Source organism: Drosophila yakuba, chromosome X (assembly GCF_016746365.2).
Source record: "Drosophila yakuba strain Tai18E2 chromosome X, Prin_Dyak_Tai18E2_2.1, whole genome shotgun sequence".
NCBI classification, from domain to species: Eukaryota; Metazoa; Arthropoda; class Insecta; order Diptera; family Drosophilidae; genus Drosophila; species Drosophila yakuba.
Window position 1 is genome coordinate 20,669,629 of NC_052526.2, and position 137,631 is coordinate 20,807,259.

Sequence of the window (137,631 nt, forward strand, 5' to 3'; positions counted from 1 at the left end):
GCCAGGTGTTTATTTTTCTTCTTTTTATTTTTCGACACAATCACAATAATTACTATCGAAATTTTGGAACAACTAGGTGGCGCTCATGTGCAATCTCCGAAAGAGTCGCTTTCTTATATGCCTATGTGATTCCCTAGAACACTTAGCTGAGTGACGGCTATCTGATAGGTTCACTCAATAATTCTAGCTAAGATTTTATTGTACAATTGTCAAAGTCGTTGACCCGTATCAAAACTGAAATAAAAAAAAATGGTTTAATTTACCTTTTTAAACGAATAAACAAACATTTTGTCATGTTCATTGATTGAAAGTAAGTGAGTAAGATAAGTTATTAAAATACAGGATCTTACATGTTGTTTGACATAGATTTTACATTATTCAAAAATGTTAATACTGTAATATATTGATCCTATTTCAGCAGCTTTGGTACATTTTTGAGCCATTTCCCAGCTTAAATCCATCCTTTCCCGGGGCACCGTAGCTTACTCTGTCCGCCAGCCCGAATTATCCCGCTGCCTTTGGCTTAATGGGGTTTTGATGTTTTCGGTCAAGTGTCAAGCATTTGGCGTCCCGTTTTGCCCGGTTTTCCCGGTTTGCCCGGCGGACAGGCGAATCAACGAATCCTGCTGCAGGTAAAACCCAACACTCCAAGCGGCCATCAATCCCAAGCATGTTTAAATTTGAGGACGAAGACCCGTCTTAAAGGGTTAAGCAAAGTGTCTCGAACGTGTGTCGCCATTGTTTGCCCTTCAATTGGGCTCGTATTGTGCATGTATGCAAATTGCGTCTAGCAATTTGTTCAACTCAATAAATATGGCCATAGCCCCACTGGCAGCCTCAGCAAGACACCAAACGCACTAAAAATTTACAAAGAATAAAACAAAAAAAAATGAAAAAAAGAAGACACGACCTGGTAAAGGATATTGAGCAACTCCAGCCCCAAAAACTATAAAAGTGATTTATTTGATGTCACAGAAAAGCAGTCATGCATAAATATTTAGCATAACCCTCAGACTCCGTACAAACTCCGGATAACGGACAAACGGACAAACGGACCAACGGACAGCGGCAAAAACGGACACCGATGCCGTCTGCGACTCCGAAGAGATATTTAAATCAGGCGAAGAGACCAAGGAGCAGATATATGCTTTATAACTGTGTGCCAGCCGTAAGCAGGCGCAATCTGAATCCAAATATGTGTGGTGTATATGGTGTGTGTGGTGTGTGTGGTGTGTGTTGAGGCCCTTTTTTATTGGCAGAGGACAGAGTCGGGAGACAGGGACATTATGGACAGACTCGGACACACGCCTACTTCAATATGCTGGCTCAATGCTCAAGGATGCGGCAGCCCAAGTCGACGGAGCACCAGCACCATCACCAGCACCCCAAACAAGGCACATAAAAACCCATAAGCATCCTGCATCCCGGCTGAGTGGAGTGGCCAGAAGTGGAGCGAAGTGGCCGGGACGCTGGCCGAAAACTCTTTCCCTTCATACACTCACAAAAGGAGCCTTCTAATTCGAACCAGAGGCTTGTCCTGCTTGTTAAGCATGTGATTTACTCTAAAGTAGTTGCAGCTGAGTTTCCAGTTTAAATTGCGGTTTGTTCAAGGGAAAACAAATCAGTTAAAACTAAAGTTTTAAGTAAAGTTACAATTACAACGTAATACGAGGTACATGTGCTTTAAGCCGAAACCGCATGATTGCTAATTTTAAAGCAGAAACAGATGCCTTCTTTAGCTAAGTTATGTCTGGAATAAAATGGTTGCCTGCAATTTAACAATTTCATTTATGAAAAGCTAACATGAAAAATAGCAATAGAAAATCCATAGCCGAACAGATATAAACGGTCTGAAGAGCATTCCATAATTCTTATACTTTCATGAGCTTTTTTTTTGGACGAAATCACATATGCGCAAATAAATAAAAATGAAAATTCAAGAGAAGAAGAGCTGAAAAAAAAGGAATCTCTTCTTTAACTGTTGATGCCGATAAGCATTAGCGTGGGGGACATGGGGTAGATGGTTTCTCAAGGTAAACTGGTGGGCAAAAGAAAACACTTTGCGGCATTTTTATAGTTGTTTGATATATTCATTGAAATTGGTTGCCATGTTCCTGTTCAGTTCGATGTGTATTGAAATATTTATGAATCAATAACAAAAACGTATTCCCCTCCACCTCCACCACAACATTCACAATAGCATCCACACCCACATCCACACCCACACATCGCCCATAATCCAAGGATTGGCTGTGGACTTGCCCCTTCCCTAGGATCCTGTGTGCTGCTCGTGTGTGTGTGGGTGTGTGTGTGGCATCTGTCCAGGCCGAATAAGTGAGTGTTTGGTTAAGCAATTGTTTATGTGAAGTTGAAGTTGTCGCACTGGCTATAAAGACAGACGCCTTCGCATAGATCAAGTCCTGACATCCATCTGACAGAGAAGCAAAATGGCTGTAGGGGGCTTCGCTGTTCGATTCTCGGCATAATTGGCTGGGAGACGTTGCAAGTGTAAGTCCTTGAGCTAAGTCCTCTCCGCACGGATTGTTGGCAGAGCTTAGAATGAGATAATCTATTAGGGAACCAGTTGTTTCCATTTAAGCGAATCAATTTGTAATTATCGTACACGTTTTAGATATATGGCGAGAGCACCTATTAGCTAAATAATTTAATATGGAATTACATTTACTCAATTATTTATTTAAGCGTATTAAAACAGGTAATGTTTAACCCATTGAATGAACCAATTAATAACATATTTCCCAGCATATTTCCCATGTATATTTCTCCTGAATGCATTATTTTCTTTTTAAATCTTAACTGGCAACCTTTGGTGCGAGTATTTGAGGTCTTGAGTGTGACCTAGTGGTTTGGGCTCTATAATATGCAGCAGAACACGGTGCTGAAGCTGACGACTAAGAGGCACCCTATTTTATTATTTAGTATTTAAGAAGTTTCTTTCAGCTGGCCAGGGTAATATAGGTGCTCTTGCAATAAAGACTTAATTCACAGCTGAGAAAAAATCCTAAAGATAACCGTTCTTAAGTATTATTATGCTATTCGAACATTCTTTATAATAAAGTTTTTGCATACCAATCAAAACGCATCTGCATCCCGAAGAGTTCAGCTCTGTGACTCGTAGTTCCCGAGATCAGTGGGACCTTTGGATGAAAAAGGACTGACTGAGGTATGACTATGGTCTCGACTATACTGTCTCTCTCTTTACCATTCTCTCTCTCTCTCTCTCTCTCTCTCTCTCTCTCTCTCTCTCTCTCTCTCTTTCTCTCTGTCGCTCTTTTGGTCGCCCGCCATCTCGATTGCTCGTTCTCCGGAGTCCTGGGCGATGGCTGCTCCTTGGCTTTTCCCGACTGTGACTGTCATGTGCCACAAACCCACTAAACTAATGAAAAATGTGAAGCGACGGCACAAAAGGAACACAATTTCCCCACACTCACTCACACACACACACACACACTCACTCCTCAGGATATGCAAAAAAAGAAAAAAAAAAAGGGGGAAAGTAAAAGGGAGATTGGGGCAACACAAAGAAATGTTAATTCCGTAATACTTTAAATGCGGCAGGCATCGAATGACATTTGCACTTTTGCTGCCACTGTGCCGGCACAGTGGGACGAACTTTCGGATCCGTTCCCGGTTGTTATGTTTGCCGTACGTGATGGCCAAGTGAAAGCGCTTGCTGCCCCTTCTGGAATCTCGGCTCTAATATGTATTTGCCGCTTGCCGCTTGCAGATGGAAAAAATAGATATGTACATATGTATGTATGTACAATATATATACAACAAAAGGTGCAAAAACGAGCACAAGAATTGCAGGGGCCACAAGGTGTGGGGCAGGTGGCAGAGGGGGCAGAAGATTGGGGTGCCATGCTGACCGCACTGGCCAAAACAACAAGCAACCAAACCGAACAGAGCAGGACTCGCAAAAAAAGGACACCGAACACGAACAAACATCAGAAGCAGGCCTCGCACAGAGATGACCTCGTGTCACGAGAAGGACTGCCAAGTATGTTTCAACACGAAAACCGAGTTGAGAGAAATAATCATAATCATAATCATTCCAAGACGTTGTTTTATCGTTTAGGAAGCGTATATTATATATATGCTTTCTAATACTCAAAGTTGTTACTCTCAAAATATAGATATCACATCATATCACATATAAAGATCACATCAATCGATCACTTTTCGTATTCGAAAGCAGCTTGATAGTAGTTTAAATGAATGCCAAGTTAACGTACCTTTACTTCACGTTGATTCCCATCCAAATGATGTTGCCAGTTCGAAGATCCTTTGAATGAGTTACGAGTATTGAGCATAAGTAACTCACACAGGCTGCGCTGAGCCCGAACCGAAATGGGGGTTTCCCGAAAGAGATGGGCATACATGGAGTGACAGAGATGGGGAGGCTACGGCCTGGGTCAGTTCGCACGTTCATTTGCGCGCTCGTTTGCTCTTTAACAAATGTGCGCTGCTTTTCATTACGTATGACAGCAAATAGTACAATGGAATATGGAATATGACATGCAGGCGATAAAGTTATGCCGGAGACACACCAAAAGAGCGAAAATGGGCGGGGGTTGCGGCTGTGAAAGGTAAGGCTGAAAGGTGAGCAAATGGGTGTTAGTGTGCCACTTTGCCAGTGAGCTAGCACACACACACACACACACACATACACACACAAACACACACATACACATATTCAAAGGGAAAGATCCAAGGCGAAAGGGGGCAACATGTCCTGGAGAAAGGTGGAGCAGCAGGCCACAAATGCTACTGCGGTAGTTGTGCTAATTTGTTTGTTTGTCGTTATCATTTTCCTTCGCCCACCACCCACCACCCATCACCTACCACCCATCACCCACAGCCCACAGTCCACAGCCTATATCCTTTGTCCCAGACAGCCGCACAAAGGCACAAAAGCAAAACGACAACCAGAGGAAGAGGTCAGCGAAAACAGAGAAAGCCAGTGTCAGAGGAAGTCGACCAGAAGGACACAGAGCCGGAGAAAGGTGAGCTAAAATTGTTAATAGCCGGATTCAAGTCTGACCCAATCCCCAATCCACAATCCAGAAGTCACACATATTCTGCTTCACTGTTCACTCAACTTGCTTATAATCGACATAATCCGACATCGGATTTGCAATCGAAACTCTACGAAGTTTTTGTTCTAATTTCTGCTACTTGTTAGGAAATGATGGCCTTAGATTTTATTCATAAAAATTAAATGAATCAATTTTATTCAAATTTATGTGGAATGAATAAATAAAACCTTTGGCTAAAATTCATTTAGTTTATAGTTGGGTTAAAAACTCGAGTAGATAAGCCATGAAGCGTTTCATTTTGCACGGATCACCATCCTTTCCACTCTGCCGCTGCATCTGGTTCGTAAGCCAATCCTTATAAATTGACATCCAGGAGTTCATCGGCTATGTAAACTTATGCAGACAGTTTCCCCTCACTTTCACCGGTGGCACGCACTTTTTCTCCGATTTTCCCGCCCCCGAAAAGCCAGCGGAGTGCAATGCCGAATATGCGGAAAAGCTAGGAAAAGTCTCTGCTTGCCAACTGGTCATAAGATCTGATGGAGTGAGAGAGAGAGAGAGATGGCGAAGGAGAGGGAAGGAAAAGGAGGGGCGAGTGTCTACGTCTGGGCATTGTGTTTCCCATTTTCCGGTTCCCGTTACTTCGTCTTTAGCTTTGGCTGCGTGTCAAACGGTAAATTTGTGCAGCGCTCTCTCCCTCGCTCTCCTTACCCACCCTTGCCATTGACAGTACTCATTCGATAGTTGAAACCCGCTCAAAAAATAACATTTCTTCAATTCAAAAGGTAGTACAAGTTCTGTCCATATTTATAGTCCCTGTCCGTATGATTGTAAGATGTTATAAAAATGAAAATAAAACTTTGTTTTGCCTATATATATCCATCTACTTCCACTACACTTTTTAAGTAGGATCATTCCCTAAAGTTATGAGCAATTCATGTAGCAGGCGCTAGGTGGCGCTTGTGTGCACTGTTGGAGGCTGTTATATCTCCCGCACAAAAATTGCAGATAAAGGATAAGGAAAGTGACCGATTAAGGTGTTGTCTCTATTGTTCCACAGAGCCAGCTGCAGATTTTTGGTAATGAGGAACTGAAACCATTAACGATTGGCTCATACAGGTGAAATCTTCAAATGTTCACTCGAACGAGGTATCCCTGTTCCGAGCATTTTGTGTTTTGTCGCGCATATTAATCAAAAAGCGGACACGCGTCGCTTTACGCACGTCTGCCGGCTGCGGATGCGGACGCGGATGCGGATGCGGAAGACAAGAGACTCTAGCAAGTAACCCGACACTCCCCACTCCCCTTTCCCCACTCCCCACTCCCCACCATTGCCCCATCTTGAGTACTGTCCGCGTATTAGATTTAAGCGCGTTATAAATGAGCCAGGCCAATACACAAACACACATAATTTCTGGCTCCTCTTTTACTTTGGCTTTCGTCTGCTCATAAATCAAAATTGTTCGTTTTTGGCATTTTTAAAGGCCATAGAACTAACAGTGGAGTTTTTGGGCAGCCCGACTTTTATGGGCGGGGGGGGGTGTGTGTTTGGGTGGAGGGGTGTTGGTCTTCGGTGACTTTCCAGAGGAGGTGGGTGGACCCGGAATGGACAGCCCTTTGCTGCTTTTACTGTCCATGACGGATGATTGGATTTTATGTTGATTACGAAAATGTCTGCGACTGTATTTGTGTGTGCAAGTCGAATTTTTGGCTTGCCTTTCACAGATATCTTTTATTTCCCCCGAAAAAATTAGGCAAAAGTATTGCAAAGGGTAGCGAAATGGGGCATTTAAGGCATATGACAAAATATGACAAAATCGTCTTAGTATGCACTTGGCTAGTACTGAGAACGTTAAGACTTTGTTGTTGAAAAATTAATTAGTTAGGTGTCTAAAAGTATGCTATAATAGAAGTTCTTGCGTTGAGACTCAAATGGGTTTATTTAAGTGTTTTCAATTACGAACAAATTACCTGTAGCTTCCTGGAATCCTTGTTTTTTTAGTAACTCCTGTATAATATCTCCAAATTTTTTAGAAGATATAAAGGCCTTTAAGAACTGAATTTTTTGTATATAATACTGGACATTTTAATAGACATTTTTATATCATCGCCGTACTGAGTATCACCCAGTTGAGATCCATCCATCCAAGTGATGGTTCTTCCTTAGTTTTACCTCCACCTCCGGACTCCCTGCTCGTATTACCCATTTTAGTCCAGCCCAAACTGCGGCATTATGTTTGAGGGTTGGCTGGAGTCGAGTCGGGAGAAGTGGGATATATCACATGGATATTTCGGTTATTATTGGCCATATTTTAATGCTCCGTCTGCTCCGTCTGCTTTGGGCCAACCGAGATTTGTCGTAGTCCATTTTTGATTTATTTATGTGTTTATTTGCCTTGTTTTTGGCTTTGCGTCTGTGATTACTCATCGCTTCATGGCTCCCTGTTTGCCCGTTGCCGGGGTGGTTTGGATTCGATTTGCATATTATTTTATTTGCATTTTACATAATAATTTAATTTTATTAGTTTTGCTGCATCATCGGCTTGATGGTGCGGCTCAAGTTTGCCAACTCTAATGGTTTTAATGGCACCTCGGTGGCCTTTCTCCCGCATCGAATGTGTATGCTTTGAGGTCATCGGCCGACATTTCATCGCCGTTTAATTTTATTTTTCTGTTTTTTTTTTTTTTGGTTTTTGCATTTTTATTTTCCCCCGTTTTTGCTTCTTTTATTTTGCTCTATTGGGGACACTTAATGCGAGCAACGCCTACTCGCTATTCGCCATTCGCCGGGTGCACGGGTATACTATAATTTCTAGTTGCATTTTTGGGCATTTATTTTCATGGTTTACTTGTAGCATATTCTGCCGGCCACCACCACATTCATTTAACTTTGCGGTGCAGGGTGTTAAGAAGGGGGGGTTGTTGAGGGGTCAGGGGTCGGAGGTCGGTGGGTTGCTGCAGGGATTGCCCGACAATTGCCGCAGTCTTTGGAGAGTCTTCCCAGCGCGACGGGCAGTCGTAAATTAGTTGCGAATGGCAGCAGTAACACCATCAACAACAACACCACAACAATCACACCAACACCAACACCAACGCCAGCAACTGCAGCTGAAAAGTTGCAGCGTGCAGAGGGAGAAAAGTTGAAAAAGTCGAAAGGAAAAGTTCAGGAAAAGTGTGAGGTGAAATTATTATCAAGTGCTTGCCACGAAATTTGCGGTTGCCTTAAATTGGTGCACCTGTTTGAGTTCAGGGGAGAGTGCTCTAATTTAACATATTTACATGGAAGCATACTTTCCTATACCAATTATTCCCATTTTAGAGCTGCATTTAGAGCCACTTACTTACAGCGACTCCCAAAGCCGTTTTCACCAATCAAAATGCAGCCGATTACGCCAATAAAATATTCAGTGATATACACCAACAATACTATACAGGTATATTATAACAAAATGTTAGAATTTAGGTGTCTAACAATAAAAGTCCTCCATAAAGTGGGCTCAAAAAGTTGGCTAATAACCAAAATAGTAATAACCCATTATTGTGAAACACGGAGAATAAATATATACTAAATGCAAAGGTTTTTGTAATTCGGATACATTATATCTACACCTACAGAAAATTCAACCAAACGCTTACTCTGAATACATATAAAAAACCTTGTTACTAGAATCTAATGTAAAAGCTCTATATTTATTTATACGGACGGACAAATATACGGACAAACGGACCAAGACTAATTAAGCCTTGATTAGGAAGATCCGAAAGCCTTCTTCCACGTGTTACAATTTTTTTTTAGAATCTAATATATACGTATGTGCATACATTTTTGCACTTTAAACTAAACAAAAAAATACGATCTAAACTGCTTAGTTAACTTAAATATCGAGAAAATAAATAAAGAAAAGAACAGATGTAAATTTATTTTAATAAACACTTTCGCTAATTAGAATATTGTACAATTATTACTCCAATAAAAAAGCCATCTATTTTAAGACTCCGAAAGCACATATTTAAATTAATAATCAGCAACAATTGAAGCATATTGTTCGTCACGAATTTCAAAATTATGCACAAGCAGTATAATAGTATGGAACAGTTAAATTAGAACTTGGTGGTTCCACAGATTCATTTCAAAAGAGGAGAGTTACAAACGAAAACGTTGCAAATAATGGTATATGCAGTAAAATCATTTTGTTGCATTAAGCAAAAAAGCAGTCCACAGGTTCAACTCAAGTGGCTTAAACTCCCAAACAAAAGAGATGGCGGCAATCAATGCAATATTGTATGCACTTCCAAAGCCATTTTCCACACATTAAACAGTGGGGGGGTGGGGTAACCAGCGACTGGTGCCCAAAAGAAATATAAATACTGGCTCCGTCAGTGCAGAATTCCGAATGACTTGCAGGCAAGCCCGAAAATCTGGCTCAGAAACCTTAACGTTCGATGCAATTTGGCCGGCTTCTGGTGGCGCTGCCATTACCAATTATTTGCGCTGTTATCGCGACCTTCTTCTGCTGACCCCAATTTGGCCAATAAGGTTTCCTTGTCAGCAAAAAATTAAAAAAGTAAATACAAAGGCGAAGGGAGCCGCAAGCCTCGAGTTTCGAGTTTCGAGCTTCGAGCTTGTTGATTGCCTTCCCGTCTTGGCGATGGCAGCTGATTGAAGTGCAAGGTAAGGCGGCGAATGGTGATGGGGATGGGAATGGGGATGGGGATGGGCTGGGGAGGAGGACGCCTCTGGCAATTTCTCTCAGTGTCTGCGGGCAAAATGTGGATCCTTGGGCAGGTTTCTCTTTCACTTTTAATGGCAACTGGCATAATGAGCTGCTATGTGTGCCATGTGCCATGTGCCTTGTGCCACCAGGCCAAACTCGAACTTGCTGCATTTGTTTTGGCCACTTGGGAACTGCCTGAAAATGCCCCCTGTTGTCGGGCTCCCCTCCACTCCCCTTGCCGCCCCTCTTGCACCGCCTTTTGGCCAGCATTGACACAATAAAATATTTGTTGTCGTTGCATTTATAGACGCATTTGCTCTTTTGCATATTTTGAATGTTTCTATACCCTTCAAAAAGGTATACCACTTGAATACGAAACTAATTTCGTTTAAAACCCTTAAAAAAATGGTGTCATTAATGCGAATAGAACACGATCTACATTGTTTACTTGGAAAATAATGGGAGAAACCGATAAAAGCATCATCAGCAAATGTAAAATACCAATGACACCAATAAAACTTTTTTACCCTAAGATCCCAGTCAAAATCAAAAGGTAATAATGTATACCAAGACCAAGAGTATGATGCATACTTCCAGACATCTTTATTGGGAAATGGCTTTAAAATATAAATTACTTTAAAAATAAGAAGAAATTGCAGTTAGCTTTCACCAATAATACTCCAATGCGAAACCAACTAGACATTCCAATCAATATTGTCACTATAAATATACAAGAGGGGAAATTGAAGAATAGAGAGGCTTCTAATTCCCAATTTCGTATCCCTCTTTTTCCTTAAGCATAACACCCTTCGTATCATTATACAAGAACGTGAAGAATGGCAGTTATATTTCACCAACAAAAGATACTCCAATATCAACTAATGATAAGGAAAAAAAAATTAATATATAAGTAAGGCATTAAAGGAACAGAGTACCTACTGCCCCTTTCTTTTAAGAAGGGTATTGAGATGTACAGATATCATTATAGTAATTTAAAGCATTGCAGTTAAATTTCACCAACGAAAGATTTTCCAATAAAAGGCACACCAACTAACAATAAGGAGAAAAAGGATTTATAAATAAGGCAGTTGAAAAAGAGTAACCCCCCCTTTTCCTTAAGGAGGTTATTAGGTAGTATATTATAAGAATGTAAAGACTTGTTGTTGAGCTTCACCAATAAATGATACTCCAATGCAAGCGACACCAACTAAATATTCCCGAGTAAAATCAATATCTTGACTGTGCAAATACAAGAGTATCTGCTATTTCTGAACTACGTATACACCATTTCTATACGCTTTTTGCCCGTTGTTGTTGGGCATCCGCGACATGCGACAAAATAAAATGTAATTTCTCTTTCAGGCCCAGTTCCAGTTCCAGTTTGCAGTTTGCAGTTTGCATTTTGCAGTTCCCAACCCTGGCCAACATGCGACAATTCAATGCTGACAACAACGACGAAAAATGGCAAAAATAACAACGATGCTAGCAACAAAATATGCAAATCGTAGTTTCTAGTTGGGTGAGGTCAGGCGTGCGGGGTGCGGGGTGTGGGGTAGAGGGGTATTGGCCAAATTGGAGTCAAGTGCAATCGTATAACCGCCCCATCGAACATAAATAATTTAAGAGTGTGAAAACAAATTTTTTATACCAGGACCGTTCGGAATTTTGTTTAGATTGTATGTATGTCGCTTGACTAAAAATAAGTGCAGGCGAAACAAGAAAAAAACTTGTTTTGTTATGGTTATAATCTCGTTGAAATGCGATATGGTGATTTTTAATTGTTATGCCTTTTTAAATGATTTTATTTTGATGTTAGCTTTGTGTCATTGCCATTGATTTTGTTGGCCCCATTTAATAGTTATAGTTTTTACAGCGACTGCACTTTGTTTACTTTATTTATGCCGCTTATTTGTATTCAAATATGGGGCAGTGACATTTTAATTTCGTATAATTTGCATGCCAAAAAGGGTTAGGTGCTCGATTTGAAGTCATTTATTTTCGAAGGTCTTTATTAAATTCAATGTGTCTTCGGTAAACATTGCAGTTACATTTTAGACTCTGAAATGCAACTAATAATGTCATTATAATAACCAAATTCAGTAAATGCGGGCTTAACTTTAGATTTATTTATAGGATTTTGTTTTTTCATTGCATTTCTATGATTTAGTCACGTTACATACAAAGCTGGGCTTTCAATGTGGCACACACCTACTTCAGAATGTGCTGTTAAGATTTCTGAAAGGACATCGTCCTTGTTTTACAGGATTTGGTAACTTGGTAACACTTGACCTGACCAAAGCCAACGGTTCGAATAGAAGGCACTGCCTATAGGCGACGCCTATAAACACTGCCTTCCATCCAATCCGCCGACTTAGTGGGGCCCCTAACCATCCACTTCCTTTTTCGTCTCCAAATAGTTGGGCGAATAGGTGGGTGAGCTGAAGAAACTGGATCTGTTGGAGATTTTGGTGCGCAGTCGCTTGGTGGTCACCAGTTGGGACATCTTGCGGAGCGTGATGTAGTCCTTGTTCAGCATGCGGCACAGTTCGATGAAGGTGCACAGTTGTGGCGACTTCAGCTGGGCGGCCAGATCGTATGCGTCATTGAGCACCTCCGTTTGGCGCTCGTACTTGTGGAGCACCGCATGCGACTTGGCCATCAGCATGGTGCTGAGGAACTCCCAGATCCGGCTATTGCATACCCTGGCCTCCTCGATGGCCTTCTGTGCGTAGGACAGGCTCTGCACAAAGTGATTCTTTTGCATGTGCAGATCGGCCAGCTCGTGGAGCAAGTAGCTCCTCTCAATCGGCAGGCGGGCGAATAGCAGCCGTTTCTCTAGGTACTCGATGTGGTTTCTGTAGGCGGAATACAATCGATACTGAATTGAGTATATGTTTTCCTATAAGCTATTATTATTATTATATTATTATTATTATAAATTGCAGCATACTTCTAGTAGAAGTCACAAGAACTCACTGGTCTGCCAATCGATCGGTGCTCTGCTTGTCGGTGCCCGCATAGGAGTAGGTGGATCGGTCTCCGAAGATGAACTCCGTATGCTCCAGGGGCTTGGCCACCGGTATGTTGAGCAGCTGGCACATGGCGGTCTTGTCGTAGGGCGTGACCCGCGTGGGCGGCAGGCGGTAACTTTCGCACAAGCTGAGGGCCAGATTGTTGTACACCTCGTTCATGAACTCCGCCTTCCAGGGCATTAGCCGGTTGGTCTTGATGACCACGTAGCTGCCCATCACATCCTCGACGAACTTGCGCAGGCGCTGTAATTATATTATATTAGTTAAGTTATTAGTGTTACACTACACCACTACACCAAAATTTGTAGCTCACCTTGATGTCATTCCTTCTTCTCAGCACCTTAATGGTACGCAGGATGCTTAGCATGTTTCGCCTGGTCTGGTACTGAATCCTGAACAAGTTCGCTTGCCGCATGCGATCCTCTATGCGGGGATTTCTCTGGAAGTACTCGTTATACATGGGTTTCCTTGCCTGGAGCATTCGTGTGAAAGTCTTCAGCCGGCGAAACGAATACTCCAGATACTCGGTGCGGTCTGGCGAGGAGCCGAAATTATTGTCCAGGAGACAGTTGGGATGCCGGCGAAGTGTTTTCAGAAAGATAAAATCGGTCCAGTTGCGACCGAGATAGTTCTGATAAAAGATCTTGGTCTTGCGACGCCTGCGCTCGGTTTCCAGTGGCGAGAGCATCTCCTCCTTGAAATCGAGTTTGCTCTGGACATCACACTCTTTTCGCTCCTTCAGGATCTTCCAGAGCGGCCGCTTGTCGGCCTTTCGCAGCTCCTCCTGCTGGTGTTCATAGAAGCCGGGCAGCTGCGTGGAGTGCTCCATGAAGAAGTTCGCCAGGCTGAAGCCCGTGCAATCCTTCAGATTCTCATCGACCAGCAATAGGCGATTCTCGAAGCCCTTCAGAGCGGTGCCCGCATGCCGTCGGACATTGTCGTGCAGCAGGGTCTTGTTCTCCTCAAACCGATTCAAATCGTAGAGGGTGTCTGCCAGCTCCATGGATACGTTCGCGTCCCACACCTGTCTCACCTCCATGGCCCTCAGACTATCCTCCAAGGCGCCCTGCGTCAGGGCCACCGATCTCTTGAACTTGCTGCGCAGATACAGCGCCTTGTGGTCCACATCCTCCACATTTGATGTGATGCACTTGTCGAAATACCTTTGGGCAAAGCTGTTCTTCCGCATCCTCGCAAAGTACTGACCCCAACTGCGATAGATCCTGCGCTGCTGCTCCGGCGGCCAGTCGAAGGTTTCCCAAGACTTCAGATCTGCCACCAAAAGACCCGCCGGTGCCGATTGACTCGAGTCCTTCATTCTACACCAACGCCTCCTCGTCGCTCAAGTAAAAAAATAAAAACAAAATTCAGGGAACAGCCTAAAAAAAAATGCTACAAAAAATGGAAACAAAACCAATTTGTCTCTCTCCTAAAACTGAAATGAAAATGAAGGAAAAATCTCGAGTACGTGTTAGGATCATAAAAATAAAGGGAAATAAACCATACTAAATAAAATATATGTGGTCTAGATCAAATATGTATATGTATGTGTGTGAACCTAGGAACCCTTGTTCGTCGATAAGGAAATAAGGATATTTTTGATGTCTGTTTTATTAATTACTAGAAGAGTTAAAAAAAAATACTCATAACAAAGAAAAATATGGAATAACGCACCCATAAGTTTATGTAATGAAATATAAGTACTTAATGCAAACAGTAAATATTCAAAAAATACCAAGAACGAGCATAGGTGATGTTTAACAATAACATATCAAATGTGTAATATCTCCGTCGAAGACAACCATTAACCATTAGAGCAATACAAATTCAAAATACAAAAGGTGCTGTGTACAAATATCAGTGCTCAGTATCTCTGGGAGAATCACTTCTGTTGGAAGGGATCCTTCTGGATGTACGTGTCCAGTCGCTGCTCGCCATCGGATTCCACCTGAGATAGCTGGCCGAAGCCCTCCTCGTCGACGAAGCAGATCTCATGACCATCGGGATCGCCGAGAATCACCACCGTAACGGTGGCCTTACCCGGCGTATCCAAGGTAATCAAGGGTGTTAGAATGGCGCCGCCAGCTGCTTTAACCGCCTCGTGGAGCGGCGGTTGCTCGGCTGCCGGAATGGCAAAGGCAATTCGTCCATAAGCCTTGGCTCTATTTATTGGCTCTGCGATCTGGGTGATTTCCAGCGAAGCCTGCTGTTCGCCGTAACTCAAACGCAGGCTTGCTTCGCTCTCCTCGAGAACTTTCAGTTTCAGCAAATCGTGCCAGTATTTGCGCGACTTCTGCAGATTGCTCACATTCAGCTCCACCGATTGGACAGGATCGGAGCTAGCGGACGGCTGATCGATCACATAGAACTTATAGCCATCGGGGGAGGTCAGCAGACTACCGGCCTTTCCAGCCACCTGTGTCACAGGATACGAGTGCTCAGCGGCCCGAGAAAGGATATCCTTTGAGTGAATCGTCACGCCTCCGAAATCATTGCCTGAATGGAAAAGAGTAAGTATTGATTAACAGGATTTATAAAAATAGTACAAAAACTTGGGAAAAATAATTAAAAGGGAAATATTACTTAAGCAATTATTGCTGTTGTTTTAATTCTTTTAGTGGGTTTAAAAATATCATGCAGCTCTCAGATTTTCCTTATCAGTCAATTTATGTGAAGCACAGAAATCCTCAATGCGGTTTAAAATAAAACTACTGATTGATTTCTACCTACTCAAAGATAACTTTGTGCGTATTCATAAAGCAAACGATTAATAACCAACAATCTTTAGCGAATTATGCCCAGTCACTTATCGAAAAGCTATTAATAGTAAACCACTTAATTAAAAAGTGGTCGAAGATAGAGTAAGTCATTTGTACGCTAAGATAAGCCAGTTTACAAGTGTTAGATTTTAAAGCGCGGTATATAGGGTGGTTAGTATGTTTAAGATTTGGTTTAATTTTAAACCAAATTTTTAATTGGAAATGACGAGCATTTTTATCTGGTATACATATGTCTCACCCATTTCGTAGCTGCTCACTCCATAGTTATACGTAAGTTCGATGACGAAATGCGAACTTTCGGGTCCATAACCCACCATCGTTTTGCTCCAGCGGTTGTCGTAGGGGCTGTGAAGGGTTAACGATTACCGGTTAGTCCTGTCGCAACATGCTGACATGAGCACGTAGTCGTCCCCCTCGCACTCACCCGTTGCAGGCGGCGTCGCAGCCCTCCTTAAACTCCTCATGCCGCAGCACCTGTTGCCGTGCGACCAAACGAGATGGCGATAGAAGCGAACAACAATAGTGGGAGAAAAAAGAAATTTTAACACAGTCATTATATGACATTATCAGGCATCTGGGCTTTTTAATTAGCAGTCGCGCGTCGTTGACACGTAGTTCAGATAAAACTACAGCCAGACACAACAATCTGCGATAAAGAAGTCTGGAAGTCTGCCGATTTCTGGCGATATACCCGGCCCACACGACTCACCTTCATGCCCAAGATTTGGCGAAAGAAGAAGGCGTTTTTCGCCCGATCTCCGATTTTGAATACATAGTGCAGGGCACGTCCCGAAATGGCCGACATCTTTGCGTTTATAAGTGGCCGTTTATTTAGCAAGTGTTTTCCGATCGAAATTCGGCCTGTTTATGTACATTCCAATTCGGTGTGACCGTTCGCAGAGCGCCAAATATTCCTAGCGACGGCAGCTTTTGGAACTATCGATAGTTGCTATTTTTAGATAACTCGAATTAAAATAAATCACTGTAAGTTTAATTTTTTTTTTTTTTAATTTGAACATTTCATTAAGTGGGTTTCACTCAAAAGCGCCTTTTGTTGATTAGCCTGATTCGAGGAAAAAGGAATGACGATCCCAGTATACAAAAGTTCGGAATTCAACTTTTGTGACGAAAATGATTTTACACTCGACGAAATTGGTGTACATCCGAATATCAACGCAATTATCATCAACAATTTTATTCTCCAAGGATAATTCAAAAATATGAAGGGAACGGTGCCCTAAAAACTTAAAATATTTCATAAACGGGTAGTTAAAACTATTTAATACATTGTAGTAGCAACGCTTAAGTGTCTTGAAAGTAAGATATTTAAATATGTTCGCCAATGTGCCGCACACCATAGAACACTCAGCACAGATCCCAGCCCAGATATTTGCATGGGAACTCATTGGATATATATGGATGGTTATGGTTGATCATAAGGCTTTCGAAGGGCTTAGTTTATAGTCATGGAACTGCTCTTCCAGTCGCACCACGTCTTGCGATTCTGCGTCCTGCTCTAATTTGTGCTGCCATTCCGGATCGAGTGCATCCTCCTGCTCTAGTTTGCATTGACTTTCCTGCAGCGGATCCTGTTCCGGATTGTGGCACTCTTCACCTTGTTGACTCCCACTGTGCCGTTTGTTCGCCTGCTTGGTTGCCTCATTTGGGTGGATTTCAACGGCGAGATCCCTCTGTCGTAGCTTTTTCTTCTTGCGAAGCTGCTCCTGATGGACTTCCCGAGCCTCCTGATCCCGATCACGGTCGTGCTCCTCCTGCTGCTCACTCTCCTTACTCTGCTCCCTTCTTTTCCTGTGCGTCTTTCTCGCGCCGTGCCTTCTTAGATGCAACTCGAGGGTTTGTCGCGAAACGCAGGGCTTCTGGCAATGAACGCAGGCAAAGGGCCATTCCTCGGCCATTCCTGCCTCTCCTGAGCCCGTGGGTTCCGTGTGCAACCGCTCGTGCCGCACCTGCGATGCATGCGTGCCAAACTTTTTCTCACAATGACCGCACTGGAACCTCCGCTGGCCCTCGTGAACCACCCGAACGTGCCGGCTAATGGCGCTCTTGTGGCGAAACAGTTGCGGACACTGCTCGCACTTGAAGCGCTCCCAGGTGGGATTGTGAGTGCGCAGGTGGGTCAGTAGCTCCGTTCTGGTCACCTTGGCCACGCCACAGTGTTCGCACACGTGCTCCTTGCGCTGGGCATGACGCTTCAAATGCTCGCCCAAGGCATTCTTCGTGCTATACTGCCGGTTGCACAGCTCGCAGATGAGGTCGCGCAGCTCCTGCTGCAGCTGCTCCAGCTGGGGATGGGCGTTGCGCATGTGAGAGCGCAGCTGCTCGTAGCGAGTGAAGCACTTGTCGCAGCTGCGGCACAAGAAGGGTTTCGAGTAGCCCTGATGGACGCTGCGGATGTGGGCCTCCAAGTACGGTAGCTTATACACCTGTTTGCCGCACTGATCGCAGGCCAGGCCAGCGCGCCGTTTGCTGCCAGCGGTTTGACTAAGCTGTTGCTGGCTGTTCTGGTACTCATCTTGATACTCCTCATCCTCACGGTCGTCGAGCGTCTCCTCCTGATCCTCCTGCTTCTCCGCAAGCTCTAACTGCAGGCTGTCCAAACGCTTTTCCTGCTCTTCCTCCAGTTCCTGGTGCTTTTCCTCTGGGTTTTCCCCGAGTCCTTCGTCCGGCGGCTCCTCCTTCACCTACGAAAGCCCTAAGAAAGTTTTAATACAGGTTTAACCAGCCGCAAAGGACATATATATCCACCCTGGCGACCGCAATGTCCATTGGCTGCCATTCGCTGAGCTTCTGGCTGGATTCCCTGGCCACTTGGCGCAGCTCCTCAAAGTAGACCACCGCGTTGTGGCACAGGTTGCAGATCTCCGTGGGAAATCCCTGCGGCTGCTGCTTAATGTCGATGTCCAGGAACTTCTGCAGAATCGCGATGAGTCGCGGATCGGGACACTGGGTGTCGCGATCCCGCAGGTGACGCAGGCAAATCCTGCACAGGCGGGCGAGGTCCGTTAATGTGGTGAACATCGTCACGAATCGTGCTGCATTAAAAGCAACGCTCTACGTGGAACACCAATTCTTTTTTTCCGCCTCCCAAATTTTCCTACTGCAATGCACACGCACAGCCAGTGTGACCAGAGCGGGCGACACCTGTTGCGCTGCATTTGATGGCCACTCTAATTGATATCGTTATCAATCCAGTTAGTAAGCTTAAGAGATAAACTTTTTATATCTAAAAATAACAATTTTAACAAACTAAGAACTTAATACAAATCGCAATGAATTATGAATATCAAGCTATAAGTGCTAACAGATAGCATTACCAAATTACAACATTTTAAAACATCAAAATGGATTGGAAATTCCCTCAGCTTAAATATGACTAGTTACAAATAAGTAAATTAACATTCCTCCCGAAAAATAAAATAAGATAGCGTTGTCAGAAATGTCAGAAAAGATTTTTAAGTATTTCAAATTGCTTTTTATGAAGCACATCGGGTTGCAGTCCTTGCTAGCACGTTGTAATCGATAATTACCTAGAGCAGCCATCGATAGTGTCGCGCAGAAATCAATGTTGTACCAGCTCTAACAGCGAGTGCTGATCTGAGCGAATTTGGTTGATTTCATTTGCTTTTGTTTTAAATTATTCGTGTCGTCGCGATCGGATCGGATCGGATTCCCCCATAACCTTTAAGCGTACCGCCTATACTTCAAGTGAAATGTCGCTGAATCCGCAGTACGAGGACATTGGCAAGGGATTTGTGCAGCAGTACTATGCGATATTCGATGACCCGGCGAATCGGGCGAACGTGGTTAATTTCTACAGCGTAAGTGTTGTTGCTCTTCCCGCTGCTGCTCATCGCCTTTCATCTCTCCTTTATCCCCGTCTCCTCTTTCACCTACGCATTTATCTCTTGCCATCCCACTCACACGCACAGGTGACGCGCGGCGCGCCCTTGAAAAATTCCGCCTCCTTTAAGCAAAAAATGTAAAAGAAAACTGTTGCAATGCGAAAAAGAGCGCGAAAAAGCAGCTGGAGATATATGGCCGGCATATCGGGATATTGGGAGAATAGGATGAATGGACGATAGGGGCGGGGACAGCGTTCGATTCTCGAAGTTTCGAGTGACACATTACGCCCATGTTCGCATAAATAAATACACACATACGAAATATATGGCCAACATACACCTGAGGGCAGCACGATAGAACCCAAAATATATACACGAAAGGCACTGAACAAATTGCACCAATTACTTTGAAAAACTTAATTCATTTTGTGTTTCTTTGTCATTGTCAACCAAAAAATTAAAAATTATAAAATGAAAAATACTAAAAATTGTCTAATTTAGTATTGAACGATAATATTAACTTATTTTTTTACTTTCAGGCTACAGACTCTTTCATGACCTTTGAGGGCCACCAAATACAGGGAGCACCCAAGATTCTGGAAAAAGTTCAGGTAAGTCCTGATTATATACAGCCTTTTGAGTATATGTATAATATCTTACATATCCTTTGTATTCCCGCAGAGTCTGAGCTTTCAGAAGATTACCAGAGTGATAACCACAGTGGACTCGCAGCCTACCTTCGATGGCGGAGTTCTGATCAACGTCCTTGGAAGACTACAGGTAAAACCAGCATTCTCAGTCAGAAAAAATGTCCCTAACTCGCTGTCATAGACTGCCAGCGGCGGCGGTTACAATATTAGCACTGCCAATCAAATGAATCGCTTTACTTTTTAATTTTCCCATTTCGTGTTGTGTTTTTCAACACGTAAATGCTTGACAATTATATTTTTGTAACATATAGAGCCGCTAAAATGTTTTGTTTTGACTGAAGTGAGAGAAATACTTTTATTTCGCAATGTTTTCCATTTATTTGTTTTTCATCTGCTTTTGTTGAAGCCTGCCACTTTTTTATTCCATGAAGTATTCTGCTTTCTGAGATACATATGCATATTTTCCATTGGAATACGAATGAGTTTGAATACACATCAATTTAATTATACTACCTACTACCTTTTAAAAAAGAATAATTGCGTCAATGTTTTTTATGATAGCATATTGTTAGAAATGGGTATAATCCAAATTCAATCGCTCATCACTTTAGATATGAAATCATTCATCATGCTTCCGTAGAGTCGTAAGGGCAGTGCTATTTGCCGACCGCCGCTACATCACTTATTCATTACAAGCCACCTGAATCGTATATCGTATATCTGAACTCTGGTTATTAAAAAAACGAACGCAAATGTCAAAACCAATGCAGACCGACGAGGATCAGCCGCATGCCTACATTCAGACCTTCGTATTGAAGCCGGTGGGCGGCAGTTTCTTTGTGCAGCACGATATATTTCGGCTGTCGCTGCACGATGTGTAGCGCCAGCGACCCCGATCTGCCACGCCCAGTCTACAGATTCCAGCGCCCGGCCATATATGTGTAAATCGAGATCAAGATCGAGATCGAGATCAGCAGCCAAACGATCAGCCAGCAGAGATGCAGAGACAAGACCCAGTTAAAAAACGAAAGAAAACAATATCTAACCGATAAGATAGTTCTGCTGTTTGTCGACCTTATGCCGCCCAGCCACGCCACTCCGCCCACACATGCCAAAAAAAAATATTTATCCTTGGCGTCTCGTCGTCGTACAATTTCTTCTAATTATCCTCACAGTACGTGAATGCCCAACGATAATTAACCGAATCAAAATGTTGCGCAGTTCATTTCGTGCATGGTTTTCGTTGATTTTGAGTTGGATTTTCTAATGTTCTTTCTAACCACTTCGGTTGGTCGCTGGGGAACTGGAACCTCCCATTATTGCCATGTTGATGTAACACAAACGATTTTTGTACGCACTCAATACAAATTTGTAATATTTTGCTCTACATTTCCAACTAAACGGGTTTGAAACAAATATGTTTTCTTTATATTTTTATATGCTTCAAAACTCACTGATATTACTCTTATAATTGTTCTTAATACTGCCTTTTCATCTGTTACCAAGCACAATACCCATTTACTAGCCTGAACTTTCATTTTGTTATTTGAACTCATGATTAATCAAAAAGTAAATTGTAAATATCCCAAATTGCCTTTTTCAATTTGCCTTAAAACGGTGTCTGAAAGTTTAGGTATACGAATTATGAAATTAAGAAGATCAGAACTTTTGAAATTTTAATACTTTGTTCTTTAATGATAGAACATATGTTCAATTTCGAATGAAACTGATATTAAACAGATGAGAAAATTCGCAGACTTCATAAATTTCCGTAATATTTTCCAGTTCAATATATTCAAGTATCGGTAGGAAATGTGAATATTATTTTTGCTGGAACATTTAGATTAAAGTCTCATTTTTTAATAAAACTGTTGTCAAGTTAAGTTCCATTCTTTGAGCGGATACTGTACAGTGAACACGCACCTGCTCACGATCAATCGACTGCCAGCTGTACACCCTTTTGCTCTGACCTCGGCTTGAAACTGTGTGTACTCCTTTCATTTCTAACTCAAAACGTTAAAATTGTTTTTTCGCACGCTTGTTATTGACTTTAAACGATACTTTAAATGTTGGGCATTTATTAACATATTTTTGGTTATATTCTTTTGCAGTGCGATGACGATCCCCCACACGCCTACTCGCAGGTCTTTGTCCTGAAGGCCAACGCAGGCACCTTCTTCGTGGCCCACGACATCTTCCGCCTGAACATCCACAACTCTGCCTAGGAGCTCTGCACTCCCCTACACTTGCACACCACTCAGCAGCACACACAACCGACATCCAAAGATGCCCAGCCTAACGATAACAACAAGCTCGTCGGTGGAACTCAGCAAAAAGAATAACAAAGCCAAGCGCGGTCTCACGTTTATCAGTAAATCCAAAAGTTAGAACAAGAACAAAAACACACAATAAACAAAAAAAAAAGAAATTATACGCTAACTACTATTACGATGTCAACAAAATGGGCCGCCAGCTCACCTTCATTTGTGTCCCATTGTGCCTGGTACTCTCGTTTTACGCTCGACGATGCACGAGGCCCCCAGAATTCTATGTTCCGCAAACACCTGCATCTCGCGATCCAATTTAGCTAGGGCTATCGAATTTGGTATGTGTCCAGCTGCAGCTACGAGTTCGGATTCGGGAATTCGAATTCCCCGAAAACAAGCAGGAACAGCTGGCCACCTTACCAACTCACCACCTAAGTTTAAATTGATTTTCTAGACCTTTTTATATTTCCAATTAAATTACTTGTACTGTAATTATGAGGACTATTTTAGATAACCGTATTGCAAATGTATTGTGTCGGATGTCCCGCTTTTTAAACGATTACCTGAGTACCGGGACTGCCACACAGTCGGGAGTATTGACTCTAGCTTTCTTGTATGACTAATTGAGCGATGGTGAATTACTTTTTATTGAGACAAAAAAAAAAAAAACACTTAAATATAAAGATTAACGTTAACAGTTGGTTGTTTGTATGATTGGCGGAATGGCCAGCTAAATCGGAAAGAAATGTATAACCTTACAAGCTATTAAATGCATACAAAAGGAGCTCCAGAGGATTTGGCCAGTGGTCTCCGTTTGAAAGTGAACGATTCACGATTCACGATTCACTTGTCGCGAAATGTGAACACCGCATCGAATCCGAACAGCACCCCATTCACGATGGACAGCGAGGCCTTGATGAGCGCGAGATCCCGAGTTCGGGTCCGGAAGGAGAACTCCCAGGCCTCTATGATGAACACCCCGCTGGCCACGAACAAGGTGCAGCCCAGGACGCTGAAGAATATATCGATGCGCTTGTGTATGGGTGCCCGCATCAGAACACCTGCAATACACGAGGTATCTTAAGTAGATTTGTGTGCTCAAGTGTGTTTTGGAGGATGTGAAATGCTTATAACATGTATTAGTATTTTTAAGGGACTGGGATGGTTAAGGATTCCATTATGCCCAATTAAGGCATACCTGCAAAGACACCGATGACCACTATGATGTAGCCCGTGAAGGTGCCAGTGGCCAGGAACGATGTCATTATATCGCGATCGTTGAAGCTGTAGAAGTGGAGCACTAGACACGCTACCGCAAAACCCTGGAAAAGTAAGGGGGATTTTCATTTCTGATGATTTATAATTTGTGTGTCCTTTGCGTTTTTCCTTGTAATTTGCAAGTAGTTTTTAAGAAACAAACATTTGTTTGGTAAGCATACGCGATGCAGTTTAGAATTCTAATTTCCTTCGTTTATTTATGCTTTTGTTAATATTGGCGTTTTATCTAGTTGTCACTTGGGATCACTTGAAAAAAAAGAAGTCCTTTACCAGTTCCAGAAACTTGACCACATTGAGGCGGCCTTTCCGCTCGCCGTGAGACATTTTGTGAAATTGCTGCCGCTGACAGTCCTCGAAAATGTGGTCCAGTTTGAAAATGTGGGTGGCGCAACTCAAGAAACTTTCGAATTCTTCCGATTGGCCTCTTTGGAGCGTGCTCGCGACGGCAGAGCGCTGGACAAACTGATTCTGAATCTGATTCGAATGGATGTCGGATGTCAGATGGCAGATGGCAGGCGAATGCGGCTGCAGTTGGTCGCAGTTGGGCCCAGCCAGCGAAATTAATTAATTACACTTAGGAAATAGGCTTTTCATTCTTGTTCCCATCCCTGTGCATCCGCCCACCTCTCGGTTCCATCTCTGAAGTGGACACCGTCTGCGTTTTCCGCTGCCAGCTGCACTCGAGCCCCCATCCCTTGCAGCTTGATTGAGTGGAGCATAATGACGCTATCTGCATGCATGCTCTGTGCCGGTGGGTGGGCATTGGGCAATGGGCAGTGGCAGCCCTATGGACTCGGACTCATTGTGCTCGCATTACCATTACCATTACCCCAAATTTGCTGCCTAACCTTTGGGGCCCAAGATCGGAGCTATTTCGCGGAATTGGGGCCAATGGGTCGCCAATTTTCCGATGCCAACCAAGTGGATAATGGAAAACATATGATTTGGGCAACAGTTCTACGGGGAAAATCACTTCCTCAACTCATGATTAATGTGTGGGCATTATTTTTATGGACTTTATGGGAACTTCAAAGTGGATTATGAGTATTAATTAGATGTAAAGTTGAAATTGCAAAATGTCTCATCTGAAAAGTGGAATTGAAATGTTTAAAGCAGACAGAATTTCAGTTTAAAAAAATAATATTTTTGATCCATTACATAAATAATATTAGAGTTTGTTTTGAAGGTTGAAGTTTCTTTTACTTTATTCTTAAATACAATTTAAAAGCAATGGGGGGGAATGCTCGCATCGCCATCCGAATTTATATATAGTACATGTACATAGTTATAGTTTAAACTGATAAACAAGATAAGATCGACTGAAGTAATTATACCCCCCATGTTAAGGTAATTTTAAAACATTTAAGAGAGGTGTTGTTATTATTAGTACTTATTAGTACTAAAGAAATCTTTCTATAACCGGTTATGATTTTAAAATTAGTTCCCTTTAGAATATTTATGCCACAGGTTGAACCGGTTTTTCTTAACATACTTCGAGTGCCCTACTTATAACCAATGAAGTATTTTTTTTTAAGACAAGTCAGGAATTCGACTGGTAGGAGTATAATATGGTTTACTATCAAAAGTCCAGGGATTTAATGGGATTTACGATAGGCTTATCAGCTTGAAGGCAACTTTTGATATGATTCAACACATACTACTATTTATAGTGTTCTTATCGCTATAATGTTCTGATTAATCCGAATTTTCGTTTCAAATTTGAAAATGCATTTTTCGAGGCTTTTCTATCAGAACGAAATCCAATTGAGCTTTGCCAAGCTTTTTGTCTCAGTAATTTGACGGTAATTAGCGCCAATTCCCATTCCATTGTAGTTCTATTAAAAGTTAATCGTCATAACTTTACAGTGACAGCAAAACTGGTTATGCGTAATTGCGAACTATGCTCGAAAAAGATACCCCATGGAATACATATATCTTACGGTTTGATATGATAAACAACAATATCTTCAGATAAAATTTTCAAAAAATGTAGAAAAATGTTAATCTAATATAGGAAAACTAGCTGATCTATTTGATCGAGCGAAATCATAAAACGCGAAAAACAGATTGGGAATTTTAAGGACAAGAATTCAGTAGAATCAGCATACCCAATATACGAGGTATCGACTGCTTCTGTTTTCAAACGCAACCCGATTACAACCGATTTCAGTATGCAAGTACACCTGTAGCTATCAAAATGCTAAACCCCGCACTCATATCGCTGGACAACCAGGTGTTCCGGTGCTACCTGGGATGGTCGGCGATACTGGTGCTCAAGATCTTCGCCGCGGGCATTTACTCGGGTCTGATGCGCTTCCTTACGGCCGTAAGTTATGTTTTATGGGGCTTATCAACCCAATCCTGCAGTATCTACATTGTATCTACGTGTAAATGGCTTGGGATTCATGTTTCTACATACACTCGCGATCAGTTGAAGGTGACTTTTGTAAAATGTTTACTTGAGTTTGAAAGATGGATCGCATTGAAGAATTATATTTACATTATTTTGTTGTAGGAAATTTAAGCACAACCTTTTCCTTTCTCTACGTATTTGCCGATCTAGGGTGTAAATTCAGTATTTGGCTTATGCTGCTCTACCATTTCGACCGCTGCTGTATTTAATTTGCTTCAAAAAAACACTTTTTTTTCGTTTTGACTTTGCGAATTCAAAGGCTTTCTCACTCTCTCTCTCTCACTCTCTCTCTTTCTCCTTGCCGCAAAACTTACCAATTCGCCGTAAAGAGAGCTTTTGTTTGCCGGTATAAAAGAAAAAAGCGCACCCGAGTATCGCTCACTTGATAATTTAGCGGCGTCTGAACAGCTTGTAGAATACAGACATTCAAAGTTTAATATAAAGATAATAAAATTATAGTTAAAGCACACACAATGACCAGCCCCGTGGAACTGCTCAGCCTCGCAAATCCCGTCTTCAAGAGTTTCGCCTTTTGGGTCGGAGTGTTGGTGATCAAAATGCTGGCGATGAGCCTGCTGACAGGCTTGCAGCGGTTCAAGACAAAGGTGAGGGGGAAGGGCTGGGTGGCGAGCGGGTCGCACAGTGGGGTCAAAGTCTCGCGCCAGTGAAAGTTTAAATGGGTCTAACGAAATAAATTAGTCGATTTAGTAAGGATGAAAGTTATTGGGTTTTAACTAACAACGGTGATAATTAGTAATGTTACTTAATCTATTAGTATTCAAAATGTGTCACTTAAAGCTACTCGTTACTTACTACTTATAAGTGAATTGAACAAAATAATACAAACTTTTTATAACAAATATTTTCAAATATTACAGTAAATATTAATATATGTCAGAAGACTGTTACGAATTCTCTGTTATAATCAACTATTACTATAATAATATAATTTATTTATGTTCTAGAGATCATCTAGATTCTAGAAACTGGTGTGCCACAATTCTGAAATAACATTTAACGTATTTAGGATTGTTGGATTTAAAAATACAAATATTAACAACTTACTTATACATATATGTATAGTCAAATATGATATTACTATTGCATGTTATTATTTATTATAATTTAACTATGTTTTTAGTTATACGTCACATTTCTGGCTTGGGCACTGGTAATTCAGATAACATAAAATGTAATATTCCCTTTGCCAAATCGGGGGATAGCGATAATGTAGATAAGACAGGTTCGAATTGATCACGCATTTATATAGACATGGACTTTGGGGGTTGTACACAATGATATGAATTTAGGTAGCATGTTGCTTTAAGAAAGTATGATTTTCTAATCGTTATCTTCGTTTTCAGACCTTCGCCAACCCCGAGGACCTGTTGTCCCCCAAGCTAAAGGTCAAGTTCGACGACCCGAACGTGGAGCGTGTGCGCCGTGCCCATCGCAACGACCTGGAGAACATCCTGCCCTTCTTCGCCATCGGTCTGCTCTACGTCCTGACCGATCCGGCCGCCTTCCTGGCCATCAACCTGTTCCGCGCCGTGGGCATCGCCCGCATCGTCCACACCCTGGTCTACGCCGTGGTCGTGGTGCCCCAGCCATCCCGAGCCATCGCCTTCTTCGTGGCCGTGGCCGCCACCGCCTACATGGCCCTGCAAGTCATCGCCTCTGCCGCCTTCTGAGCACATAGGTCTAGTCCTTATAACCATTTTTTAAATCATTTTTTAAATATAGAGTTACGCCTGCCTCGGCTTTGGTGCTGTTGGATAACAACCTAAGATTGTTTTCTTCTTGGGGGAAATTCAATATGGCAAAAAATAATTGAATCTTATTAAGATAAATCAATTTAAAGCAATTCAGTGACTTGAACTATTTTCAATGCTTTTAAAAGTGTTATAAATCACAATATCTAACAAAAACACCGCTTAACGCGGCAATAGATTCGTGACCTTTAACAATAAAAAGTTCTGATATCTACTTTTGTGACGAAATGGATGTTGCATTAGAGGTAATCATATAATAAACTATTTAAATTGTACTCACTACACGATTTATACAAATATTTTCTTGGCCCTTCGGACATATTCTTCTCTATTGTATTTTGTAAAATGAGTAAATTTTAAATAGTCTATAGTAATTAATTAATTAAGTGTGCAACACTGTTCTGGTGCGGTTCGTCAATATGCAGCCTGCCGTATGCAGGATAAGGTCTTTGTTATAGGGCGAAATTGATACCAAGTAATAAACAATTAATTTCAACTACTTTTAATACTTTACACCACATCACGTGTTAAAAATCAAACTATAACTAAAATTAGTTGTCTTTTGAATACTGAGCACTCCATCAGTTTGTTGACTTATGTATACAGTTTAGAGCTTTACAAAATTAAAAATTGCATCCAGTGCTGTATAATGCTATAAAATGTTTATAATTTGTTGACTTAATTTATAGCATTAAAAAATAAAAATGTTTGCATTCAGTGCTGTGTAATGCTTTAACATTCTATAGTTTGTTGACCTACTTTAGAGCTTTTAAAAAAATAGTTTGCATCTAGTGCTGTATAATGCTATAATATTATATATTATTATTATTCTGTGTAATGCTATACCATTTTTTTTAGTTCCTTAAGAACTTTAAAAAATAAAAATTTACATCCAGTGCTATATAATGCTATAACATTTTTATAGTTTGTTGACTTAATTAAGAGCTATACAAAATAAAAGTTTGCATCCAGCGCTGTATAATGCTACAATATTCTATAGTTTGTTGATTAAATATAAAGCTATAAAAAATAAAACTTTGCATCCAGTGCTGTATAATGCTATAACATTCTATAGTGTAGTAAACGACACAATAAAATGTTAAACTTGCCTCTCTTGTGAAAGCAAAGTTTGAAATAATTTAGAGCTTTACAGTTTTTGATGAATTGGTTCTTGATTTACGGTTTTAGGGGAGTTGGTCGTGTTCAAAGTAAAAGAGTTTAGAGCTTTGCACATGCTGTAAGAAACTGATTTGTTGTTCAGCATTAAGTTACAAATTAAATAAAACAAATTTAAAATTTTTTTAGAAAATGTATATTCAGATATTCTGATTCAGATTCAGATTCCCCACTTATTTTCAGTGCAGGAAATCGCAGCTCAAGCCATGCTGTGTAAGAGGGAGAGCGCAAACCGGTTATCACTATCTGTTTCATTCTCGCCCTTACAATGGGATGAGTACACTGAATAAATCATAATCATTTTGGACCACAATATACATTATTCATTCGAAGTAAAACTTAAAAACTTCTTGAAAGATAAAAGATAATATTAGGTCTATCTAGACTGACTTAAGAAATTAGGTATGTTTATGCACCGGTAAAGGAAAATAACAGGCAATGGGTATAGTGCGATGTGAATAAAAAATAATACTAAAGCAATGGCAATCATATCAGTATTATTTATTTAAAGTATGTCCATAAATTATATGTATATTTGCCACACTGTTGTTCTATATTGTGATGGATATGCGCACCACTGTGCGCTGCCGCTGTCTCTGTCGGCGGCGCAAGTTGTTTGCGTTGGTTAGAAAATGAATTTTTAGTTAATTGCCTTCGTTGGCAGCATCGTAGCGGTCGCTTCTCGCAGTCCTGTATTGAGTTGGTCGCTCCTGAGTCGCTAATCACCAGCACCGGTAAGTTAAACTGAAGCTAAGAACTGTCCAAAGTGCATTCGTCCTTATCCTTTTGATTCGAAGTTCCTCGTGCTGCCTCTTTCTTGCTGCACGCAATTCATAGGCAAATTTCCAGCCGGCGAAATACAAGTACAAAGAGAGAAACATGTGCTTGCTATTTCGTATGTTATTTTTTCTTCTCACATATTCGCCGTTCGTTTTTGTTTTTGTTGTTCTATTTTGAAGCCGCGTGCTTGTGAAACAAATATATACGTAGTACATATGGAAAAGTGCGTGTGTGTGCATGTCTACGCAGGGGGAGATAAACAAGAAAGAGTAAAAAAAGGAAAAACGGGATAGTTGGGATGTTACACGGAAAGAAATAGAAAGGAATTAATATAAAGATTAGTGCAAAATAAGAATTTTAAAATGCGACTCATTGATATTTTGATTAGAATTATATTTAACTAATATTATATTTTTATATTTTTTATTTTTATAATTTATGGAAAATATATAAAGGGTGGTTTAATATTTAAACTCTAAATATTACTTAATTTCAGCTAAAGCTCAACCTTAATTAATTACCTTACCTTAACATGCCGCTACTACAGATTCCGACCTACCCTATCATTAGTCCTGAGTTCAAAAGATACATACCTACAAATCGTGGCCCCATATACAGATAGCAAAGCTTTTCATATAATAAATGTTCCCTTATTTGAGTTTACTTTGTAGGTGATAGGTTTCGAGTGGCGTGTCGTATATGGCGCAATCAATCAGTGCCACCTGGAAACTTTATCTATAAAACGTAAACCCCTATTTACTTACCAAGTTAAAGGGCTTCGAATTGGAAAGTGATTCTTTAAAATAAACAAAAAGATCAATGAACGGAAAATCCGAGAACCACGTTCCACAAAAAATCGATTTCCAATCGAATCGAATAAAGTTTTCGCACAACCTCGTGTATTTTGGAAATTCGTTGATAGTGATAAGCAAAGCCTGGACCTTAAGAATCTTATTTTTGTTTTTCTTATTAATAATACCCCTTCATAAGATGTGTCTATCTGAAGTTTCTCTTCCTGTTTCCATCTGATTTTCATATCTTTAAGTTTTGTCACGTCATCGCTTTTGAGGCCCGACCTTTTCGCTTTCGATTGAATAGTAATCTCACGCAATTTCGCAACCTCGTCGCAATGAGACAACAAAAAATATATTTTGATTGAGATTTTTCCCCTATTTGCACACCGGAATCTGGGGTGATAAGGTACGGGTCATCGGAGGTCCTCCGGCACCATCTGGCGTTTGTAAATCCGAGAATCAAGCGAGTCTTTGCAAATTCCGAATTTACCAGAATTGCCAGCAGATTAGCTTTTTCAAGTTATAAGTGATAACAACATATGCAGCCTAAGCAAAATTCGAATTTTAATTATATATTTTATCGTATCTTTATTGGTGATATATTGAGTTGAGATATATTGACGCATTTACAAAGGTTTTCCCAATTTTCCAATAGATTCCTCATAATTGTCGTTAGATAAAAAAGAGTACACTCTTAAACTGTGTTCTTAAATTTACATTCTATTTTCTGCGAATGTATTCAATTATGCAATTAATCGATGCAAAATTAAATTAGCCGGCGAATCGCTTCAACTGATTTCTATATGTATTTTCAGAACCATGTTAGTTGCCGAAACATCCGCTTTAGTGATTCCTAGGCACATTTTAATGTTCATTCCTTCCTCCTTTCAGAGATGCCACAACCGAAGCCATACGAGAGGCCCGCGGACTTCATCGATCCCGGCAAGCCGTCCAAGTGCAAATGGCATCTGGGAACAGCCGAGAAGTCGCCCCACATTCATCGGGGCATCGCCCACCGCCAGCAGATTACGCCCAACATCCTCGAGGTGATCGGATGCACTCCACTGGTCAAGTTGAACAACATTCCTGCCAGCGAGGGCATCGAGTGCGAGATGTGTAGGTCTCCTGTAGGAATCCCACTGACTTAGTTTCTATTTTCTTACCCAAGACATACCCTTGATTTGTTTAGTTTCTCCTCTTAATAACAAATGAACAGATCTAAGTTTAATTTTACAATTTATTAATATTGTAATGTTCTAGAAAATGTCGCCACATTATAGTAATAATTTTATGTCCCAATATCTTTTAGAAAATCCACACATTTTAACTGCCTCTTCCCTCTTTACAGATGCCAAGTGTGAGTTCCTTAATCCGGGAGGATCAGTGAAGGACCGCATTGGGTACCGCATGGTGCAGGACGCCGAGGAGCAGGGTCTCCTCAAGCCAGGATTCACCATCATAGAGCCAACGTCTGGAAACACGGGTATTGGACTGGCAATGGCCTGTGCCGTTAAGGGATACAAGTGCATAATCGTGATGCCGGAGAAGATGTCCAACGAGAAGGTGTCCGCGCTGCGAACTCTCGGGGCCAAGATCATACGTACGCCCACGGAGGCAGCCTACGATTCGCCGGAGGGTTTGATCTACGTTGCTCAGCAGCTGCAACGGGAAACGCCCAACTCGATTGTCTTGGATCAGTATCGCAACGCTGGCAACCCGCTGGCTCACTATGATGGCACTGCCGCCGAGATCCTGTGGCAGCTGGACAACAAAGTCGACCTAATTGTGGTCTCTGCGGGCACGGCGGGAACTATTAGTGGTATTGGGCGTAAGATCAAGGAGCAGGCTCCCAATTGCCAGATTGTCGGCGTGGACCCCTATGGCTCCATCCTGGCTCGACCCGCTGAACTCAACAAGACCGATGTGCAATTCTACGAGGTGGAGGGCATTGGCTATGACTTCCCGCCCACCGTTTTCGATGATACCGTCGTGGATGTGTGGACCAAAATCGGCGACTCAGACTGTTTCCCCATGAGCAGACGGCTGAACGCGGAGGAGGGTCTGCTGTGCGGCGGTTCCAGTGGCGGAGCGATGCACGCTGCCCTCCAGCATGCCCGCAAATTGAAGAAGGGCCAGCGGTGCGTGGTCATTCTGCCCGATGGCATACGCAACTACATGACCAAGTTTGTGTCGGACAACTGGATGGAGGCGCGTAACTTCAAGGAGCCGGTAAACGAGCACGGTCACTGGTGGTGGAGCCTGGCCATCGCCGAGTTGGAGCTGCCCGTTCCCCCGGCCATTCTCAAGTCGGATGCAACGGTGGGTGAGGCCATTGCCCTGATGAAGAAACACCGCGTGGACCAGCTGCCCGTTGTGGACCAGGATGATGGGTATGACCCTTCCCTTTACCTTCCCTTTTTTCCCATCGTTTATAACCTCTTGCTTTTCCCCACTTAGTTCTGTGTTGGGCGTTGTGGGTCAGGAGACTCTGCTCACCCAGATTGTGAGCATGAACCGCCAGCAGTCCGATCCCGCAATCAAGGCGCTCAACAAGCGAGTAATCAAACTGAACGAATCCGACATTCTGGGCAAGTTGGCCCGCGTCCTCGAAGTGGACCCTAGCGTGGTCATCCTGGGCAAGAGCCCGGCCGGCAAGGTGGAGCTCAAAGCTCTGGCCACCAAGCTGGACGTGACCACTTTCATTGCCGCCGGCAAGCAGAAACCCAAGGCCAATGGCACCACCAACGGCGGCAACCACTAAACTGGAGCGTTTTCAACTCCCGACCTGTGTCCTAGAAATCCAACCACCTGCAGACTACGTTACGCATTTTTAACTTATACCCGCATGCATTTTGATTATTTCAAATAAAGTTTTATCCTAAAGTATCAAGCTAAATTCACATAATTATTCGAGTATCTGTTCATCCCAGATATACTCAGCTATCTATATATTATAAAATCAACAAAATGCTGGAACAGTGCACAAAACTAAACCTACGTTGCTAAAAGATGAAATTCTAAAGTATTTTAAATGGGCCTGTTAAATGCGATCGTAACAGCATAATATTAAAAAATAATTAAAGGTAAATTATGAACATAGACTTAACACCTGGGAGTGAAAATCAACTTAAAAACTTAAAAGTGGCTTCAAAGATCACAGTGATTAGCGTTTTTATCCCACTTATCAAATTTACTATTAGGCTACTTAGATTAGAATATTTGTCAAGCTTATTTCTAAAAATTAATAGGTTTTAATCCATTATTATGGACATGATTAATATCACATATTAAATCATGTTCACTATATAAAACTTTCTATACTTTATTCACTTTATAAGTTTCTTTCTTAGAGGCTGTCCATTTACTACATTCTCATGTTTATAAACGAAAAATAACCAATAAATTTTTCCATTTAAATACTCTTATATTTAGGGGATAACTTTTGAAGGACCTTTTATATTACAAAGCCAAGTTGGGTTTCTATTAGTTTATAAATACAAGTATTAAAGTGCCATCCACATAGTTCTAAGTAAGTATTGGCAACTTAAACTATTAGTTGAATACAACAAAATCAGAACATTTTGGATTAACCATATTCCAAATCAGTAACTCTTAGTTATCGAGATGATTCTTCCAAACCAGATAAGTTGCAATGCAGTAATTTCCATTTGAACCAAACAGTACATCAAGTTTAAACATTCTTTCGCCGCACTGCACTTTACGAGACTAACAATCCCATTCGTTTATAGAATTTCTCGTAGCAGATTAATTATACCCGTTACTCGTAGTGTTGATATTTTTCATTTTTTTATTAGTATTATAAATTTCTATCGATCTGCAGAAAAACTTTTTACCACGCACACAAACCGCCAAAAACTCTTAGTGTTGAAATTTCTCCTTCGCACTTCCGCTAGCTGAGTAACGGGTATCAGATAGTCGAGGAACTAGACTATAGCGTTCTCTCTTGTTTTTAAAGTAGATACCATGAGCAGGATTTGACACCACGTGGGACGTGCTCCCCTTTTGTAGGGTCAATAAAACTTCAAGATAATTATGATAGTTTGCCACATATATATGTATTTCGTTCGGTTCGCTTACATGCTCTTTTCTTGCTTAAGAAGCCACACGCTTCTGGTACACTTGAGATATTTGTAAAAATATAAAAAAAATACTTTGTTTTTGTGGTTTAGTGCAAGTGTAAAACTAAATACATGATGGGTAAAGCAAGAGAACGCAGCAATTAGTACTCCTAGAGCGAGAGAGATTGCCAAATATTCGAGATAGATGGAGACAGATAGAGTTAGCTAATGTACAGAACACAGAATAGAGCGGAATGACTGCGACTTCCTTCTTAGACTCCGCGATTCGGCAGATCCTTGACCTTGTAGATGCGCACCAGCCAGTGCTCGGTGGTGTACGCCTCCTCCAGGACATCCAGTTCAAAGTCCTTGTTGCCGATCTCGGCCGCCCGAACTCGATCGTAGCCCTGGGCCTTGCCACCTTCCGTGTACATTTGCCCGAAGCGATAGTAGCACATCTTGTACATCAAACAGTTGAGCAAAGTAGGTGAGCCCTCCTTGTCCACACGGAATTCCCCGTTGGCCGCATAGTAGTCCTTTTCGCGGATGTGCGCACCACGATCCGTGCTGCCGCCAATGCGTACCATCCACAGGAACTTGTTGATATCGTCCGATGAGTAGCCAGTGAGCCCTCCGAAGATCACGAGGACGTAATCCACATCCAGTTCCCTCATTATCTCATAGGCTTTCTCCTCCGACGAGGCCATCGCTTGGCCAACGCGCGATATATGTGTGTTGTTCCAAGTGTTGTTATCCACCAATATCGTCCGATTGGCCATGGCCGTTATCTGGTAGCCGTAGTCCCACCAGGACATAATGCGAGCGTCCTGAAAAATACATTACGAAACGGTCAATACGGGGACTTAACGTATGTTTTCAAAATAAAAGGAATACTGTGTTTTGTCAGCTTGGTTGTTTTAGTACTCATTATGTTTCATACTCTTCCTATCAAGAATTTACAATGTAGTCATCATAAAGATGCGAAAATCTCGTGTTGCCAACTTAGCCAGATAAAAATTCAGCCGTACAAGCCACAGATGATTGCATTACGACAATGTTTTAATTTTCTATGGCTAACTTGGCAGAGCACTCGAGAAATGGGCAATCTAAACTGCATATTCACCTCCGGAGTGTTCATCTGCAGCCAATAGTAGGCCTCGCGGAAGTCATCGAAGATGATACGGCCGCCATCGTGCGATCTAGCACTCAACACAATGCTGGGCGAGGAGTACGCCTCCGAGGTGACCCAGGTGCAGTGCAGCGTGTACACTATCAACATCAGTGTGATGACGCCCACGAATCCAATGGCCACCTCGCTCTTTACGCCTCCCGTCTGCTGCTCCAGCTTCTTGTGCTGCCGCTTGCTTTCCACTCCCTGCTTCGCCGAGCTTCCAGCATCCACGCTCTTGATATACTTGGCCAGCAGATGCGAAATGGCAATTCCGGACAGCACACACATCACGGGCGCCAGGACCAGCATCAGACGCACCATTACTCCGGCGAAATAAATACTGGTGACGCCATACAAGATAATGAAGATGTTCGAGTCCGTCAGCTTGGAAAAGCAGAAATAAAGGCCAGCGGGAAAGAGGAACACTAGGATCTGCAAGATAAATTTAAAAGGAAACCAATGAATTAACTACCTATTGGATGGTTTAGTGAAAAGGAGTAATATTATTTAACTGCCTCAGCGATCAAAGTGCAAGGTAATCACTCAATGCATTAAGGCGCATCTCATTCGCATCGTGGTTGAGTTCTCATCCTCGGCAGAAAGATCTTTTTAATTGCATTAGGTAAAAAAGGCCTATTTTCTTGTGGTAAGGATTCATTAAACATAAAGAGAGATATGATATTGGCACTGTACAGTAGAATGCACACATAGTCGATTTAGGAGTTTGCAAGTTTAGTTAATATTTAGTTTAAGCTCAGTTTCCTACGAAACTGGCACGTTACTTACCTGCAGATCAAAATAGAAAGACGACCAGGATGTAGGCTGGTGCTCCGATACCGAGGCGATGATTGGAATATGATTCTTGGCATAGGACGGATCCAGTAGCGAGTAAAATCTGCCGGTCCAGGGGGAGACTTTTCCGGTAAGCGTGAGCAGAGTGCCCACAATGAACACTACAGTTAAAACACTGGAAACTAACGTCTTGAAGAGCAGGTCGAAGTGATCCTTGGGAATGCGCGAGCGCAGGTAGTCGACGAAGGCGTGAATCTGGCACAGGCCAAAGGTTCCTAATGCCTGTAAAGGAAAACAAACGATTAACACTCCCTTCTTTTTGATGTAGCAAGTAATTTCAATTTGTGTTTTATTAGTGATCAATTCAGCTAGGTTTTTGGTACTCATTATGTTTCATACTCTTCCTATCAAGAATTTAAAATGTATTCATCACAACAGATCACTCATCGCTAAACTGCATAGCATTACACAAAATAGTTACACTTACCAGCATGTGCTCGGAGCTCTGGATGGGTTGGAAGCCCACAAATGAGATCTGCATCGACAGTATGGTGCCCACGCAGTAAAGCGTGCTGTATGCTATGTAAATCCTGTGCGAGAAACGTCCGGTAATCATCAGTGCCAGCACGTGCAGTGGGATTAGGTTAATCAGAAAGACATATCCTCCCCACGAGGAAACCATATAGAAGTAGGCCAAGGCCGACATTGCCGACCAAAAGATTGTGCCCGTCTTCACCGCCTTGATCCACAAATAGTAGGTAAAGAGCATGCAGAAAATGGCGATGCCTTCATTGTCGTACGATCCCGCCACAGATCGAGAGATATAACCCGGAACGATGGAGATCAAAGCGGCGGCCACCAGTCCAGCTCCAGTGCTCTACAAAGAGGAAAGAACTATTAGAACCACGTGTGGAATTTAACCTCGAAACGGAATACAATATCTCAGTTATCATTCTGCCCGACTACTTTAACTCGATTCATTATTTATAGACTAGGTAAGCTAGATTTTAGGTTTCAAGTTCGAATTAGGCCCCAAAATAGTTTTATATATTTCAAGAACTGGTTATTTTACCATAATACACAGTGCAATTAAAGGAAGACTATTGTTCAGTTACATAGTTATTTATGTATGTACGTTTTAGTGTCAAAAGTGGTACTTTAGGCAGTCGGGAGCAGTACGAATATATGGACTAGAATCTTTGAGGGATGGTGGCTTACGTGTATCTCCTTAGTGAGGGCGTAGGTCACCAGCGTGGTCAGCGAGGAGAAGAAGGGCGCCAGGAAGACGCACACGTTCCGTATGTCGATGGTCACGTTGAGCAGCCACATCAGGCGGTACAGGGCTGCCGAGGTGAGCATCAGTCCGGGATAGATGGTGCCGCCGATGATGCGGCCCAGGGGATACCAGGCGCGGTCATCGAACCAATTGTGGAACTTGTAGAAGCCCTGCTCCGCCAGGAACCGCGTGGTGCGGTAGTTGAAGTACGGATCGAACTCATGGATCACGCTCTCGAATCGCAGCACGGAGAACAAGCGTGTGGCGAATGCTGCCCAGAAATGCAAGAGGAAAAGGAAGTTCAGTCGGCGGTGGCAAGAGGAAGACAGGCGGCAAGTGATGGCACATGCCAGCGTTTATCGAGCTATCGATATTCTCGCAGGGCTGAAAAGTCGATATTCTACAACATGGCAATAGGAAGATATTTATAGCTAGGTATTTTTTTTTAGATAAAAGTTCCGAAATTTTAAAAATAATATTTTTTTTTTTTAATTTGTAAATTTAAGCTGTTAAAGCGCGTGCCGATTTTGTCCAACCGTTTCTGGCTAATTTCACCAGAAAGTGCCATCACAAGCCGTAGTAGCTATCGATAGCCAAGAAGCTCGAACCAGATGCGAATGTTTGACTTTTTCACAACGCCCACTCGGCTAATGCCGAATAAGTGCTATTTACTCACATAAAACCGCTGCCAGAATGAGAATGGCCAGCTTGACCAGGTGCTCCTGCTTGTCCCAGGTGAGCAGTCCCCTGGCGACGCCGCCCACGTCCAGCGTCATTTTCTTCGCTCTTCCGCCTGCCGGCTTTTTTCGGCGCTGCTTAATTCGATGCACAAGTCCCCAAGTCACCGGTGTTCGTTTTTTTCGTACTACGGGTGTCCAGGATTACTTGTTTCGCACTGCTAACTTACTATTACTAACGTTTTTGCACAAAACTATGGCTGAAACTTGAATGCGACGGAATCGCAAACTTGCAATTCGTGGCAAAGAGCGCAGAGTGCTATCGATTATTGCGTGCTATTGCCTTGCTATCGGTATTAGGGGTGACAACTCTGGCAGCTGGCGCGTTTTTATTGTTTCCCTTTATCCACTACCTTTGGCGGTTCATTGCGGTTTCTTCGACAGTTAATTCTTAATTTATGATAAGTTACTATTAGTGAGTTACTAAAAGCACGGCTGGTATTCAAATCGGCAATTCATAACCGGCTGTTCCTGCGCTTATATCCCAGCTGTTTTTGGCTCTCCGTGGGAGCGAACGCGATGTAGAGAGAAGAGAGCGAAAAACCCATTTCAACCACCGCACAGTGGGATATGTGTTTTTTTAGTTTATGATCAAAATTTGTCATAATATATGAGATGCGCTTAAACGAGAGTTTGAAACTAAGGCAAGGACACTTGTATATGCTAAGAGACGACTAAAGCAACCGTAAGCACAAAAAAAACGTAACTGTTCTCAGATAAATTACGAAAATTTAACTTGTTGCCTTTAAATCTATTAGCTTGAATACAATTGTCAAACTTAAAAGCGTGTATGCTAGTGTATTGCGACCACTGTGCACGCGAAATTCGTTTTCATTGCGTGAGAGCGAGAGAGGGACAGAGAGAGAGAGAGCGACAGCCGTTTAAATTGCCATATATTTCTCATATAAAAGCACCGCTGCTTCGTGTTTTCGTTGCGTTTTAAAAAAATCTCGAACAAAATATGACAAGAAAACATCGGATGAATCGCCGGGCAGGAAAATCACGGTTTTCAGTGAAAAACTACTGATATTTATCAGATATTCGAGATATATGTATATTCAATCGAAACGAGAGAACCAAATCCCCGAAAAAACGCGTATCGGAGTAAATACAAGTTGACTTCTGCTGGTAAATAGAAGAAAAAGTTCTACCTTAAACAATGAAAAACTCACGTGTCAAATATTTAACAAATTGTTCTCACAAATACACGGGCAAGCCTATTTGCGTGTGTGAGATTTGCTAGTTCGAATCTTTGATTTTTTTTTAGTGGCAGCTTTGTTATGTGTAATATATACATAAATATATACATATGTATTGTGTGTGTGTGTATTTACTCGCAGCATTGTTGTTGCTGGTTTTCTTTAATTGAAGCCGCGCCAAAAGTAATTAAATAATAACGATGGCGAATGTTTGTTTGTGTGTAAAGTGCAGCAAGAATGGTGAAAAATCGAACATCAACACGCTTTTAAAAATGCATGTGTTATGTATATGTATATATCCGGACGTCAATGTGTGCGTGCGGGTGGTGGCAGCGGCGCCGGCAGAGGCAGCGATTGCAGTTGCCAGCACGCATCCAAGAAGAAGAAGGGAATCGACTGTTGGCTTAGGCGGGGGAAGGATGAGAAGGAAAACAAAAGCAACAAACTCCGACTTCTGCATCTGCTTCTTCGTTCTCTCCTCCTTGGGCCCCCCACTCACTCACACCCCACCCTCTCTCTCTCTCTCAGTGTGTGTGTGGGTGTTTGCATTTGCATGGCATTTCTGGCATGCAACTTGTATGTATGTGTGTGTGTGTGTGCGTATATTTATGGAAGTTGTGTGCCTAGGCGAGAGAAAGGGAAAGAAGATCGAGGAGCTACAATTTATTATTATCCAAGCTCCCAAAAAATCGAAAATTTAGAACTGAAGGAGTAAAATCTCATTGTTTTATTGGGAAAAAATCGATGAAGTGACTTTCTCACATCTGATTGTAAGGTCCAATTGGGATGATTTGCTTTCTTAGCTTTCAACTTGACGATCTTATGAGCAGGGGGAAATGGGGATGAATTGGTAAAATTTCTATTTAAAGATATAATGAGCGAATAGTGAAGAATAGCTCTAAAATGAGTTTCCAATTTCGAATTCAAGTTCTAAGATCTAATGTGATGAACAATAAATTGCTGTGCACTTCAAAAAGTTAAAAACAAACTGCTTTACTTAGCAAAATCTTTCCTAAGTCTAAACAAACCTTAAAGTTAAAACCTCATACAAACTGTTGGATAACTGAAAACTATTTGATATCGCATCTACAGCAGCATTCAGATAAGATAAGTGACCATATGTGCCAAAAGACTGAAGTATCAAAATGTTTCCTTATCAGTGGTTGCCTCGGGATGAAAGTCTTACTTCAACAGTTGATAACTGATTTTCACAATAGAAAATTTCCTATCACTAATAGTTATGACGCAGCCGGAAATTATTGTAGATCATTAGTAAGGTAATCCATCAATTTTCCATGTATATTATGTGCATTTATGTCGACCATTTCCTAACCCATTTACATACATGACCAATGAGTGATTAAGTGTTTTTTTTTTATTTCTGCTTTCGCCTCGAAATAATTTTGAACATTTTTGCTGTGGCTGGCCCGTTTTGGGCCATAAAAACGATGTAAGATTTAATATGGCATATAGGGCGAGACAATGTTGCCTGTTGTCTGGTTATTGTTATTATTATTATTTTTGTTTACACGTGGGAAACGGAAATTGGCGAGGGAAAAAACGGAGGACAGCAAAAAGTTGCCGCCGTTTCACTTTCGGCATACCAGTCTCCACTTGCCCTACCAAAGTATGTAGTTAAAAATTACAAATAACAAAGGAAGGCAGTCGAGGACCCTTAAGAAATGCAGAAAGCGTTGTGTTTTACACAATTAATTCCACGTAATTAAGCCTCTTCGAAGCTTATGACTTTAATGCCTGATCTTCCCTTTTTGCCCTCTCTCTTTTTGTTTTCCATTTCATTTTCCCTTCTATCGCCGGTTCCATTTCCAATTGTTGCCATACAAGTTCCGCTTCCAATTGGATTACGACCACAATTTGTCTGCGGGCCAAATACCAATTAGAATCGGGCGAGATATGGAATTGTGCGGGTTGCCGATAACTCCTTATCGATATCTGAATGCAAATTTAATTGATGAAACATATATCAAAAACTCGAAGTGCACTCGTGCATTGTGACATTTAACAACATTAATATTAACAATAATAATAATAATTCGTTTTTTAGACCCAACTAAAATTTGAAGCTAATGCTGACTTTTGAATTTAATACCTATTTTAAAAGAAGTCCAATGAGAACCTAATTGGTGCTGTTAGTGAACATTAATCTTGGTATATGTGTGGAATAGAAATGAAATTTATACTTCTTTTCCTTTGCTAACGAAGGGTAATTTTACATTTCGCTTGATATCCACCTATAAGTGACGCGACTTTCTCCATAATTATAATCATTTGCAGCGAAATACAAACAAAAAATCGCTTATATGTAATAGCTAAATGCCATTTCTCATTAGATGCCCCCCACAACGATTTTACGTTGATTGCCACCGAGTAAACATCAATTTCTGGACAAAGGCAATCGATGACTTCGACACGAACTTAGGACGAAAAAAAAAGGGGAAAACTAAAGGGTTGGGGAAGTCGAGAGGGACTCCATATCGGCCATTAAACCCACACTTTTCCAATATTGTCACTGGCCACTGACATGTCATTCAACCCACCCTATTTCACCTATTTTCACCCGGCGACTTTTCCTTTCTTCTCGCAATTATTAGCCACAACCTATTGGGATTTTCGCATGAAAATAATTCTTATTTAAAAATTGGTTTTGTGTTCTTAGCATTAATTTCAACTCTTATGCGGGGCATTTAATAGTTGCATTGACAGCTATTTTTATTTTAACATTTAGTTTCATGTTTTATTTAACTTGTATTTTCCCCTCGCAACGCAATATTTCTTTTTATTTTGTCAAGTTTTTGGACTTGCTTCGTTCGCGTTGTACCAATTTTACTTTTGGTTATGGACTTTAATTTAAGCGAAGTCGCGCTTAGTTGTATTTGCATTTGTTGTTTTGTTTTTGATTTGTGTTTTGTTTTGTTTTTCGAGCTGTGTGTTTTTTTCAAGGCAACAAAAACGATGACTTCATCTTCTCTGCCCACAGTTTTGTTGTTGCCACACAGTGTGTGTGCATGCGTTGGTGTGGGTATACCCTTTATAGAGAGTATTTATAGTTTCTGAACTTGGGCGCGCTCGGGAGAAAGCATTTTGAACCTTTTCGCTGCAGTCACAATATTAAATACATATATGTATACCCTTATGTCCGAGTGTTTTTGTTTTGACACGAAACAAATATCAGTATTTTCATTTTTTTCTTATCTATAAAGGTTACGATTTTGAATACCAATAATAACTTTATACCCGTAGCTCGAAGAGTAAGTAGCTTACTATATATATTCGGGATTAGGCCTAATCAATTCATGTTGTCCGCCTGTCCGTCCGTCTGCCTGTCCGTATGAACGTTGGGATCCCGTAAACTATGAGGTTGAAGATTCAAGTGACGCCTATGTTTAAAAAGTTGTTACAAAAAGATTTTAGGGCGTGTAAAGGTCAATGACGCCAAAAAATAACCCCAATACGTATAACCAACGCCAGGTGTCGCTCGCCTATCTTAAAAAACGAACCACTTTGGGGCCCGACATAATTATGTTAACAATAAGAATTTTTCAATTTTTCAATTTTCAATTTTTGGTTTTGAACATTGTAGGTATCCGAGATTCCCTATTTTTGGTGTTAAATGTTCATTTCGTTTTTAGGGTATGTGCATTTCGGCAACACTCAGCTGATTTCCATTGCTTTGTTGTGTTGCACACCCCCGAAGAGTCGATGATAATGACGAGGAAGTGTTGGCCTTGTTTGTTTTTGTGACTGATGTATGTCACTTGCCACTATCATCATTATCGTTATTAAGCGCACGCCAAAGACATTGTGGCAGTGCAGCCAATATGCAAAGTGTTGAGTAATCGTCAACACAGTCCACTCACTGGCGCATTATGATCGTCATCATGGACATCGGACTGTCTTTCATCGGTTGGTTGACCACTGTCAATACTTACACTGAGAGAAATCCTTCAAGTTTGATAATCTTCGGTTGACTTTTGTTTAACTTTCGGTCAATAGGTTTTAATGAATTAAACACTATGAATTAGGCAATTTCGAAAAATGTAATAATGTCATCCACCTCAATGCTTTCTCCCTGTGCATGGGCGACCACGAACTTTGCGACATCAAATTGATTATTTTGATGCCCTTCTTTGTCGCTCTTTTATCCACCATTTCTCCCCTTTCTTTCCACGCTATCTTTCCTGCTCGTTGGCTTTGTTTTATTATTCATGTCCAGGCCGGAAATGTTTCGTTTTCCAGTCGCACTCACCAGACCAACCCCAATACCATAAACTATGTATATGGGGACCACCGACCACAGGCCGTATAGACCATGCCCTCGCCCACTTTTGGCCACTTTCCCAGTGCTTTTATTTGTTGTGTTTGGTTGCCGTTCTCTTTTGGGGTCAGCAAACAAAACTCGCACCCGTTGTTTGCTTTGTTCTATATGTGTATATACTCTCTGGAGTGTTTTTGGCCAAGTTTTGTTGGCCTGGTCGAGTCGGAAACAGGTTGTGCGGATCTCTGTCGGCCGAAAAAAAAAAAACATTGCAGATAGTCTTTGGTTCCGTGAATTGCTGTGGATTTTGGTATGATTTATACCCGATTACCGTGATTTTTTGTAGATTTTCGCATGATATAGAGTGTTGTGAATTTCCGAGTATTTATGCGGAATTTTGGGTGCGTCTTGATCTGAAGATACGGGAAGTAGTCGCCGAAGTAATAGAAACTACATATCTGGGGAACCATGTGTCCATATATGTATGTATGTACATTTGTACGATTAGTCAGCCGAGTTTCATTATCATATTGAATGTTTATTATTACAATTACTTTTACTCCAATGACTACATCTGCACTTTGTATGCATTGTTCTTAATCAGTTGTATTAAATTCCACCGCGGGAATGTAATGTATCCCACTTGTATGGCAAGTATTTTATAAATATTAATTTCAGCAGTCAATGACAAATTACTGATTTGAAATTCGTTTGAATTGCATTCCATTCCCATTTGTAGGGTTGTTAGGTGAACAAGTTTTTCGTTAAAACCTATTTGCGATCGCCAAAAATGTACACATCTTTAATCAGTATCAGGTGTTATCCTTGTCGTAGTTTACTCTAATTATTGTGGCTAATCTCCGAGAACTGGGGCATTCACTAGCACCTGAAAAGATTCACAACGGGACTTAACCGTGTTGCAATTATTATTAACAATTAATTAATGAACTGGCGTAGCTAATTACCATCGCATTTATTCAGCACTCACCCATTAAATATTTCTTAGGCTAATTTGGTAGTTATTGCAACTTTTTTGACAACCTTTTTTTGCATTTATTTCAGCAGCTGCCTAAGCGATGCAAAATGTGACAGGCGGCAGCAGCAGCAGCAACTGCCACATCAAAGGTTACACAGCAATAGCCCCAGCTGAATACTAAAAAAAAAGGAAACGAGAGTTTAAGGCCATGAACTATGCGGCTTAAGCAGTAAAATGAAATGTAATTCAATTTTAAATTAGCTAGGACAAGAACCGCATGTAACTGTATATTCGAGACACGAACCGCAAAGCACAAACATCTTCAAAAGGGCAGCAGCAATAACAAGAGCATCACGAAAGTTAAAGAAACCCGTGCGTAAGCCACAACAACAATTATAGCTGAAGGCTAAAAAGGCGGAAATAGAAAAGTGTAAGCAAAGAGGGGAAGACAAATTTTAAGCATTGACAGAGCGGGGACAACAACCAAGCGGTTAAGTTAGCGGATATATCAACCAGCTAGGCTTCTTGCAATTGAAGAGATTGAAAGGTGCTGCAAAGAATAGCTCAACGATCAGGCTGAGGAGAGCGACAGACTGAAACGAAGGCAGCTTGAGGAGGAGGATCGCCTGGATAACCGGGATAACCGAAATGCCCAGCACGGCGGGCAGTGCAGCGGGCGTTGGGATGGGCGCCCTGATCAACAGCGCCGGCAGCAGCGCCAGTAGTGTCATGGGCATCGGCATGGGCAGAGCAGCGGCTACGGGGGCAGGAGCAGGAGCACCGGGTAGTTCGGGATCTGGAGCAGAGGCATCTGCCGGCACACTAATCGCGCAGAGCACGGCGGGAACGAGCGCCGCCAGCAGCGGAACGATCACCTGGGACAACAATGGAACCCTGCGATCGATCAATCCCGGCGACTGGTCCATCGAACAGTGCCTTGGGCCACATCACCTGTACTTTCAGCTCGGCTGGGCCTTCCTCTTCCTAGCCTTTTTGGCTCCACACGGTCCCTACGGATCCCTGTGGATGCGGGCCATGCTGCTCATTGGCTGCCTGATGATGGGCATGCATGGCTACTTGGTGGCCCGTGCACCGGACGTCATGCTGTGGTCGGGCATGGGACTTTTTGTCAACTTCATCTATCTCGTCGTGGTGCTGTGCCGGCTGAGGCCTGTGAGATTCGAGCAGGAAATCGAGGCGGTAAGTGATATATGCCCAAATCAACACTATTAACCATAAACACAAAAACAAGGATTTACATTATAGAGTAGTTCTGAAGTATCTTAATGAATTTAAGTTTTAAATTGCAATTATAAATGCAGATTTAAGCGATTTAAATTAAATATTTTAAAGTATACAGGCATGCTCCGGTAATCGTAATTTTTGAAGTTTACACTTCATTATTCTAAAGCCGAGAAGTAGGCAACCCAATCGATTAAATCATGAAAATACATGACAACTTTTTATAGAGTTAATGAACCGCAAGAAAAAGAATCTTTTAAATTGTACACATTGATTGGATATTTTTATTGATTTATTTTTTTTTTTTGTGTTTTTGTTTCTTTTTGTGCTTTTTTGGTGTTTGTTTTTGTTTCTTTTGTTGTTGTTTTTCTTTTGTTTTAATATAAATTACATTCACTTAACATCCGCACTTAAAACAGAGAAAAACATAGTTTTCGGTGGATTAATAAATAACAGAAGAAAATTAATGAATGAGAAAAAAAAAAAAAAACAGTATAATTAATTATCAATAGGCTATTAATTAATAACTCCTTGTAAATTATTGGCTATCAACTATAGGCTAAATGTGCTGTGGTTTGTGGGTGGGTGTTTTTTGTATTGGGAGGCGGGCTGAGTTTATCACAGGAAATCAGATTGAAAGGTCGCAGCAAACAAGGCGTCCTTGGGAGAAATTAAATATTTTCGTGCGTCGGTATGGGTGTGTTGGTGTGTGGGGCGGAGGAGGGGCATTTGGGATTGGATGGTGTTCAATAAGCAATATAGAATTTGAGACAATTATCGAACATGGAAATACAGTAGTAATGATGTGTGGTATGCATTGTGTGGTGGGATCCTAAATCTATAAATTCTTCACTCCGGGCTTGCCTTAGCTAAGGCGTATTTTCGATGCCAGAAAATACAGCTGCAGGCAGGTGGTCAGCATGACCGTCATGTTGCCAATGGCGATGGTCATGTGAATGCGCCGGAATCCCTTGTGGATGCGCTGATAGTGCGGACAGTCGACGAGGTCGCCCTGGACGAGGCTGCCCACCTCCTGGCCACTGCCGATCGCATCCTCGATCCTGTACTTCTCGTGCATTAGCTGCAGCATCGGTGGCACCAGATACAGTCGCACCACCACCTCGATTCCCGCCGCCAGGGCCAGCGATCCCATCTGGATGCCCGCCGATGTCGTCCATCCACTGAGGAAATACTTGGCATACACCACCAGCATCGTCAGACTGAGCATGGCGTTCAGGGCGAAGTAGCGCGGGAACAGGATCTGCTGGCACTGTCCGAAAACGTGGCGGGGCAGAGAGAAATACAGCGAGAGTCCTGCAAGGATATGGCATAAATTAGATTTGCTTATAATCCGCTTAAAGTTCCAGCGACTCTACAAAATGTAATTACGATCTATGGCGGACTGGCTCAAATGCAACGAGTGTGGATTGGCTAAAAGAAATGAATTATGGTAGTTGATCTTGGCAATGGAACCAGTTAACAGTGATCAGTCCATATTATATGCTGAAACCTTGGCGATCTGAAAGTTATGGCTAAAACCATCTTCAAAGTACAGTTCGCTGAGATGAGTCAATGAATGTCCCGAATGGTAATGTAATATGGGCTTCATCTAAGAAACAATGAATGTGTGGGATGCTCATGGGTGATCCCTGATGATCAGGATAGTACTGCGATCTGAGGAGACTTACCCGAGACAAATGTCATCCAGATCTGCGACCCAAAGTGGGTGGCAAAGGCGCCCAGAAAGACCAAGGCCGCCAGAACTCCGCCCGTTGCTGTTCTCGTCGATGCTGCTGTTGCAGACGCTGCTGCGTTTTCTGCTGCTGCTTCTGTTGCAACTGTTGTCGTTGGGTCGATGAGGTCGCGTCCCACAGTCATCAGCACAAAGACCAATATGCAAACGGCTATCAAGTGTGCTGGTTGTGTCGTACGCGTCAGAATTCTGCAATGATAGAGCGTCGTATTCGATGAGTGAAAAGCAGGCAAACGTAAAATTGTAAGAATTTTAAATTTGAGTTAAACATTAAATGAAAGAAGAGAAGCTAACTTGCTAGCGGAACATCGGATTTTGATCGAAATATAAATTCGATAAATCGTACATAATCGATTATTGTCGATTATTGTCGATTATTATCGATTATTATCGATTATGACCTAAAACTAGGGTTATAGCTGTGTTTCTATCCTAAGGCCATGCAATCTCTGTTTTTTTTTTTCAATTGAAGTGCTGTTGTGACGCTTTCTGTTCAACTCTTGTTGTGAACTTTTTAATGCAATGGCTACACAATTGCCGATGGTCCAAACTCCGCGGGAAAATGGGTTATGGGGTACCCACGTGGCCCTCATGTCTGATTAGATTTGATTTGCGGCGAACTTTTGCACCGATTGCGATCGTGCGAATTCGCCGTCTCCCTTTCCCTCGCTTTATGGCTATCTCTTTCTCTTCGTGTCTACGCATTTGTTGCGTCTCCGTCTCCCCACCTCTCTTTAGTCTGGCATTTTGCATATCCGTCTGTTACGTTTTTATGTCTTTTTTGCACACTTTTTTCGCCGTTCGTTTTTGTTTTTGTCGCTCGGCGAATAGAGCCAAAGTGGCGTACGTGCGCAAACGCATGCAACCAAATATTGTATATTTTCGCCGCCCCCCACTATACCCCTCTCCGTTGCTCTCGTGGGGACCAGAACTAAAAGCCAGAAATTGGCAATCTCTAGGCGGTAATCATAAAACGAGAGCGTGGATAATGCAGTTTTGCACTTGCACTTGGGGCGAATTCAGTTGTATCAGCTGGGGACCAGCTGATAAAACTATAAAACGCGGCGAACGCGGCTGATTTACGGACAGAGGAGGAGCAAAGACAGGAAGGCAATACAGTTATTGTCAACATAATAGGTCCATAGCAACGTACAATACAAATAATTGATTTCATTATTGTTGGAAATTTGCCACTAGCTAACTTAAACGACTGGTAAGGGTCCTGCCTCGGCAGCAATTCTGTTTCAATATTTTCCTCGTGTGCTACTGTTGTGACCCTGACTGTACGCCTGCGAAAGCTCTGCCAGATGACGTAGGACCCGATCGCACTTTGCACTCCAGCAACAACCGCAGCGAGAGAGCGAGCCTACGAGAGCGGGTGATTCAGGGGGTCTTAGGGAACTCTGTTGACTTGCCAATTGTCGTCACAGCGCCCCACTGGCCGCAAGATAACGACCGTATCGAGATACACCCCCGCGCCCCCCCGAGGGTTGACTTATCGCTTGACATTGAGCCAGCATTACGGTCAAGGCGAATATCACTAGATCGTATTTTTAGATTCACGCACTTGTCGTTAGTAATGCGGCCTAGAGGCCCAAATCCCCGTGAATCACCCGCAGAAATTGGGGCTTTCGTTAACTAAGGTTAGGAAGGGGTTCCTCTGCATGTTGTCGACAAGTACATATATTGTACTTATATGGCTGTGAAATTTCAATTTCTCCTTTTCTTGTGGTTCCACTGTGACGATCGATATCGTGCAGGTCACGAGTTTGGCGTCTGCTGCCAGGCATTATCAATGGGGTGCTAACAACCTGTTTAATGGGCTTCGTTGTATTTCGCTATCAGGCCAACAAATTTCCGTAGCTACTCATAAATTTGGGCTTGCTGCAAATCAATTTAGTAGCTGTGGCATTTAAGTTATATTATTAAACCTAAGGTGTTCTGTGCAGTTAGATATTGTATTCTATTCTTATGTTAGGAACGCACTTTTAGTGTTACAATAGACCAACCGCAGACGTTCCGTGGTCCGCTGTTTGCATAACGGTTGTGTGCACCCTAGACAACAGCAGACGGTGGAAAAATTCGACGACTATATTTGCATTTATAAATATCAATACAAGGGGCGTGATCAGCATGATCCACAGCCGTGACAATGAACTGATAAGAACAGATAGTGCCGCATGGAGGGTTTCCTTCTGTCAGCTGATGAATTTATTGGTATTTAGTAACGGGGGGCGTGCAATATGTCGACCAATGACCGCTAAAAAATAACTGATTTATACTATATGCAGACTAATTTAACTTCGGGGAATTTAATTTTGTCCCGTAAATATTTACTTCATAAAAGATCTAATAAATTCCCGTTAATTCGCTGGCTATTTTTAGAAATTTTGTACTTTGTGATTAAAAATAGAAAATATTTGGCGTCTACGGAGAAAAACTAATTGGTAATTGCTTTCGCAACTGAGTTGTTAACAGAACCAATTAATAATAATAATAATTGTTAAAAAACAAGAACAAGCAGCTATGGTATTTTAAAAGATACACTAGCAAAATGTTGATTTAAATATTCTAAAGTGATTTGTCTGGTATTACGCGAATATATTAGAAAGTTTCAACGGAACTCTATCTCTTAAACATTCAGTAGGTAATTATTGAAATGAGACAATGAGAAATGGAGTCCAGTTAAAAGGTAATAGATGTGTTTTAGGGGGATAGAGGCAGAGAATGGAGCTTAAGGGGGAGACTCACGTGTAGAGGCGGCTGGCCTGCAGCTGGGCCACCAGGCAGGTGATTCGCTCGGACACCTGCCTCGTCATCTGGGTGCCGATGGCCAGGGCGTCGTCCATTGACGGCTCCATGGAGCTAAGCTTGCGCTGCTGCTGAGCCTTCAGGGCGGCATTGGTCAGGGTCTCCTCCTCCTGCAGCTCCATCTCCTTGAGCATCTGTTGCTGCTGCTCCTGCTGCAGCTTACGAAAACGCGGGCAGAATCGCAGGAGGTCGCTTCTGGGTGTGGGTGGCGGTGAGCTGACCTTTGGACTGGGAGTCGTCTCCGCCGCTGGCGGCGATTTGAGAACGGTTTCGGTTACGCCGCTATCCTCGCTATCGCTGCCGGAGACCGAGGAGGAGGAGCAGTCGCTGTTGCTGCTGCTCAACTCGAGTTCCTCGAGCAACTGCTGTTCCCTGTGCAGATCCTTCTGCAGATCTCTCCTCAGCTGCTCCTTCTTCTCGCGCTTCTTCAGCGTGTACTTGACACTCTTCACCGCCTTCGATGGCATCCCACAGGCCATGTAGCGTTCGATCTGCTGCTCGTTGTTTTTCTCCACGATCCCTGAATTGTGGCACATCTTTGCATTGGTTTCTGTGGCTCCTTTTTCAATTGGTAATCCTCTTTAGATGCTCTCTATTCTTTTTGGCACTCTTCTTTGTCTCGCTTCGCACAGCAAAAAAATTTGTATTGGTGTTACTTAACTTTCCGTTTGCTTGGTTTTATACTTGTATTTGGATATTGGTTTTTGGGATTTTTCTACACCGCGCTTTCGGGTTGGGTTTTGGGTTTTAATTACGATTACGATTTTAACGTGGGGTTGGGTTAATTTCTGGGGTGGTTATTTTTTGGATTCCGGGGGGACCAAGTGCGACACGCGGCGCGTTGAGGTGTGCGATTTTGAATGGGAAGTCGCCGCTGCCATTAGGTGTTATATATACCGCCGACAACGCCAGTTCTTGCGCCGACGGCGCTGCCCGCTCTGCTTCCGCTCTCTTTGGACGCGGCGAACGCTTCGCTCTCTCTTCGAGATCCACATTTCGCACTCGAATCGAATCGACGGAGCTGATGCAACAGTGGGCCCAATGGCGGCATTCTGTGGCTTGTCCAGTAGTCCAGATCACCATGATCGCGTGCTTTCTTATCTTCTGTATAACCTATTTGCAACGCATCGATGTGAAAACCACGCAATTGGATAGAACGCTTCATTCTTGTATCGCCTATAAAAGTGCACTGTATATAATCATCGTGAGCGAATGTGTAATTATATGTTATTCCATATATTTCAGCAATCACTCTTCAGACTACCAATAAGATGGGAACTTTATACCCATATATATTTTTTACCCATTGAAATAAATACCAAATCAAACAATTGGATAGTTTCATCTTTGATCGTTAGATCATTGGCACTGCAATTTGTATAGTTACCCTGATAAAATATGTAGAAATGTATGAACTATCGTATACAAATTTGTTTTGCGACTGTTAAGCCATATATTCAGACAATCAATCTTAAGAAAAGATTAGATAAGTCAATTGGTCTATGATTAGAAGACATTGGTTTCCAACAATAGTAAAACAATGCAGTTACTTCCAGTTTCCATTAAGTCAGGTTGCAATTTGTAGTTTTCCTTTTAACATTGGTGTTAACCCACTTAAGCCGGATTGCAAAGCCCACTGTGCGATGCGATGTGCGATGTGGATTATCCCAGAAGAGCGGCGCTGGGAGGCTGGGCATCTGCTGGGGGTCTCTTAAATCCACAGAGGTACCATTTAAGAGAGCCGCCACCTTATCACCCAGTACGAGTAAGTCTCAATTAATGGTGGCTGTCACGCTGCAATCGTTTGGCATTATATGCCGCCTTATAAGCACCTGACAAATGGATGCCACATGTGAATAGTTTGTGGCCCAACCTTCAGACATTCAATTTTTTTTTTCGCTAGAAACTTTCCAACAATGTTGCGCCGAAAAAGTATGGAGTCCACCGGGAAATGCACATGCCTTGAATTCCTGCGACGTCAACAGCGGTCGAGCAATCCCCGCTTGATGCACACATATCTACATAGTATATACTTTGGATCCACCGATTCTGGTTTATCACCAGTGAGTGAGTCGTCGGTTTAAATTCGGCGAATGCCGCAAGCTTTCGATCACTGACGTCGAGTGGTTCGTTCTTATTTCGATTCGATTCCGGAGAAACTTCCCAACGGATATTCAATATGTATCTGCGAAATATCTGTTACCCATTCGGGGGGAAAAACTTTTGCGGGCCTCGGATTTTGTGGGATTTCAAACTTTACCACTGACGAAAGACATCTGCAAGAAATCATTGCTGAATCATTTGAAAAAAGCACGATCAGTTCAAGTTGGAAATCTCTAGAGGAAGGGGTATCACCACTAAAAATTTAATGAATATAAATTACAAGGCGATGATTAAACGGTATTTGAGCAAGTTCTTACCAACCATACATGCAATCAAAATGCGTTTAGAACTTGATATTAGTTCGTAGAATCCTAGAACGTAGCCCTAGCCGATTGCAAATGCAATAGCGGTCAATCAAAGACCGATACGAAATGCTAATGATAAGGAAAGTCTGCGTGGGTGAATCACCCAGTGATTCAGTGGGGCTCGGCGAAGATCCGCGCCTGGTCAGATCAGACCAAAGTCCCCCACAGTTCTTCCGATCTGGCCAATCTTTCACCCAAATAATGCGCAAAAAAAGAATGAAGGCCAATGCGAACGTGCTGGCAAAAAATAGACTAAACGAATTGTTTACTTGATTAACGGTCATTTGATTAAGCTGGGCGCGTAAAGGCTAATCATGGCCAATCAGCGAACCGTAGCCTGGCATTATCCCCGATCCACCGCAGCACCCGGCGATATATCCGCAGAACCGCGATTCTTGAGAGCCACGATGAGTGGGCAAGAAATCACGGGCAGTGCTGTGATGTCCGGCCAAATTGGGTGACCAAAAGCGGAATTAATGGCAGTATTTGTATGCACCATAAGGAGGCGATTGGCCAAAAACGATCGGAGGAGGGATCTATGTACGTCCGGCCAGACAAATCGAAGCGGATCGAAATGGTTGGGAGTGCGACTGGGATTTGTGAACCGCAATTAGATAATGAGCAGTTTGTGGGCAGCCATCGATCGGCGATCGACGCGATCGGCCATGCCAGGAATCGAATATAGAAAGTACTCTCCATGTACATCTTATCGATTCGAGGAGATCCCCTTGTCATGTGCCGCACGTTCCGCGAGTTGGCGGCACCAAAAAAAAAAAATAAAAAATTAAAAACAATTATATTATTAATAAATGAATGAATGAATCGAATCTCGAAGTCGAAAATCTGCAAATGGCAGTCAATCGATCAATCAGTCAGTCAGTCGAACAAATCAAAAGATCCATAACAAGTTGGAAACAATTTTCCGAGATCACAGATTGCTAATGAAAAATGTTACAGCAGAAGATTTTGTATGTGTTTTTATATTCATTGAAGTTAAAGGTTAACCGTAAACTAGGCAGTCTGTACTTAAGTAGTAACATGAGAATGTTCTTATAATAAGATGTTCCTTTAAAAGTCTATAATTTAAATTCCCTACAGTTGTTTTATTGAATAACACCGATAATATACATTTTACAACGCTACCACTAAATCAATCATCAAATAGGTCGGTTATTTATGACATGGACTTGTTAATGATATAACGATTAAGAGAACTATTCATAGAACTTTGACATTAACTACATTATAAATTATATTAGGCCACGTGGCACCGAATGCGGTAAACAATAAGAAATGCCCGAATTCAATTGATATTCATTCTATGTCAACAATGGTTTCCATGGTGTATAGCAATATGGTGTTAATACTATTGGTTATGATGAGGATGAAGATGCCGAAGATTAACTATTAAAATGTGTATAAAAGTCTTATAAAAACGTCTTGTATTTGGTAAAATTTAACATTTTCGATAATCGTGAAGCTCGAAGACCGTGTCATTCGTTATTCCGCTTTGCTTTTTCATAGTTTTCGTTGAATATTTTTGGTTATCTTATTGTCATTCGATTAGTTTTTATAGTTTAGCTCATTCAGTGGTTTCTTCGAACGGCAGCAGGGGTACGTGGGCCAAGTCTGGTTCGTTATTCCCTAGTTGGGCACTGTGGCTAATTCCACCCCATTTTGCCTCAAATGCGGACGTGCCGGCCGGCTTTCGCGTCATATGGGCCAATGAATGTTGCCGGATGAGGGGGGCTTGTAGACCGGGTCGGGGGATCCAGTAGATGACTAGGCGACACTTGGCAATGTTTTTCTTTCTGCACCTGACGCAGAAAAAAAAAGACATGGAGTGTCGCTGAAAGACATCTGCGTCAGCGTCTGCTGTCCAATGTGGCATTGATCCAACAGAAGAGGGCGACATGATCAACACCACGACATGGTCAACACCACCCTCTTCCGCCCCCCCCAGAGCCGCCCCTTTGCCACACCCACCCACGCGCCTCCACTCAATCATTTCCCGAAGTGCGGCGTAATCCCTAAGGGGAAAAAACAAAAACAGCGACCCACGTGAGCGGCCTAAGCAGATCCAGATATATGGGCCATGTCTACTGGGTGCGGGCACGCCCACCGCCTCCTTTCTGGAGTCACATGAGTCACCTAAATCAACTGGAAAATGAGGCGCAGATCGCTGACAGCTCAATTAGCGATGGAAATAGGGAAAAATCCAAACAAAAAATTGAATCAATTTGGGGACTGTTTAAAGTGAAGAAATATTTCTACCTTGGTTTTTTATTATTAGTAATGTAATGTTTAATAATGTAATAATTGCTTGATATACCTAAAACTCGACATAAAAGCTGTAAGATTTCTTGAATGCTAGTACTACATTTTTGTTTTATCGAAGAGAGATTTACCCTGAATTCCTGTAAATAAGTAAGGTAAAAATGCGTAGTCTTAGTATTTCGTCATTCAAAGAGAGGAAAGAAGTGCACTTTGGAATGTAAACAAACGTATTAAAAATATAATTAGGTGTGCATCATACCGCAAACAGGTTATCAACATTTCCGCCGCAGGTGAAAATGCCCAATTTTGGTATTTCACCATTTGCTCGGCCATTTTAACGGCTTTTCTGGCGTGATAAGCGACCAGAAAGTGGCGGAAAACTTCCAGAGAGTGGGAGATGGAACTCCGCTGCAGTTTGGTCAGTGTTGTTATCAGCAGCAGTTGCTTGTTGACGGCAATCGATTTTGATTTTGTTTACCAGCTCCATTGTTCACACAACGCCGTCGTGTGCAGCGATCGACATTTGTTAGCGTTTATTTGTTTTTTACGACCCACTGTTGCCGACCGGCCGTTACTTCTGCGACTCTCTTAAAGGCGAAGGCGGAAGAGAGCCTCTCTCTTTGGGGGGCTCATCATCAGGTTCAATGGCTCTTGAATGCCTTTCGCACCGATCTTCATCGCTCTCTCTCTATGATCTATATGCGTATTTGGGCAGGTCAGTTAGGAGCGAACAAGAAGCGGAAAAAGCGGAATAAGACATAAAACAGAGCCATAAAATCAACGATCGATCGAGTGGGGCAACTAATTAAACCCGATCAGCGATAATTAAACCGCATAAGTGTCCCCCATAATGGATCGATCGTCATCTGCGGCATGCCCCAGGAGAATTCTTCGCAATTAAGAGGTTGCGAGCGAAGAATGCTCCTCACAGTGATCTTTGGCTGGGCTTGGGTGGGCAGATTAACGCAATCAGCTGGTAGAATTCCAGAATTCCAGAAGAATTCTTTAAGTTGTTAAGCGAAATGAGTTATTAGTAGTCTGTATTATGCAGATTTAGGCCTTTAGGATAATTTGTTGCTTTTGAGATCTAAATAGTTGGTTGTTAAGTTATGATTTAGTGCTATCTAGGGTATGGCCCACATTACTTGATTAATGCATTTATAAGTATTTTATAAGTTAAACTAAGTTCATAATTAAGTACAGTCTTTAGATAACACATTGATTTATAACAATATTGCACGCACGGTTGAATTATCTTTCCCCATTTCGCTAAACGGAAACGCTGGCCAAGTTAACAGTCCTGCAATGCATCTTTAACCGGATGAACTCATTCATGGCTTCAGGCCCAGGAAACCTTTTTGGCCATTAGTCAGTTGGATCTGCCTCGAGAAGAAGCTGATCCGATCGCATTCAGAGATTGGCCAAAGTGGAGCAGAGCATTATCTCTGGCCGACGATCGTTCGCAAATTGCTCTGTTTTGGTTTTAATACTTATGTGTACTTTTTTGTGGCATTCTTTCGCTTTCATTGATTTCAATTTGCAAATTGCGAGCGGTACAACGGAATTGTGCTTTGTTTCCCACAGCAAAGGAATAACGACCCCATCATCCCCATCCCGTGTTCTCATATTCCCATTCGACGGCAGTCCATCATGTATATGTAGCTGTCCAGCCGGCAGGCAGTTCATCATCATCTAGGGGCCGCTTATCTGCCGCATCTGTACACAGAGAGCAATTTTGGTCACTAAGACGCACGTTTGTAGACTAAATGAACTAAGAAATTAAGCTATTTCAATCTGTAATTCTGTATTTCAATTGCTTGAAATATTTCGAGTTCTTAATTATTTCCTAGCTGCTTAAGTTGCAGGTGGTTGATCGGAAACTGAAATAAAGTATTATACTTTTGATTGCTTGCCTGCTGGACAGCTGATCCATTGAGCTGATTTGATTGACAATTTGGTTAATGGGCAGTTTTTTTTCTTAGTGCATCCATATCTGTGCCTGCGACTCTTCGTTCTCAGCGCCTGTGCGGATTTGGTTTTCATTTTTACTGCTTTTTTGTGACTCTCTGAGCTGCGCTTGGTGCTTCGTGCTTGGTGGTGGTGCTCAGTGGTTCAGTGGCTCGGTGGTGCGGTGATTCGGTGGCTCAGTGGCTCGGTGGCTCTGTGGAGACTGGCCTACGTGACTCGGGAATCCGCGGCAATGTCCGATGACCGACTGGCGACCGGCGACTGTTGCAAATCGAAACGATTCGCTGGATCCGCCAGCAAAACCTGCACCGGATCACAATTTGTCCGACGCCCGGGGAAACCTCTTGATTATGTTATTTATTTATTTAGCCATGCTCGTTAATGTTTAATGTTATTGCTGCGCGTCGCCTCGGTATGAAAAAATTAAGCGACGAATACCCATCGAAATAAAACCGCATTCGCATTCGGGCCGATTTGAAAGTCCTTTGTGTAAAGTCGACTTCGTTGAACTCTGACTAAAATGTCATTACTTACATTACCCTGGTCGAAACCGACTGAAGCGAAATACTTTTTGTTGCTTATCAAATGGTAACATAAATCCAATATAAAGAATAGATAACCTTTTATGTATGATTAATTTAGTTGTATTGCTAAATCATTTGTATGTTAAGAAAATGTCTGAAATATGTTTGATTCTTGTATTTGAAAATGGCACAGAAAGTGCACAAAATGTATGTTTAAACTTTGAACACATATACCTTTCACATAGGGTAGCAGAAAATTGAAAACTGCTGGCGTTTCATGTTGCGAGCTGCAATGCGACCACCTCCGATGTTGCAGTTGTGAGTGCTGCTACTGCCCCGATCCATGGGAGCCCACCTGTGGAGCAGGGCGGGATCGGGATCGGGGGCTATAGCCTCAAGCTTCAGCTTGAAGCTGTCTCGTCTAACGGCTGCGTCAGCAAAGCACACGATATTTTTGCATGGCAACAAGTTAACGTTGTCGTGTGTGACTGTTGCTACCACGAGTCTTACATTTTGGCCATGTGATCGCTGTATTGGCTCTTCGATCTCGAGGGGTTGGGGCGCTGGGTGGGGTGGTACCCAAAAACTGGTCGCAGCAATATTTAGCTGGCCCAAAGCTCATCCACGCCCACGCTACATAAGCACACGGAAAGAAAACTCTCGCCATTAAAGTAAAAGTTCTTAATTTTTCAAGAACTTACTATATTTACATATTTCTTTTCTTTCTGTCTTTGGGGTTTCTTTTTTTACCAAACGAAAGGTTTCTGCGTCATAAAAGGGACAAGTTTCTTTGAAGTTCTTGGAAGTCGTCTTTTCTCCCAGTGTAGCCTCATTTAAATAAGAACAGAGAACCAGGTGGGAAAAGGGGGCGTGCTCTTGTTGTACTTGACGCAATGCAAAGCAGTTAACACTCTCGATCGGCGATAATATTTGCTTAGTTTACTTGTTTGTTTGTTTGATTTTCAGTGCCGAGTGTAACAACATCTACTTGGCAACAGAGATTGTTGTCTTATTGATCTCCATGTGAGTCTTTTGGCCAAGAAAATCGGAAGTTTCCGTTACTTTATTGCATTTTTTATTTGCGCATCCACTTTACTTTATTGGGCACACGGACATTAACTCGGTGTATTATGTGGCCAGCAGTTAGAACCCATTGATGCTTTAGTAAGAATAGGTGGAAAGTTTTCAGAGAAACTTTGCGTTTATGTTAGCTTGAACTAAATACAAATAAGAACGGGGTTTCTAAGTAAATAATGCTGCTTTTATCGGGTGTAAGCTATACTTTCCGGCTAAGGGCTATTAATCATTTGTCGGTAAATATTTACTTAATTGCGTACATTATGTTTAATGAACGGCATTATTATTATGTGATTATTAAGAAATAGCTCAGCCCATTTGTCATAATAAGATACATGGAGCGAAAAGCGCTAAGTATTAGTACTTAAAAGTCAAATTACGAATACTCGTATTTATTGAACGCACAAATATTGAACACCAGTAAATACCTGGTATATAGTATGCAAATAAATATATTTAATTGATCTGTAGCTGTCCGCAATAACCATCAACATTATCGATCCATTCGCAGGTGTACCTGGCACTTTTCCAGCCGCTGCACGTGACGCGCCACCAGTTCAAGAAGGTGCTCAACTGCATGAAGGTGATACGTGCCCTGAAGTACCAGGAGGTCTACGCCCAGGAGAAGGTCACCAAGGTCGACAGCCTGTCGCTGGTGCTGAGCGGCAAGTGAGTGCTCAATGGATTCATTTCCGCGCTTGCGATGGCTAATACTGATGCTCTTTTATCAACAGATTGGTGGTGTCGCAGCATCAGCGCGCCCTGCACATTGTGTTTCCCCATCAGTTCCTAGACTCGCCGGAATGGTTTGGCGTCTCGACCGATGACTACTTTCAGGTGGGTGTGCTTTCTTACCAAACTCAATCTTCTCATTAACCAATCCGCGTACTTTTGTTTCACGATATACCATATACCCACAGGTCTCCATCATGGCCATGGAGGAGTCGCGCGTGCTGATCTGGCATCGCGACAAGCTCAAACTGTCAATTATGGCCGAGCCCTTCTTGCAGACCGTCTTCGATCACATTCTCGGCCGGGATGTGGTCAAGAAGCTGATGCAGGTCACCCAGGTTAGTTCTTTCATCAATAACTTTAATAACGAATAAGTATTTGATAGCACTTTCATCATGTTAATCAATGAAGAAGCTATTATTTATGTATAAACCAGACCTGGTAATCGGAATGCCCTTTGGATTCTAGGTGAGCGAGTCGATAGCCAGCAATGGCTTCCTGCCCTCTGGTGGATATGCTGAGGATGCGGAGGACAAGCCCATGCTGATACTCAAGAAGAGTGTGGATGTGGGACACGGACTGACGGCCCTGATCAACCGGCAGCTACAGGGTGAGTGCAGTCCCCTTGACCCTTGACCTTTGACCCGGTCGGCTCCTCAGCCATCTTAACACTGTTAACCTAATATTGTACAGCGGCGGTTAACAAAATAGTAACAATGTCAGATCACCTAATCAATCACTTACCTAACAGGCTGAAATTAATAACAATATTTCAGCTAAAGCAAGAATAATTAACAAAGCTTTAAATCCTAGATCAGTTTTTGACAAAACCTTGTAATTGAAACATGCATTAACTAAATAATCTTTAAATGCAAACATAGCCAAATTTGAATAATCTATTGACATTTACATTAGTAGTCTTTAAAGTCATAATCACCAATTTAAACATTGAAGCATTTCATTTCCGTCTCATGTAAATATATGTATTAAATCTAAAGAACAAAAATATGCTATTGAAATGGTGTTGTTAGGATAATTCAAATGTACTCTCGGCATTATTTTAGTGACCGCTGCTGTGGTTAGCTCTTCCCCACGCTTTTGTTAACATTTTTGAAGTTGTGGGGCTCTTGATTTCTCCACTTCGACTTTGTGTGTCTCCCTCCCCCCTGTCGCTATCTCTCTCTCTCTCTCTCTCGCCCTCTATCTGTTTGCACGCTTTCTGCATGGCGAAACAACCTAACCTCACTTAAATACCGTAACATAGTTTAACTTATAATTTTAATTTTCGTTTGTACTACATTTTCTGTGTATTTTTTGTGCATTTTTGATTTTTTGTTTCGTTTCTTTTACCTTTTCTACGCCAAAACTCTAATTTTAGACGAGCATGTTCCTTTACTTGGTCGCACGTACAAACAACAACAACAACAACTACTACTGCAACAACAACTAGAACAACAACGCGTACAAGAAGCAACAATCAGCGCCAACAACATCGAGCAAAGTGCAATCTGAATTTATGCAATCGCCCGCTGCTGCTGCTCAACTTGCCACGAACAGAAATCAGAGCACCCATCCGTCCCTTTTCACCTTTGACCTGCACAAGAACAACCAGATAAACAACACCACCCACACATGCAAACCACCATCAGTCATCAGTCAGTCATCAATCATGTGCAGCAACAACAACCACAACAGCAACAACAACAGCAACATCACGATCATCAGAAAAGCAAAAAGAGCTGTCGAAGAAATCTGGAAGCTATCCATCAAAATCCGCATCCCGAGTCCCATATATAATCATCTCATATCTAGTATAGCAACTAGCACTAGCTAAACAAACATCTAACACATCTAATCGTTCTAATAGCCAACTTTGTATTACCCCACTACTGCAAACAATTAGCCAGAGACTTGAGGTTTTGTTTTATGTAAACTAATCGTCTTGGCAAACATAAACTTTTCGTCCCAGCGGAAATATACTTAAACATCGTGTTGTCACTTAGAAGGCCATAAGATTTTACACAAGCTTTTTAAAAATATTAACAGCAATGAGCAGAGTTGTTCATCAAACAGAGAAAGAAAAAACTAATATATTTGTATAGTAAGGAAACTAACTAAAATCTAGGAAACTGGCAACACTGCCTTAAATACTTTGTAATTTCACCTGACAACTCTATTTAGCAGTGTAGACATCAACATAACATGTACCCCTCGTTAAAAAAAACAAGAAAGATCTTTTTGCTCTAAAACCATTTAATTAAAACCGTGCTTATATACTAGTATCCCACGGTAAAAACCAACTATTTTCAAAAGAAAATACAAAAACATGTAGGAAACTCACTAACAACACTAGCAACACTGTTGAATTCAATATGCTCCCTGAATCCTTCGCAAAAACTATCGTTAACTGTAGTCAAACCAGTTGTAAGAATTGTAATTTATTTTGACTGATCATGGTTGTATGTTGAGTTGTAGTCAGACAAGACACTTGATTGCACATGAATTAGTTTCAGTTTGAGTGGGTTTTGCGATTATGGACGATCAGAAAGCCAACCAAGGTTTAAATTTGAAATTGATTGATTGTGGTTTTGAGTTTGAATCGGATTTAGTATTCTTAAATATAGAACGCAATATACAAATATTTTATAGTAGTAATTGATCACGAATGGAAGAAGGTTTTAAGTACCACTTCGTCGATCTTCTAAAGCGACTTTACACTCGTGTAATAAAGGAAACCTTTGTAGACGCAGGCCATTTTCCAAGAACTTATGATGAGTATTCACCAGCATAATGACTGGTATGCGAACTGGTTTGATTACAGCTCTTCTTCAGCTTCAATTACCGATTCCAGATCTCAAGATCGATCAGTCTAGTGACAGGTGATAGGTGGGTGATAGATGATAAATGAACTTTTCCGCTGGGCCAGGAGTTTTCAACGCTTTATTTGATTAAATTGATTTCTTACCGCTTGGCATTTACTGGAAATTTACTGTGCTGGCACATCCATCAAGTCTCTAAATCAATCCATTAACACATTATTATTTTTTGTATTTCTATATGCATACGTATTTTTCGTTGATTCGTTGATTGATTTGCATACAAATTGAGCTTGAAGAAAGCGTGAAAACTAATTAGAATTAATATCGAATAATATTTGATAATGTTAAGCAATACATAGCCTAAGTTGTTGTACATACGCTATATATATTTGCTGTACATAATCCCGAGTACCCGTAAATCCGAGAACCCCCTAATCCAATGCTCCCCCAAGAAAGTGTAATAAACGTAATGGAATCAATGTGAATGTAAACAAGCCAAAAACCGAAAGCTAATAAAAAAAAAAAAACACATAATCAAGATGAAGTATTGCAGATTAATCCAATAGTCGAACCGCATTCGAGTTTCGTTTTAAAGGGCATAGGCACGCGCTCGGCCATTTGACATCATTAATGGCATTTATATGTTTTTTATTTTAATTCGCATTATTTGGCCTGCCGCCACGAGGAAAACAAAACAATATTTGTTATTTAATTAAACAATTTGGCTGTTGTCGCGATCACCGCGTGCCGATTGCGAACGATTCCGTTTGTATAGGGTATGGATTTGTGCGGGGCGTGCAGCATTCATCGCTCCGATCGATCGGCTTTGCAAATAATCAATAAATACGGAAATCAAAATTGCAGCATGCATGCCCATAAACTCACTCACAAAGTGCAGCCGACGACAGTATGCACATGCCACGCCCCCCTCCACCTGGCCACGCCCCTGCCCGATCACTTGCGCCCATTCGCAATACCTGTTTAAAACTAAAGGCGTATTGAGTTGCACCTCTTGGGAATATGTAACTGAGTATGGATACCCTAGCTCTTTTGTTTACTACAGGACAAATTCAATCGGTTCAAGAGGATTGTTTCTATTATAATTTTGCAGATGAAACGCTCTAATATATATTTTTGTAGGGCCTTAGTGCTTTTTAAATGTGTATTATCATTATTCTGTATCAACTTAGTTTATTATCACCAGTGATTGACACGCGAAAGTAAACTGGGAATCTAAAAATACTTGCAATTCGATTAGAGCGTCTAAAAATGGCATTCGATTCCAATTAGATGGCAGGTGTTACATCTATTTTAGAAATAGTGTATATTTACTAGTGTAATATTTAATCACGTGATGGATGATGTATCGCAATCAAAGTTGTTTCTGTGTTACATTTATTCATGTGATCGATTTTCTCACCCTTTTATCCTAACCACGTTTTCTACTGATTTCCCACGATCAACAACAATAACAACAACAACAACAACAAGTTTATATCTATGTTTGATTTGTGATGAAATTTATGTATTTGATTTTCTATTTTTTCGGTGACTATAATTTTGTTGTATGTCTAACGTAAACGTTCCAAACCAAACTCCATCATAAACGTTAATCAACTACAACAACAACACCACCAATCAAAACCAACAACCACCACGAAACAGCCCTGCCTAGGATATCGAAGTATTACGATTGCGGTAAGTCGAACGTACTGTAGGGAAATGGATCCTAAGTTTCGGTCACCGAAACCACAAGTGCCCTTGCAGACCGATTGCTATTAAATTTGTAGTCCGAATATTGCCTGATCTTTAAAAAAGTGAGCCGGTTTCTCCATGGAGTGTAAATCACCGGTTGATGGGAAGCCAAAGCATTGTCAGCTGTTAGTTATATACAAATAAAGATCATATAGGTTGAAGTTTTTCAAAAACTGTTTTCTTTAACTGCTTTCCTTAAGACATCAACGTTCCTTTTGTAACGATTTATGTGTTAGCCTTTTTACAATTTAAACTTTAATTATTTTGAAACTGAGAGACTAATTGATGATGGTCCGATTGCATTTGTAACTGCATACAAAAAGCGAAATTCCATTCCCTCTGCAAGGGTCTCAAAAGTAGACCCTGTATTCTGAAACAACAACTGCAGCCCACTGTGTATGTATGCTAGCCTGTGTGTGTCTTCGTCTCTTTCTCTGTGTATACAACTATCTCTCTCTCTCTCTCTCTCTCTCTCAGTTCAAATGTTCAGTGTTCAAATTTATGTAGTGTGACCGTTCGTGTGCCTGCTTTTAGATTGTGCATGCAAAAGTTTTTAAATTGTTATTTCCATTGCCTTGGATAAGCAAAACGTATTTGTAAAGTGCTCCTTAAACGTGGGAAACTTAGTCTCTGCCTCCTTTTATCATCCTTTGATCATCCAATTACTACGAAAATAAATGTAAATATGCTGTTCTTTTTCTTTCTTTCTTATTTTCATCTACACCTTTTAGCTGGGGATCCGAACTCTTGGCGCCTTGGGAGGATCGATGAAACGGATCATGAAACGGCCGTTTGAGAGGGATCCAGATGAAATGTTTAGACTTGTGTTTTTGAGTATTATTAGATGTATATTTTAGGCAATACTGAGGAACGAATGCTGAGGAAATCCGACAGAAAGGATCTGAGGAACCTGAATGCCATGACTCGTTATACAGAATTATTTATACATACATATATATGTATACTATTTGGAGGAGATATCAATTTGGGTATGGGTATTCTTCAATTATAGGCTCGGGCATTAATTCAGATTATCCTGTCCTTAAATTGGGTTTTGTGACAATGGAAAAATACTTTTATATGCTAATATTAAAGCCAAAATTGTTGTTAAGTATTTTATTTGGCATACACATATTGTACTAGCTTTCTTTTATTTGGAAATTAGTAGCCAAAAGAAAAACCTTATCTGATTTGTATTTTTTTAAGTCACTCGAGAAGAATACCCCTAAGAAAGAGAATTGAAATATATGTATACAAAAATTATACATTAATTAAATCTAGTCTAGTTGCAAATTGTATTACGCTAAAACTACGGATTAGGCGAATGACAAACAAAAACGAGAATTAGAAGGATAACAACTGTATGAAATGTTTAATTATTAAATGGAGAAAGATGTATTTTTTTATTACCCTACAGTTAAGAGATTATTACCGAAAAAAATCGGAGAAAGCCCAAAAGCGTTAAGTGTGAAAAATGCAGATTATAAATAGACGATATGTACATGAATATACTGGTACATACATACATACATATGTACAATTATGTATGGGTAGTTAACGAAAAAAATGTTTGTGGCTACTCCCCGCTAGATGCAAAGTTAGAGAACATTCCATCGTTGATTAAACCTTCTTAAACCTATAGCAATCACTACAAATTTTACATACAGTTCCCGCCTAAATTGTCACCTCAACCATAAACTTCCTGTCAAAGGATTCGTAACCGAAATGCTGGTTAGTCGAAAGAAGTGTTCATTTAGTTTACCCATAGACCTTTGATAGTCCTTGTTGCTTTTGTATCTATGTGCCTGAATTCATGCATGTGCATCAATCAAAAAAGTTAAATATAATAAAAGCCCAAAGGTTAATTTTGTTAAACCCTGAACATTAGCTAGGTATAATAATAACCCAACCAACCAGTATAAGAAATACATACATACAACTGAACGATCGCCTGCAAAAACCATAATTATATCCAAAATATTATACACTAGACCTGTCCGTGGAACAGAAATGAAACAAAAAAAATTACCCCCGCTCATGGAGGTTTCAATACTCTATTCTCGACTTATTTAAACCATTTACATTGGAAATAGAGCAGGACCTTGGTTTCACACCCACAGTATTTCCCCCTAAATTGAAGCGCATTGTATTGTATCGATCCCAACGTTTGTCTCATGTAAGTTAACGATTAGAAACAACAGATCCCCAGATCGACATAGATCATACACAAAACTACAACCAATCCGAACTAAACCAAACCAAAACAAATAGTTCAATGTATTTCGTACCTTTGAGCATAATTAAAAATAAAGTAAAATGGAAATGAAATAAAAACAAGCATTGACTAGCACCATTATTGAACTTGTAGCGGACTTGATGCGGTGGACTCTTAATACCCGCAGCCAAAAATTGTGCAATATACAATTTGGAATACGGTGCTTATACATATATGATACCGAAACTTTCAACGGCATACGCTTTGACTTTAAAAATAATAAGGTAAGTTAATGGAATGTAATAAAATATTCCTAATAGTTGGAAAATACCGGAACAATGGCAATTTTTTTTAATATCCATATACAATATATGTACATATATGTATAAAAAATATTCAAGTAAGACCATCTATTTAAAAGTTATAAGCTTCTAAATTAATCACCGCTACATCCTTTCCCTGAATAAAGGGTATCTAATAGTCAAAACACTCAACCATAGCTTGCTCATTTGTCGTAATGTTATATTTACATACAAGTGGGGCATCATTTCAAGCTCGCTATAAAGCCTTGGAATCGAAATAAAGTTAGTTAAAGCTCTTTGTCCTCAAGTTGGCGACCATGAGAAGCACCAAGGTTTCCTCCACAACAAACGGACAGTATGCGGTTGAGCATTCAGGAATATTCAGTTTCAGACTTGGGTGCAAACAGAGGGAGGAGATGGGTGAAATGCGGGAGATGGGGGGACTGCAATTAATGCATGCAAGTGCCCGCAGATCCGGATCCAACTTCTGACCAACAGGACAAGGTCCCAAGAGGACAATGTCCAGCTTTCCCATTCGCTTGCCGCGGGCCAGGCCAAAACTCTTGCAAAGTTAGCCAAACGACATTTTTAATATTTGATGTGGTTCTCCTTTCTGTCTGTGCTGTCAGCGGGTTGTTATAGTTACACACTGAAGAAAATGTAAATCCAAATATCAAGTATTCTTACAACTTAAAATTGCAACCACCTTAAAACATTTTTTTTTGGCTTTAGGAGAAACTAAGCGGCATTGACACTTATAAAAAAAACACACTTTTAAGGTCTCCTTTGTATCATATATTGTTTTCAGTGACTTTAAGGGCTCATCACTTCTCTTAAACATGTATTCAAATTGTGTGGCCCACCTTTAGAGCACTTCTAACTTTGTCCAGCCTTGCCAACCTCCGAATGGGGACTTATGTGCGGGGAAAAATGCTTTTCCATGGATGTTTCATCTCACAGTCAAGCAGTCGCCAAGCAGTGCGTCAAGCAGTCAATTGCAAAGCGCCTTGACAAACTGTTGCATACTTAAGGGAGCCAAAGGATTAACTACGTTGCAGCTATGAGCATGGTAAACAACTTTTACTTATGTACGTTTCTTATTCATTGCCTTGCATTTCATTATTTCTTTGTGCATCCCATGTAAATCAAAACGTTTGCCAATGAACTAGCAAAATGGTCCCCATACTACGGTTTTGGGAAAAGGAACCAATGTGGATCAGTGTTAGAGTTACTTAAAGTACTAACCAAAGCAGCACGAATCAATTAGAAAATTCACTTAAAAGCATTAATAGTTTCATATTTTACTTTACGTTTTATTTCATTCATTCGTTCGTAGTTAGCACAGTAGAGCCTCTGCATTTGGACAAAAGAAAAATACAAATAATGTGTTACAAAAAAATTTTATTTTACCAAGTTCGCTTAATTAATAAGCACAACACTTAATGTTTAAGATTTTAACAAAATGAAAGAAGTATCCGCCGAAAAAAAAAAAATTGTTTACCTAAATTAATGATTAATCGGAATGTACTTTATTTGTTTTTATTCCCAGACATGGCCAGATCGACTCGGCTATTGATCCTGATCAAGAATATAGTACATATATACTTTATATGGTCGGTCCTTCTGCCTGTTACATACTTTCCAACGAATCTTCGAGGGCCATATTATTCTTAACATTTTTTTATTAGCATCTAGTTATCTGTAAAATAATGAAAAGGTACTAGAATTGGGTAAAAAATTTGAAACATATCTAAACTACTATAAAGTTCTCTCTGCGAACCTCGATTTTCCTCTAAATCACATTTTGGTCAGCTAAAAGTTAATATATATTCATGTTTAGGTGACATTAATTTAGGTGACATTAAATCACAAATATGCCTATGCCTAAATACATCGTATTCTTGTGCTACTTTCATTACGTGTGAAAATAAATGGGGTTAATTAGTTCAGTTTCACGCTTCAACTAGCTCGAAAATTACGTTTTCAAGCCGATCGACATTTGCGGATGGTTTTCTACTGCTGCGGGTTTTCTATTGTCCTTGTTTTCATACTGTAAGTTTCTTAAACTATTTCTTCTGCAGCAATGAAGCTCATTATTTCCGCATATTTTTGTGTTCCCTTACCACATTGGGCAATGGGGAAGTAGCCACGCAACTAGTTCGAGCACGGTCAATCGCCACCTCCAGTACTGTAGGTATTCATTCAGTAACTAAGCGGACTTCAAAGCGTCCTGAAAAGTCCTGCATGCGTGCATGGGTGTGTGTGTGGCTTTGGAACACAAACAGGTGGACTTAATCCCTTTTTAACAGGTGCTTGCTTTATTTTTAACTCGTCGCCCGGCCACGTGTTTTGGGGTGTGCAAGCGAACAGTACAACTTCTCTGAATGAAAACTCATTATCCCATCGACATTATGACGGTTTTCATTGAGTGAAATGAAAGTGGAAATGAATTTCAATCGTATTCAAGCTGTACTGTACATAAATGGCAAACAAATACATTCGTCACAGTATGATGCAGTCCTGAAGTCTGGAAAATATTGACCCTTTCTTTTACCTGTTATTATTTGCAATTAAATTGAAGTTTTTCATATTTGCGCCCAGAGGCAAATCAAATAAAGCGCTTCCCTTTTGGTGACCACAGCGTTCCCCTTTATTGGATTGTGCGCCGACAATTAAATGCTCAATTTTGTTGACTTAATTTATGAGCCAGGATTTGAGTGCGGATGTGGCTGTAGGATTGCTGATGAGGTTGGTTGTGGGCGTGGCAAGTGCATGTGCAAAATTAATTGCAGGTCCTTTGCTCATTTCGTTTGTTGGCCACATCCTCCTTCCGCTCCACTTGCGCCTAAAGTTGCGGCTCCGTTGCCAACGGAGTTGCCGCGGATTTAGGTTAGTCGTTCACCTTAAATCAGTTAATGTTAATCAGGGTGTTGCCCATCCTTTCCAGGGGCGGTGCGGGGTGCGGGTTGCGGGTAGCGGGTAGCGGGATCGCAGAACCTGTCACTCAGTCAATTGCTTCCGTTTCCGTTTGACGCTTCCCATCCGTCGCAGGATGAGCAAGTGGTCTGGTTATTGCTGCTGCTCGGCTGGCTGGCTGTCGGCATTGTTGTCGCTTCGATGGTTCTGCGACTAAATTTTCACTGAGCGAAACTGGATATTTCCTTGGATTTTAGCCCCTAAGTATACAGATAAGAGATAACTTAAACTAGCATAATGATAAAAGTGGTTAGTTCAGGCTTTTTTGTTAAAAACTTTATGGCTTTTTTATGGCTTTCTCTTACACATTTTAACCTTTTTTGTATTGAGATAATTTTGCCTTGTGCTTGGGCCAAAATATTGTGCTCAGTGCACAACCACATCCTATATGCACTCGTATGTGTGTGATTGGGTCAGTCGGCGAGGCAGCGAAGCGTTGCGCCCCAACTCCTGCAAGCCAGCAACCCTTCGCCGAGCGATTGGTCAATAACCTTAATTGCTCATCAATTTTCACAGCAACAGCAAGAGCAACTTCACCAGCCAACAGCCACCAGCCAACAGCAACAGCAACTTGGCAAAGGCGCTAATCAGTCAGCACAACAGCAACAAATCTGTCCCTGCGGTCGATGTGTGTCACTGTGCTGGATATCCGACTCTTTGGGACACTCCTGTGCATTTAATCAATATTTCGGAAATGCTATTGGAACTGTTAGCGGCACTAATCCCGCGCCAAATTGAAGCTGACACAGCGTCGGGAAAATGTCCAAACATGGCGGACAACTTTCGAGCATCAGCAGCAGAAGCCCATCTTGTTGCGAAAGTAAATGCTGTGGTGCCCAAAGTTTCGCCTTGGCCTTGCCAGCTGCTCTTGCTGTAGGCCAAATAGGATTTGGACTTCGCAAGCAAGTCTCCGGTCGAATGACAAAGGACGACCGCAAAAGGAGGTCCTGCAAGAAACCGAGCCGCCTTGCTTGCAACTAGCAACACGAGGCTGCCACAACAGCCACATCAGCTGCGGCATTAAAACTATTTTCACATTTTGGTTCAAGTTAGAGATACTCTTGATCAATACACATTAAACATTTGGCAATGTTTTATAATTTTAGATTTTCGTAATATTTCACCAAATGCGCGACATTTTTTGTATGGAAAAAGATTTACAAAACATATAGAATGATATGGAAAACTACATATTCATTGACATCATCAACTAATTTGTTTTAGTGTACCAAAAGTATGTATCAACTTTAATTGTCACTAAGTTGCTTGAATTATTTTTGTAATCCAGTTCATTTTGGGCAATCTCACTGCTTCTCGAGCATTTTCCGTTTGCTGTAGACGTAGACATGGGAAAACTGTAGAAAAATGCATGAAAAATTAAGGAAGACAACAGCAGTATGTACGCATACAAATGAATTAAATTAGACACCCACGCACACATTGGTACTTCCTTAAATACACACATACACACACACACACACTTCCGAACATTTGCATATCGCCAAGCAGCACTAACAACGTGGACGCGTCTGTGTCTGTGTGCATTGGCAAACATTTGACAGTTGCAATAGCAACAAAATAACAACAAATTAATACAAAAAAATATATAAACGAAAACGAGAAAAAAGCCAAAGCAAACTGCCAAAAGGCACAACACAAACAAAAATGCGAACATTTTGTTAGTCCTCTCTTGTTCTAAAAAAAAAAATGGGAAAAATAGAAGAGAACGAGAAACGAGAAAAGTGTTGCCAGCATTTGCAGCGCATTTAGATGAAAACTTTTGCGAAAGTTGTAAACTCTGCTCCATGTATTTAAATGCTGAAATAGAGAGGGTCGAGGGCTTAATTCTATGGCAAATTAAAGGCGCGTCCAGCAACTTGTTGGCACTAAAACAGCACAGCCAGAATGAGATTTAATTAAGATTTTAATTAATTTGTTTGCTTGCCAAACAAAATGGTGGGCAAATACTCGAGGCTATTTACATACCTACTGCTAATAGTATTATATTTAATTAAAGCTTTTCCGCCCCGCTTTGGTTTTTGCCAGACTTCGTTTCATTTTGGCGCACTTGCCCTCCAAATCAATGCACATCATGCACCACCTGCCAGTTGGCTTCATGGCCTTTGTCCTTGGCTTTTGCGCTTTTTTTTTTTTTGATTAGAACAGCTTTGGTTTTTTCGGTTTTTTGGTTTTCCATTTGCCAAAATACATGCTGCATAGAAGCATTAAAGTATGGTACAGCACAATCCGAATTTGATGGAATAGTAAAAGCGATTTGCCCTTTTTCCAGTGTGCAGCTTAATCTTCGGCTTTGGTTCTTCTGCTCCACTCCTGGGCCTGCACTCAGCAATTCCACACTTTCACAAGGTGCACTTAACAAGGTGCTTTGGACCAAAAACGTGGGCGAGTGTGGATGTGGATGTGGGCGGGATATTTTTGAGGGGCGGTGGTTGCTGGGTGGTTGGGTGGAGCTGGGGAGCTGGGGAGCCATGACGTGGAGCCATTGTTGGCCCAACCCTTTTAATGTGGCACAATCATGGCACGAACTTACCTCAATCGCATGTGGGAATTCAATTAAATAAACGAGAGTTGCAGCCAAAGGAGCCGGGGCTGCAATAAATGCTTAGATTTGCAGGCGGCTGCAACAACAACTCGGATAGCTATATCCCATATCCACACACACACACACACACACACACACACACACATACACACACCGAGGCACATAGATTTGCACGCACACAGACAGATAGTGGGGATCCCCAAGCGACCGGAAGTCACTTTTAGCTTACAACGGAAGTTGCAAACGTCTACTGGTTGTTGTTATTACTACTCCTGGTTACCGTTGGCCTACACAGCAAGAAATGAATTACAAAGAATTGAAAATAATTCCATTTAAAGTATTTTATTTTTAATTTGGGAAGAGTAAAATACGATTTTTGGCGTAGAACTTGTATGTATTTAGGCAACGTTGTTGTGCTGATGATTATTCAAAAATATCTGAGGATTTTTTTAGATGCATGAATGAGAAAGTACAGCTTTACTAAGCTTTTGATTCGCACACCCGTTACAAGTAAAGTAAAAAATATACCAAATTACAGTTCGAAAACAGATAGAATTATCGTTTAGGGCCTTATAAAGCATATGCTAAATATCATTTAAATATATTTTCCACATCAATTACAACGCCTAGAAACAGGAAATTGCTCTTGCAAATTGTATTACTATTGTTACTTCTTGCTGGAATCTGCAACTATACTATATGATATGATTATACTATACTATATAACTATGATTATAAGTTATGGAAATCAAAGCTTTATTTCAGTGCATGCATGTTGGACACATAATGTGTCTAATTTTTGTATTCAGAATAACTGATAGGAACTCTATGGGCCACAGGTCTCAGGAACTCCTGATGCCTGGGATTTTCTGACTGTGCAAATGTAAAAGTTAATTTTCCATCGGTCATAGCCGCTATATTTGGGTCTGCCAAGGAAGCGGCGAGTCGTAGGATTGGTGATGGGCATTAGGTGTGGATTGCTGTTGAATGGATACCATCAAAAGCAGAGATAAAATATGGCTCCTGTGTTTTATAATCGTGAGCAGTGAGCAGCATCAGCAGCAGCAGCAAAATCATCATCCGGAGCAGCCGAAGTTACTCGTTTCGGTTCGTTTTACATGGCCGAGTCGAGTCCTTTGGCCAGGACCACAGTTTCCCTTAGTCGAGTGAAAGTTCTCCAGCGCAACGGACGTGCCAGCCAGAAATTTAAAAACAAACCCACTTTTGGCGCGCTTTCAAAGTGTTGGATTTATTTTAGTTTTGTTTTGTTTTTGTTATTTTTTTTTGGTTTTCGTTCTGGCTCAGTGAAGCTAGTGGAATATAAAATGAGGGATTATCCCTCGGTGCCCAATGTGTTTCGCGTGGCCTCCACGCACAGCATCAATAGCGAGAATCCCTACAACAACATTCGACCAGCGAATGTCAACTGCAACACCACCGAAAGGCAGCCGCTGGCCATCCACCAGCTGACCACCAGTGCATCCATCGAGCATAGCCATCCATCGCAGCAGCCGCAGCACCAGCAGCAACCGTTGCTGCACCATCCGCATCCGCATCAGCAGCAGCAGCAACGCTCACCCTATGCCACATTGCCGCGGGGTCAGCGACTCGCGCCGCAGCAGCAGCATCAGCAAACTGGCCTGATCAACACGATCTCCGGCAGCATTCCGGCCACGGGATTCAGTTCTCTGGCCGGCAGCTTCAGTGATCTGCATTTGAACAACATTGGCAATCACAGCAGCCACAGTAGGAGTAACCACAATCACAATCACAACCACAACAGCATCAGCATCAGCAACAACCAACGACAGCAACAGCAACAGCAACAGCAGCAGTTGCAGCGACTGGTGCCTCCTTTGAGTCGCCACCAGCCAGCTATAGAGGTGCAGCAGACGCAGCAGCATCAACAGCATCAGCAGACGCAGCAGCATCAGCAACATCAGCAGACGCAGCAGCAACATGTCCAGCGGCAGCAGCAACATCGTGCTGGTGCTCCTGATCCGCAGGGAGGCAATATCAGCAATATGACCACCGTCAACGGTGGTTACCTGTGGCTCATCACACCTGTTGCAGCCAGGTTAGTATGTGATCATACATCAAATATCAAATACTTTCTACTCTAAATAAAAAAGGGTATCTAATCATTTGACATCATTATTTGGCAAGCCATTATTTGAAATGGGAAATTAAATTCCAGAAAATAACATCTCTTTATTAATAACTTTAGGTATATCTTCAATATTTAAAAAGGCAAACACTAAATGAACCATTTACATCGGTTGTTCATAAATTGCCAATCTGAAAAGCTGAGTTTGTGAGAAGTGTGATCGCTTACAAAGGTCCTTTATTGTCCTGTGGCTGTCCGCTTTCACAGTTGTCCATGATTTTAGTATGCCCCAAATGAATGAAAGGCATAGTGGGAAACCACGGTTTGTTTGTATTTATGGCTTTATGTTAAAGGCTTGTTCCTGTTAATATATTTCTCCACTACTAACATACATATATTATGTGCCCACTTTGTGTACCACTTGGTGCTTCAAGGTGGTACCAAAACCGACGATTTTTCGCAAAGGGAAATGCTCGAAATTCCATTAGGAAAGGAACTAAATAGTCGAATCCTTTAAACTTGTGACGAAACCGCCTTCCGAATGCCAGCAGCTTGAATTCCTGCAGAAGACGCACACACAATTTCCGACCGTTCCATTCATTTTTAAAGAAACTGAGGAAAGGAAACTGGTTGGTTTCACGTGCTTCGCAACTGGCAACTGGCAACTGGCAAATGGCAGCTCGTCCTTGTCACAGGAGCAGCCAAGACATTCAGACCTCCATGCGGCTCCATCATCCTTGTTGCTTGACAAATAATTGTGTTAGCGACACAAATCACTGCAAAGTGGGCTTAATTTGTTCGCAAACTACTTCGCACGAAAGTGCACGGAACGAAAATCTATACTTTCGCTGTTATGTTCTTTATTGATGATAAAAAATATTCCTATCACATTTTCTCGTGTTCCAATATTTATGGGAAACACCTCAAATAAATTTGTTTTATAAAGAAAAAAACGATGTTGAATTAATTTTTTTTAGCTGTGTAAGCGCTCAGTGCCAGAGGTAGGACAGAGTTATTCCGGCTTTGTTCTTGGCTTAGTTTCATTCGGCTTAGCGATTTTGAACTTGTGCAGATTGCGCTCACAGGCATTAGAGGAGTGCATGCGCTTGAAGCCCGCTGTGCGAAAGACCTGGCCACACTTGATGCAGTTGTGTGACCAGGCGTGATGACCAGTCTCGCGTTGATGCTTGTACATGGCGCGTCTGAAAAGATGGAAGAACGAACGACAATAATGATATGTATTTTGGATACCAATTTTCTATCTCAATAATAATTTTAGCTCTGCTCCTCTACCTCTTTAAATTATTGCAAATTAAACCTATTTTAAGTTACTATTAAAACTAACGACGGATTCCGGGATATTCCCTTCGTCCTTATGAGCAAACCTCAAAGTATCTACACTTACTTTGTATAAAACACCATACATGTATGCAATAAATAGTAGTTACAATTGATTTTGTAAATTGTTCCTTGACAAAAAAAGTTTAGCTCTGCTACTATAGCTCATTAAATTATCGGGATAAGACGCTCACAAATGAAACCTATTATAAGTTACTAATAAAACTAACGACGGATTTCGGATATTCTCCTCTTCCTTATGAGCAAACCTCAAAGTATCCACACTTACTATGTATAAAACAGCATATGTACATGTATGCAATATAGTTACAATTGATTTTGTAAATTGTTCTTTGTCAGCTTTGTAGGCTTTTTGATTTAAAGAGGTATACAAAATATTATTAATGTTGAAAAACTCACCGCGTATCAAAGTTTTGCTTGCAGCTTTCCATCGGGCACGTATAGACCCGAAATGGTGGGTGAGGACCCATCATCAATGGGTTAACACCAAGAAAAGGTGTTCTAAAAGGTGTTGGGTTAAACGACTGTAACTGGCCCGAAAACGGGACGGAGTTTATGATATGATTGTAGTACTGGTTTGATATAGCATTGAAGTGTTCGGCCCAGTTAAAATCCAAGCTCTGTACGGAGTTAGGAAAAGCGCTTAAAGTTGAACTCAAGTTCCAGTTTGCGGAAAAACCCTGATTGGCATTAATATTGGTATTGGTCATCGAACTTGGCTGTGGCACCGCTTGATTTTGCTCGACCCCTTCGACTTTGATGTTTACGGAGCCCAAGATCTTGGAGTCCTCCGCCAATTGGTCCGCCTTCTTGTCTGCCACCTTTTCGGTCATCTTGTCCGTCTTATTGTTCGCCAACTTATCCCCCATCTTATCCACCATCTTATCCACCATCTTATCCGCCATCTTATCCGGCATCTTATCCGGCATCTTAACCGCCATCTTATCCGTTTTCTTGTCCGGCACCTTGTTCATCATCTTGTCCGCCACATTGTTTGCCATCTTATTCGGAATCTTGTCCGCCACATTGCTTGCCATCTTATCCGGAATCTTGTCCGCCACATTGTTTGCCATCTTATCCGGAATCTTGTCCGCCACATTGTTTGCCATCTTATCCGGAATCTTGTCCGCAGTCTTGTCCGTAATCTTGTCCGCTATCTTGGTCTTCAACTGCACATCCAACGACCCTCCTGACTGGCCTTCATCTTTGTCGGTCAGCGTTTTGGAAATGCCACCGACTTGAAGGGCGAATTCAGATGCTAATTTGGCTGCAGTGGCGGCGGTTGGAGGACGACCACGTCGTGGTATGCCATTATGGCTGAACTCATGGGTAGCCCCTCCCGCGTTGTATCTGGACATCAGAGGCTTGTTGTTCCGCAGCTCGATTTTGTGGCGCACCACAATGGGCAGTCGATTACTGGTTAGCCAGGAGTCGTTCTGCAGCTGCTCTCGCGTCTGATTGGCCACTTGACGATACGAAAAGTGGCGGCGATTAACGGAACAGTTTGAAATCTTCAGCTCAGTTGGCTCCACCGGACGCTCGTTCTCGGGCAAACTAGGATGACGCTTCCTCGCAGCTACAGTCAGATGCAGAGTATATCAAGGAAATTCGAAATAATAAATAACTATGATAAGACTGAAATTATCAACTACTTGTATCAACAACTTTTGAGAACTGAGAACTGTTTTGCTGAGCGAAAAGTCACAGGACTACTACCTTCTACTGTTTTGAATCTAGTATGTTCCATATTTATAAAAAAACCTACCTTCGTAACGCTCGTAAAAATCGCGTCGCCTTTTGTTGTAACGATTCGAAAACATGCTTTGCATCATAAATATTTTTTAGCAAATAATAATGAAGAATTGCACGAGAGAAATAGCAATGGCACGCAATGAACAGATTGAATAAGAAATTTTCATTAACACCAGTCACTCTGATTTGACAGATGCCGTAGGAAAAGGAATCGGCCAACTGTGATCGATAGATTCTAGTATTGTTACTTCATTTCGTGCTTTTCTCCTTTTACCGATAAACTTTTCTAAATAAAAAAGTTACAAAATTATAGGCCAGGTTAACTGTTTTAACTTTTTTATATTAAAGTTAGAAACACTAGATCCTGTTTCTGTATGTTTCATATATGTACATTGTAAATATGTTTCTTTTAAATATTATTTGGCGTACGGTTATGGTTGCAAGGAAAAACGGTATAGGCGACAACCTCGACTATCAGATATGCGTATTTACTTTTCCTGCGATATCAAGTAGGATTGCTACTGTTTCTACACGTAAACATGGGCTGCAGTTAAACTTTCTCATAACTTCATAGTTCGACTTTGTGGGAATTGGCAATTCGATACCCGTAATCATATTGAATCGTATTTTTATCTTAAAAGATATGAGTTAAATGCGTACACAGTCAGTAAGTAAGAATTTCAAATCGAGTTTAAAGCATTAATAGCCAAATAATCCGAACTGATAGAGATAACGTTTATATATGTACATCCTATTAAAAGAAACTGTTTAAATATTATGACCTTGATTCGATTAAATAATAGTGCTGCTTGTGCGAAACCCCTATTGTTGTTGCATTAAACAATTGGCAATGTTTGAGAACAATATTAAGTACTATGATAACAGAAAAAATCCATCTCAGCACTTGTGGCTACTCTCGGTGCCTACTTTTGTTGCATAAATCAATTGGCAATTTTTTAAAACAATATTGAGTACTATAATAACACATAAAATCCATCTCAGCACTTGTGACTACGCTTGGTGCCAAACAGCGCAAATATTGGCGTTCGAGTGCACTCATGAATGTATTCACGAATACCTGGGCGACGCGCTGAAGATACCTCTAAAAAAAAAAGATTCCCACCACCCTTTGACCTTTTTTCGCATTTTCACTGCTTCTTTTTTCGCACATTTTTCAGCGCCAACAATTTTATTTGCGCTCCTCGTTTTTGGGTGACAACATTTATTTGCATATCATTGCGTGTGTGTGTGTGCAAGTGTGTGTGCGAGTGTGTGTGCGAGTGTGTGTGCGAGTGTGTGTGCGAGTGTGTGTTGGTGTGTGTGGGTGGCGATGGGAAGCATCGTACACATTAAGTTCTTTTTGTTTTTGTGGATTTTTGGCCTCGTTTTTGGGTTTTTGGCAGTCCCCGACCACAAAACAGGTCGAAGTATTTTTTAATCAGCAGCCTCGCACAATTTTTGAAGAGCCCGGAGATCCTGGGATAGGCAGGCATTTCCCTTGATTACACTCTGTCCACCCAACTCAGCCAGCGCCCACATCGATTTTGATTTAGAGAATGCAACTTTCTCTGCTCTCTCTCCAAATGCACTACAAAACACTGTGGTTCTGAAAGTGAAAGTTAAACGGATTGCTGGAGTTATATAAGCATTATTAAACAAGGAATTGGACAATTGCTGTTTATTTATTTAATCGCTTTTTCTTTATCGAACTTTATTGAACATTTCGGATGGTGTCTGATTTCTTGCAGTATTTCGGTGGCCATAGTCATCGCCGCTCTGGCAGGACCCCAGTGGCTCTTTACGGAGGAGAAGCTGCCCAATGCCAACTACAATGGGACGGCCAACTTCAAGGCCCTGGACGATGGCGCCTACATCACCAAGTACACCAAGTCCAGTCTCTGGATATTGTGCACCACTCTGCCAGGTGAGTTAGCTGCTGTGCAGCACCACACTACCCGACACCACATTTTGCGCCACCAGCAAATGAAGACAAATATGACATGCATGGAATGGAGCAGCATGGAAGCATGGAACTGGTGGCGTCTATGTGTTCTTTTATTTGGTGCTGCCAGGTGCTGCTCTTTTTGCCACCCGAACGAGGAACAATGATTTCTGGGCTTATTCGGCTTTAATAACTGCGGGTCAGTGGCAGTGGCAGCCTGAGGGCTTCGGATTTGGACAAATTAAACTGCAGTCAGGCGGCGGGTGGTCAACCAATCAATCAGTCAGTCAGTCAGTCAGTCACTTAATTAAGGCCCCCACTGACAGCTGTCCCTTTTATTGTATTTTCCGGTGAAGATTAATCGGATCGGAGTTGTTCGGAATTGTTGGCATGTTTGGCTGCCTGCAATGCTATGCAACTGGAAAGTAATAATTGCCTTTATGACTTAAATCGATGGGTGAAGATATTTGTAATTATTCACCACACTAAGAACATCTTTTTAAAGTCACGACCCATATCAATTTAAATAATATTGGATATTTCGAATTAAAAACTTTAAGCTAATTGGAATACAATTAATAGTTTTGGCAAATAATCATACACTTATTAGTACAATTACAATACATAGCACCTTTTTATTTAGCACCACAATTTATAGGTGCCTTTTTTATGAAGCAAGAACCAAACTAATACCAAACAAAAAAGTGCACTTTTTGGAATAACAAAAAGTACTAACACTCTAGAATGTTTGTTTGCATTGGTTTATTTTTCGATATTTTTGTTTATGTTCTTATGCGTCGTCAACAAATGTAAAGCAAACGAACGTGGGGCCACCTGGGCTTGGAGAGGCTTTCCTTTTAGTGGCTCCTTTTGGAGGGCAGGTTGCCGCCGAGCGACAGAATCAGCTCCAGCAGGTGGGTGCGCATCGCAGCGATTTGGTCAACGGCGATGAGCAGCGAACTGGTGGCGTATCCACACCTGACCACATAGTCCGCCACGTGATCGGTCATGCACAGCAGGTGGATGCCGGAGGAGGGGTCGCGACTTGAGCCATCCTTGTCCTTGCCAGCAGCTTGGCGTCCCTGCTGGAGGCAGCGACCCGTGACCAGGGCGAACTTCCAGGCTTCGAGGGGCGCTCGTAGAGTTTCCGACACCGAGGCGGCCAACAGCGAATGGCAGTTGTCCAACGAATCGTAGTGGTAGAACTTGCTGTCCGGCCGCGAAATCACCAGTAGAGACCAGTGTCCGTGGGGTCTAGGGAGTTAAGGTCAAAGTTGTTATTAAAGCCATATAGTGTTTTGTGTAGGTAAAGGTACAGTTAAATCGAATATTACGATTTAATTATTAATTTTTATGGGTTAAGGATTATCTGTAAGGATTATTTGTATACCAGTTAGAAGAGATACCCTTCTTTAGATTCTCTTAAAGGTAAGTAATAGGCAGAAGGCATGTATTATTGATCAGGGTCACTAGCCGAGACGATCTGAACAAGTCCGTCTATCTGTCCGTCCGTATGTCATTATGTCCGTATGTCAGTATGTCCGTATGTCCGTATGTCCGTATGTCCGTATGTCCGTATGTCCGTATGTCCGTATGTCCGTATGTCCGTATGTCCGTATGTCCGTATGTCCGTATGTCCGTATGTCCGTATGTCCGTATGTCAGTATATCCGTGTGTCCGTATGTCCGTATGTCCGTATGTCCGTATGTCCGTATGTCCGTATGTCCGTATATCCGAATGTCAAGATCTATGAGCTATGGACATGGATTATGGATCTCGGATTATGCATGCAAAACGAAGTAACCTACCTTGGATGGGTACAAATGGGCACCAAGATAAACTGTTTCTCGTTGAGGCGTCGCTCGCGCACCATGGCCCACAACTGCCGCATGCTCATGTGGCGCAGTCGGGCAGCCAGGACAGGATTGAGGAAGTGCAGATCCGACTCGGAGCGGTGGCGGCGGTGCTGAAGGTAGGCGTAGTAGAAGGCCACCAGCCGCTCGTTGATGCCCTCGTGAGCGGACTGGAGCAGCTGGACATCCGAGTGGCGCAGCGAGATGTCCATGAAGTGGAGCGCCACCAGGCTCGGCTGCACCAACTGATGCGGTCCATCCCCGCTGCCCCGCTCCAGTGCCAACGAGCAGCTCGTTTCGGAGTCCCTGATCTTGTACTTGTTTTTGCCATTGCTCTTGGCCTTCCCGTTGCACTTTACCCTTCCCTTTGGCTTGGCCTTCACTCTGGGCTTCTTGTCCTGGAGCGGCTCCTGGTTCTTAGTTCTAAGCAGCTTATTGGCCACCAGCATTCTGACTTGGACAATCCTCGGCAATGTGGTATATTTCTATTTTTTTCGACTAGTGTAACTACATTGAGTTTGGAATGGTTTACCAACGAGTGCTAGGTGTTACACATATGTACATATACATACTTAAGTAGCTCAAATTCTATTTCATAAAGTACAAAATAAAAGGGGACGTTCCATGGTTGTCACCTACTGGTTACAAAAAAGAGCGCATGATGTTAAAAAAATAATGTAAATAGGACAATGGTTCTTTGACAAAGAACAGAAATCGGGCTACAAGCACATATTACGCACATAATAAAGACATTTTCTCTTTGTTTAGACAAATGTTAAATAACAAAATGTTTATTTAACTTGACCTTGTGCTCAAAACTCCATTAAAAATCTGTGTCTGCAAAGAATTTCGCTAGTTTGATATACATCGAATTTAACTATGTTAGAAGAAAACTATTTTTCCAGTCTAAAAAGATCTGTCCGGAAAAATGGCTAAAATTGCAACCCTGGCAAGTTGAGCTTCTTTTCAGTTAACAATAATACAAACACACGCCCTTGCAACTTTGTTTTTTTTTTCGATAAATATGTTGAAATATCGCATTAAAAAGGACTCCTTTGGAAGATTTTATAGTAATCATATCACATTATCGATTGTTTTCAGGCCTGGACGCTGAATCGTACAACTGCGTTAAAATTGACTACTTTTCCAATGAGGGCTATCAGCCGGATCCGCACGACTCAACTGCGGCCATACCCTGTAAGTAGCGAAGTACTATCTAAGAATTATGTGGTATTTGTATGCCAGTGACTGGTGCCATAAAGGTCTTTTTTAGATTTGTTAAGAGGTATGTAATAGGTAGAAGAATGCTTTTTCGACCCTATAAAGAAGACCCAAGTCGATTAAGCTATGTCCGTCTGTCCGTCCGTCCGTATACGGATTTAAGTTGGGACTTAACATTTTGCTGCTTAATGCAGGGTGTCTAATAGTCGCGGCACTCGACTATAGCGGCTTTAAATTAATTTTATATTTGGTTTTCTGTTGGAGCCGAGATAATTACTAAACAAAAGCAACCAAATTTTTGCACACAGTGTCATGTTACGTACGATTTTCAGTTTGATTAGAGTTTCCCAATAATTGGGAAAACTGCAATAACAAGGCCACTGTGGTTTTTGATTTCTCAGCTTATTTATGCCGGTAGTTGCGTCGTGTACAATTGCAATTATAAGGCTGTTCGCTTGATGAATCCATCTTTACTGACGCGTTTAAATTCCCAACTAAGCCTTAATGGGCTTAACTGGCGTTCGGCATTTAACCAGGTGAATGCCTGCCTTCCCCCTTTCCCCCCACCTCACTTTCTCGCCCTGGAATGACTGGGCCAAATCGAAATTGATTTATTGTTGTTAGTTGGCCCACAGAAACGCACATGTACATAATACAACTTTAGTTGGATGAATTTTAATTAAAAGCCTTTTGGCCTCCATCGGCAAACTTTTGTCCCTGTGATTTGTGGTCTTTCCGAGAACAGGAAGTGGTGTGTAATTGGACTCAGGCGATGACAATAGCTGAACATTTTCAATATCCATTATAAGATTTTCACATATAAGCCCTCTGCCGAAAATACCAATATCCACAGCCGGTTGAAATTCCATTAATTTTCACACAATTGGCCATCGATTTGAAACATTCCCATTAATTTTGTTTTGTTCCAGCGGTCAAAACTAATTTCAAACTGGCCTCGGGTGACAATTTCGAAAATAAAACTATTAAACAGTCGGCTAAAAATGGATGTTGCTGTGAGTGCGGCTTTTTTCACAAGTCCTGTCTTTGCCTCTACGTGTTTTTGTTTAGCCGCAGGATATTTTCTCACTCGCTGACAGGTCAAAGTGAAAAGTGAAAAAAGGAAGCAATGTTCAAAAGTCAAGAAACATAGGCCAGACTATAGTTGCGTTTCTTGTGGTAGAAGAAATGAAAAACATGGGGACAATGTTTAAACTTATTATGAAAACACGGTTGGAAATAAGTAATAAAAAGTAATGAATGGAATTTTCAAAGTAAATGTTAACAGAAAGAGGTGTTAAAGATTATAAGTGCTTATTTTTAGATATATGCATACTTCAACCTTATAACATGAATTTTTACAGATACGGTCACCAAGTCGTGTCCTATTTTCCTGGCTGCTGGTGTATTTCTTGTGATCAGCTTCATAGTTTTTCTAATCCCCACGTGCTCGCATCAAAACAACCTGTATTACTTCAGCGCGGGAATTCTCTTCATTGTTAGCGGTGAGTTTGTTCTAATGCTCGAAGGGTTCCAATAATAATAATAATACTAATACTATTTGAAACCGAAATGGCGTTATTATCTCATGTAGGGCTAGTGATGCTGATAGGATTGATTGCCTATATATCAATCCTGAAGGCGGAAATCGGCTCGAAGTTGAGACCCCGGTCCACCCTTCAACCAGCGCTCATCAAGGTCTCCTATGGACAGAGCTTCTTCCTCTTCGTCTTTGGATTCATTGTCACGGAGTTCGTTGGGGTCTTGAACATATTCCTCTTCATCAATTTGCAGGAGGTCAGCTACTACAGTGTGAGTACTTGAGCAAAGCTGTAAGAATTCCATAACTATCAGGTTCATACAAATACTTTCATATTGTTTATATTTTATATAATTGTATTTCATATTTTTTATAAGAAAAAACATAGTAATATTTTATATAATTTTATTTCATATTTTTTATAAGAAAAAACATAGTTATATTTTATATAATTTTATTTCATAATTTTTATAAGAAAAAACATAGTTATATTTTATATAATTTTATTTCATAATTTTTATAAGAAAAAACATAGTTTAGCATTTTGTCAATGGCTTTCTTGTAAAGTGGCATTTGTGACAATCATCTTTGCCCTTAGTAAATGCCCACCCCTTGACTCGTAATTCTCGCGCTTGACTGCAGAAACCTTTCAGCTTAAATGCAAACGACGCCGGATGAGTCCTCCGGGATTAGCTGCATCTTCTCCTGCGCTGTCTGTGTGACTCACGTGGTTTTTTTTTTCATATGTACATTACCCCGCAGCGCTTGCCCTGTTTTAGTGTGGCGAACATCCACGCCAAGTTCAAGGAGGGCCAGCATCCGTTGAGTGATTCCTACAAGCGGTACAAGCAGCCCGGCACCATCACAGCCAGCCAGGAAGGACTTAGTAGTGCGGGTCAGGGTCACCAGGGACTGGGTCACCATACGCCGCACAATCCGCAGCCGGCGGCACAGCCACCGCATGGAATCCTGAGGAGTGGAAATTCCCGACTCCATCAGGTCCACGATGCGGGACGTGGACACCCTGGAATTCCCGGACAGATTGGCCATCCCGGACAGACGCAAACGCTGCCAGGAGCATGTCGCAAGCATCCGAATGCCGGATCGAATTTAAATCTCTATCTGCATAATGACCTGGAGAGGCGGTAAGGCTTTAGGACTTTATATATTATATTTTTTATACTTCGTTATATTACAAATAAGAGAGAGCCCGATAGCTGGGTGCTTCGACTACCAGATACCCATTACTTAACTAAATGCTACTGTTTTAGCGACTGTTTTTGAGATTGCACACAAGTTTCATCGAGAACCTAGCAGATCTGAAGATGTTCGTCCGACTGTCCGTCCGTCCATTTGTCCGTCCGTATGAACGTCACGCAAAGCCCATTAGAAACCAATTCTACCAAAATATTATAAATATATGTATTATTATATTATATTATTATAAATATATATTTTATTTACAGCCATTTATAAACTATGAACTGTTTTTTTTAGCTTTTACTTCGAAAAGCCAGCTGTGTCCAAGTGTAATCTGCACTCGCGCAGCTTCGCTAAGTCGCTGAATGAGCTTTGCACGGATACGTACGTGTCCTCCACCCACGTTACTGCTCCACTGCCAGCTCCCCCCGCCCCCTCCGCTGCCAACCCACTGCCTGCGCCCGCGCTCTTCGCCGACTTGCCTCAGGAATTTCCACTCACACGATCCATCTCCACCGCCACGGAAATCTATCCAGCTCCAACTTCGGCGCCAGCGCCGCCCTCCGCCCAAATGAAACGGAAGCAGCAGCGGAACATGGCCACCAACACGAACACGAAGATCTCCAACAATCCCCCAACCCAAAGCAATCCCCACTCGCAGCTCGAAGATCAGTCGCGCCTTTGTGGCCTGAAGCGGGGCCTCCGGAAGACCAAGGACGAGCTCTTCCAGGAGTTCTGTCGCCGAGCTGGAATGCGCAGCAAGCCAAAGAACATCTACTACATCAGTGGCGGGGATGAGGCGGAGGAGGAGGAGCAGGAGCAGGAGCAGGAGGATCAGGCTAAGCGGGAGGAGGCTCCGGACATTCCGCATCGCGATGACGACGATGACGCGGATGGCGATGATCACGGTTTCAGGCAGTTTAATCGCATAGAGGAGGATCATCTGTATGTGGTGGGAGGTGAGGTTTTATTGCTCGAATTTCAATCGATCAAAGGGGTTTTAGTTCAATGAGTTAATGTAGCAAGAAAACATATGATTAAAACATCATTTTTATTGCAGACCACGCCCAGTTGGTGGTGCCGCGTCGCACGTCCATGTGCGTGGACTCCATGGGAAAGCCGCTGCGCCGACTGAACTCGAACCTGTCGCTGCACACGGATCTCAGTTTCCCGGCAACGGGTGGCTATCCGGGTGGCGTGCGAATGTCGCTGCCACAGCCAGCTGATCTTGGCCAGAGTCGCACCTTGCCGCGCTGCTTCCTGCGGCAGTCGTCCGATTCGCTGGCCTCCCAGGGCTTTCAATTGGACTCCAGTCAGCAGAGGTTCTCGCAGCTGATGCTGAATCAGCACCAGAATCGCTTCGTGTCCTCCACGTTGACGCTGCCCCAGGTGGTGGCGCCCAAGAGTCAGGTGCAGTGGCCCACGGCGATTCCCTCCTCGCCTTCGAACTACTCGAATGGCTATCAACAGCATCCGCAGCCCATTTACCCAGCTGCCCAGCTGCCAACTAGTGGAGCACCTGGAGCATCGGTATCGGCTCCGGTCTCCGGACCACCGAAATTCCAGCGCGGCTATGCTTTCGATGATCAACAGCGTAGGTCCAGTTATGTGAGCGATGCCTTCGACCTGGACGAGATCGAGCGGGAGCGACGACGGTCCCATGCCAGTCTGTTTGGTATGGGCCAGGTAAGGGATCCCTACGATCTCATCAATGGCACCGCCGTCTAAGATGCCCTAAGGTACCCACATACTCGTAATCAACAATGCCAATACCAAAAAAAAACGAAGAGCTAGCATTTTTTTTCGGAAGTAAGGTGACAAAAGTATAAATATATGTCTAATGCAAAAATAAACTATTTAAAGATTATATACAATATATATGGATGGTCCCAGCTGGTACTAACAAATTGATAAAGCAAGCGCACAATTAGGCCACAAAAGTTCTATCAAAAATATACACAAGTGAAATCAGTAGTAAAATTCGAAATAGGTCTTTAAAAATTAATAAATGCGCACAATTTTGGCCAAAAAAACCATGAGTTTTATTCATATCTTTTTCATTGTGTCCTTAAAAGTTCTGTTAAGAATATTGCTTTAAAAAAAATGGTTTCAACTATTGACAGTAATTCTAATGATACAATTTAATGTTGCTTATGAGATACACAACCACAAACATAAATCTCCATCTATAAGTGGAGTTCTGGTCACCTATGCAAGCTCACTTGAAATGTGATCAATTTACACATATTTATTAGGTTGCTTCACAGGTTTATGCGTTTCCAGAACGCCTGGCTGTAAGAAACCTTCGTGCTTGATTCCGCATTTCGCCGCCGGCCTCCATCCGTCACGGCACTTGTGACCAAATCCTCGAAAGCTTCGCCCGGCGATCTTCCCCCTCCCGGTGATGGGCTTTGCGAAGAGCTGGAAGTGGACACATCCAGATGATGAAGAGCTGGCTCGTTTTCGCTGATTGTGTGAAGAGTGGGCGCCGTGTGGGGCCGTTTCGGGAGCACCAAGTGCTCACCCAATCCTGGGCGCGATGCTGCGGTGGGTGCACTTACAGGTCTTCCGGATTTTCCGGGCGGCAGTGAAGCCACGGCTGGTTTCACTGCCTCTGCGCCGCCAAAGAGCATCTGCATCCTGGCCATGGATTGCTGAAACTTTGTGCTGGGCGATCTGCCCGCCGCCAAGGAGGGCAACTCGATGCTGGAACTGCTGCTGCTGCTGCTGTCCAGGAGTGGTATCGTCGTTTGCAGACCGAGGGCGTCTTTGGCCCGTTGAAGGAGCACGTTCATCTCACCAGTGCTGCTTGCATCGGGCGCCATATTGGTTAGCAGAGGATCCACTTTCGGCGGCTTGATCGGATGCACTGCTTCAGGAATCTGCAATGGCAGATCTGCTAGCCAATTCTTGCGAACGGCTTGCTTCTCCTTCGGCTCCTCCTTCCTCACTGGCATTATCTTGTCCAGCACTTTGTTCCTAGCCTCGGTGATGGCATTCGTAAAGGGATAGCTGTCCTGTTCGTGGCCCTCGTCCAGTTCCGATAGCCACAGCGGCGACGATCCCTTGGAGTCCAAGATGCCACCGGGTATAACTCCCTGGCTATGCAGTTCCTCCAGTTGGGCCAGACTAGCTGCGTCCTCCTTGCGAACACGTCGATGCCAATCTCGGAAACCGTCCATGGTGCGATGCATCTGCTCTCGTTCCCTTTGGCAGCTGGCGCGAATCCTTCGGGTCTTTGAGGCATCCTCCTGCGACTTATGGGCGGATGTCTTCGCCTTGGTTTTCTCCAGGTAGCTAAGGAAACTGTGTTCCAACAGATCGCTCTCCTGTTCCAACTGCAGCATGCGGCTCCTGAAGGAAATGGAAACATTAATACAATATTTTGTTGTATTAGTTCAGGGATAACTATTACTACATGGATCACTATCACAACTCACTTGGCACTCAGTAGAGCCTCCTCGAAGCTCGGTCCTTCTGGGAATTTGCTATTGGACGGTTTGAGAGGTGTTACTTTTGGAGGCAGGGGAGTTATCGTGTTGGTGGCCACCGAGTGCATTGAGGGCTTTGGAGGAATAGAAGATTGGGCAGGTGCTGGTGGAGGTGCCGTTTCATCAGATGGCGCAAGTGGCAGTGATGCACTGGAGGGCAGAACACTGGGCGCAGGTGGTGAAGGGTCCCGAGGAGCAGGCACAGTTAAAGTGGCAGGATCTCTGGAAGCAGCACACAGATATGACTAAACACGGGCTAAAAGATTTGGAAAATCAAAACTCACTGGGTTCCATTTTCAGCTGGATGCAGATCCCTAGATGCGGAGCCGGTTCGGAATGTGGAAACGTTGGTATCGCCGGCTGCAGGATGTACAATGTCAGTTGCTGCAGGAACACTACTCGGGGGAACAGGTCTGCTCGCTTGTTCCGGGCGATCACCGTAGATCCGTGCCACTGGGACCAGAGCAACAGGGTGTTCTGTATCCCCGAGGAAGTGGGCAGAAAGTCGTGATGGCACAGGCACGAAGGCGCCTGCAACTGGAACTCCAACTGGCGGAGCCAATGCCAACAGTGCCAGGCCGGGATATGTGTGCTGTTCCACATGGGGCTTACCTGCAGCCTTGACAGGAAGCAACCCATCAACGGCATGCTGAGATGGAGCAGGAGCCGGTGGCGGAGCCGGAGTGCAGATCCCACTGGTAATGGGCGTGGTCGACATCGCCGTGTTCCAGTTGCCAGGTGCGGAGCCACCACCAGCTCCATCCGCCCACATGGGCATGATGCGAGCCGCCTGCTCCGCCGCTAGCTCCGTCTGCTGGATCTTCTCCGCCAGCTGCTGGTGGTGTGACTCGTAGTGCTCCAGCAGCCCGAAGATCTTCTGCACCAGGTCGCGCGCCTCCGACGAAGATTGCGAGTCCCGTTCCACGCGCTTGCACAGTGTCTGCGATTCGTGATAAAAGGTTTAAAGTTCATCCGATTAGAGAATAATAGTGGATAGTGGATTGTAATCCTCGCGAGACTTACGCGCCACGAGTTCTGCCGCCTGCTGAGCCGGACCATCTCGGCCTGGTGTCGCAGCTTCACCTGGAAGAGTTCGTCCAGGCGCTCCTTCTGCAGCTCCAGCGCCTTGTTCAAGGAGAGCTCCACCCGTTCGAGGAACACCTGGCCACTGGAGCTGTGAAGCATTTCGTGGATCCACTGTTCGTAGGTCTTCTGCGAGGGATCCGTGACGAAAGTGGCCTGATTCCCAGCATCCTTCAAGAGCTTTTGCTCCGTTTGGGTGATGACACATTCCCTGTGAGCTGACTTCCTCGATGTCTGGGTGGCTCTATTTGCAGTGGTTACCGTGCTCTCCGTTTGGACGCAGGCTTCCCTCTTTTTCGGCGGCGGTCTTTCCCTTTGCCGCTTCTTCTCCTCCAGCTGCTCCAGTTTCTGACCCTCCTGCAGGCCCATGAAGTGACCGTGGGCAAAGCCCTCGCGGTAGCCCAACTTGAAGCCCTTGTGCATGCCCACAGAGTGCTCCTGCTCCATGGAGAGATTCAGCACGTTGCCGAGCAACTGCACACAGCCGCACACGTCCCCCATCAGGGTCTCCAATCGCTCCATGGACACGTACATGCGGCCCTGCGGCTGACGGGTCTTTTTCTGGGCCATGTCGAGGGACTGACGGATTACGGCCAGACTGGCCAGTTGTTCAGTGTGCAGACGGGGCAGCTGAGGAATGGCCACGTCCAGGGCTGGCACTTGGATGGGTCCCAAGTCGGAGTGAACGACATCTTCCTGTTTCCTGCCACTGCTGACCTCCTGACCCTCTTCCTTGTTCCCGGTGGCTATTTTGATGATCGTCTCGGCGGGATTGAAGGCTCGGCCAGCTTTCCGAAGACGCTCCCTTTCGCGCAGCTCCTTCTTCAATAGGTCCTCGAATTTGGCCGAGGATATCACCTCGATGGGTGGAGCACAGGACTTGGCCAAATGGCGGAGGTTTTTCATCAATTGATTCAGCTGCCGCTCCACGGAATGCAGAGATTGCGAGACACGACCGCCCACAAAGACACTCCGGCCATCTGCGCCCAGAATGAGCTCGTGCTCCTCCGCCTGATACAGACCAGTGGTGTCCACCTCGGGACGAGCTTCCACGCAGGCGGAGGGCTCCGTTTGGCAGCCGGCGTCTTGCAGCGACACAGGAACCGGTTGTTCCACCTCCAGCTCGGGCACAGTCCTCCTGATCTCCACCAGCGTTCGCATTACAGCCATCAGCAAGCACTGCGTCTGCCCAGCCAGATCCTCCTCGTAGTGGGCCTCCGCCAGCTGTCCAAATTTGGGATCGGCCAATGCCCCCTCTTCTCCCAGGATGGCGGCCACCACCTTCTGTAGTTCGTCCGACTGGAATCGGAACTCCGGCCGACTCCTGAAGTCGGGCAGCTTGCTGCGATGCGGCGTCTCGCTGCAGAAGACCGACAGTGTGAAGTGGCAGTTCTGGGAGTGCAGGAACTCCGCCACCAGCGTGTGGAGCACCATCGCCAGTGGCGAGAGGAGCAGGGCGTGGGAGTGGGCCATCTGGACGCCAGCGGCTTTGCTTAGGAGCTGGCCTGGAAGAGGTGGACTTGCGATTAGATGGAGTTCATAAATGATCTTTGAAGAAACTAGTTGTACTACTAAGATTACCAAACCCACCGAGAGCCGTGTTATTGAAGCAGTGGATGAGCTCCACCCGCAGGTGCGAGTGCATCTCCCGGGCAATCCCCTCCTGGTCCAGCCACTGGCGGAACTTCACCTCGAACTCCTGCTCCGACATTGCAGCCAGCTCCTCCAGCTGTTGCCCTAGCCGCTCGGCCTTGGCATCGGAGTCGTCCTGCTCCTCAATCCGCTCCTGAAGTGGAGGCACCTGCTTTCTGGGAGCTCTTTCTGTGCGAGATCCTGCTGCTCCCGCGCCCGTGGCGAATGATGATCCCCGCGAGACTGAAAGGGAAATGTGATTACCAATGAATTTGCTATAAAGATCGTGCTATTAAGATCGTATAGTAATAATGAAAAATCAACTACTAAAGGCCGACCTCCAGTTACATTCGATGGGTTGCCCGATCCGGGTCTGCCCAGTCCGGCTGCCTGGAGTCGCTCCTTGGACTGCGGGATCTTCCGCTTGGCGGGATCGCCCTCGGCGCTGATCCTGCGATTATGCTGGCGCACTCGCTGTGCCGCCGCTGCCGCAGCCGCTGTGGCATGATCCCGCTTCAGCTGCTCCTCCCGCTCCCGCTTGGCGGCCTCATGCTTCCGCTCCCGCTCGCAGGGCATTCCGATGCCGCCCACATCCCGCTGCTTCGCCCGGAACGATACCGTTGTCGTGCTCGCCGGCAGCTGGCGGACCTTCATGCCGGCAGGGAGATCGGAGATCGGATGGGATCGAGAGTCGCACTTGGTGTGCGTATATTCGAGTAGACCTTCTGACCAACGCGTGCATTCGCCGCGTTCGAGTATCTGAAGTTTCCAGGTGAGACGAGCGCTAGACACTCACTACTCACCACTCACCACCACCGGCGAAATGTGACAGGTGCGACGAGGCCTGCCCCGCCACCTGGAGAACGAGCGAAATAAGGGAGGAGGTCAGGTCGATCTACGGGGGTTGGTCCTCCACGGGCTGTGTTTATTGTCGACCAGCGTAGAGTGCTCTAAAACTTAAGTAAATACATACATACATACGAGTATATGGCAACTGAGTTCTAAGAAATTACATGGTGTATTCAAAACAAAAGCTTTTTTGCTACAAGTAATTGTTCATTGCTCGTTATAGCGGCCGCGCTTTGAAATATTTAATTTGCTTTTATTTAATTCCGAGCCAATTGGCAAAGAAGATTATTTCTTGTGCAAGCGTAAATTATTAAATTTGAATTTAAATTCAAAAAAGCGCTGCTAAAAAATTCCCAGCTGACTTTCGATAGGTGATTGTCTGCCAAACAGCTGCTTGCTATAGCACCTATGCTGGACTGGCGGGGCATTTAAAGTTTAATTTTCTCGCGCTGGAAAGTAAGGAAATAAGGAAACTGAATCATTACGCACATCTGCTGTTTGGCAATGCGTTTTTATAGAATAAATGTAATAATTGATTATTAACGGGCAGCGGGCTCATATCAGTCAGCTTTTGAGGGTGGCTCCACTGTCACTGAGCCGATAGTTATCGAGTTGCATGTTTGTTTGTTGTCAAACGAAAATAGAGACGTAATTCTACTTATTTCAGCAGGCAGAACGCATTTCAGTTGACGACGCAGCACAATTAACATCAAATAACTAGCATTAATTTAGCACTTTTCCAAAACTACAATACAATACAACTGTGCAATAATCATATATACCCCCCGCAATAATCATCGATTGCGCATCCTTCTTTGTTCTTGCGCGCAGAAACACATGTGCGCGGTGTAAGAAGAAGAACCACAACATCACTTCACTTGTAAATAGTAAATATTAAGAGCAAGTCCGCTGTTCCTTTGTGACGTGTACTCACCACTCACCCACGCCTTTCAGTCTCACTTTTCGCACCGTCATCCTCGTCGAGAATGTCGCAACTGGACAACCTATTCATCCAGGTCCGTGCTCTCCTCCAGTCCGAGAGCGTGATGCTGTGGGAGGAGCCCTACTACTCCGAGGATCTCGGCAGCATCGAGGGCGCCCTGGAGGTACGTACATGTCCAACAGCCCCCACCCGGATGCATTCCTGTGATGAGGGTTTGGTTGGGTGTTCCCAAAAATACGGTTGGCAAACTGAATATTATATTCGAAATGAAATTTGGCCAAACAAGTTTTGGGGCCAAAATTCTCGAATGAAATGTTCAATTCTAACGCGTAATTACCTTTTATGTTTAGATTGTTTCGCACAGAAAATGAGATCAAATGGCATAATGTAATGTTACAACATTTCATTGAGAAGATAACACATTTGAGGATCAACCAACTTATGTACGATATGCAGACTTATGTGCAATTTCAGTTAAATTCCTTGGGATAAAGCTTTCAATGGATCCATATAATTACACAACTTTATTTCGCAAGCTAAAGCTTATATACCCCTTCAGATCATATATCATTTATATAAAGCTCATTTATATGTACACTGATTATACCCGTTACTCGTTGAGTAAAAGGGTATACTAGATTCGTTGAAAAGTATGTAACAGGCAGAAGGAAGCGTTTCCGACTTGTGTGCAATTTCAGTTAAATTCCTTGGGATAAAGCTTTCAATGGATCCATATAATTACACAACTTTATTTCGCAAGCTAAAGCTTATATACCCTTCCAGATTATGTATCATTAATATAAAGTGCCATATGACGCATTATATGTACACTGATTATACCCGTTACTCGTAGAGTAAAAGGGTATACTAGATTCGTTTAAAAATAAGTATGTAACAGGCAGAAGGAAGCGTTTCCGACTTGTGTGCAATTTCAGTTAAATTCCTTGGGATAAAGCTTTCAATGGATCCATATAATTACACAACTTTATTTAGCAAGCTAAAGCTTACATACCCCTCCAGATCATACATATATGTATGTATCATTAATATAAAATGCCATATGACGCATTATATGTACACTGATTATAAGGGTATACTAGATTCGTTGAAAAGTATGTAACAGGCAGAAGGAAGCGTTTCCGACCAGATAAAGTATATATATTCTTGATCAGGATCAATAGCCGAGTCGATCTGGCCATGTCCGTCTGTCCGTCTGTCTGTCCGTATGAACGTCGAGATCTCAGGAACTATAAAAGCTAGAAAGTTGAGATTAGGCACACAAACCGCCAAATACTGTAAGTGTTGAAGACTGTCCTTCACACTTTCACTAGCTAAGTAACGGGTATCAAATAGTCGGGGAACATGACCATAGCAATCTCTCTTGTTTTAGGTTTGCTTCAAGGACAGCTATAGATTTGATTGTACGATCAAAAAATACATAAAAATACAACAAGACCAGTGGTATACCCTGGAATAAAAGATTAATTGAATAGACTAGAAAATGAGCAGAGAAAATGCTTTTAAAACCTACCCTACCCTACCCTACCTAATGGGGTACCATTCAGTTTTTTGTCAGTTAAATCTCACTTGAAATAGGGGTTCCATTTAGTTTTTTGTCATTCATATCTCAGTTGAACTTTGGAACTCAGTTACTTTGGATTCAACGTGTCGAGTACAAAAGTAATACTTCGAAACATCGAATAATACGTTATACGTGTATCCTTTTCATTAAAGAACCTAGCCCAGAAGTACTCCGAAATCGTGGGAGTCGATATGAATCGCTGCAAGTTCATTTTGACCGAGCTGCAGGAGAATGCGCTCCGCAAGCTGGCCGCTCGTCGGGAGTTCAGCTCCACTGGAATGGCCACGTTCAAGGTGCGTCGCATTGACAAGCACAGCGGGGCCACGATGGTGGAAGTAAAGTGCAGCTTGGACATCCTGGGCTCCGAACTCCAGGCAGACATAGCCAAGAAACTCGAGCTGCCGAATGCCGAGCACGTCAAGTGCATAGCTGCCGGAAAAATTGTGAACGCCCATTCCACTTTGGCCGATCAGCAGCTGAAGAACAATCAGCAGTTGATTGTTATCGTGGGCGATGGCGATAATCCTGGCGAAGCCCTTTACGAAAGAATCAATCGCATCAAGGCTGATGTGCAAGCGGTGGTGTCCTCGAAGAATGGCCTAATAGAGGTGAGTGAATCGGGATCAATCGAGTGATCGGCATATGACCAATGCAGTTTGTTTATGAGGTTCAATTTGTTAGGAAGCAACACTTTTTTCAGAACTTTTCTCTTTTGTATTTATTTGTCTTGCTTAGATGGAGGATCAGAATGGCAGCCAAGTATATTTGCCGCCTTCCGAGCATAAGGCCCTGCTCATGGGTTTGGGATTCTGTGAGAAGGCCCGTGCGGCCATGCATCGCGAACACTTTGAGGAGGCCCTGCTCCTGCTTTTGGAGGCCGACGCCTACTTCTCCGGCTGTGACTCAAAGTTTCTAGAGAGCGTGGACAACTATGCTTTGCTGAACCTGGACATAGTGTGGTGCTATCTCTGCCTGAAGAACGTCACCCAGATTCCGGATGCTGAGCGTCGCTTGGCCTGCTGCAGCCGCAGTTTCCGCATCAGCTACGGCGAGAATTTCGAGAGACTGTACTCCTTGAAGGGCAAGAACTGCCCGGAAAGGGCTTTGATTATGCGTCTTCAGCTGCTCCAGGGGGTGGTCTTTTTCCACCAGAATCGTCGCGATGAGGCATTCGAGCGCTTCGAGGCGGCCAACAACCTGCTAAAGGAACTAAAGATCAACGGCGACCAACTGGCTCTTCTGGTCGAAATGGGCTTCGAGGCCTCCGAGGCTCGCATGGCCCTGCGCTCCTGCAAGGGCGGCAACGATGTCGAGCGCGCTGTTCAGTTTATTCAAGAGCGTCGTCAGCAGCTCAAGGATGCACGCAAAAAGTACAAAACTACCGAGCGTGCTATGGAGCGCCGCTTGAAGCGCTCAAACTCGAAAGATTGCACTTGGGTGAATCCCCGCAGTGTCTGCAGCCTCACTGAAATGGGATACGAAAACGGTCTGGCTACTATCGCCTTGCAGCGCTCTAAAAATGATATCCTTAAAGCGGTGAGTCTGGCCTATAACATATGCAACTGCATTGCGGAAATGGGTTAATTCAGTTAATGGTTATTGGTTAACAAAATGTGTTTGTAAACTAAAAAATAAAAAATAATTATTATCTTCCTAGGTGGAACTGCTGCAGACAGAAGCAGACGAACTTAATGCTGTTTCGCCCCGTGCTCCAGTGACCATCGACGCCATGAAACTGGCTCAGCTTCTCCAGCTGGGATTCTATGAGAAGGACTCGCGCGTGGCCCTAGAGAACGCATCGAATAACATCGAAGAGGCCATCGAGAGCCTGATGTGCGCCATAGAGAGCGAGGAGGAACTGAAGACGATTCTAGAGCACGTTTCACGTATGGCCAAACCTGGAGATCAAAATCTTGATGGTCCCTCTACTTCGACCGCCTCAGGGCAGGCGCAAACTACACTGCCATCGCCCATCATCGAAGCTGTTCTGAATCATGCTCGCTCTGAGATAGAAACTTACAAGGCCTACGATCGCTTTAACTCTGACCTCAAACTGAGCGATATGGAGTACCTTGACTTGCCCCTGATCCAGGAGGAGAAGGTCCTGACTGAGTATTTTAATATGCTGCGCCAGTAGATTGCATTCGTCTTGCCTTTGTTATATCTATACAAAAAATAGAGAAACCAAAACCAGTTGTCAAGATAACTATAATCATGACTTGTCTATATTGCAAATCGTAGTCTTATAATGGCACTTAAGTGGCATTCATCTCCCCCTCCTGATTGTTGTTTGCCCAGCTCGGCAAATAGTAACATATAAAGATGTATAAGTACATGCATACCCCTTCTATTGACAACTGCGAAATGTGATTACGCCGAGCCAATGGCAGAATCCACCTTTTGTGCATTCAGCCACCTGAAACTTGTTAGCGCCTCTGGTCATTGCTTATTTTTAATTTTATTTTTGTCGCTTGACTCTCGACCCGGGCTCGAACGGCGGCGCTTGATTGGCTTCACTCGTGACCTTGTTGAGGCCAAAGGGCGCCGCTTACTAAGCTCATCCCGTCGACGAATCGAGCGGAACTTACACGATTTGCTGAAACCCAGATTTGCCTTACGAAGAATTTTATGCACAAAGCGCAACAAGTCTGAAGACTAAATATTATAAAGCAATCAATTGGTGTTCTATATGTACATATCTGTAAAATGTAAAAATGTTATATTTATACACGTTACTCGCAGAGTGTAAAGAATGTAACTGATCGAACTAAGCCCATTTTGGCTAAGTAGGGAGTATATAATAGTCGGGATACTCGACTAGGCGCTTTTTCTTTTGTATAAATTGGCAGCAAAGGTTTTAAGTAAGCTGTGGCTAATATGTTCTAAACATGGTTACATCCTTCTTGGCCTGAATTGAATTGAAAAATCCAGCGACTGAAGTTTAGGTAGACAAAGCAGAAGAATCTGCTTTCATGAAATGAAGAGTGATAGGAAAAAGAATTTAGTTGTTATAATACTTCTCCAATGTCTTATGCAGTCTGTGGCTCAAACATGTTTTATTTATGCTTATTTTATCAGAGCTAAGAATCGTGATATATATACAATTTAAGAAAATCAAATTTTATACTTGAATAAATGATATATAAGAAATAAAATTGAATAAATGATATACAAGAAATAAAACTGCTACTGATTTGCAAATAGTATGGCTAAATAGCCTATAGATAGTTCACGATTCTCGATTGGAAAACAGCCAGGCACCGTTTGGAGTGAGCCAGCGCCACTTGAAACCCCCATTTCCCCATTAACCCTCCTCCAATGGACAGGGGTCGCATGCGTGCCTCAAGTGGGAGTGGACGTCGGGTGCTGCGGTAGCACGTGGAAGCCAGTAGCTGACTCAAGCCACTTCGTATCCACGTACGTATACTTATTCCGGAGCAGTCTATAATAATGGCTTCGGCTTAATGGATGTCGGCAGTGAATGAACCCCACCACTGAACCCGGAATGATTTCAAGGAGACAGTCAATGTGTTCCAAATTGTACCTATTTAAATGTGTAAACGAAGGCAAAATATAATTAATACATTTTTAAGGTTCTTCTAATAACATGATTATATTTTAGTTGTTTTTTTTCTTTTTTTTTCTTTTCTTAAACTTAAAGCTTGTAACATTTAAAGGAAAGAAAACGAGTTAGACGGCTTAAAGTCAGATTTCGTATGATCAAAGTTGCAGATCCATAGTTAAATTTGAAAAATCAAAATATATAAATTAAACTACCAAATTAATGAGAATTTGGCGTATTTAATGATAAAGCAGTGCTTCCAATCTTATAATTATATCTAGAGAATTTTATTGTGGATTATACTTGTGCGTTCTTTTGTCTCGGGCTTGTTTATAAATTCTAACTACTATAACTTTTTGCCACTTTAGTTTCCAGATTGCCATCGCCAGTTGGCCGTTTTTGTTCCACGCTTCGCTTTATTCCGATAAACAATTTCATAATTCATATATATAGTTTTAATTTCAGCATTTTTAGCGTTTAGTCTTTTTGCGATTTTTGTTTTTTTTGCCATAATGACTTTGGGCATTACGCGCAACTGATATGCAGCCAAGCGAATCTTTTGGACATTTGGGCATTTGGGCCCGTGGACATGGACATGGAGAACCGACTCAGAATGAGAATGGTTCTGGTTGGCATAATTCCGGGGGAGGAGTGGGGACATAGGCATCTGGATGGCGACATGGACGTGGTCCAAACAAGTTGGCTCTTGAACTGAGAATCAGATTTGAAAGCCCTTGACAATTGTATACACTCTTTCCCAGCACTTTCCACTTTTCCCCCGGTGTCCAGTTTCCAATAGAATAGTCACTGTGTTTTGAATTCTGTGATAAGACCGGTTCAGACGCACTAGCTAAAGTCAGTTTATCTGTCGTTTATCTCTAATTAATTGCATTTCCAGGTTTGCGTAGTGCAATTCATTTTGCCAACAAGGCTTATTTACCAATTACATTTTTGAACTTTTTTCAATTTAATATACACCTGTATATATATAGTTAATTACACTGCCATTGCGTTTCATTTTGAACAAGCTTATCAAATTTAATCTAAGCAACATACCAAACTTTTTCAATAAATACACATTAAATTTAAAATAAATATATTAAAAATAATTTAGGACACATTTATTTAATTTCATTTCAAATTCAATTACTGTTTATTTGATAAGTTGAGACCTGGTTTTATAAATATTTTAAAAATAATTGTTTAAGGTTTTATAATATATTTTTTTGCACCTTAATTGACCTTAGACAGCATCTGAAATTTCTTCCGCGGATCGTTAGATTTGTCAACTCATTCTCGTGCTTATATCAATCTTGGGTTCCGATCCATTAGCGCAATCCAGGTACAAAGTGCGAGCGTTATAGCCCTCTTTACACGGCCGACTGGCTCTCAAAAGTGGCACTGATTCGGTGTTTTCGGATTCGGCGTTTCGGGAATGGAATGAATTTGGAATATGGTTTTGGCATTTCATTGGATATAAGTACAGTTGGGCGGTGGCCCAGGGCTGCAATTAATACTTCCCGAAAAGACGGGCTAATTAAGTCCAGACAATACTTTCTGCTGCGTGTCACGCACACTCAACTGGGAAACAAAAGAACAGTTAGAAGCATGGGCGTATGGGATGTTTTTTGAGAGGGGTTCCGAGTGCCATAGGGATGCGCTTGTAAGTTGCAAGATTACAAATAGCTAGAACTTTGATAGCTGATTTTCGAAAAGCGTTTTCTAAAAATTTAAAGCACACAGAAAAAAGTCCAAGCATTTTGGATTTAAGTAGATCTTTAGATATGACATAGATATGTGCAACACAAGGCAAGTTAAAGGGTATCTATAGGCACCATTGGGTCTCTCAGCACCCGGGTGTTTGTTGACACTCTATTTGCGGCAATAACAAACACCCGGGTGTTTTGCCACCCGGTCGTGCACATGTTGTTGCCTTTTGATGTTTCTAATGCCTTAACCAAAAACAATCTTATATATTATTAAATAATATTTATATTTAATTAACACCATTCTATTTATATTGTTATAGCTAGCATTCAAAGTGAAATTATAAAATGATAAGTAAAATAGCTAAAAGAATTACGTAAAACATTAAAAGGAAATAATTAATAATACTAAATACTAAATAATACTAATTGATAAATACTAAATAATACTAAATACTACAAATTACTAAATACTTAATACTAAATAATACCAAAATATATGTGCCTTTCTCTGCGCTTCTCAAAAGTCCTACATAAGCAAACAACTTTTTCGATTTTTTTTTTAAATACTAATTGTGAGTGAGTGGTGCAATGATTTTATATGGCAGAAGAGGATATGAATAAAGTGATTTTGACCAACTGGAGGAAGTGCCCAAGGAGCTACAACTCTGACGTGAAAAGGAGTGAGTACCTAGTACCTGGGGAAAAATAGAGAGGGACGCTTAATATTCGGACTTTTTTTAAAACGAAAAATTATACATTATAAAGGTAAATATGGGAAGTATATATTAAAAAAATTTAATAAGGCACCCGACACTCAAATTTGTTAAGGTGGCAAACTATGACACTCTTGCAGTTCCCTGATAGGCACACTGATCAACGCCTTTCTACGTATACAAACCTACCAGTAAAGAATTTTAGTTTTGGGAATTATTATTTCATCAACTATTCTATTACGTTTTCACTTAACATTACCTTTAGGCTAAATAATTTACGCCATATCTCAAGTTGTGTGGATGCAAGCTCCCTTTTTCATATTTTGCTTCAGAAGATTCTTTGGCTTCGACCTCACCCCCGCGTGCGACCATGCAGCGAGCGGGCAACATGTCGACATGTTGCTGGTGCTATGGTTGGAAGCAACATGTTGCCGCCCACACGCAACAACAACGAAGTTGGAAGTTAGCGATCGACATCGACGATCGCTTTTTTTCTTCGACGTCGGCAGCGGCGGCAAACTGGGAGCGGAATTAAATAATTTTCCGTAAGCGCGTTTAGTCAAGCTCAGTTCAATTGCGGCCAGCTTTGTTGGCGGACGTTTCAGGCGGCACTCACTGTACACTATACACTATAACCACCAAAGGCGAAGTAGTAAATAAAGCCAAAATTGGCAACCGAAACATTCTTTATTTTTTAACTGTGCAAACTGTGCGAGCGGGTAAAAACACCCAAAAAGCAACACTCGAAGTGAAGAATAAAACTCGAAAAGAAAATACAAAAACGCCGTGTGCAGTAAACAATTGCAGTGACCGAAAAACCTTAAAATACCAACAACAACAAAGAAAGAAAAACAAAAAACAGAGAGTTTCCAGCGAAGAAGAACCAGAAGAGCAGCAGCAACAACTCGATTAGCGGGGTTAGTAAGTCACCAATTTTTAGTTACTTCAGCTGTTTTTACCAGCTTCCTAAATATGTAGTTTTATTTATTCGGCCGCTTGCTAAATCAAAGCAGCAACAGCTGTTTTCAATCGCGGTCGCTTTCGGTTTCGGTACACTGAAAACAAAGGCGTAGTGGTGTCCGTTTGTACCAACCTTAAAACTACTCTTTTATCGCTTGATGTCTAACATTTTTTAAAATTATTCTTAATACCAAACCAGTTGGAATGGCAAAATGTGTACATATTTTTAATTAACTATGTATATACATATATACGCATATTTGTATTTATTTTTGGGTGAACTTGTATTAAAGATGCCAAGACGTTTCTCTCAGTGCAGGTTTTGAGTTTCTGTTCGGTATCTGACGTTTCTGGTTTTTGAGGTTTCTCGGCACGTTTTTCGGCGCCGTTGTTTTGAGTGCGTCTCAAAAAGGGCTGGACAAAACAAAAAGTGCGGAGCAAAACAAAAGAGCTGGACAAATTGTCCATTCGAAAAACTGTATTTAACACAACCACAAAAATTGCCGATTTATGTAGCTTAAAGCCAAATGGGCAGCACAAAGGGAGGGGGAGGGGGAGGGGGCGAGAGCAACAACAGCAACCAGCGATGAAAGTGAAAACGCATAGGAGAAAAGGCAAACAAAAGGAAGTGTAAATACCCTAAATTATAATAAATTGTTTGGAAATCCTACACAAATATGTTCAGCACTTGCAGTAAAAACTAAAAACATTTCAATTGGAAACATTTATAAATGTTATGAGCCACAGATAAATTGCTCGTTGTGGCTAGAACCCGAAACAGTTAGACTCATTTTGGTAGTTAAGCAATTACAATTGCTCTACTTTGCTCACGAAAAAACACCCAAATTCGAGGTCTATTAAAAACTCAGCTATTTAAAGGAAAGGCGGGGCGCGTTACTAACGCGTGAGATCTTTGATGTGCATAGCCAAGTAATTATCACGTGTGAGTGTTATACGGACATTTTCCCTGGAGGGTATCCGTCATGGTTTTTTTTCCGGCCATCGCATCTAAAGTTTAAAAGTTGCAAAACTCGACGTGAGAGATTTTTAACAATTAGCCATGTGAACCATGCAGGTGTGTAAGCGCCTCAGATGCACTTCGATATCTTGTGGATGTATCTCTGAGAATGTGATGGAAACTACGCAAAACAGATGGTGTATTTTGTTAAATTAAATATTAGTTAAAGGAGTGTAAAAAGGTGATGCTGACTTAGAAGTCTGGTTGAAAACGTCTTTATTATTTTTGAGTTGCGAGGCAAAGCCGTTTTACTGGCAAAAGGGAAAGCAGAAATGCATTATTTATTTGAGATCAATTTAATTGACTGGACGTTTAAAGCATTCCTACTACAGCAGTTCACTACTGATCATGACTAGCTAATCAGATAGTTTAGCTAGTTATGCGGCATAGAGAAACAAATTAAAGGAATCATTAAAATGCCATTTCCAATCCGTCAATCACTATGGTCGAGCAGGAGAGTAGGAGTAGTAAGTTGGCATTCTGGACTCGTCTTCCGTTTCCTGAGCGTCTAGCGATTATCGATGGCATTACCATAAAATCTTTTAGCATTCCGCCACCAGGGCCCTGAGTGTTATTATCAGACTGGTTATTTATCAAGACTTAATTGCATTGCAAGTTTTTGCACATGTAAGCAGCGGCCTTGCTGGCTGCTGATCGGGCTGAAAGCGAAAATCAAAAGCAACAAGTAGCCTAGCCGCTTATAAATAAATAAATAAATAAATAAATAAATAAAAAGTGAGCAGCATTTCCTATGGCCATCCATATGGATTTATAAATAAAATACGAGTATGCGACAGAATCTACATCTGATTGGGAATATAATTATAGCCAAGTCTGCACCAGTTATTGCCGACTCATGCTGATTGGTTCTGTATGGGCGGTACGGTCGCCAGTGGAAGTTAAAGTTGAAGTTGACTCACAAATCAAAAATCAATATTCAGAAGTATAAACTGGAAAACGCGTGCGTTTTTTAACGCTTCGGTGCCGGCGATCGCGTTTTTTGTAAGTCGGAGTTGGAGAGCGACTTCCGCGGTTTCTAAGTTATTATTTTAGGTTATTAAAACGGAAATGCGGTTATAGTGAAAATAACCTATGTCTTGTAACAGTAACTTATTCTTATTGCCAAGCGGAAGTAAAAAGTATATAAAGTTTCACACTGCACGCTTTAATGGGACAGAACTTTATAAACAAAAGTCCTATAAATAAATTGGCACATCATGCACCATAGTCAAAAGTTAACATTCAAAACCCATTGTGGTTTTATACAATAAAAAAGTCGATTGACTCTGGAAAAAATAATGCCAATTAATATTAAATTAATGTATTAATGAGCCGGAATGCAGTTAAAGAGCGCAGAAAAAGGTAAATCAAATCAAATTGACATTTATATTGTACAATGAACGCCAAGAAAAAAGGAACTACATGAATTAAATAAAAAACAGTTTATGCATTTATGAGATGGATTGCAGCAAATTTATCGAGATATGAATTGTTGCATAAACTGCACTAAAAACTCGACAGAACGCGTGCGATTTTAAACGCTTGGACACACGCGATTTAATCAGCTGCCGCGGAACATAAAGGGCGTTTGGGAAGGGAGGGGATGGGTACTGAAAGATTCCATGTACAATTTAAGTGGGATAATCATCCAAGCAAAATGCATTACACAAACCCATTTAAAGGGTAAGGGGATCACGCTGGCGATCAGTCCACTAACCAGTTTCGCCTTATTTATATTTACTTTGATACCACTGTTTTCGTTTCGTTAGCGCGACTTGCTAGTTTTTGCGATTAGTGAAGACTCATGGTCAAGGTCGCGCTGAAATCCGAGTTAGCCAATAGATCGATGATAAATTGCGGCTTGAATCCACTCAAGTTGGCAGTCGTCGTCTGGCGAAGTTTTATGTTTATGCTGATTCTGTTCTTAGGCACTGCGAGAAAATGTGTTCACTTCTATGCTCTCTCTCTGGGCGTGTACGGCGATAATTTTATTTTCTTCTTTGTAGACAAATTTATAAGGTTATTATATATTTTGTTTAATTTCAAACAAGTACATACTTTATTTATTATTTCAAACTCGCTTAATTATTGAGATATTCACTTAAAAAAATGCTTATTTTTAACTTTTTACTTTTAATTAGATTAAATATTGAAAAAATACGTTAGTCGAATACATTTCTGTATTTCTTTAGTGTGGTTTGATTACCAGTGTTTTTTTAGAGACGGCGCAGGTGGGTCAAGTTCTCACCTGAATTAGTGCGTCTGGCAGTTGAGGACAACTGTGATGTACATATGCAAATGAAATGGAAGTTCACACTTCTAACAAGTTGGGGAGTTACTTGTTAAAAACTAACAGGAATTCAGACAAAAGGAAATTGTTGTTCAAATTTACAAAGCAGAGTTAGTGCAATTCATTAGATATGATTAGTTTATAAGTTAGAAGAACTTAAAGTCGAAAAAACTATCATGTTTCAATTGAACATTTCGAGTTGAAATTGCCTTAAAACAAACCTGCTGAAACTGAAGCTCATTCTTGCCTTAAATTGCTGTACTCGCTGTATTGTTATAAAACATTTTTAGTCTGGTCGTAGTCGTAGTCGTATTCGTATTCGTTCTGTAGATTCTAAATAACGAACTTAGAACGAACTTTCGATTAAATGCTGCTTTTAAGTGCTGTCCGGGGTAATTCCAGGGATTCATTTGCATCTTGAGTAACCAAACGTGATCCAAACGAGTTTTGATATAAAAGGGGAGGTGGCGTTGGGATGGGATCTCGAAACAGCGACGAAATCCCGTTTCGCAACTGCATGAGATTCGCAGCTTATTTTCGCTTTATTTTAATTAGCCCAAAAGCGGGTATTAGTTTTGGTTTGCAGGAAAACATCTGGCTATTATGGCCAAAGGGGCATAATGCCCATTGCCTCCTCCTGGCCACTGGGGGGAACTACGTGCCGGGAGTGTCTAATTGCCAGTGGAATCGCCAAACGACGGCATTAACACATTTGCATACGGCCGACATCTTCCTTGAACTGGACTGGATTGGAGTGGATTGGATTGGTGAGGAGTGGAGTGGAGTGGATTGGAGTGGTGAGGAGTGGAGTGGCAGGTTGGTGGTTGTGCTTGTGGGAGGCTTTACCTGTTAATTAAAGCCACTGCAATGCATCATTTTTCCTATTCGGAGACTAACGACTACCTTGTAATTATCAGCTTAAATTTCCTACTGCCGCGACGAGCGGGAATGTAGCTGATAAGCCGCTCGCAAATAACCATTTACACCAAGTATATAGTATAGTTGGCCCAGTTTTCCGCCGGCGGGAAACTGGAACGATCGGTTCACGCAACATTAGCCGGGGATCAATCAAGCATTAGATAATCCCCGCCGATGATGACATTGGCTCCACTGCAACATTATGCTATAGGCCATTGACTAATCGGCAAATGCAACTGAAAGTGGATCTGGGACTGGAACTAAATCTGGTATTTCACTTGATCTGGTTCCATAAGCTTTGCCAAACGAGTTGCCAGTGGGGCTGGCATTTATTTTGGTTTGGCTAGAAACAAAGTTAATTGTTGCACATATTATGAAACATCTCAGCGTTGTGGTCGCCCCATTCGATTTAAATACAACTTTTTATTTTGATTTTTTTATTTGGTACTGTTATTATTATAGCAATAATATTTCCATAGGTAAATGTTTCTCCTAGAACATAGATTATTGTAGAGTATTAATCTGGGAACTCCATTTAAGCAAAACTACCAATATTGAAAAATAATTCGGAACGATTATGAAGGCAAAAGTAAATAGATTGTATCTGTTTGTGTTTATTAATATTTGCAAGCAATAATTGGTACATTTTGTATGTTATTGCTGAGAAGAAGATGTTTTTTATATTCTGCAATATGTAAGCACTTTTAAAAGCACGCAAAAACTATGTTTTTTGTAGGTAATGTAATGTAAGTAAGCCAAATTGAAGAAGTGACTCTAAAAGCCATAGCAAGTTTAAGCACTGTGCAAGTCAGTTTATTAGGTACCGCAGAACCCTGGGCCAGATTTTAGTTTCTGTTTATATTTCTAGGCATCTTAATATTCTTTTGTCTCGCCTCTCGAGATTTTCCCACTTTGATTGAAGTCCCAGCCAAAAGTCATAAGTCAGAGTGTTCACAACACTGAGCTCTATGCATACATACATATGTATATATTTATATACAGAATGTATGTATGTATATATTCAATCGAGACGGAGTTGATTGGCATCTTGGCAAGATCGGCGGGTGGCGATCATCAGAAGTCTCGGCCCGAGCTTTGCATACAAAATAGGTGAAAAGAATAAGCACTCTTTTATTGCTCGGCTGTACGTCTATTTGATTTGTAACTGGTTTTGCGAAGTTCGACACTGTCCGGGTCATAAATCTGGCCGCCAATTGCCTGCCGGGTAATGGATGCGGCTCATCTTTCATCCACACTCGGCTCAAATGGACAGCTGGGCGCCATAACACCACTACGACCTCGGAAACCTTCACCTCGAATACGTCGAGCTCCTGTTTGGGCCATAACTCTTTGGCCGATCTTCCAGTTTTACGAGGGTCTAAACCTTGTGCGCGGCCACATGGTAAACTCTTAAATCCAACGAATAAATCTTTTAGGAACTCTGGTGAAGCACCGATTCAATTAATTCTGCATTAGAATGTGTCATTTAAATTGTGGAATAAAGTCATTTAGTGATGGTGTTGCGCAACCGGAAACCGATTTTAAACAGTTTTTAATCTTATTTTGTGAATAGTTAGCATACTTAGTTTAGTTAGTTTTACTTATTAGTTAGTTAGTTCGTTTAGTTAGTTGGTTTTTACTTATTTACTAAATAATATTTGATGCTATTTTAAAGATGTTTGAGAACTTCATAGAAGTAGTACTGAAATTTACTCGATTAATCTGCGCGTAACGAAGTGATAAAGCGGAAGATATCTTTTTAAAATTATTATCACTCCATAAATTTTTTTAAACAAAGGAAATAAGTGAATTTTGCTTGCTGTTAGCACTTGTGTATACTGGCTTAAAGGCATAGCTGTTTTGCCTGCTTGGCCAGTGACTCACAGTAATTTGCTGAATAACTTAATTCAAATAATAAAAGCACGTTTTAAAATAATTGTCAACAAATGGCGTTAACTGCCACAAGTGCACTATGAGTTCCGAGTGGCTTCGATTGCGAGCTCTTCGATTGCCACCGGGAAGCACTTTTGCCGGCAAGGCGAACCACTCAATAGCCTGAATTAGCAACGCGGCTAACAAAGCAAACAGGGGCTAATTATGCTGGGGAAGCGATATCCGTAGATATGGGATCTCCGATGATCTGTCTCCGCCGTTTACACCCAACTCTCTTCCGTTGCTAAATATGGGTAAGTTCGATTAGGCATGTCGATAATTATTAGGTTGCATATTTTCTACAAGTTTTCAACAGTGGTGGGAAATGACTTCTAAATGCAAAAAGGCCAAATGTATAGAAAAATTTAAGTTTTCTTAGTTTTTGGCGCACACCAAACGGTGGGGCCGATAATTATAGTATTTTTATAAGACCTTATGAGTTCTAAGTGAGCTGACAATTTTCCAGAGGGGGATTCAGGGATGGAGATGGACTGTGGTCATGATAGCGTCTGCTACCTTAATAGACTTTACAACAAATAAGACTCTTGATTATCTAAAAGAAAGGTTTAAATGTGCGTTTAACTTACATTTTAGATTGTTAAGAATTCGGATTATAAATGAAACAAATGAAACAATGTTTTATTTGTCAACTTGACATTTCGAATAAAGATATTTATTTAAGTAGCAATGTATTTGGGCCAGATATAAAGAACTATGCTAAAAATTGACAGTCATTTTGATTTTTCCTGTGCAGCCGACAAAAATGCCCGAGTGATCAAGCCCAGACAGCGATCGCCAGTGGGACAAGTGACAGGAAACGGAGAAGTCAGCCGTAATGAGGGTGCACCTGAATGGTCGCGAGGTCCGGGAGTTGTTGCGAAAGGATTTGCTGGTGCGATGGCGCCAGAAAGGGCTGAGCCTGATCCTGCTGGCCTGGCCAGTGATGATCTTCATGCTGCTCTACCTGATCCGTCTGAAGTACGGATCGGAGGAGCTGGAGGCCTGCCAGTATCCCACCCGCCTGCTGCCCACCAAGAACCAGGTGGTTCCCGCCGCCTTCTCCTACATCTGCAGCATTGAGAACCGCTGCCAGCCGGCGCATCCCTACGAGGAGTATTCCCATTGGAAGGAGGCGCCGTAAGATAGTCTTCATACCCATATAGTACCCACATTAGCCATTTACTGACCCCCTCCTCCCCCCTTTCAGACTGCACTCCGTGATCGATGTGGTCAACGCGTTTGTAACCGACGAACGGCTCCACAAGGCCGTCGTGGAGCTGGCCGAGAAGGCCAATTTTGTGTCGGCCATAACCACATTGATCACCAGTGATCGGCTCGACATCATACGAAGTAAGTGGTGGTACACCTAAATTACAATGACTACGTTTATATAATTTCCATATATGTATGTAGTTGAGGTTACTCATAATTCGCGACTGTGATCCTCCCTTATATCCAATAGTATTTGAATGTAAAAATTAATTTGCAAACCCCTTTACTTGATACATTGTACAGGTAACATAAGCGAAATAATTTCTCTGGTGCCCGAAATCGAACGACGGATGAACTACAGCTTCGACATTAAGCATCTGTTTTCGAGTATGTTTAAAAGTAATCTGCTGTTGTCCAGATAATCCCAACTGATTCCTCTGGTAGATCGCGAGACCTTCGTAAAGCTGGGCGTTCTTTTGTGTGGTCATCCGTTTCCCAATACCGATACTATACCGCTGGTCAACGAAATCCTGGAATCGGAGGACTTTAGTCAGACCAACGATGCGGAGCTCGATGCAATGCCTAGTGAGTTGAACCCTCCATAGAGGAGATACCCTTATGAATTCCCAAAAACTGCAAATTGCCAACATTGCTCTGCCTCCAGACCGTCGTCGTCGTCGATCCGCAGACCTTCCCACGGACTGGAGGCCAAGTGAGCATGACGAAATATTTTTAAATATCAAAAAAAGCTCCCTAATCTCATTACATATTATATTACTTACTCCCATGTTTGCTTGTATTGCTCAAATGATTAGAACTGATCTTTCAAACGCGGTCATTCATTCCATTTTTAAGAGCGTAGAAAGACTTAATGCAATAGCTTTTCCCATTTGCCAGCTGCTTTTGTACTTATAACCATTCCAACCACCAGCTAAATACTGCAAGCGCCTTTACCGGGATGTGACTTCCACGAACCAGGGCAAACTCACCTGGAACACCATCAAGCCGATTATCCAGGGACGGATTCTATATACTCCTGCCAATGCTGCGGCCGACAGCGTGGTGAAGTTTGTAGGTTTTCTTAGCGCGTAACTTCCATGAAGAGCGTAATAATAATGCAATATTCATATGATCACAGAGTAATGCCACCTTTGAGGAACTGGATAGGCTGAAGCAACTTAGCCGTGCGGCAGCCACCATTCTCACCAAGCTGCACACAAACGCCACTTTCCAGGAGGCCTTCGATAATCTGCTCAAGTTGGCCAAGTCGCCACTGGTCAAGAGTTTGGTCGGCGATGACTTCGATATTGGGGAAATCGAAAGGGTCTTCCAATACATTCGCACCAACCAACTGATTTATGATATTCTTACCACCGTGGCGGATCTAATGGATTGCGTTTCGGCCGATCGTTTCGAGGCTGTGGAAAGTGTGGAGGAACTGCACAAGAGAGCCTACGAACTAAATCAGAACAAGTTGTTTTTGGCCGCCCTCAATCTGGAGGACGTAGGTCTCAAGCAAGCGTCCTACCGCCTGCACATGGACACGGACAACACGCAGCCGACGTTTGAGAATCGGAACAGATTCTGGTTCCCCGGACCCGCCGACAGCATGGTCATTGATCTCAAGTATCATCGTGGCTTCGTTCAGCTCAAACAGATGGTCGATCTGGGAATTATTAAGAGCAAGCGGGAAGAGGCGGGCTTTGCGCCGGAAGAGGAGGCGCCTGAAAGTGGGCGTTCCCTAAGTGGTCTCTTCAGTATCAAGCAAGTGGACAACGACGCGTCCGATGAGGACGATGATGACTTCGATCTCAGTCTGGAGGGAAGCGGTGCAGCAGAGCAGGCCACTCAAAAGGTATCAGCATCGGCGAACGATCAGGCGGCAACCACCATTCCGCCTTCAGTCAATGATGAAGGCGTTGGGGTATCCACCGAAGACGTTGGGGTCACCACAGAACAGACAGTCGTAGGTGGTGAACCCGATCTCCTTCTGCTCAACAATGAAGATGTGTTGAAGCGCTCGAAACGGCAGGGTCTGTTCGATTTACTAGGAAGCTTTGGTGGATCTGGGGATGCAAGTAAAAAGAACAAATTCGAAGTGGACAACATGCAGTTCTACACAAAGCAATTTCCCTATCCCGCCTTTCTTAACGATGTGTAAGAGCTAAACCTCATTAACTGAATCAGTTATAATTATTCTTTTTTATTCGCAGCTTTAAACGTGGCTTGTACTTGGCCCAAGGCGTCCAGGTGGCTTATCTACTCGGCCTGGTTGTATTCGTGGCTCTTTGTGTGAGGGAACGCATCTGGATGCGGGAGAGTCGTAATAGCATGGTGAGAATTCATATCTATCTGGTATAATGGATCATATTTTATATATCAGATATCTCTGAAGGGCTAGTAATGTTAACTATTTAGAAGCTAATCTATATTATCTCCATCCTCTACAGTTGCTGCGATCAATGGGTCTGAAGGCGCACTCCGAGCTGGTTGCCTGGGCTCTGATCAGTTTTATGGAGCTCTGTGTGATCTTTGCGCTGATCAGCGGGGTTCTATATAGTGGCGGTATTTTGGGCTTTACCAACTGGTTTTTCATGATGTTCTACTGCATGAGCTTTGGTCTCTGCCTGATTTCGTTTTGGTGAGTACTTCCTAGATGGCATCATGTATGGAAAAACTAAAACTAACTCTTGGATCCAACTCGCAGTTATATGTGCACGAACTTTTTCAATTCGGCAAACATTGGTGCCGTGGCCTCCGCCCTTTTATTCTTCATTAGCCTTTGTCCGTTTATCATTGTGCTGATGTTCGATGCCAAGTTGAGCGATTTCGAGAACTTCCTGGTGGACCTCTCGTTCACCACGGCCTTTGCCAAGGGCTGGGGTGAGCTGATGCGCATGGAGCTGCAGCAGGAGGGATTGACAGTGCGTCACCTCATCCAGGCGGGTCCTGCCAGAAGCGAATGCGCCATGGCGCTGCTCATGTTCCTCCTCGATTTTCTGCTTTATGCTGTTATTGGACTGGCCTACCAGCGCTACAAGAAAAGTAAGTGCTCCGGAATGAATTGAATCCTAAATTTTAAATTCTAAATATTATTTTGTCGTATTTTAACAGATAACTACAGCTTTGTGAAGGTCAGTCGTTCGCAATTGGACGGCAAACTGGGCGCCTCTTTGGTTAATGTTAGCAAATTGTATGGCAGCAAGTGCGCTGTTTCCAACTTAAGCCTTGACTTTGCGCGCAACCAGGTGAGCTGTCTTCTGGGCCGGAATGGCGCTGGAAAGAGCACGCTAATCAAGTTGCTCACCGGACAAATCCGGCAGAGCAGTGGCAAGGTCCAGTTGGCCGGGGAGCATCAAGTGGGTGTCTGCTGGCAGGATAATATCCTAATCCCAACGCTTACGGCTCGGGAGCACCTGCAGCTGTATGCACAGATCAAGATGCCACTAGGTGGGAGTGCTGGTGCCGAGGAGATCCGCTCGGAGGTTGCCCAAACCCTGCAGAGCCTAAACTTTGGTAAGCACGAGTCGTATCCCTCGTGGCAGCTCTCCGGTGGCTACAGACGACGCCTCTGCGTGGCCATAGCCTTCATTGCTTCGCCCAGTGTGGTTATCTTGGATGAACCCTGCAATGGGGTGGATGCCAAGGCCAGAAAGGACATTTGGCAGCTGATTGAGCGACTGCGTCAAGGGAGAGCAGTCATCTTCGCCACCCATTTCCTGGACGAGGCCAAGTACCTCAGTGACTCACTGGTGATAATGCGGAATGTGAGTAGTAAACATAAATGCAATCTCCTTCATATTCATATTCTAAATGGGCCTTTGATTGATTCTACTTCTATTTACCTTTCCAGGGTCGCATTATTGCCCAGCACAGTCGAGACTCGCTGCAACGTTTGTGTACCTCAAACTATAGCATTCGGCTGCGTTGTGCCGATGCAACCGGGTTAACCTTCGTTGTTCAGAAGGCACAGCAGCTTCTTCCCCAGAGTCAGGTGATCCCTTCAGGAGCCGCAGATTACCCACACAGCCTCACAATCAGTGCTAGCTATGCGGAGCATCTAACACCAGGAGCCGTCGAGTTTCTGGAACTGCTGCAGTCCCAAGTGGCAGCTGGCAGCATCAGCGATGTGGAGCTCACGAGTAGCTCAAGTCTGGAGCAGGAGTTCGAGCAGTTGAACAAGAGTGGCGAGGAAGTGGAAACCCGACGACCAGCGACTGCCAGCGATCGCAGTGGAGTGGTTGCAGGCCCTGCCATGATTACAGACGAACCACCAACCGCTTGCAAGCAATTCCGACTGCTCATGGGCAAGCGATTGAGGCATTTGTCCCGCAACTACCGTCTCCTGCTCTATGTCCTCCTGCTCCCTGCTCTTTTCGAACTGTGTGCCATGTGGTTCGTCAGCTATCGACTGGAGGATGACTTCGACACTGTTTTACCCTTGACCCGATCGCTCTATCCCCAAAGCGTTCAGTTTTTGTCGCAGGAGAGGGCGACCAGCTTCTCCGAGAAACTGTATCCACAGCTAAGAACCTCGTGTGACCATTTGGGTGATTGTAGAGTGTTCAATGATTCCGAACAGGCCTACGATTGGGTCCTGGACTCTTGGGACGAGTATCGCGAGCGCCGGTATGGCGGCTATGGATTAAACGGGTCAGGTGCTACAGTTTGGTATAATAATAAGGGATATCATTCTATGGTGGCCTGGTTAAACGACCTCAACTCGGAGCTACTGCGCACGACCTTAAACGACTCGGAGTCCAGTATCCTCACTCTGAATGAACCCTGGAAACTGGGCTATGCCGAACTGAGTACCAGCTCGATCCTCCGGCAGGCAGGTGACGGATCCATGGTCTTTATACTGCTGATTGCTTTTGGTTTGGTGGTGGCCTCCGGTTCCGTTTATCTGGTAAACGAGCGTGTCAATGGCGAGAAGCTGCAGCAAAGATTGTGCGGAGTAAGCGCGGTTACCTACTGGCTGGTGGCCTTCGTCTGGGATTATCTGGTGATGGTGCTGGGTCTGATTGTCTGCCTCGTTGTGATCCTGATGTTCGGAATGCCTGTCTTTGTGGACCGCCAGCAGCTGGTGGGCATCATTGGACTGTCGCTGGCCTTTAGGTGAGTTCTGGGGGAAGTGGAAGCGGGGACTCTTGAATTACAATGCCAAATATTTCTCAGCTTCGCCTGTGTTCCATCTGTGCATGTGGCCGAGAAGATCTTCAGCGATTCAAGCATTGCCATTGTGTCGATCTTTTGCGCCAACCTCATCGTCCCGCTGGTCACCATGGGCATCATCCTCATCCTGGGCGTGGTGGGCGATGGACCAGCGTGGGATGATTGGCGCCACGGCCTCAACCAGGCCTTCCTGGTCTTTCCACTTCATGCTCTGGGAGACGGCTTCCTGGAGTTGTGCAAGAACTATATGGTGGCCCTAGTATTCCGACGCTACGACATCGATTCGTATAAGCATCCCTTGGCCAGTGATCTGCTTGGGCGCCACTTTACCGCCCTCTTGTTGGTGGGCGTGGCCGCCCTGATCATCAACGTCCTCATCGAGTGGCATCTGCTGCGGCGCCTGTGGCAGCGGGTGGAGCGACTGCTGGACTGCACCTACCGCCGCGAGCTGGATAAACTGGGTCAGCTGAAGCTGGTCAACATCCAGAGCATCTTCAAGAGCTGCGTGGCCAGCGGCGAGGCGGTGCGGGCGGAGAACCTCTGGCTGGGCTACCGTCGCGGTCACTATGCGGTGCGTCAGGTGCACTTCAGTGTCCAGCGGGGCGAATGCTTCGGGTTGCTGGGCAAGAATGGAGCCGGAAAGTCCACCATCTTCAAGCTGCTCACTGGCCAATTGCAGCCCGACGTGGGACACATTTACTTCGAGCAGGTGAGTCACCTCTTCTGGAATATAATTTCTAATAATTATAATTATAACTTGCGTTTTTCAGCCCGGCATCTCATACTGCCCGCAGAGCAACCCGCTGGACCCGCTGCTGACGACGACCGAGTGCATCCGCTTCTACGGACGCCTGCGCGGCATTCGCGACCTGGATCAGTTCTTGGACCGCGTGCTGGACACGTACGAACTGCGGCCCTACAAGGACATCCAGGTGCGGAACCTGAGTGGCGGCAACAGGCGCAAGCTCGCGGTGGCCGTGACTTGTTGCGGTTGCACGCCCACCGTCCTGATGGACGAACCAACGAGCGACATGGATCCCGTGACCAGGGACATGGTTTATGCCACCATCGAGCAGCTGCTGCTGGCCCGCAGAGCCGTGGTGCTCACCTCTCACTCCGTTTCGGAGATCGAGCACCTGTGCCAACGGGTGGCAGTGCTCCGGGCGGGTCAGGTCATCGCCAGCGATACGCCGGAGCGATTGAAATCGGAACATGGTGGTTACTACGCCGTGACCTGCTTCTGCGGCCCCGCCCAGCAGGCTATTTTATCAAGGAGCTTGAGTCAACGATTGCCGTGTGCGCGGGACCTGCAGCACTACGCCCACAGCTTGCGGTTCCTCGTCAGAATCCGATCGCCTGGAAGCGTGGGTGATGCCCCTCTTCTCTCGGAACTCTTCGCCATCCTTCGCGATGTTTGCGTGGACGTGGCTCGCTTTTCGCTGACTCGCTGCCGTTTCGAGACCGTTTTCGAGCGAATCCTTGACAACTGCGAGGCGAATGGCGCCAACGGCGCCAACGGCGTGCACAAGGATCAGCAGCAGGATGCAAGAAAGGATCTGCCCAGTAAATCCCCTGCTGTCGGTGGCTCCCTGGAAACCGGGTATATTCATTGTGGCTACGAGGAGACAAGAACTTAAGCGACTCAGCCATTCTCTGATCTTGAAACCAAAAACGACTTAAATTCCATTTTTTTTTAATCAATTAATAGTTTTTATTCGGGACTTATGAGTGTGTTCAAAATTATAGCTGCATTCACGTTTTAACGCTTGTATGAAAACTAATTTAAAGTATTTAAGAAATTATAATGACTATTCTGTTATATTCAACTAGACAAATAATTTTTTGGTAAATCTATTTCGGTGTACTTTTTGTTATTATTTTGAGCACAATTCTGAATCTTATTCATACCATATTTGACATCACTTAAGTGAATTATGCAGACAAAACGGGTTCGAATGTTTCACAGGTAAAGGATTTCCCAGACAAATGTTATTTTTAATAATTCTTGAATTTAGCTGCTTAGATATTTAGAATTGGTAGCTTTACAATGAGTTTGTAACTCACTGTTATTGTGTATGGCTAATAAATTAGTATATAAGCTATGAAACATATGCATCTAAATTGACATCCCAATACAATTTTTTTTTTTAATAGTTAGACCAGTTTTATGTGATAAGATGTGATACGTTGGGGCCTACGTGGCAATAATTTACTTGATTCCAGGTGTTCTGTTTAGATATTAAGAGTCCCACCCTTGCCCCAAAACATTATTTCCCTAGAGCTTTAATAATTATGTAATATGTACTGTGCGCGTGAAATGTAAGACCAATCTAGCTATAAAAGAATAGGTATGTGTATATGTCATGGCGGAGTCCTTATAGGATCTGCCCGAAGTTTTGTATTGCGATTTGAAAACTAATAAAGAGAAATATATATATAATATGTATATATATATATATATATATATATATATGTTTGATATCCGTAATATCTGCTGACTAGTTTGCTGTTGGTACTTTATGTGGTCGCAAACAACTCCTTCACTGCGTTGGATATATGTACATACGTTCTTGATCAAGATTATATATATTGTTTTGAGGGTCGGAAATGATCTAGAATATAGTACGAGTGTATACCTTACGAGTGAGGGGTACTAAAACTGATCTTATCATGCGCATTATGCGGGTGACTAAAATATAATGAAACATTAAACTCGCTAGGTGCATAATGTGCCCAATTACGGTTAAAGCTGCATAATGCAACTGAATCGGATTATTAGCCCAAAGCAATTATTAAATTATCGGAAAATGCGGCAATCGGACGAATTTGGGAAATCGGGAAAGTGGAGAGCCAAATTTGTTCGCTGTATTTAATTAAGCTGTTTGAAAATGGCCGAAATGGCGGAAGTGAGCAAAGGGGAGTGCAGGTCTTGGTTTAAAAGCCAAAAAGTAATTAAACCAAAATGGTGAAACATTAACCAAAACGTGCTCCAAAAAAAAAACCCCTGCCATTCCCGTTATCAGCGTTTGGCATTTGAATAGACGCTTTTGAAGTATTTTTTCCGGGAGAGCTGGAAAAATTCGTTGGCCAAAGCGCTTTTATAATTTGCCTTGCCTTTTTCCCCTCGTTTGCCATTCGGTTGCCTTTGGCGGGCAGTTTAAACAAAAAGAGGAGGTGTTTTTTTGGCGAAAGGATTAAATTAAATTCCATTTGGTTTGTGCTGCAAATTTAAGCAACACAGGTAAAAATTAAATCAGCGAAAAATCAACATAATTAAAAGCGTTCGGTGTGCGTTTCCCGTACTTTCATTTGCCCATTTCACACGCATTTCCTCGCTTTCCCATTTTCCCATTTTCACGTTTCGAAAAGCAGCAGAGAAGCGATGCATATCCAAATTAAAAACGCGTCTGTGTGAGCTTTTATTGTTTTTTTGGATTAAAAATTTGAACCCTGAGACGCTCAAAGTTAACAAAAAAACACATATGTAGATTTTACACATCTATTACATACAATTCCAAATATAAATCATCAGTCTCCCGTTTAATTTATGCCCTCTCATTTTCATAATATAATTATTTAATTATGCGTTTATTGAGTTTGGAAAAAGGAAATTGAAAAAATCAACCCAATTAAATGGCGGTCCTAATGAAAATGCTAATAAATTAAAATGAAATTATTTGTTTGTCCTTCCGTTTTAATTATGTACAGACATTGAATATGCAACATTTTTTGTAGAAAACACGCTTATATTTCGACCATTTTTCGTTTCTCGTTAATAAAAAAGTAAACTTTAAATATGTATTTACATTAATTTGCAAGCTTTTATAAAATTGTTGACCAGTTCTAATCATCAGAAAATCGATTTTGGGCCCAAACTGTTGCGTTGGCTGCCCAAACATATTGTGCCAACTAATCAAATCAGATTCGGGCCATTCAAACTTCGATGATTAATACGACAGCCCCATTTTGCTCTCTGTCTTTCTGTCCTTGGCCTTGTTGCCAATTTAAGGCTGATTACAATTCATCAAGCGATGGGGTCGAGCAGCGTGGCCTAAACAAACGAACTGGCCGCAGAGCCAGTTTGGCCCAACAAAGGGCTAAATGCCTTCAACACCAATTTGTTTACATGCTAACCGAACCGACACCCTCCGTTGGGTCGTTTTGCTGAACGTCCTGATGGCGTTATTTATTGTTATCAGACACTCGAGCACATAAAACATTTTATCACTTGGCCCGACACAACAGGGTGCGAAAGGGGAAAAGGTGCCCAGAGCCAAAGTGGATGTAAAAAATAAAGGAAAATGATTATGCTGTGGAATAGGCCGGGCCGAAACGAACGCCATTGGGGCAGGGGGGCAGGGGGGCGTGGCATGTGGCATGTGGCATGGGGCGGGTGGCAGTTGCGGAGCCTCTGAAACTTCATCACTCAATGCGGCTCGATGCGAGTGTTGAATGCTGGACCGGAAACGGAAATAACGCGTCGTTGCCCCGACCTCCGGCCTCCGTCCTCCGCCCCTTGACTCCAGCCACATCTTTCACCTCATCCGGTCGCTCTATCTATCTTTAAGTAATTTGTGCGCTGTCCTCCACTGCCTGCTGCACTCTGCAAAATATTTTAAATTAAATAGATAGATATAAAATTAAACTATAAAACGCTTTTAACATGCAAAGCGTTACCAATTTTATAATATAAACTTACGAATTTAGTTTCGCAAAAGAGAAGATTTTAGACCAATTATCAAGATTATTCTGAATGCACAAGTCCGGGAGTTGGAGTTGTTTTTCTCAGTGTAGGCCAGCTAGCCGGAAACGCAGACAAAAGCAGTCCGAATAGGAAAACGCAAAGAAAGCGATAAACGAAAAAGCAACGGAAAAATCACATTTATGTCTAATAGTTTTTTTGCGTCCCGGACTCACTTAGCCATGATTAATTAAGCCTGCAGCGCACGCCTAATGGCCATGGAGCAGGACTCCCTATCCGCTGCCATTTCGTCCTTATTCTCATCCTCATCCTCATCCTCATCCTTATCCCAATCCTTATCCCGTTTCCATTTTTTTTCCTGACCATCCAGTGCGGGCCATTGACCTTGGCAGCGCTGGCATTCGGACTAATTGGTAATGGGGCTAAGGAGCGATGGCACTGGATTTATGAAAACGGAAAATGGAAAATGGAAAACGGAAAATTAAAATGCTGACTGGGGAGGGGTCAAGGTCGATTCAGTTAATGAGTACGGGGAGTCTCGAATGAGTTCAACGATTATTGCACTTTTTCTGCATTGATAGCGAAATTTGAACTGCTCTTCTGTGAAATTCAAATTGATTTCATCCTGATAATTATGACCATTTTTAATTGTCCAATCAGGTTATAAACGGATTTTCTGTGACCTGCAAGTCCAGTTACCTAGATTTTGGGACCCCATTTGTTGTTCGTATTTTTGGACGGAATTATTCTTTACGTTAGATTGTTTTTGGTAGCAAACAAAAATATGTTCTTAAAGAGAAAGTTCTTGCGCAATGGTGGTAAACTTATTTTTAAAATTCATTAATTCGCATTAGTTATTTGAAAACTGTAATACAAAAATGATGTCCCCATAATTATCTTGTCAAGGGGAAAACAAACAGTTCCTGATTCTTTTGGAACGCCCAAGGACCTTTATACCAATAAAGAGCGAGGAAAAAAGGAATTTGTAAGTTAGTAAATTAAGGTTATAAGTTTATAAGAAATCCGCCATTACCCCAATCGTACAAAAAAGAATAAAGTTATTGATTTAGAAACTATAACTATTTAATAAGAAGTACTTTAGTATATCGGTTAATTGAAAAGTGTGTAAACGCCATTTTAGGCTCCTTCAAAATCAAGGAAATACTCAATTATATTGTGTACGTATTAACAGCCCTTGCAGTGGGCGTGGGAGGTTAATTTCAGCATACTTGCTGCAGGCCAAGCTGCACAAATAACTCAATTAGAGCTGCCAGAGTTTTCCCCGCCAGCCGTCGCCCAATGGGGCATTTTCACCTGGTGCTAACTTCGTTTCTTCGATTCCAAACTTTTTCGCTGAAGGCGGGCGCGCTGATGAAGAAGTGCAGCAAGGTGTGAAGACCAGCGGCAGGACATAAAAAGGACATGGACCGAGGAGCACCGGGAGCAAACAACTAACAAAAAGCAAACTCTACGCCGACAAAAAGGGGGGAAAATGCCACCCTCCGCCATCCCCTGCCATCCTCTGCCTCCTCAATCCCCTGATTTCCACTTCAACTGAAACTTGAAAATAAATAAAAGCATAAAAGCGCAAAAGTGAGCGGCGGAAGTTGGCCCAAAAAATAGCGTGAAAATGTAAGCGAAAAACAAAGTTAATTGTCGGCAGCCACCCCCGATTTTCACCATTTTCCAGCACACAGACACAAGTGCATAAATAATGAAATCTGTCTGCAGCTCTCAGCGATCTCGAATTAGTCGCAAGTAGCAGACTAAATAGCAATCATTCAGCGGGCGACTTTCAACTGACAAACAAACTGAAAACTGAAAACTGAAAACGGGAAACTAGTAGCTGGAATATACGGGAACGACGGTTTTTAACGGTTTTATGATTATATGATTTTTTATATATACGTATACACGACCCTATAACCAGTTTGTTTGATATTTCTAAATATTTCTCAACTAATAATCCAACCACCAGTTACCTTCCCAGAAAATTGAGGACACAGTAAGGTGCATAGCCTTGAACAGAAATCTCACCCCCACCCTTGCGATCATCCTTATGACTGCTTGTGCGCGCAGGTACACCCCTTCCAAGATTGCTTGTGCGCACCCCCTTCCAAGATTGCTTGTGCGCGAAGAAGTGCAATTGTAATTTTGAGAGTTTTTATGAAAAGTCGTATTTTTAATTTCAGAATCGTGAAAAGCATACCATTGGAAAGGGCTTGAAAAATCCTTTCCAATGATACCCAATTTTTTTTTTTTTTTTTTTAGAGAGGGATCCCCATAGCATATACCGAATCGGCGGTTTTGGCCTGTTTTCGGGTAGTAGTGGGAATATACGGGAGCGGCGGTTCGGGAGCGGCGGTACTTAGCGGAGACACGAACCTGTGATTAGTCAAGACGCATTTAGTTGGATAAATGCAATTCTTATTGGAACATTCTTGTTAGAACACTTATTAGGTTTCAGAAAAATCCTGTTAGAAGGTTTGTGTATAAACGGTGTAATAGGAAAAATGAGCTAGAGAGATCCCTTTTGGGGTTGAGTGTAATTTTACGTATTGATTTTACTTCGTCGAGTAGATATTTATGTATAGAAGAGTTGCTTATAATTTTAAATAGGTTTGAGAGATAACTTTACATTTGTGTTCCTCAGCGCCAAACGGGGAGACTGCTGTGAAGACGCTCGCTCCCGTATATTCCCACTACTACCCGAAAACAGGCCAAAACCGCCGATTCGGTATATGCTATGGGGATCCCTCTCTAAAAAAAAAAAAAAAAAAATTGGGTATCATTGGAAAGGATTTTTCAAGCCCTTTCCAATGGTATGCTTTTCACGATTCTGAAATTAAAAATACGACTTTTCATAAAAACTCTCAAAATTACAATTGCACTTCTTCGCGCACAAGCAATCTTGGAAGGGGGTGCGCACAAGCAATCTTGGAAGGGGTGTACCTGCGCGCACAAGCAGTCATAAGGATGATCGCAAGGGTGGGGGTGAGATTTCTGTTCAAGGCTATGCACCTTACTGTGTCCTCAATTTTCTGGGAAGGTAACTGGTGGTTGGATTATTAGTTGAGAAATATTTAGAAATATCAAACAAACTGGTTATAGGGTCGTGTATACGTATATATAAAAAATCATATAATCATAAAACCGTTAAAAACCGTCGTTCCCGTATATTCCAGCTACTTTCAGCTAAAAGCTATGGAGCCGTTGAGAAGAAAATCTAAACAATCTGAAGTCATAGCGACTTTCAGCTTAAGGCTACCCACGTTTTAAATGTATGCCTTGCAAAATGTTACTTATAAAGTAACAATGACTAGTAGTCACCAATAATTTCATGATCCCTGACTGCGGTTATCCGAAATAATTCCCTACAGAGATATGTATTTCAAATTATCTGTGATCTGTCTCCATTTACATTATGCTAGGAGACCCCATAAAATCAAATATTTATGACTCTTTGAACCTATTATCGAGAAAGTCAAGCGGCTATTTACCTGCATCCAAACCCATAGCTCGCCCTCCTTTTCTGACTTCCCCATTGCAGTCTGTGCAGTCTGCAGTCTGTGAAGGCTCCTTAAATCGAGAACCAATCAGGTGGATTCTAAGAGTAGACACCCCCTGTAGATGTCAAACTCTCTAATACTCGTGTATAAAAATGGATCCCCTTAAATTGCTCAGGATCAGTTCTTATAATACCTCAGCACTGCATACCAATGGATCTTACTGTAGAGTTTGTTGACTCAGTAAATGGAATAAATGTTCCATTAACTCAAGACTCTGATGTCGAAATAATTGAAGGCTCGAAGGAAGGCTATGTGGAGGCTATCGACACAGAGGATTCGATAGATCGCTTCTTAAGAGGAGTATTTGCTCCTTCTATGTCATCTACCCCCACTACACAAATTGGAAGTGAATTTGCGTCTCTTGAGTGGAGCGATTTTCCTTTTGGAGCGGCAACGCAGGACGTTTTAAATGACCTTATACGAGGCAATGGAGACGATCAAGAAATGCAATGTGCACAGCATTTCGATATGGATATACTGCACACAGATCCTATAATATATGAGTTTCCTGATGATGATCATATTTTTGATCAGTTCATCGAGCCAAGTCAACCCAACATGTATTTACGAATAATGAAGGATGAAGATGATCATTCATTACTAGACGTTTTATTTGATCTAGGTTTTTAATTTGTCTATATTATACAGAAATTTATTAAATAAAACTATTTTACAAAATTAAATTCTTAAACTTGTTTTATCTTTATTTGATAACTTTCCGTTGATTTACGCATACTCTTTAATTCTGCATCGTGCATCAGCAAGAGATGAACATTGTAATTATATCGCAACCAGAATTTTCGTTCATTGGGACAGAAAAAGCAACAATAATAAGAAGATTTTGATTTTTGATAGCTGAAGTTATGCACTTTTAAGGTATGTTTTTTAAACCGCTGCGTGAAGCAAACGATTTTGTTTCCGAACACAACTCACAATACAACTTTGTCATTCTGAGAATAAAAATTGAATCTGAGTTTTCGAGAAAAGTGCTGTCTTATATTAGGTTTGTAGTAACCTTTTATTTCATATGAAGTTATATATTTATACAAAATGAGATAGATATACTCAAGTATATAAAAATATTCTACATAGGCTTAACTGAGTTTATGTATATAAAGAGCATAACAGATATATTGGTATCTCTTTCACGTAGTATTTTGTTCTTGTAATATATATATATATATATATATATATATGTAGTGCTGAACAGTATAAAAGTCTCGTAATTGTAAGTAAATGCATTAGTATAATACGAATAGTTACAAGAGCATAACGAATCAAATCTCACGTTGGTCAGAAATGGTATGCATATAGGACATTAATAAATAAATCCTGTTTAAATTTTATTGAATTTCTAGGATTTCCTAGAGACTCTGAATGAATCGAAGCCTGTGATTGGTTATACAAAAACTGAAGATCTATGTATTGGATTTGAGTATAAGATCACTGGTTGTAAGCTGAAAAAGACACCTTATGGAACTAAGGTAGCTCTTTATTTAGCAGACAAGGACGAAAAAGATGTTTGGATTTTTCTACCTAAGAGTTATGTAAACAAATTCTGTACTAAGACACCTTTTAGGAAATTAAATGAGAATGGTATTACCCATATGGTATATAAGGGGAAGGATGTAAATAGATATAGTTCTGCACGAATTGAATTTTTATCAGTAAATAAATAAGTAAATGAAATTTTCCAATATAAAGGCTTGAGTTTTCTAAATCCAACATCAGTCTTTAAAAACCTTAAAAGAACCATAACGATAATGGACTCCAAACAAATTGAGCTCTTCTTGATGCAGTTCGAAGACATGATATTTGAGGAGCACGTAACGCAGCTTTTATATTTGAAGAGCACTCTGGAGGACTTAGAGGATAAAGAACTGATCCATTCTAAATATGGATTCCACTACAAGCTTTGTCCCTGGAGTGATGATGACGCTTCGGAAGGACCCGATACGTGCCAGTGTCATAGGCTTCCAATTTTAAGAGACGAGGCCTTCAATATTATGTTAAAATATTATAAGCTAAATAAACGACTTAACAAATAAACTACATTGATTTTCTTAAATATCTTGCATTTTATTTTTTAAAATTAGACTTAAACATTTTAAGTATTAATTTATCGTTATATGAAAAGTCATTTCTCTTAAAATTTGTTAATAAATATTTTAGCGTTTTCTTTTTACATTTAAAAAGACCATACATTATGCAATAATGACCACACGTATTAGAAAAATATCCTTGTAGTTGTTGCTTGTTATAGCAATATTTATTTGCGTTAGATTTTAAAAATGTCACGAATTCCTTGTTTTGGGGCAATTGTCCATAGGAATCAAAAAATTCTGCTGATTTGCGACTTTCGAAATAGAATGCAATCCAATGAGTTCCTGGTTGATCTGATGTGTCGGTGTTTGCAATAATTAAAGCCGGATACTTTGAAATAGTTTTTGGAAGCTGGTCTGAAGGGAAAACTCCTTTAAAAATTGATTTTGTGTATATATGTTTTGTAAGCAAATCGTGAATTTGTAAAGTATTCATTTTAAAAAAGGGTTCGAATATTTCTATGCTTATCAATATCAATCATGGAATCGTATTCACAATATACCAGACAAGTAACGGCTTCACTAAGAGGTTCTGAAAATCTTCCTTCGATTCTTATTGTGCCTTGCGACATCAAATTTGAACATATGGTGGTATTTGCCTGATCAGCAGTTAGATCAAAGGCTAATATAAAACTGTTCGTATCAAACATTTCCTTGGTAATTTGAAGACCACGATCATAATGTTTTATTCCGCTTGATCTGAATAGCATATTATAGCCTCTTGAGCTTTGAACGTTTTCAGAGTTCGAGTAGTCAAATTCCAGAGCTTGCGAAGGAACTTGAACTCCATTCACCATTAGATTAAAGCGTTGCATTTTAAAATGTTCAAAATTAAATGGATCTAGTCCTCTGTTGCCTGAGTATGAACGGTTTTTAATCATACAAAAAGCTAGAAAATTTGGTAATTGTCCAATTACAGCATTGTCTATTGATAGCGTATTGTTTCCTGGGTAAATTGTAAACGATTTTACTTCTACTTTACTGAATGGGTAAAGAGCATTTTTTGTTTGTAAAACATGATGATGAGCCAATAAAATGCTTGGGTTCACAGTTACATGATTCATGAAAAGTTGTGCTTCTAATATCTTTAAATTTGATTCGCTATCCTTTTCCATTAAATAAAATGCAGTTTTTTCAATATTAAAATTAATTCTTAAGTCAACATTATTGACAAGAAGTTTCGTTTGATTAAATATATCACCATGAATTTTTCCAAATAGTTCTACCTTATTACTATTTTGAAATATATTTTTCAGAGTTTCATTAGAGCTCGGATAAACGTATTTTCCTGATGTTAATCGTCCGAAATTTGGAAAATAACCTTGCGAGGCCAAGTGGCTTTCCGAGGCGTCACTCCCATAGTTTAAAACTGTTTGCAGATATGCTCTATAATGATAATTATTATCACTCTGCGAAACTAATATGTTATTTAAATATACTGATGAACTTCTAAATATTGAATGTAAGATATTGTTTACTACACCGACAGCATTTCCTTCAATGACGCTGTTATCATTTTTTTTCAATTGCACCACAAGTCGTAAATAAACACTTGATAGATCTCGATATGTTTCACCATTCCCTAAACAAACAAATTCGATTGAAGAGGCACCATCCAAGGATGCAATTGGATTATAAGAAACCTCTTCGGTTCGTAGAATTGAACTTTGCGTAGGGTGTGGTGCAAACAAATCCAATTCGCCTTTCATACATTCTATATGGTTACTCATTTTGTGTTAGAAAAAATATCCGTAATATTTAATTTCCTTGATGATTTTTTTCTTTTATGAGACGGTTGGGTATGTTTACGTGGTCGTTTAGATGTTAAATGATTTCGGTTTTTTCTACCACCTCGCTTTTTATTTCTTTTTCCACTGCCATTTTGAAACCGTGTCATTTTATTTATTGCTTTATTTGATAGGTTTTGTAAAGCAATTTTACTCTGTTCTTGAATAATATTTCTTAATGGCTTTCTACCAAATTCATTAATTACAGCTTTTCCAGTCTCTGCAGCTTGATTTTTTATAGCATTTAAACCCGAAATGAAAAGTGGTTTTATGTAATTAAAAAGTCCACTAAAAAAGTTTCCGATTCCTCGACCTTGTTGAATAATTCGCGGGGTTACATATAGGGTTCCTATATTGGACAAACCTGCTCCACACTGATTTACATAATAATCCTGATAAGATTTCACCATGATGACTATTAGTGTTCTAAGTAAGCATTATTTGAGTATGTATTATTTATAGATTTGACCTTCTCCTTTTTCTAAAGTGAAGAGTAACAAAAATCGGCACTGCTGAAGTCTCGAAAGGTACTTTATATCCACTTGAATCAGTAATTAATATTGAGATTTCATTTGGAGACCATATATCCAAAGGATAATATTCAATATTTTTAATATGAATATTTTTTTCTTTTCCGTTATAATGCATTACACGAAGACATCGGGGTCTCATACTACCAACAGACCTGGGTTTAATTATGTCAGTGTAAATAAAAATCAATCCACATTCAGATATTTTCGATTCGACAGCGACGTTTTTATATCTAAATGTTTCAGCATTTACTAAACTCACAAACTCTGTTTCTTCAGATAAATTTGTTTCTTTTGCAGTTGTTTTGCTAATATAATTATTCAGATACATATCTGTAATGCCTACTTCCCAGTCATCATTCATGTCTTCGGAGATATTTACAATGTTTGTAAATGCACACTTTACATTATCAGGAAATACATTCAATGAGTCATTACTGAGCAATGTAATAAAGAAATCATTTACATAATTCATTTTTATATTTAAATTTCTGCTATTGGTAAGATATCCAATTAAGTTTGTTTTTCCCTATTTGCACTAAATTTTTTCTAGTTGATCTTCGCAATTTTTCACGACCTGTTATATAATTTAAATTTTGATATGGTAATGTTTCCGTTGCTTTAATTTTATTTAACTTTTCTCTTAACCTGCGTTGTTTTTCAGTAAGCTTTACTTTTACTACTGCTTGTTTTTTTATATCATCTTTATCACCTGAAAACGAAGTGTTTCTTATCTTTCGTTTATTGATAATTTTATTTGGAATTTCATCATCACTTTCTGGAGGTAATAACTTAGCAGTTTCTTTTGATTTAAAATCTTCTTCATCAGTTTTTTGAGGTAAATCCGAAAGCTCCGACATGTTCGGTGAAAACTTTGAATTTAATTTTGAAGTGTTAGGACTTATATCAATCGATTCTATTGTTTGAGATTCAGCTGTTCTCGTTGAATTTAAGTATGATTTTTGTTCATTTGAAGTATTCCATGATTTACTACGTTTTTTATTTTGATAGAAACTTAGTTCTTGACGAATCCTAATCCATTTATCAAAATCACTTATTTTGTTATTATTTAGAATTGGTAAAAATTTTGTAATTATTAATTCATTCCCTCGATCATTATTAAGTAATTTTTGTAAGGTATTCGGGTTCATTAAAATTACTTTATTTAAATTATGCTTATTTTTGATCATTTTTTAAAATTTTTCCAAAAATTCCTGAAAGCAACGAACTAATTAGAATTGGTAAAAAGCCACCTTTTTGAATTAGGACTTTTCTCTTAGAGTTTAATGTACGCTTTGGACATGAAATATATCGCAATGCATTTTTATACTTTTTTAAAGCACTTAGATGCGCTTTATTGACTTTATGATTTCCTCGTAATGTATTTAAAACTATTTCTACTATTGCTTTTACCAGCTCATTATCACCATTGCTTATAATTGCCTTCCGTAGTTTGTTGTTGGCCCTTTTGAGAACATACAATATATGTTTGTTCGCTTTCAAGCGATTTAGGCTCTTTTTGTAAACCATATTCGTCAGAATAGCACACTGTATATTCCGAATTAAAAATGTCTGATCTAAATCTCAAAAGATCGTTTATTCCCTGGGTAAGATCAATAAGTAAATACCCGTGTGGTTGTTCTGTTACTTCTTTATATATTCTAAATAACTCCATGGGGTTTTCCGGATAAATTTGTCTTGCCAGGCATTGAAATTGCAGTTTGTCACGGGGATTTTTAAATGCAATTATATATTTAGTGTTAAGTGAGATATCTCTGGTATGCGATGATTTGTGAAATATATTTTGAGTAACAACAATAACAGATAAATTTCGGTGGTGGGAACCTTTAGTAAAGAGTTCACATACATTTTTGTTAAAGGCTCCCATCATCAAATCGTCCAATATCAAGAGAATAGGCTCATTAGTTTCATTTTCGATAGTTTCAGGAACTCCTTTAAAGTATTCAATATTATTAAAATTTGGCTTAGCAGTCTCCTCCCCATAACACCAAATAATTCGATCAATTGAAACATTAAAAAGATCATTCTTCTTGTTTATCAGATTTTCTAGAAATGTTGTTTTTCCCGATCCTGAAGGGCCGCAAATTAACATTGTGTAAGGATGTATAAATTGTCGAAACATTTTAAATGTATATTCACTGATTTATTTTATACAAGATAAACTATAAAATGTATATTTTTCCGTTATTTATTGTACATATACTATGCTTTTTTTTGATTTTCCTGGTCGCGTTTCTTGGCGCAGTTCTTCTCGAAATGCGTATCAGATCCGCAATAATTACAATATATAAGTCGAGAGTATCCTTTTTTCTCAGGATTATTACCAAACAACTTTTTAACGGAATCCATAGTAGACGATCTAAATGGTTTACAAATTATTTTTTATTTAAGTTTAGACATATGTGTCACCATTACTGTATATTTCATAATTCGAGTTTTCTAAGAATACAAATAACTTAAACAAATTATTTAATGAACAGCGAAGTGGAAGTTTTTTCTTATGTATTCTACAATTGGTAAAAAAATTGGGTAGCTGAGTTAAACTTTTTCCAATATCTATATCAATTATGTTGGCTGTTAAGTACTTGCTTAAAAAGATTTTCTTAATTTCACCACGAACGATAACTGTACGGTATTTGTTTAGCGGTGAAAGTATTTCTTCAAGACATGTATACGGAATATCTCCAGCTGACCAGTCCAATCCGTTTATTTTCTGATGATTAAGATGTTGTTGCTTAAGAGTTTCATTATCCAATTCCTTAATGTTAAATGGTGGTTTAAAATGAAAGTAATTAGGTATGACAGTTCCGGCCGGCATAAACGCTAACTCTTTTACAAAAACTTGTTTGTTGTTTCCAAGTAAATATTGAAAGTCTACTATAATGCTTGAATTTCGATCTACAGTGTTCATGATGATTGGTTGAGACTTTTTAATCAACTGAGGGTGAGTTTGGAAGGGCTTCCTCCTTTATATACCGCCAAGATCAGAATATACTTTTAGTTTGAATAAAGCACTCTAAGCCAATGGATACGTGCATAACTAAAAGAATGAAATCTTCTCGAAAGACCCAGGATCATGAAGTTATTTTTGGTTTCGAATATTATGTTGGTCATAACTTAAAGTTGAAATGTGGTCTGTCAACTTCTCGTAATTTTTCGGCCATGATTTGGATGCAACAAAGTAAAAACAATTACGTTGGATTTGATAAAGACGAATGGATGCAACTGCTCACATATAAGGAATATATACAGCTGAAACTTGACCAGTATGACTTCCTGATGCCAGATACTATTATTGATCATCCTTGCATGTCCTCAATAAAGTGTAATTTTAGATTTAGGAAATCAGATAAGCAGTACGTTTTAGTAATTAATCAATATGGTAACAAAATTGAGTTCGATTGTGAGTCCTGGAGATCTTTATTAAGATTGGGTATCTTTTTTACCACATTTTTGTGCTGGAATTCCATATTACGACAACAAGTTATTTATCTTTATCACAAACATATAATTCCTAAGTGTGCATCCTTACAAAAGTTAGATATTCAACTGTCTGATTTGGAGGGTTCCTATGATAAAGATGTACAAATAGATTTAACTCGATTATGTTTTGAAATTTCTAAAAAGATGCGTGTTGAAATAAAACGGGATGTACTAGTATATAAGCAATCACTATTATCTAATCAAGCAACGTCTTATAATAAAAAGTAACTCAAAGAAATCAAATCCTGATCATGAGCAAACAACAAGTTGTTAATGAAATTCATAAGCCTGCTCGGAAAAATTTTAAACGTCGAAAATTCGTTCAAAAAGGAATAAATGATACATGGCAAATTGATTTGGTTGAAATGATTCCATTTAGTAAAGAAAATAAGGGATATAAATATTTACTAACCGTTATTGACACGTTTTCAAAGTATGCGTTCGCCGAAGCGGTTAAGACAAAGTCTGCCCCAGATGTGGTACAGGCAATGGAAACTGTTTTTAGAACTAGTAAATGTAGACCTAAGAACATTCAGTCAGATCAAGGAAAAGAGTTTTTTAATTCCGCTTTTAGGGAATTAATGACAAAATTTCATATAAATCATTACCATACTTATACACACCTAAAGGCGTCTATATGTGAACGATTCAATCGAACTCTAAAAAATCGTATGTGGAAAATGTTCAGTATGAAAGGTGACTATAAATGGATTCATAAAATCAAATTTCTTGTAGATCAATACAATAATTCTTATCATCGAACTATTAAAATGAAGCCTGTGGATGTGGGTGTCAAAAATGAAGAGTTCATTTTAAAATCAGTATATAATATACCAAAAATATTCCCAAAACATAAATTTTCCGTAGGGGATTTCGTTAGAATAAGTAAATACAAGGGAGTATTTATGAAGGGATATGAACCTAATTGGACTACAGAAGTTTTTAAAGTTTTAAAAGTTAAGTCAACAAGGCCTGTAACGTATGAAATAGAAGATTATATGAGTAACCCTATTCAAGGTTCATTTTATGAAGAGGAACTTCAGAAAGTAAAAGATAAAAATGCGTTTCTAATAGAGAAAATAATTAAAAGAAAAAAGAATCAGGTGCTTGTAAAGTGGAGCGGTTTCGACTCCAGCCACAACTCATGGATATCTGTAAATGATATGCTTAAGTAATCAAACACAATAAAATAATTTCAAATTCAATTTGGTTTTTGTTTATTTACATTTCTGTATTGTTTTGTAATTTACAAGGGTATACAATAATTTTTTGTTATTGAGTATTAGTAAAGTTACTGCTAATTATATTATCTATATTATAATGACCGTGGGCTAAAGTGTTACAATTATCTGGTGAAATATATCTCTTATCATCCTTATAGTTAAGACTAATTTTATTTACAATTTCGGTATAAAGAATGTGAGACCTACTACGAATTACTCTCTGTGACCCATAAAAAGTCTTTTTATACTTAATACATTCAATATAATCTACATGATTCAGCCTCTTAATAACAGATTTTTTTACACCTTTAATTTTTTTTATACATTCGGGGTCATTTCCTTCTCCCTCAACTAAACAAGAGTATGCCTTAGCCTTAAGTCCCGCAAAAGAGGTCATAACCTTACCGGCATGTTCATCTTTCATTTTTCCTGGTTCTTTATTATTAGCCTGTATTATATTAAATTGGTTTTCTTGCTTATAGTTAGAAGTATCAAAGCGTTGTGGGTTGTCTTTTATAGTTTGATAAAAATCTTCTTCTGAAGATAGTATAAATGAATCTGTATCCATATATATTATTTTCGTAGATGGACTTTTAATTAAAAGGAAGTCATAATAAAATTCATACATTAGCCATTTTGAGAGTTCTAAAACCGTTACTCCTATATATATGGGTTTATCATACATAATTTTGGACGGTGTTGACTCAATTGCTGCTAAGTCTGAACCAAATATTTCTACGCTATGAAAATCATTTCTAGCTATGCGCTGTCTAAAACCTGGAGAATTTTGTTTCGATTGATAATGTTTAACTAAAGCTACTTGACGACGCTTTGCTACATTCTCCATTGTTTTTCCGTAAACAGCATTATTCATTAGCTTAAAAAAATTTTTTTCAAAATCATTTTCAGCCAATTTTCTCTGCTGTGTGTTTAGGTCGATATAAGGCTTCAGCCAGCATGATTGCGTAAAGGACAAAACTCGGTGTACCTTTCTTACAATAAGACCATGCTCTAAACAAAGTTGAAGCTGTTTTAAGTGAATTATGTATTCACTTTTATTAGTTAAATCAGCTATAAGCTTTCTTTGCTTGCCCCCGGGTGGAATTTTATTTTCAGGACAGAATGGTAAATAATTATGTAAATCATGCTTATCGGCAGGATACTCCAGATCAACTTCTAGCATATACCCTATACTACCATCACATGCTATATTTTTATAGTCGAATGAATCAACTTCTTCTTTATCCAAAAACTGAAACCCTGATAGTGGCAAGGGTTGACTCATAGCCCACCCATATAAATTATTGGCATCAATATAACTTAAAAAATTGTTCGGTTTTTTTGGATCGAAGTTTTTTAAGTATTTATTATTTGCTATAGAAATGCGCTGAGTGCATTGAGTCAACCCTCCCCGAATTGCTCTTTTTAAAAAATTGTACATATCGCCATCACTTATTAGTTCTAAACTTACATTAGTGAACTTAAGCATAGCATCCCATGATATTGATGGCGCAGTAACATAATTAATGGGATCTAACTTATAAATTTTTTTGCAAATTTTCCTAAAATTTTCAAACACATCTGCTAAAATTAAAACATCGCTTTCTAAATAAAGTTTTAAATAGTCTTTAATAGTTCGACAGTTAAATGTCTCCCAGACTTTCTGTGCGAAATTAAAGTTATCTATACTACAATTTTCTTCACTTAGAGAATTATAAAAACTATCAATGCTTGGAAGTTGGGTATCATTAAACTTTTCAAAGCTATCTAAGTAGTCATAGGGAAACACCCCCTTCCTCCTCATTTGCTTAAATTTTTCTCCCTGAAATTTCGTACTTAGAATTTTAAAATCTTTATCTTCCATATAGCTTGATAGTTTATCTAAACTTGAATTTAAAAATCGGACTGAATCTATGTATCTTATTTTGTATCTGCTTGTAGCATTGATTTTTATAGTTTGCGTAAGTGCTATATAGAGCTCTTTATTGCAAGGTATGGGACTTAAGTCCCCCTCTAATTCAGTAATAAATAAATGAATATCATATTTAGATAAATTATGGAACACTACAGGAAAGAAAGGGTCACTTAATCTAAACTTAGGCTTACAATTTCTATGGATAGGACCTACGTATTCTCCAGAAAATTGATCAAAGAATTTGTCCAGGTCGCTCGCATTTATTTCTTTCTCGCAGGCGCAACAATTTCCCTTTTGAAGCTGTTCATCGAAAGTGTCATCCCTCGGTTTCTTGGAGTTAACCCAATATTTGTAATACAGGCTTAAAGTTTTTTCTTTAAGAGTTTTACAAAATGTTTGTATGCAATCAACGCCTATAAAATTATAAAATTTAAATATGTTAGTTAAATATAATTTTATAAAAATGTGGTTCTATTTACCTTCGTAGGTCCACAGTTCGTTAAGATTAGGATAATCTTTATGGGCAACATAAAAAGATACGGCACATGCCGTATGCTTTTGTACTTGCGTGGTTGACGAGGAAGCAGAAGAATTCAAGCATGTTTTGTAATTTTCAAGAACAGCCTCAATGTCTGCATAAATTACCACTGGAGGAGATAATTTTTTGTGATATCCTTTAAACGATGTTGTCGTATTAGGATCCGGATAAAATGAGGACACTTTTCCGCATTCCAGTTTGTTGTGAGTAGTGCTTTTCACGTGATAACACTGAAGACAGTTCTCACAAAAATATCCTCCCGATTTTCCTTTAGAAAATTGTGAAGAGCATAATGTATAAAGATTTGTTATATACGCATAATGCATAATGTTATGGGTAATATTATCGATTCCCAATATATTAATGTGGTTCCGTTTTCTTTCTTTTGTTTTAATCGTGGGACCAACAATTTTTTCACCTGCTTCATCAATTTCATAAATATTTATGCTGAAGTTGACATTGTTTTTCTCAAAATGTCGAACTCCTATTTTTTCTATTGGAAATTTAATTCCCGAAAAATCTAAAGTCATTCCGCCATACACAATAGTTTCATCATTAATATTAATGTTATAGCTTTGAGGCTTTGTCATCCTTTCTCTAGAATATTTCCTTTGCTGGGGGGTTGTAAAAGTCCTATTTTCATGGTTTTGATTAGCTATAAATGCTAGTATACACCACTTGAAACAAAATACGTCGGCATTCTGCACGTTTATTAGCGCATTTCGGGCTCTTATTTTTTGAGGAGCTTTAATGTATCCGCTGGCAGGAATGTTTTCCAGTTTTATTATAGTAGTTTCAAAATAGTTAAAATTTTTAATAGCCCAGCCTGAGTCTTTTTCTTGAAATTCGCTGCTTAATGTAAGTAAGCAATCTATGGCCGAATTTAGCTCATCAATAATATCTTCATTTATGTATACAGATTTGTAGGCAGTTTTAAAGTGCTTCATTGTTTCCACTGTAACTCCTTCATCTGTTTGCTTTATATATGAACCATATACACTTAGGTTAAATTTAATGGTTCTGTAGTCTATCATACAATGCTTTATAACTTCAACTATATCTTTTTGACACTGCTGATAAAACTCTTTTAAATCAATCATATTATTAAATGGACTACCAATTCGATATGATTGTACTGGAAATGTCGTCTCTGATGTAAGCAATATGATATTCGCATTGTTCTTAACTTCTCTGGCCGACGCATTTTTATGTATATCGGTCAAAATATGTTGACGTTCTCTGGTTGCCGAGTACTTTTCACCGCAAGTAGGACATAAGAGCTCCCTTCTTAAGTCAATATGTTTTCTTTTTGGGGGGTTAGATATTTCCTTATCCTCTTCCATCCTCATTCGTTTTATAGACTTAGCTGATGTCATAGGGCGGTCTTCTTCATCCAGTTTTCCTCTACCCATTAAAATGCTAAATGCATTTCGGGGTCCTTCACAGCGTTGGTAGTGATCATCAAATTCACAATTTTTTACTAGATTAGAGCATAAGTCACATCTAATGTTAGAGTTTAACATTAAAGCCTCGCAGGCTTTACTGGGTTCTGAGCACTTCGCGTAATGAGAGACAAACTCACTAATTTCGATGCATTGGTTGCACAAATCACAAGCCACTGATGATTCCATTTTGAATTTTTTATAAATATATTTTATTTATATATTTTAATTCGTTTTAAAAATTATTCACAGTAAATGGTTTGAGTCCACACAAACAATTAAAACGGTTAGACGTGATATCCCGAGAAAGTTCGACCGAAATTATATTATAAGAATGCAGTGCTGAGGTATTATAAGAACTGATCCTGAGCAATTTAAGGGGATCCATTTTTATACACGAGTATTAGAGAGTTTGACATCTACAGGGGGTGTCTACTCTTAGAATCCACCTGATTGGTTCTCGATTTAAGGAGCCTTCACAGACTGCAGACTGCACAGACTGCAATGGGGAAGTCAGAAAAGGAGGGCGAGCTATGGGTTTGGATGCAGGTAAATAGCCGCTTGACTTTCTCGATAATAGGTTCAAAGAGTCATAAATATTTGATTTTATGGGGTCTCCTAGCATAATGTAAATGGAGACAGATCACAGATAATTTGAAATACATATCTCTGTAGGGAATTATTTCGGATAACCGCAGTCAGGGATCATGAAATTATTGGTGACTACTAGTCATTGTTACTTTATAAGTAACATTTTGCAAGGCATACATTTAAAACGTGGGTAGCCTTAAGCTGAAAGTCGCTATGACTTCAGATTGTTTAGATTTTCTTCTCAACGGCTCCATAGCTTTTAGCTGAAAGTAGCTGGAATATACGGGAACGACGGTTTTTAACGGTTTTATGATTATATGATTTTTTATATATACGTATACACGACCCTATAACCAGTTTGTTTGATATTTCTAAATATTTCTCAACTAATAATCCAACCACCAGTTACCTTCCCAGAAAATTGAGGACACAGTAAGGTGCATAGCCTTGAACAGAAATCTCACCCCCACCCTTGCGATCATCCTTATGACTGCTTGTGCGCGCAGGTACACCCCTTCCAAGATTGCTTGTGCGCACCCCCTTCCAAGATTGCTTGTGCGCGAAGAAGTGCAATTGTAATTTTGAGAGTTTTTATGAAAAGTCGTATTTTTAATTTCAGAATCGTGAAAAGCATACCATTGGAAAGGGCTTGAAAAATCCTTTCCAATGATACCCAATTTTTTTTTTTTTTTTTTTAGAGAGGGATCCCCATAGCATATACCGAATCGGCGGTTTTGGCCTGTTTTCGGGTAGTAGTGGGAATATACGGGAGCGAGCGTCTTCACAGCAGTCTCCCCGTTTGGCGCTGAGGAACACAAATGTAAAGTTATCTCTCAAACCTATTTAAAATTATAAGCAACTCTTCTATACATAAATATCTACTCGACGAAGTAAAATCAATACGTAAAATTACACTCAACCCCAAAAGGGATCTCTCTAGCTCATTTTTCCTATTACACCGTTTATACACAAACCTTCTAACAGGATTTTTCTGAAACCTAATAAGTGTTCTAACAAGAATGTTCCAATAAGAATTGCATTTATCCAACTAAATGCGTCTTGACTAATCACAGGTTCGTGTCTCCGCTAAGTACCGCCGCTCCCGAACCGCCGCTCCCGT

General features: G+C 41.4%; 16 protein-coding genes and 2 non-coding genes across 29 annotated transcripts; 7 read left to right on the forward strand and 11 right to left on the reverse strand.

The window, feature by feature from the left end:
* Nucleotides 1-11,756: 11,756 nt before the first annotated feature.
* On the reverse strand, nucleotides 11,757-14,252 carry LOC6526129. Its single transcript, XM_002101910.4, has 3 exons — nucleotides 13,121-14,252; nucleotides 12,752-13,050; nucleotides 11,757-12,630 (listed from the first exon to the last, which is right to left on the reverse strand). The coding sequence occupies exons 1-3, from the start codon at nucleotides 14,123-14,125 to the stop codon at nucleotides 12,159-12,161; spliced, it is 1,776 nt and encodes a 591-aa protein (XP_002101946.1). The 5' UTR covers nucleotides 14,126-14,252; the 3' UTR covers nucleotides 11,757-12,158.
* A 148-nt stretch (nucleotides 14,253-14,400) lies between these two features.
* Nucleotides 14,401-16,484, reverse strand: LOC6526130 (glyoxalase domain-containing protein 4). The gene is made up of 4 exons (XM_002101911.4): nucleotides 16,297-16,484; nucleotides 16,012-16,061; nucleotides 15,826-15,932; nucleotides 14,401-15,303 (listed from the first exon to the last, which is right to left on the reverse strand). The coding sequence occupies exons 1-4, from the start codon at nucleotides 16,390-16,392 to the stop codon at nucleotides 14,690-14,692; spliced, it is 867 nt and encodes a 288-aa protein (XP_002101947.1). The 5' UTR covers nucleotides 16,393-16,484; the 3' UTR covers nucleotides 14,401-14,689.
* Nucleotides 16,485-16,766: 282 nt separating this feature from the next.
* On the reverse strand, nucleotides 16,767-18,741 carry LOC6526131 (zinc finger protein 337). Its single transcript, XM_002101912.4, has 2 exons — nucleotides 18,354-18,741; nucleotides 16,767-18,289 (listed from the first exon to the last, which is right to left on the reverse strand). Exons 1-2 carry the CDS (start codon nucleotides 18,624-18,626, stop codon nucleotides 17,021-17,023), a joined length of 1,542 nt encoding a protein of 513 aa, XP_002101948.1. The 5' UTR covers nucleotides 18,627-18,741; the 3' UTR covers nucleotides 16,767-17,020.
* A 374-nt stretch (nucleotides 18,742-19,115) lies between these two features.
* On the forward strand, nucleotides 19,116-23,062 carry LOC6526132 (probable nuclear transport factor 2). Of its 2 annotated transcripts, XR_005559968.1 has the most exons (5): nucleotides 19,116-19,426; nucleotides 19,990-20,061; nucleotides 20,132-20,230; nucleotides 20,871-21,274; nucleotides 22,212-23,062. XR_005559968.1 is itself a non-coding variant. In XM_002101913.4 (4 exons), the coding sequence occupies exons 1-4, from the start codon at nucleotides 19,319-19,321 to the stop codon at nucleotides 22,323-22,325; spliced, it is 393 nt and encodes a 130-aa protein (XP_002101949.2). In that variant the 5' UTR covers nucleotides 19,157-19,318; the 3' UTR covers nucleotides 22,326-23,062. The 2 variants fall into 2 exon arrangements, 1 of the variants encoding a protein (XP_002101949.2); XM_002101913.4 differs by lacking the exon at nucleotides 20,871-21,274 and having other exon boundaries at nucleotides 19,157-19,426.
* On the reverse strand, nucleotides 22,988-24,142 carry LOC6526133. The gene is made up of 3 exons (XM_002101914.4): nucleotides 23,916-24,142; nucleotides 23,566-23,689; nucleotides 22,988-23,428 (listed from the first exon to the last, which is right to left on the reverse strand). Exons 1-3 carry the CDS (start codon nucleotides 23,967-23,969, stop codon nucleotides 23,211-23,213), a joined length of 396 nt encoding a protein of 131 aa, XP_002101950.1. The 5' UTR covers nucleotides 23,970-24,142; the 3' UTR covers nucleotides 22,988-23,210.
* A 1,683-nt stretch (nucleotides 24,143-25,825) lies between these two features.
* On the forward strand, nucleotides 25,826-27,840 carry LOC6526134 (microsomal glutathione S-transferase 1). 2 transcript variants are annotated; one of them, XM_015191157.3, is made up of 2 exons: nucleotides 25,826-25,971; nucleotides 27,423-27,840. In XM_015191157.3, the coding sequence occupies exons 1-2, from the start codon at nucleotides 25,843-25,845 to the stop codon at nucleotides 27,747-27,749; spliced, it is 456 nt and encodes a 151-aa protein (XP_015046643.1). In that variant the 5' UTR covers nucleotides 25,826-25,842; the 3' UTR covers nucleotides 27,750-27,840. The 2 variants fall into 2 exon arrangements, with proteins under 2 accessions (XP_015046643.1, XP_002101951.2); XM_002101915.4 differs by lacking the exon at nucleotides 25,826-25,971 and adding an exon at nucleotides 26,436-26,663.
* Nucleotides 27,841-29,587: 1,747 nt separating this feature from the next.
* LOC6526135 (cystathionine beta-synthase) lies at nucleotides 29,588-33,476 on the forward strand. The gene is made up of 4 exons (XM_002101916.3): nucleotides 29,588-29,740; nucleotides 31,472-31,696; nucleotides 31,929-32,970; nucleotides 33,038-33,476. The coding sequence occupies exons 2-4, from the start codon at nucleotides 31,474-31,476 to the stop codon at nucleotides 33,339-33,341; spliced, it is 1,569 nt and encodes a 522-aa protein (XP_002101952.2). The 5' UTR covers nucleotides 29,588-29,740; nucleotides 31,472-31,473; the 3' UTR covers nucleotides 33,342-33,476.
* Nucleotides 33,477-34,631: 1,155 nt separating this feature from the next.
* Nucleotides 34,632-38,897, reverse strand: LOC6526136 (dolichyl-diphosphooligosaccharide--protein glycosyltransferase subunit STT3A). Its single transcript, XM_002101917.3, has 6 exons — nucleotides 38,575-38,897; nucleotides 37,841-38,169; nucleotides 37,110-37,499; nucleotides 36,617-36,904; nucleotides 35,783-36,262; nucleotides 34,632-35,486 (listed from the first exon to the last, which is right to left on the reverse strand). Exons 1-6 carry the CDS (start codon nucleotides 38,672-38,674, stop codon nucleotides 34,932-34,934), a joined length of 2,142 nt encoding a protein of 713 aa, XP_002101953.1. The 5' UTR covers nucleotides 38,675-38,897; the 3' UTR covers nucleotides 34,632-34,931.
* LOC6526137 lies at nucleotides 35,556-35,640 on the reverse strand. The gene has a single exon (XR_005559983.1). It is a non-coding gene; the product is annotated as a small nucleolar RNA Me28S-U3344 (small nucleolar RNA).
* On the reverse strand, nucleotides 36,981-37,062 carry LOC6526139. Its single transcript, XR_005559982.1, has one exon. It is a non-coding gene; the product is annotated as a small nucleolar RNA Me28S-U3344 (small nucleolar RNA).
* A 620-nt stretch (nucleotides 38,898-39,517) lies between the features above and the next one.
* On the forward strand, nucleotides 39,518-66,846 carry LOC6526140 (blood vessel epicardial substance). 4 transcript variants are annotated; one of them, XM_015191158.3, is made up of 8 exons: nucleotides 39,518-39,763; nucleotides 45,173-46,286; nucleotides 59,718-59,875; nucleotides 59,941-60,043; nucleotides 60,127-60,276; nucleotides 60,407-60,548; nucleotides 64,423-64,455; nucleotides 65,244-66,846. In XM_015191158.3, exons 2-8 carry the CDS (start codon nucleotides 45,735-45,737, stop codon nucleotides 65,306-65,308), a joined length of 1,203 nt encoding a protein of 400 aa, XP_015046644.1. In that variant the 5' UTR covers nucleotides 39,518-39,763; nucleotides 45,173-45,734; the 3' UTR covers nucleotides 65,309-66,846. The 4 variants fall into 4 exon arrangements, with proteins under 4 accessions (XP_015046644.1, XP_039233726.1, XP_002101954.1 ...); XM_039377792.2 differs by lacking the exon at nucleotides 64,423-64,455 and having other exon boundaries at nucleotides 39,519-39,763; XM_002101918.4 differs by lacking the exons at nucleotides 64,423-64,455; nucleotides 65,244-66,846 and adding an exon at nucleotides 61,317-63,251 and having other exon boundaries at nucleotides 39,521-39,763.
* On the reverse strand, nucleotides 46,586-52,183 carry LOC6526141 (transmembrane protein 205). Of its 2 annotated transcripts, none has more exons than XM_002101919.4 (3): nucleotides 50,833-52,183; nucleotides 48,017-48,270; nucleotides 46,586-47,642 (listed from the first exon to the last, which is right to left on the reverse strand). In XM_002101919.4, the coding sequence occupies exons 1-3, from the start codon at nucleotides 51,426-51,428 to the stop codon at nucleotides 47,194-47,196; spliced, it is 1,299 nt and encodes a 432-aa protein (XP_002101955.1). In that variant the 5' UTR covers nucleotides 51,429-52,183; the 3' UTR covers nucleotides 46,586-47,193. The 2 variants fall into 2 exon arrangements, with proteins under 2 accessions (XP_002101955.1, XP_039233724.1); XM_039377790.2 differs by lacking the exon at nucleotides 50,833-52,183 and adding an exon at nucleotides 48,664-48,689.
* Nucleotides 66,847-66,946: 100 nt separating the features above from the next.
* LOC6526142 lies at nucleotides 66,947-87,572 on the forward strand. 2 transcript variants are annotated; one of them, XM_039377787.1, is made up of 8 exons: nucleotides 66,947-67,011; nucleotides 79,535-79,710; nucleotides 82,683-82,778; nucleotides 84,164-84,304; nucleotides 84,394-84,611; nucleotides 85,102-85,484; nucleotides 85,837-86,498; nucleotides 86,600-87,572. In XM_039377787.1, exons 1-8 carry the CDS (start codon nucleotides 66,962-66,964, stop codon nucleotides 87,265-87,267), a joined length of 2,394 nt encoding a protein of 797 aa, XP_039233721.1. In that variant the 5' UTR covers nucleotides 66,947-66,961; the 3' UTR covers nucleotides 87,268-87,572. The 2 variants fall into 2 exon arrangements, with proteins under 2 accessions (XP_039233721.1, XP_002101956.2); XM_002101920.3 differs by lacking the exon at nucleotides 66,947-67,011 and adding an exon at nucleotides 73,722-74,645.
* On the reverse strand, nucleotides 75,519-77,984 carry LOC6526143. 2 transcript variants are annotated; one of them, XM_039377789.1, is made up of 4 exons: nucleotides 77,800-77,984; nucleotides 77,156-77,610; nucleotides 76,434-77,119; nucleotides 75,519-75,877 (listed from the first exon to the last, which is right to left on the reverse strand). In XM_039377789.1, exons 1-4 carry the CDS (start codon nucleotides 77,864-77,866, stop codon nucleotides 75,688-75,690), a joined length of 1,398 nt encoding a protein of 465 aa, XP_039233723.1. In that variant the 5' UTR covers nucleotides 77,867-77,984; the 3' UTR covers nucleotides 75,519-75,687. The 2 variants fall into 2 exon arrangements, with proteins under 2 accessions (XP_039233723.1, XP_002101957.2); XM_002101921.3 differs by having other exon boundaries at nucleotides 76,434-77,610; nucleotides 77,800-77,983.
* Nucleotides 80,476-82,169, reverse strand: LOC6526144 (sentrin-specific protease 8). Its single transcript, XM_002101922.3, has 2 exons — nucleotides 81,537-82,169; nucleotides 80,476-80,982 (listed from the first exon to the last, which is right to left on the reverse strand). Exons 1-2 carry the CDS (start codon nucleotides 82,028-82,030, stop codon nucleotides 80,586-80,588), a joined length of 891 nt encoding a protein of 296 aa, XP_002101958.1. The 5' UTR covers nucleotides 82,031-82,169; the 3' UTR covers nucleotides 80,476-80,585.
* An 83-nt stretch (nucleotides 87,573-87,655) lies between the features above and the next one.
* Nucleotides 87,656-92,695, reverse strand: LOC6526146. Of its 2 annotated transcripts, XM_015191161.3 has the most exons (7): nucleotides 92,084-92,694; nucleotides 91,704-91,988; nucleotides 90,054-91,618; nucleotides 89,643-89,970; nucleotides 89,315-89,390; nucleotides 88,980-89,252; nucleotides 87,656-88,893 (listed from the first exon to the last, which is right to left on the reverse strand). In XM_015191161.3, the coding sequence occupies exons 1-7, from the start codon at nucleotides 92,397-92,399 to the stop codon at nucleotides 87,801-87,803; spliced, it is 3,936 nt and encodes a 1,311-aa protein (XP_015046647.1). In that variant the 5' UTR covers nucleotides 92,400-92,694; the 3' UTR covers nucleotides 87,656-87,800. The 2 variants fall into 2 exon arrangements, with proteins under 2 accessions (XP_015046647.1, XP_002101960.1); XM_002101924.4 differs by having other exon boundaries at nucleotides 89,315-89,970; nucleotides 92,084-92,695.
* A 541-nt stretch (nucleotides 92,696-93,236) lies between these two features.
* LOC6526147 (NEDD8 ultimate buster 1) lies at nucleotides 93,237-97,325 on the forward strand. Of its 2 annotated transcripts, none has more exons than XM_015191162.3 (5): nucleotides 93,237-93,481; nucleotides 93,549-93,700; nucleotides 95,272-95,727; nucleotides 95,855-96,655; nucleotides 96,777-97,325. In XM_015191162.3, the coding sequence occupies exons 2-5, from the start codon at nucleotides 93,581-93,583 to the stop codon at nucleotides 97,254-97,256; spliced, it is 1,857 nt and encodes a 618-aa protein (XP_015046648.1). In that variant the 5' UTR covers nucleotides 93,237-93,481; nucleotides 93,549-93,580; the 3' UTR covers nucleotides 97,257-97,325. The 2 variants fall into 2 exon arrangements, with proteins under 2 accessions (XP_015046648.1, XP_002101961.2); XM_002101925.4 differs by having other exon boundaries at nucleotides 93,237-93,474.
* Nucleotides 97,326-101,661: 4,336 nt separating this feature from the next.
* Nucleotides 101,662-117,048, forward strand: LOC6526149 (ATP-binding cassette sub-family A member 13). Of its 2 annotated transcripts, XM_039370436.2 has the most exons (15): nucleotides 101,662-102,020; nucleotides 108,976-109,358; nucleotides 109,429-109,571; nucleotides 109,737-109,820; nucleotides 109,878-110,018; nucleotides 110,098-110,145; nucleotides 110,365-110,504; nucleotides 110,572-111,590; nucleotides 111,647-111,767; nucleotides 111,884-112,074; nucleotides 112,141-112,478; nucleotides 112,548-113,200; nucleotides 113,287-114,551; nucleotides 114,612-115,317; nucleotides 115,379-117,048. In XM_039370436.2, the coding sequence occupies exons 2-15, from the start codon at nucleotides 109,057-109,059 to the stop codon at nucleotides 116,243-116,245; spliced, it is 6,018 nt and encodes a 2,005-aa protein (XP_039226370.1). In that variant the 5' UTR covers nucleotides 101,662-102,020; nucleotides 108,976-109,056; the 3' UTR covers nucleotides 116,246-117,048. The 2 variants fall into 2 exon arrangements, with proteins under 2 accessions (XP_039226370.1, XP_002101963.2); XM_002101927.4 differs by lacking the exon at nucleotides 110,098-110,145 and having other exon boundaries at nucleotides 101,663-102,020.
* Nucleotides 117,049-137,631: the final 20,583 nt, after the last annotated feature.

Coding starts and splice junctions, on each gene's coding strand:
- LOC6526129 (XM_002101910.4), bottom strand. CDS start 14,125: ATGAAGGACTCGAGTCAATCGGCACCGGCGGGTCTTTTGGTGGCAGAT. Junction 13,051..13,120: donor GAAGAAGGAATGACATCAAG/GTGAGCTACAAA, acceptor ATATAATTACAG/CGCCTGCGCAAGTTCGTCGA. Junction 12,631..12,751: donor ACCGATCGATTGGCAGACCA/GTGAGTTCTTGT, acceptor TTCCGCCTACAG/AAACCACATCGAGTACCTAG.
- LOC6526149 (XM_039370436.2), top strand. CDS start 109,057: ATGAGGGTGCACCTGAATGGTCGCGAGGTCCGGGAGTTGTTGCGAAAG. Junction 110,146..110,364: donor TCCCACGGACTGGAGGCCAA/GTGAGCATGACG, acceptor TCCAACCACCAG/CTAAATACTGCAAGCGCCTT. Junction 111,768..111,883: donor GGGAGAGTCGTAATAGCATG/GTGAGAATTCAT, acceptor CATCCTCTACAG/TTGCTGCGATCAATGGGTCT.
- LOC6526141 (XM_002101919.4), bottom strand. CDS start 51,428: ATGTGCCACAATTCAGGGATCGTGGAGAAAAACAACGAGCAGCAGATC. Junction 48,271..50,832: donor CAGGCCAGCCGCCTCTACAC/GTGAGTCTCCCC, acceptor CTATCATTGCAG/AATTCTGACGCGTACGACAC. Junction 47,643..48,016: donor CTGGATGACATTTGTCTCGG/GTAAGTCTCCTC, acceptor ATATCCTTGCAG/GACTCTCGCTGTATTTCTCT.
- LOC6526130 (XM_002101911.4), bottom strand. CDS start 16,392: ATGTCGGCCATTTCGGGACGTGCCCTGCACTATGTATTCAAAATCGGA. Junction 15,933..16,011: donor TGCGACGCCGCCTGCAACGG/GTGAGTGCGAGG, acceptor AACCCTTCACAG/CCCCTACGACAACCGCTGGA. Junction 15,304..15,825: donor AGTGAGCAGCTACGAAATGG/GTGAGACATATG, acceptor TTTTCCATTCAG/GCAATGATTTCGGAGGCGTG.
- LOC6526143 (XM_002101921.3), bottom strand. CDS start 77,866: ATGATGCAAAGCATGTTTTCGAATCGTTACAACAAAAGGCGACGCGAT. Junction 77,611..77,799: donor TTTTTACGAGCGTTACGAAG/GTAGGTTTTTTT, acceptor ATCTGACTGTAG/CTGCGAGGAAGCGTCATCCT. Junction 75,878..76,433: donor AAGCAAAACTTTGATACGCG/GTGAGTTTTTCA, acceptor CCATCTTTTCAG/ACGCGCCATGTACAAGCATC.
- LOC6526133 (XM_002101914.4), bottom strand. CDS start 23,969: ATGTCTCACGGCGAGCGGAAAGGCCGCCTCAATGTGGTCAAGTTTCTG. Junction 23,690..23,915: donor TGGTCAAGTTTCTGGAACTG/GTAAAGGACTTC, acceptor TTACTTTTCCAG/GGTTTTGCGGTAGCGTGTCT. Junction 23,429..23,565: donor GGTCATCGGTGTCTTTGCAG/GTATGCCTTAAT, acceptor CGTGTATTGCAG/GTGTTCTGATGCGGGCACCC.
- LOC6526136 (XM_002101917.3), bottom strand. CDS start 38,674: ATGACGCTGGACGTGGGCGGCGTCGCCAGGGGACTGCTCACCTGGGAC. Junction 38,170..38,574: donor CATTCTGGCAGCGGTTTTAT/GTGAGTAAATAG, acceptor ATTTCTGGGCAG/CATTCGCCACACGCTTGTTC. Junction 35,487..35,782: donor TGCAGATGAACACTCCGGAG/GTGAATATGCAG, acceptor TGTATTTTTCAG/GACGCTCGCATTATGTCCTG.
- LOC6526134 (XM_002101915.4), top strand. CDS start 26,532: ATGACCAGCCCCGTGGAACTGCTCAGCCTCGCAAATCCCGTCTTCAAG. Junction 26,664..27,422: donor TGCAGCGGTTCAAGACAAAG/GTGAGGGGGAAG, acceptor CTTCGTTTTCAG/ACCTTCGCCAACCCCGAGGA.
- LOC6526147 (XM_015191162.3), top strand. CDS start 93,581: ATGTCGCAACTGGACAACCTATTCATCCAGGTCCGTGCTCTCCTCCAG. Junction 93,701..95,271: donor GCATCGAGGGCGCCCTGGAG/GTACGTACATGT, acceptor TTTTCATTAAAG/AACCTAGCCCAGAAGTACTC. Junction 96,656..96,776: donor AAAATGATATCCTTAAAGCG/GTGAGTCTGGCC, acceptor TTATCTTCCTAG/GTGGAACTGCTGCAGACAGA.
- LOC6526142 (XM_002101920.3), top strand. CDS start 73,894: ATGAGGGATTATCCCTCGGTGCCCAATGTGTTTCGCGTGGCCTCCACG. Junction 82,779..84,163: donor CTCAACTGCGGCCATACCCT/GTAAGTAGCGAA, acceptor GAATTTTTACAG/ATACGGTCACCAAGTCGTGT. Junction 84,305..84,393: donor AATTCTCTTCATTGTTAGCG/GTGAGTTTGTTC, acceptor TATCTCATGTAG/GGCTAGTGATGCTGATAGGA.
- LOC6526144 (XM_002101922.3), bottom strand. CDS start 82,030: ATGCTGGTGGCCAATAAGCTGCTTAGAACTAAGAACCAGGAGCCGCTC. Junction 80,983..81,536: donor CCCATTTGTACCCATCCAAG/GTAGGTTACTTC, acceptor TTAACTCCCTAG/ACCCCACGGACACTGGTCTC.
- LOC6526140 (XM_002101918.4), top strand. CDS start 45,735: ATGCCCAGCACGGCGGGCAGTGCAGCGGGCGTTGGGATGGGCGCCCTG. Junction 59,876..59,940: donor TCGCTGGTGCTGAGCGGCAA/GTGAGTGCTCAA, acceptor TTTTATCAACAG/ATTGGTGGTGTCGCAGCATC. Junction 60,044..60,126: donor CGACCGATGACTACTTTCAG/GTGGGTGTGCTT, acceptor ATATACCCACAG/GTCTCCATCATGGCCATGGA.
- LOC6526146 (XM_002101924.4), bottom strand. CDS start 92,399: ATGAAGGTCCGCCAGCTGCCGGCGAGCACGACAACGGTATCGTTCCGG. Junction 89,253..89,314: donor CCAGCTGAAAATGGAACCCA/GTGAGTTTTGAT, acceptor TGCTGCTTCCAG/AGATCCTGCCACTTTAACTG. Junction 88,894..88,979: donor GAGGCTCTACTGAGTGCCAA/GTGAGTTGTGAT, acceptor CATTTCCTTCAG/GAGCCGCATGCTGCAGTTGG.
- LOC6526131 (XM_002101912.4), bottom strand. CDS start 18,626: ATGTTCACCACATTAACGGACCTCGCCCGCCTGTGCAGGATTTGCCTG. Junction 18,290..18,353: donor TGGACATTGCGGTCGCCAGG/GTGGATATATAT, acceptor GGGCTTTCGTAG/GTGAAGGAGGAGCCGCCGGA.
- LOC6526135 (XM_002101916.3), top strand. CDS start 31,474: ATGCCACAACCGAAGCCATACGAGAGGCCCGCGGACTTCATCGATCCC. Junction 31,697..31,928: donor GGGCATCGAGTGCGAGATGT/GTAGGTCTCCTG, acceptor CCCTCTTTACAG/ATGCCAAGTGTGAGTTCCTT. Junction 32,971..33,037: donor GTTGTGGACCAGGATGATGG/GTATGACCCTTC, acceptor TTCCCCACTTAG/TTCTGTGTTGGGCGTTGTGG.
- LOC6526132 (XM_002101913.4), top strand. CDS start 19,319: ATGTCGCTGAATCCGCAGTACGAGGACATTGGCAAGGGATTTGTGCAG. Junction 19,427..19,989: donor ACGTGGTTAATTTCTACAGC/GTAAGTGTTGTT, acceptor TTTTACTTTCAG/GCTACAGACTCTTTCATGAC. Junction 20,231..22,211: donor ACGTCCTTGGAAGACTACAG/GTAAAACCAGCA, acceptor ATTCTTTTGCAG/TGCGATGACGATCCCCCACA.